Here is a 141,905-nt window from a genome sequence, read left to right on the forward strand (position 1 = left end):
GAATTCAGACTGCAAGTTACTTAAGAAAAAGAATGACAAGCTGTTAACTATTGGAGCAAGGAAACCAAGCAGGTGTGAAGGAGGAAATGCCGAGTACAGGAATTATGCACACCTGCCTCCTTCCACGGACACGTGGTGAGGATGGATGCTGGAGTGAGTAGGTCTTACAGCAAGGGTTCTGGAAAGTGGGGTAGTTTACAGCTCAAGACCTCCATGTTCTCTGGTCATTTGGTAAGCAGGGTGGTGAAGGCTGGAACTGTTGCTGGAAGATGACCTGAGGGATAAATGGACAGACTTCTGATCATTGTTCATAAGCCTGTTGAGACTAGAAAATGTGGATGTGTCAACCTATTATGTGGTTCTTCTCCAACATGGACACAAAAAACAAATATTGGGTTGTCCAAAAAGTCCGCTACGTTTTTTCCATACAATGGCCCTAGTAGTGCTTAGTTGTCTTTAGCTTCATTCCACAATCTTGTTAAAGACTGTATTGTGACAGCTGCCATATCAGCATGCATTTTTTAAAAAACTTATCAAAACTGGTAAATTGTGCTACCGTTTTAATATTGAGGATGGAAGAAAGTACACATCATTTTCAGCATATTATGCTTAATTATTTCAAGAAAGGTAAAAATGCAACTGAAATGCAAAAAAAGATTTGTACAGTGTATGGAGAAGGTGCTGTGGTGGATCAACCATGTTAAAAGTGGTTTGCAAAGTTGCTTGATACTACTGATATTTTGGCCAAATAACTCTTTGCTGTGGAGCTGTCTTATGCATTGGAGGATGTTTAGCAGCACCCCTGGCCTCCACCCTCTAGAAGCCAATAGCAGGAGACAGCCGACACACTCAAAATATCCAAATCAATGAAGTTATGGGTGAAAATGAAAATGTGTCTTTTATTTTACAGAAAAAAATGTAACATACTTTTTGGCCAACCCGATATAATTTATGGTTCAAAAGGTTTGAGATTAAAAACCATGCAACTAGTAATGTCAATCACCAGAAAAACTCCGATCAGTATACACTGTCAACAGGTGTTTCCAAATCTAGGCCATCGGTGTACTTAGTCTGAAAGAAATACACAACAAATGTTTAGGTACAGCAGTACAGGAAGCTAGGCAGCCCTGGCTTAACCGCATTAGAACCAATTAATATAGCTAGAGAGAAAATTTTAAATTACTCACTAAAAATTTAAGTTTCTTTAACTGTCTTCCATAGCACATGACTTACACTCTTAACAAATGTCACCAAAACCCGTGAATGTCCGTGGGTGGCGTGCTCAGCACTTGGGGAGAGGTGTAGGGGCAGTGTGATCTCTGACCTTTGCCTGCAGTGGTATGGAAGACACGACTCAACAAATGAAGCTGCAGTGCAAGGAAGAAAACAGCTGCCAAAGCACAGAGAGCAGATTTTGAAAGCTGAAATATTCAGGAAATGTTTGAAGAGGTAGAATCTGAGATTAACTCTCAAATGGGATAAGAATCAGGAGAGTTTTTCTTTGAACGTTTATTAAAAAGTACCATCGGGTATGTTTATGGAAAAGATAAAAGATTACAAAGGGAGCTATTATAAAAATCATCAACTTAAGAAGTATCAGATGAAATGCACAATTAAAGGCCACAAAATATTAAGCATCAGTTTATTTAAATTTCTAAAAGATGTAAAAATAGACAACTTTTCTTTGTAGTAGAAAGAACATTAAGATGTAGAGTCACACAACCTAGTCTGGTGTGAAACGAGGAAATTCATGTAACCCTCTGGTACCTCCACTTCCTAATTTGTAAAAGGCCTAGAGTATTATTATTTGTTCTTGTTAAGCCTCAAAAAGTATGATTGAGAAAGAAATGGTCTTGATTTAAAATATAAATTCTTTAAGTGTGGCCAATATTAAAATAGTAAAGTCATTATGGTAAGTATAACATTGTACTTCATGATAGTAATTAGAAAGGAAGTGGCAACATGCAGTTATTTACCAAATATGAATATAAAAGAACAAAACAAAGATTTCTTACGCAGTAGTTAGGAAGGAGAAAGAGGATTTCTATTCTTAACTAAAACGATGTCTCTATTCTACCTTTTGAATATTGTTATAAATATCACCAGAGACCAAAATGCAAGATAAATTTCTATATTTCAGAAAACCTACTTGAATACACTTTGAAACAAGAGTACAACAAAATAGAATATACTTCAAATGTTGAATATACAAACTATTATAGTTCAAATCTGAACACTGGTACTTTCCCTCTTAAATTTCAACTTAAAAAAAAAAAAAAAAAAAAAGGAAGAAAGAAAACTCCAGGTAGTAAGCATTACCTGACAGAAATTCATGCTGAGCCGAAACTGGTGTGAGCGCACAGACGCCAGGGCTGAGAGAGTGACACAGGCATGTTACAGCAAAAGGCCAGGGCCAACTGTTAACTTGTCAACAATCAAGGAACTGACAGACTTAAACTACCATATAAAATGTTACATGTAAATTCTATAACAATACTGTGCTAGGTACAAGGTTTTTAAAATTTTTCTTTTAATAAAAAAAGCTTTACACAAACAAGCCATTAGCTTATTTCAATAAAGAAAATCGAAAATTAGTCTAAGGCCTTTGTTTTAAATCAGCTTAAGCTATATGATATAAAAAAAAATCGCACTAGATCTTTTTTGTTATCCTCTTTCTGAAGCTTTTGGATCCATTCAATTCACATTCTAAAATACCTATATTAGCAGAGTCTTCACATAGCACCAGTTAAGTGAGTTCTGTGTGAACACAGTAATATTTGCTGGTATGCATATAAAATGCATCAAAAATCGCTCTATGTAACAATGAGATCACCCATCCCAACCCCTCCCCACTGAAAACTATGACCTCTTACAGAATGTTAGTGTTCCAAGTCTTAGTGTAACTTGATATTGTAGTGAGTCGCTTGGTCCCTTCAGTCCGTACTCTTATTGATGGGTTCAGTTGCTTCCTACTGTAAGAGGCAGTCTTCTGTCAGCATTTCAGTATGTAGTTCACTTCCCACTGAAACATGGGATAGGTAACTTGTTTCCAGTAAGTGTGATTGTTTTCCTATATGCATTACAAGTTTTAAAGTCTCCTTTTGACTTTTCTCGATGACATCCCTTGCAAATATTTGTGTTGGTACGAGCACTAACAGTCTAAAGCCCACGGCAGAGCTACTATTTATTTCTCACATGTCACTAGTCCTTCCGTTTTCATAGTTACAGGAAGGGCAATAGCTGAAGGCGCACTGACAACCACCACGTGGGTCACCGTCTTATTCCCATCTGCCGGTTTTTCTTCTTGTACCAGCTGCAAAGCTTTCACATCATGTTCCTGCTTTTTTGCCACTGCCTCTGATTTCACTTCTGGCCCTTTTATGACTGCACTGATAACTCGGGGAGGAGTCTGGCCAGAGGACTGCTGAGCAGGCACTGACAGTCTCATTACAGGTGCACCATGGGCTATGGAAACAGGAGTAAGTGCTCTCACAGCCAGTGGGGTGCCAACAATGTTAATGCTTCCTGATCCAGTCAGATTTGACTTTGTCTGCAGTTGACACTGTGCAAGTTGTGTAGCTGGGATGGTAATAATTTTGGCAGGCTGCATGGCGATCTTGTCTCCATTTTCAGCAGAGGCTGGCATCACAGTAGGGATTGTCTGGATAACTACCTTTGGAGAGGCTGCTGTTGTTGGGCTAGTGCTGGTTATTAACGGGGCACCTGCATTGACTGACTGAACTGCCACAGTCGAAATTTTCTGACCCAACGATGTCATTACAACAGGAACTTGCATTGCCACACGAACTGTCCTAGTAAATTAAAAAAAAAAAAAAAAGTTGATTGTATTTAACGCTAAATTAGACAACAGCTCTCTTGAGCAGAAGATGAATGCAAATACAAAATGTAGAAACCAGTGTTCCCAAATTACACATATATACTGACAATCCCTGACATTTAGAATATGAAATAAATATATTTAGAAAACTACAGCCCACATTAAGTTTCATCTATAAAACCATAAAAACTAAGGTTAAATGAGACATCACCTACTTTAACAACAACAACGAAGTACATTTAAAATGTCAGGTACTTTTCAGCCCTGACTGGTGTGGCTCAGTGGATTGAGCATCGTCCTACAAACTGAAAGTTGCCAGTTCAATTCCCAATCAGGGCACATGCATGGGTTGCAGGCCAGGTGGTGTGCAAGAGGCAACCGATGGATGTTTCTCTCGCACATCAATGTTTCTCTCCCTCTCTCCCTACCTTGCCCTCTCTCTAAAAATAAATAAAAGCTAAAATAAAATAAAATGTCAGGTACTTTTCAAAGTCCTGACTAATAGAGAATTCTTAGAATGCTAATATTAAAAAAAAAAAAAGTATCATTTTGCCAATGAGTTTTCTAAAAAGCAAATGCAACCACCAGTTTCCCTCTCTTACCTTGGAGCTGCTGTTGCTGACACAGAGGTGGTAGTAGTAGGAGACCTGGATGAAGCATCATGACCAGGGGAAGTGATGTTCACAACTCTAGCCACTCCCTTCTCTGCTCTGGAGCAGTTTAGAGGAGATGAGTTTTTCCCACCACGAACAGAGGTTGCTTTCAGCAGACTTTCTGCAGACAGTGACACTCGTTCTAATGATTTTTCATCAGTAGCTGCTGCTAAATCTTCATTACAGGTTTCGCTCTTGTCATCATCTATGACCACTATGTTTTTGGGCATGTCCTTGAACTGATATACAAGCCTCTGTCCTTCAACCTTTGCAAGAATGCCCCTTTGGTAATAATACCTGTAACAAAAAAAGAACTAAATGAATCAAGCATATTACATTCCCCACCTCACACCCCCAAAAAAGCAAACAACAACAAACACCATGCAGAATGGGTACTAACTGAAACATTCACTACTTCTCTAAGATAAGGAGCTCTTCCTGCCTGGATTGTTCAAATGGCTGAGAATGTGAAGTAGCAATGGAGTTGGAACCTGTTGCCATAGGCGCTATAACCTTGAGATATATGAAGTAGCTAAAAGTTCCTTCTTAAAGGAAGTAATGTAACCTAAATACAGACTATTTTACTGTATTTCAAAAATAGTGGCAAAAATTCAACACTGATTTACACAGGTTATAAAAACAATCCGTTATATGGAAAAATTAAGTTGTACTTAGTAGAGATGAATGTGGGATATGTAAATACTGTCACATAAATTATGTGTTCCTTTAAAAACACTCTTAATTAGAAGTCATGTCCATTACAAATTTTATGGGTTTCAAAAAATGACAAAACAAAAACTTTCCTGTCATGATAAATCACTTTTAAACAAATTCACAAGAACTGAAGCAAAGTTAACAATTTGGATACTGTTTTGTTTGGGTTTAGTTTTCTTAAACGTCTACAACTTAACTTCGTATTAAGGAATAGCCCTAAGTGTAAAAACACATTTTCTGCAAAAATGGATTTTCCGATAATGTTGAAATTTTAGACATTCAGACCAAACTACTCTTTCTCTATCTATCTCCAAATCTAAGAAGCTCCCTAGAATATGCCCCCAAAATAAAAGTTATAATAAATAAAAGATTTCCACAGCTTCTTTTTAAACTGACAACATAAAGAGATATATAAGTTTCGTCCAAAAACTCATCCCTTTGTGCTCTTACCTCAAAGCTCGTCCCATCGTTTCATAGTTCATGTCTGGCTTGTTCTTATGCTTTCCCCAAAGTTTAGAGACAGCCTTTGAATCTACGAGCTTGAATATGCCTTTTTCTCTCTGAGTCCACTTAATATACCTGGGACAAGTATTTTTATCTTGAAGTAGATCTAAAAGAAACTCCCACAAATAGGTTGTGTTTCCTTTGAAAACAATGATAGACATTGATTAAAAATCATTAACATAATTAAATACATAATTAAAAACAAATATTTAATTATGCTGGATAAAAATCAATTAATTTGCTACTGGTGAAACAAATGTACTAAGAGCATGTCATTAAGTGAATGGCTTGACTAATAGTCTTTGTCCAGTGTCAAATTGTGTTGTCTAGTAAGTAATAAAGTATCTTTCATTATAACAAAATTCATAAATATACTTGTTTGCTAGATTTTTAAAACAGCATCCTATGTAAGTTTCCAGTCATGATACTAATATAACAGGGACCCTGAATGTTCCTCTCAATCACCCTATCCTAGATTATGAGTGAGTTCAGTAAAGGCAGTCATAATGCATAGCACAAAGTGAACCCAAAACAAAATCATATTTATTAACTTACAGATTTAAACTGTGAATAAATTTATTTGAACCTATATATTACATAAGCCCAAATTCTACAATCAAAATTCATCAAAAGGCATTTTTTCATTTATTGAAAAGGCAAGCAATATGCAGTGAAATTGCCAAAACCTTTAGGCATTGGTCTTGCAGGGGTTTTTTGTAAGAAACAAATTTTTCTTTGATTCACCCATAAGCATGAACTGTGAGATACATATGTTATAAAGTTCAAACTATACGACCCTTTAAAACTTCCTCTTATCACCTTTATCAATGAAAACTACTGCCTCTACAAAGAGACTTTTAAAAATTGCTAATCCTTCTACTGATCATACTCAGTTCAGTGAAGATAATAGAAGGATTTTATTATATATGAATAACTCAGTTATAAAAGATATTTATGCTTCAGTCTTAAAATATAAGCTCCTTAAATAGAAACACTAGAAAGTGGTAATATGGCAATTCTTTAGTCAAATATTCATCAAATGTTAAACATATGACATTTGATCACACTACTCACAAAATTTGAAAATAAGAAAATATTGAAGTATGTTTGAAGAATAAAATACTTATTCATCACATACTAGTAGTAGGAGACACTGAGAAGGATTTAAAAACTGGTCCCTGACTCAAGAAATGTATAATTTGGGCAGGCGGGGGGAAAGGGCGGGGAATGGTAGATGACAAGTTAAATGACAATATAAGAAATAACACTATGAAACCATATATATGTATCACAAGGCAATGCATAATTCTATTTCAAATGAACAGAATGTTTGGTACTTCAGGAGTAATAATAAAGCTTATTAAAAGACATCATTAAGTCTTAGAAGATGGCTGAGATTTGGAATTTAGGTAAACTAAGGAACTTAATCCCAAAAGGAAATCACCACTTCCTTTTCCTTTGGAACAGGGTGAGTGGGGGAAGGAGGTGGGCAATGGTTATGAGAAGACTAGGCTTTACAGGCTGCTGTGTTTCTTTTATTCCTTTTGTAAGCCTCTAGGTGCAGAGGTTCTTAAATCAATAAAAAAATAGAAGAGAATCATGAGAGGAGTAGAATACATAGGCCACCACTGAATCACCAGGCAGGTGACCTCTAGGCTCCTACTCACAATCCCTTTACTATCCTCAAATCCAGATCTAAGTTACAGACCCCAGGAGAAGAACCTCTAAGGGTGGGAGGCTTTCAAACCAAGCCACTGCACTACCGAACCTAACCCTTAATAATCTTCCTCTAGCACTTCCTTTTCAACAGGTGGTAACAGTTCTGCAGAAGAGCAAACACTGGCTAGATTCTTAATCCAGGTGTGACTTGGATAATTTTAATTTTCACATTACAACGGGTTGTCTCAATTTTAATGAAGGCCTCGATTTTAAAGAAAGGTCATTTTATTGGTAGAAGTAGGTAATCAGTTTCACTCCACTGTTAAGCACAAGGTCTTTGAATACAAGAGATACCACTGATGACGGGAATTAGTTAAAAAATAGTAATAACAATTTAAAATTACTGTGTATTTAGCTTTCTAATATTTATTATTATTATTAAAGTTTTCAGTATAAATTAAAGAATAAAACCTAAGATGTTAGAAATGTAAAATGACCAAAGACAAAAAAGGAAATGAAAATACCCTAAATCTGTCCCAAGCTGAATTATCAGTTCTAAATAAAGAGTTCACTGTAACTGGATTTTTTTTTTTTTTTTGTCTAAATTTCTTGGTATGCTTACTGGAGACTTTTTACTTGAATTATTTAAAATTAGAAACATCAGACCACCTGTTGAGGATGGAATAATTTGAATATATTAATCCAAAATGATCCAACTACTGAATATTGGTCTGGAAACATTTGTTCATGAAAGTGATGAATTTTTAGTTAAGCAGATTATCAGAACATACGCCAAACCATTATTAAAGTATTACTTGATATCAACTTACCCAACAAATTAGGAGAGCACAGAATGTAGGAGGGCTTGTTGCTATTTCTATTTGTAACGAGAATATATAAATTCTAAAGCAAAAACTAGTAAATTTTTGTTCTGACTCCTGACATGAATTGAGTGGAAGATTAAATTTAGCTTGCCTTTAATTACTGCACTGCTTCTTTACAGTCTTAGCTGTAAACGTCTTTCAATTCTAAGTGGCTCTGCATGAGGGTGGGTGCTGTTATACATACAGACGTCCTCTAGAACAATGCTCGTAAGAAGGGTGTACATCAGACTGCACTTAGGGCCTTCCCCAAATATAAACGCCCACTCCCTCGCACTCCCCTAGTACATCCATGGCTACAGAATCTCAGTGGGGTGGGGACTGGGTACAGATAGTTTGAAAAATTCCTAGGTGATGCTGACACATCCCTACTGACAAGTACTACTAAAGACAGTACTCCCACATGGGCCTGTACTAGAAGTAAATTTCTGACAAGTGTAAAAATGTCACCTGACTAGAAAAAAAATCATTTAGTCTCCAAATTAGCCCTCCCTAAATTACCTTTTCCTTCTCTGGGTTTCTTCTTTATACCCAACTCAGGAGACCCATTGGAAATTGGTGATTGTTGGGTCTTTGGTTTACGGCCAACTGAAAAAATAAGATAATGAAACCACATGTTAAAAACAAGAATAAGCATGATTAGCAGACTCTTTGATGACACATTATTCATGAAAATGGACACCAACTGCAGACTAGTATACTCAGTATATATAAAAAATCTCATTTAAGAACATTAAAAGCACTTCTACAACTTTACATTATAGCAGTTAGCTGGTAGTAATCTCAATGTATATGGCAAGTCAGGTACTACTAACCTGTTATTCATATGATCAGAGCCTCAATTTGCTAATAACATGGCAATGGAAATAGATTCTACCATAAACTTTTTTGTTTCCTGTCCTATATGACTGTTTTAAAAAATTTTACTGCAGAGGATCTGATAATCTGTAAAGCCCTTTGAGCTCAAATGAGGAAAGGTAAAAAAATATTTTAAACACTCACTACGGCTCTGAGCCAATCAATTCACCAGAATTTAAGCATTAAGTATTTAAATTTCCCCATCTTGCCCTGGCTGGTATAGCTCAGTGGATCAAGTGCGGGCCTGCAAACCAAGGATTGCCGGTTAAACTCCCAGTCAGGTCACATGCCTGGGTTGTGGGCCTGGTCCCCAGGATGGGGCATTCAAGACACAACCACACACTGATGTTTCTATCCCTCTCTTTCTCCTTCCCTTCCCCTTCTCTCTGAAAATAAATAAAATCTTTAAAAAAGAAAAAAGACAAAAAAAATTTTCCCCATCTCAAACATACAGGTATATTATAAGGGTAAGAAAATCATCCAAGTAATTATTTAACGTCTAGTAAATGTTTGTGTTCTTACTTTTGTTTTTCCTCACTTCTGTCAGAAGACTCTCTCGAACTAGCATCCACAATGAACAGAAAAGCAAGAGCTGTACTTCTCTACCCTAAAGAAGGCATAAGCCTGAAACACACTGTATTCAATCCTCAGCACTGATGAACAAATGCTGGCAGGTGGTTGGAAGCTTCAAGGAAGAGGTTGGGAATAATCAAGTATACTATCCAGTAGTGCTGGGGATACATTCCAAGACCCCCAGTGGCACATGAAACTATGGAAAGTACTGAACCCTGTATATACTATGTTTTTTCCTACACATACATACATACCATACATACCTTTTCACTTAAAGGAACCACTTAATGGCTTCTCTTTGGCATATCCAGCATTATTACTGTTGAGCTTTGGGGCCGTTAAATAAAATAAGGGTGGCTTGAACACAAGCACTGAGATACCACGACGCTCAATCTGATAACTGAGACAGTTACTAAGTGATTAACAGGTGGTAACCATATACAGCATAAAGACACTGGACTAAGGATTCAAATCCCAGGCTAGACAGAGAGCGAAGGCTCAATATTTCATTACACTACTCAGAATTGCGTGCTATTCAAAACTTATGAATCATTTATTTCTGGAATTTTCCATTTAATGATTTCAGACCTGGGTTGACTAAAACTATGGAAGGCAAAACCACGATTTTCAGATTAAATACAAGCACACCTTGTTTTATTGTACTTGGCTTTAGTTCACTTTGCAGATGCTGCGTTTTTTTACAAATAGAAGGTTTATATACTTGATCTTGGCCAAACAGCCAAGGAGTGATTACAAATAGGTTTAAAGCTTAGCAAGTCTATTTGCACCATTTTTCCAATAGCAACTGTTCACTCTGTGTCTCTGTGTCACACTTTGACAATTCTCACAACACTTCAAGCATTTCATTACTACTGTATTTGTCACGGTGATCTGGGGTCAGCGATCTTTGATGCTACTATTTAAATTGTTTTGGGGCACCACGAATCACACCCCCATAAGCCAGTGAACTTAACTGATAAATGCTGTGTGTTCTGACTGCTCCAACTACCAGATCCCCATCTCTCTCCCTCTCCTCAGAGACACACAATATTGAAATTAGGCCAATGAATAACCCTACAATGGCTTCTAAGTGTTCAAATGAAAAAGTCACAGCAAACCGGACTGTTGTCTCATTTTAACAAACTGTCACAGCCACCCCAGCCTTTAGTGACCACCACCCCAATCAGTCGCCAGCCATCAGCACCCTGGCAAGACCCTCCAAAAGCAAAGATTCCACCTTGCTGGAGGCTCAGAATCTGATGGATAGCAATTTTTAACAAAAATTTTAAATTAAGGTATATACATTTTTAGACGTAATGTTGTTTATTGCACACTTAATTGTGTAAACATAACATATGCACTGGGAACAAAAAAGTTCATGTGACTAACTTCACTGCAATACTGGCTTTACTGCAGTGGTCTGGAACTGAACCTAGAGTATCTCTGAGGTCTGCCTGTATATTATTACAGATTTGGTAACTGTCATACACCTGGGATTTATGATGTCACTCTTCTCTTCATCAGCAAGGACAATTTCCATCCAAACAAAAAACTAAATTAAAGTACCTAAATTTACATTTAAAAATACACAGCTACTACATTCTAGGATTTCATTATAATTCTAATCAATAAGAAGTATGCTTTGCCAAAATCAAAACAAAGTTCACTGGCCTCCTCATTAAAATAGAGCTTAATCTCTCAATTTAAATCAGTGCAAATCAATCAGTAATAATATTAACATCATACTGTCTCCTAAGTTCAAGCACAAAAGCCACTCCCTTGATGGAACGGTTAGCCCAAAAAGAATTAATTTATTTTCTTATAAAAGCAGCATTTTTTAATGATATTCTTGAGAAACAATTTATCAGTAGGGAAAAGGGTTCTACAGTCAAATAAACTTTTAGGGTACTGCATGCTATCTTCTCTTAGAAACTCAAAACACACATTAGTATATTAAAAGCTCTATCAATACAAAAGGCCATGCTATTAAATAACCTACTCAACTGTATATCCCAATTGTACTGGACCATAAATAAATAATCTTATATGTAATTTTTAAGTGGTCATTCAAACCATCTATTTTTAAAAATCTAAAATCAGTTCTGAATTGGCAAATTATTTCCTGGTTTATGTCAAAACACATAGGTTAACTCCATGTATCAACCTGTCTATCCAGAGGTCTTGGTTCCCTAAATGATCGCAGCTTTTCATGGACTTTTCCACCTTCTTCCTTTTTTTTTAATTTTTAAATTGTTTTTAACCAACTAAAAATAAGTATTAATACATGACACTTATTTTTTTAATCTAAAAATTTCTTGTGCTCACTTCAGCAGTACAAAAACAATACAGGGAAGATTAGTATGGCCCCTAGGGGGAATAAAATCTAAAAATTTCTTAAGTATTTTGTCATAGCTTCCATTGGATAGAACCAGCCAAAGGTTACCGTGGGCAGTGGTCTTTTGCTTTTAAACATTTACAGCAGGAAGTGATTCTTCCTTCTAATTCTCTCATTCACACCTCTCTCAAGATATAATTAGCTTTAAGTATTATATGAAGGAAGGCACTGTCTTATTCTTCATTGTATCCCTAACAGTAATAAGCACATACTTGTGAACATTACAGCAATCTAAAACACTTCTAATAACTGAAAGGAAAACACCACTATTTTTAATTTTTCCTTTATTTTTGCTTTTGATTTTTTTTCCATCCTAAAATGTGAAGAAAGAGGAATTAATGAGTATCCATTTATATACGATTTTGTTTCTTTCAAGTCTTCCCTTTTACTAAAACAAGAAAAGACCCCACCTGCTGCGCACCCTGGGAATGTTGGGGATGTGCTGGAGCCTGTGCCCCACCTACCTATCAGATCAGGTGAGAAGTCTCAGCAGGAGTCAACCAAGTGGAAATATTCTTTGCCCACTGGTGAGTTTACTTCACTTGTAAGTCCCTATTGGCAATCTTAGTATTTAAAAGAAGGTGTGGAAAAGAAAATTGGGCTTTTATTTTTAATCCCCACAAAAGAACGGAAAGTAAGATTACAAAAAATAGAGAAAAGATTAAATTTCTTTTAAAAAGTAACCAAGTACCTAAAAGGATTAAAAAGTATATACAAATGTGCAGTGAATCCCCATTTTTCCTTTTGTGTGTCCAACACCTGTGATAATCTCATTTTCAAGCAACTGCTTTTAGGGCTTAAATACTAACTCTTTTAAAACAGTATGAGTATGTTAAAATACAAAATTAAAATTTTAATATGTTGCTTCTAGTTAAGAATTTGAAAACATCTAGTTAAGGTAACATCAATCATAAATCTACAGTATGTATTTCCTATATCCCTTGATAGGGAAAACAGTATCAAAAAAAAATGTCGCCCACTTTGCCAGAAATTTGTAACTATACTCCACCTTTTTTCTTTTTCATCGGTTCGTGGCTGTCCGGTGACGTGGGAACGGGAGAGGTGTCCATTGGTTCAGACTCCTCAGTCGACACCTCCACTACGGTCTCTGTTATGACATCTGGCCTCATAGCAGCATGGATAAATTCTGGAGTTGATACACAAGGAGGGACAAACACTTCCACTATAAAAAAAAAGTTGAAAAATTAAAATTTCCCACCCCCATTACATGCTTCTTAAAGTGGACAATTCAATACTTAGTAGAGGAGAGGTTTACTAAGCATTCATCAAAGCAGGACAAGAACTTGAAGTTAACATGCAATATGATCTCAAGTATGTAAGGAATTAAAATGTAAGAAAAATCAACTTGAAGGAAATGTTAATCCTCTGAGTTAGGGAGGAATGAGTAGTAACCCTCTGGTTCTTTACACTTTTATATACAATACAGGGAGGGGCAAAAGTGGGTTTACAGTTGTTTGTATGGAAAATAATACAATAATAAATTCTGTGTTTCACATATAACTGTAAACTTACTTTCCCCCTCTGTATTTTCAAGCTCACTGTACAAGACTTATTTTGACAAAAATATTTGAAAATAAAATAATAGTAAGTTCATTAATAATTACTTTCCTTCCACACACCCATCATTATTCTCTTGGTAATTCATGTACATAGTATAAAATTTCAAACACTTAACAAAGGTGATTTCAGTAACATGTTAGCACTTCCAGTACACTTTAAAATATGGGATTTCAGTGTCAAATAAGCACTTATAGTTCATTTTAAAATATGAACAAAAGGAAAATCTGCTCATTACAGCCCAATGAATATCATCTTGCAATATTTAAAACTTTACTTAACGGAACAGTCCTGGATTTTGGGTCACTAAAACAGTACATAGATTGGTACTTGGTACTGCACTACATACAATAATGTTGCTCTGGCTTCCTTGCAATGTGTATAAATAATCAGGAAAAGACATTTCTATTTCAATTAAATAGTTAACACATACTCTCATGGACTAACACATATCCTAATTTTCTTCTCCTATCTGTGAATACATAAGATTCCTATTCTACTTTAAAAGTCTACTTGCTCTTAGTATCTTCTGTAAAACCCTTTAGGAAGGTCTGAACTTACTATAAAATAACATCTGAATGTTAAAATCAGGACAAATTGAAAATTAGGACAACATAACTCTCGAAGGCAGTCTTAAAGGAAAAAAAGGGACCAAAAGAAAAGTCTCAGCCTGAAGGGAGTGTGAGGAAATAGTGGAAACTACCTCTTCCCTCTACAATGGATGGATTCCCTGGAGTCACTACCTATTCATCATTGAATAAAGAATTGAAAGTGGCCCTGGCCGGTGTGGCTCAGATGGTTGGGCAGCATCCTCCAAAGTGAAGGGCCACCGGTTCAACTCCTAGGCAGGGCATATGCCTGGGCTGCAGGCCAGGTCCCTGGTTGGGGGCATGAGAGACATAACTGAATGATGTGTTTCTCCCTTTCTTTCTTCCTCTCTTCCCCTCTGTCTAAAAATAAACAAACAAGATCTTTTTTAAAAAATTTAATTCTAGATACATAAAGTTGTGTGACATGTTTATATAAGAAAGGACAGTTCACATACCAGGACTTCTTGAATCCCTCAAGCAGGTAGGAGATTCCATATGAAGCAGGGCTTCAGCAGCTTCAATTGTCTTATCTGTACAGTGTGCATTACTGCTATGAACTGATGCTTCCACTGGGGGGGAAAATAAGTTCTACTCAATTAAAAATGCACTGAACACATTTCAAAATTTAAATGCATTGCTGTAGAAGACATAAATATAAATTAACTCTCATGTGCATAATTCTAAGTCATTGATACATATTCGTCTATATAAATCATTTCAAGAAATACTTTAAACACCAAAACAATCTAGTATCCTCATTTTCTAAAATGAATGCCAGTTATAAAGCAACTATCAAGATTAACTAGAAATTACTGAGAAATTTCTGAACTCATCCAAAGGAAAGCAAAGAAAAACTCTTGAAATTTTAAAATTGTATCAATTATAGGCCAAAACTAACCTAGGCAGAAAAGATGATTGTGGATTAACAATCCTATAATAAAGGTCAATTATGTATTGTAATATGCTGTTACTAAATTAGGGGTATACGTACCAGAATCAATCAGAAACACCTATTTCTAAGTTAATTTAATGAATCGGTTCACTCCCTGCAAACCCTCCTGTGTGAGTGCATTAGCTGCAGCACCAGAGCACTCCAGAATGTTCTTCACAATAACCTTGCTCCCTCTCCTTCATGACCTCACTGGACCTTGCTGGGTTTTATCAAAGAAATCCTTGGAGGTTTTATGGGATTTTTTTTCACGAAGCCTTTTCTAATTGTACCACCTCTTTTAACTCTCTCCTAGCACTTAGTCTATGCTTTGCTGATTAATAAATTATCTGTGAAGCAGTAAAGTGTGCAGCAGTGGTTGGGCTTCCAGGTCCAAGAGCTTGTGTTCTAGTTTCTGCCCCTTACAATTTCTGCTACCCTAGGCCAGCAATTTAATTTCTCTTAAGGCTGGGTTTCCTCTGCCACGAATCAATAGTATTCCTTACCTCGTACAGTTGTGAGAATTAAGTGAGGAGACTCCCACAAAAAACACAGATAAGAATTCAGTAACAGTGAATTCAGATAATTTCTTATAACTCCAGTAAGATTATAGACTCTTTGCTATCAGAGAGGCTATATTAATTCATCTTTATATCGGTTATAGTTCCTGACGTAGACTTTTCATACAGTAGGCACGCAAGTGTGTATTATATGTCTTTTATGTATTGAAGTTAAGAACCCACCAACTTTATACTTATAGAAAAACAGGCAATTCAAGCACAAACGTATTATCTTAATGAAATATGAATTTCACACCGACTTAAAATATTGAATGTTTTACTTGGTAAAAGGTTCTGAAACATGAGTATACAAGTTTCTAATTTAACATATTTCCCTCAAGATATCCTCTAAAACTAACAGGATATATTTATACAAATTCTATAAAATCATATTACAAATTCACAAGTTCTACACACTAAAGATATGAATCTTTTAAAACTATTTCCAGGAAACTTTTAATTAAAAAAATTTCACTTAGTCTCAAAATTCCCCAAATGCTAAAGGCTCAGCCTTAAACACCAGTCATTTGGAGAGCATTTATTAAAAAAAAAAAAAAAAAAAAAAAAAAACAACCCAGTGACTCTTTTACCACCTGTTGCACATCATCCACACTCTCAACCAAGGTACTGGGTCTCTCCAGTTGCTCTTTCCATTTATGGAAATCTGCTCAAAGCTAAACAGTTCCAGAGAGGCAGCCAAACCTCTAAGTAAATCTATCTTTAGGTGACCCTGCTTACTCTTATCTGCAGCTTCACTGAAGCAAAGGCTTCAATCAGTGCTTCCAGCTCAACTTTAAGAAACGTAGTTATTAGTAAGTATAAAATATATTACAATTCTCCAGTATTTTTTTCAAAGTACCTCCCTATAAATACTCACATACAATAAAGAACGCTGGTAAGCAAATTCTCAGGTTTTGAAAATTCATGCTAGGAACTTCATTCTCTTTAAAGTACGCTTGTGTTGCAATTTAGCTGTTGTCTTAGGTGCTATTAATAAACTGTCCTGGATAAACTAATTCCTTATGTAATTGTATTAAGACAAAACCTAAAAACTACTGCATTAAAATCACAGCTTCAAATATGTGATAATACAGCAACAGAATTTCACGATATTTAAATTATAAGCAAAATGGAATCTGTCTAGATGTTATATATTATGCTACCTGAGTTCTTACTTAGTTTGAGGCAGCATTAATTTCATATTAGTTATGTGAGTGGAAATTATTTTCTAGCTCGTATTTCTGACCTCAACATATTTATTATTATTACCCAGAAATATTTCATATTTACAGATGAAAACAAATAAAAGATATACAAACTTAAGAAGAAACTTTACTTATTTATGCTTTAAATTTAGAATGAGAATGAAGAAAATGCATACATTTTCCAATCAGATCTGTTAGTGTATGTGCAGTCCACAAATGGTCGGTTGAGCATTTACTATGTGCCAGACCCTATGCTACAAACCTGAGATGCACGTGTGACTAGACTGCTGGCCTCATGAAGCTTATGCTAATAGTTCAGAAAATGTCAAAGCATTAATGGGAGTAAAATATTTCAAAACTGAATAAAAGTACAAAATTAATTTAAAGTAACTCTGTAAGCTAACAGCTTATTAAGAGTGTTGATTTTTTTTAATGCTTATTGGTTTTATTTAGTCATTTTTATTTACTAAAATAACCCTAAGCACATCCTAAAAAACGAACACCTAAGAACTCACTTAGTTTACAATGCCATGACAGTTTCCACCAATTATTTCACCCATTTTATAAAAGCACTGTCTCTTTTCACTTTTCTTTCATTGACATAAATCAACAAGTCGTTTTTGATAACAGAAATTTACTCTTCAAGTTTCTGTCATATTTAAAAACTTTTTAATACTACTTTCTTCTAACCAGTATGTCATCAAACACAATTTTAAAATTTTGCATAACTCTTAAGGATAAACATGAATTTTCACAATGTTGTACAATCAGCCCTGGCTGGTGTGACTCAGTGGATTGAGGGTGGGCCTGAGAACCAAAAGGTCATGGGTTCGATTCCCAGGCAGGGCCCATGCCCAGCTTTAGGGCCAGGTCTCCAGTGGGGGTCCAGGGAGAGGCAGCACACATTGAAATTTCTCTCTCTCCCCCGCCTCTGAAAATAAATAAATAAAATCTTTAAAAAAAAACAATTTTGTACAATTGAAGTAAGCAATCTATTATATAAGCAAGGGCTGAAAATTCCTTTTTTCTAACTTAAAACCTGACTTACTGGTATATATGAAAAATATGGGAGGAAATAATACGCAACTTGTTTTAAAAAAAGAAACAATGACCTGAAAGATAATCTGACAGATATTTTCTAGTTAACACTAGTAGTTGGTGTTGCTGGTTAATACTCCTTGAAGAAATAAATGTATCAAATAAATTTCAAAACTATTTTATTTTAAATCATAGTGCCATTAAATTTGCTTATGCCTTCCTTTACTATTGGTAAGAGTCTTCTTGTTCTGTTTCTAGCGTTCTAATCAACTGGTGTTTGTATGGTAGACTATTCCAGACTCACTCAACAGCTGTTACTAAATACCAAACTTGGTAATTAAGTCTGAGAAGAGACATACCTCTCTGCTTTGCAGAAGAGAATGCTAGCAATGGATCTAGCTCATAACAATGTTCTTAAAGTCAAAAGTAAAAAATAACAGCAATTTAATTTGAGAGCAATGGGAAAAAATTAGAAAACTATTCATTAAATGATAGTGGTATTCCCCTCCAAGCAAGACCATAAACTAACATTACAAGGTCATCACTAAACTACCACACCTGACTCACCACAGCTTATCCTCTAATGCCCCAGGGCTATAACCTAGCAGGTGAGAGAATACAAATGAATGCAATGAAAAGAGGGAAAAGGTGAAAGATCTGGGACACTCCACCTTTACCTGTTCCCCTCTGACTTTCTAATCAACATAGTTGTGCTACAAAGATTAAAGGGGAAAAAGGAAAAAATTACTTTATAAAGTAGAGCTGCCTGATAAAAATATTACATGAACTACATAATTTTTAAATTTCCAGTAGCCACATTAAAAAAGGCAAAAGTTTAAATACTTTTTACTTAACCCAGTATATCCAAGATATTGTTATTTCAACATGTAATTGACATAAAGTTTTCCACTACTTCAGCTTTTACCTTTAAATAAAATTTTTAAAAATTAAAAATTTAGTTTCTCAGCCACATTTCATTTACTAAATAGGTCATGTGGCTAGTGGCCACAGTACTGAAAAGTGTTGACTAAATAAAACTGTATTGCAGCTATTTTCAAACTTTTTTGGTAAAAGGACCCCTTTACACCCAAATTATTGAGGATCGCAGAGATTTTGTTTGTATAGACCTATGTACATTTATCCTATTTGAAATTAAATCTATGAAAACTTTAAAATGTTTATTAACTCATTTAATAAACCTAATACTTGTAAATGCAAGTAATATTTTTTATTCAAAATAAACTTTCTAAAATAAAATAATTAGTGATTAGCTTTGTTTTACACTTCTGCAAGTCTTCTAAATACATCATAGATAACAGCTGGACTCTCCCATTTGCTTAATTCAATCTGTTGTAATAGCCTCCAGAAAACTCCTCTGAAGCTTCTCAAAGTGAAAAGTTAAATAATGTGTTAATATTATTATGAAAACAATTTTGACTTCGCAGACTTCCAGAATCCCCAGATCAGAAATTTTAGTTTTGTAAAAGTTCAGCTGTAATTTTTTATCAGATATGATTAATAAACACCCAAATTCTATTCTCATGTTTCTGTTTTAGCATCTGAACATAAACATCAATGTATAAAGTGAAAAATTATGATTCCATTTCCATAAGCACAACAGTATTTTGTCCACTTATACATAAAAGGTTTTTTGAAATTTTTTCATAAATATTTCACTGCATCCTTTTGAATATTTAACCTGTAGTTAATAGGAGTTGAAATAATTATCAAGAACACTCTCATGCCTGCCTCTCTCCAACCAACCAAATTTGTTTCTGAAGGAAGTTGTTTTATGTTGAACTATCCTTATTGACTACATTGATGTTACTCTTTAACTCAGTTTTTATATGAATTTTAGTACTATGCTACAGTGAATTCTGAAGAGTAATTTCTTAACCACATTTTCAAGAAAAAAATTTGTTTAAAGGTAATGACATTCTTTCAGCTTTATTTAAACACATGTTTTGCCCCGGCTGGTATGCCTCAGTGGATTGAGTGCCCCTCTGTGAACCGAAGGTCTGCAGTTTGATTCCCAGCCAGGGCACATGTCTGGGTGGCTGGCCAGGTCCCCAGATGGGGGTGTGCAAGAGGCAACTGATTGATGTATCTCTCATACATCAGTGTTTCTCTACCTCTCTTCCTTCCTTGCCCTCTCTCTAAAAATAAATAAATTATTTTTTAAAAAATGTTTCATCTTTTTACATCCTGCTAAACTTTTTCCAAATTGGTGATTTTTTCAAGATTGATATTAGATATTCCAATAAATAGTAAATTAGAAATAAGATTTTCACATTCAAATTTCATGATGAACTTCAACAAATAGGACAACTTTTGTTTTGTCAGTGTAAATACTAAGGCTAAATTTCCAGAAAAATATTTCATTGAATAACTGCCTTAAAGTAGAACAAAGCTTCTGGGTCCCCTATTTCTCAATTCTCAAATCCTCAAAAACAAAAGAAAGTATGCTTGAAAATAAGGCAGAATACTTTAAATTGAAAGTTTTCCAGCAAATCCAGACCATACATACACTGTATTTTTGCATAAACATTAAGAAAGTAACATTTGTTTTCTCCCCTACAGATATCCATTTTTCCTATAATATACTATATATACATATAACACTAGAAATAAGCCTAAATAGTTAAATAGACTCTATCATAGTCATATTCAAGTTCCAATTTAGCACAAAGACTAGGTAAAAGAAACTTTATACATATTCATCTACATGATGTAATGTAAAGAATTCCAGGAAAAGAGAATCCTTCACCTTCCATTAAATATTTCTGAGCCACTTAAACTTTTAGAACTTAAAAAGGTTATTAGAGGTCACCTAATCAATCCTAATGAAGCCTTAAAGAAGTTCAGTCACTGGACAAAGTTTAGTAACAGCTAGATGGAGGTCCTCATCTCCTGACTTCACAGTTAAGGCTCTTTGTCATTTATATTGTTGCCAGTGAAAGTTTTACAAAGTATGTAAAGTCTTCACCACAAAAGTATTTTGTATGCTGAATGATTTATGTATTTTTAATTTTATCTTTAAATTATTGATTTGAGAGACAGAGAGACACAAAGACATCACTTTGCTGTTCCACCCATTTATGCAATTATGCCCGACTCAGGCTCAAACCTGCAACCTTGGTATATCAGAATGATACTCAAACCACCTGAGCTAGCCGGCCAGAGCCAAAAGTGATTTTTAATAACTCTAAGCTTATTTATTTCATTCTTTAGTCAAACTCCTCTAACAGTATAAATGTGTGTAACTAAAGCTGAAGTTGGTAACTAAAGTTGGTATTTAAGCCTCTAACTGAGGAAAATAAAAGCAAAATATATCCTTTAGTACCTTAACAAGTAACAATAGTAGTGTTATACTAAATACTTTATTTCTTGCTTAGAAAAAAATTATGCTACAATATTCAACTTAATAAGGAAAACTTATGGAGATAAACCTTTAACAGTCATTCTACACTAATCATTAACCCATTATAGCAATCACTGCATATTAACATTTATGTATTTACGTATAATACAAGTTTTCATCTGTGTCTTCAATTAGACTGTGAAATCTTTGAGAAGGAATTATGTGTAATTTTTGACAACTTCCCTCAAAGGAGTTAAAAAGCTATCATTGTGTCATTGTGTCCATTTTACAAATACAATCATTATAAACTACTCTGTCACTATCATTGGAAACTAGCAGCAATAAAAATTTGGATCCATGGTACTTCATTTTCTGGTCCACCTTTCCTCCCCAACTTTAACTCACTTGAATAATCCTTGGGTAAATTAGCAAACCTGTATCAGGTTTCCTTCTAAAATAGGGCTTGTAAAGGAGCTTCAGATTACATGAACATGATTGAGGAAATAATCTGAAAACAATTATATGTAAAACATATTCTTTACAAGACATTAAAATCATGAAGCAGACTTCAACTGTAAGATTTATATACACTAAAGAAATGCACTAGTGCTGGAAATCGGCATTTAACTTAAAAAAAAAAAAAACACCTTAACAAAGGGAGATGATTTTGTATTTTCAAACTGTAGACTGACATTGTACCCACTCCAAGCAAAATAGCTACAGGTCACATTCAGTTTCACCAATAATTCCAAAGGTTTATGATACCTTTCATCAGCAAAATTAAGCCCTCTACCTTTACAATATTTTTCAAAATTCAAACTGCAGGGATTATTCTAAGGTTCTTTTGGTAGGTTCAAAACCACTGGAAACATTTCTTGAAATGTAATGTTTGTCATTCCCAGAAATATCACTGACTCAGTCAATCATATAAAGCCAAAAATTCCCTAGTTCATATTGTGTTATTAGGGGACTGAGCATACACAAAAAATCAAGTTCTCCTTGTACCTCTTGACTCTTATTCATTAATACTTAAGTTCTTCCTTTGATCAGAAAATAACTGTCAAATGTGTTTCAATCACTACTCAGTAAACTGATTGTTCTTTGAGACCTGTGAAACGTTTATTATTACATTTTATAGAATAAAGGTTGGTCACTCATTACATAATACACATAGTTATAGTATTCTAGACTTTATTTCAACTTGAAGTTCTGTTAAATTTAGAGACACACACGTGTTCATGATTCCCCCCAATCGAAAAAGAATCACAGAGTTTCACCAACCAAACTTAATTTCACGTTCCCTACCTAAAAACAATGGGTTTTACATTGTTTTTACAGCATTACTCTTCGGTGAATATTTCTCATCTTCCAATTCCCATCGATGGCGGTATGAAACAGAGCCGGGAAAAGGAACATGTATGTTTATTATTCCAGTAATAGGATGCAAGCACTGCTGCATCGATTCCGGACCCTGGCTGCGCTGTCTATTAAGCAAAGCTGCTTTTTCTATGTAACTTAAGTCCGTGCCCTTCCGCTGCAGCAGTGGCGCTGCACATCCCCCACCCCCGCGGCCACTTCCGTGTTTACACTCCTCTTCCCTCCAATTCCATGCGTACATTGTCAGCTTCACTCCCGCCCAATCTTCATTGGCCCACCGCGAACCCGAAGTCCCGCCCCCAGAAATCAACGTTCTCATTTGGAACGTTTCAGCGAGGAGATTGGAACCAGAGGCCTGTCAATCCCGGCTGTTCTGTCCTCTCCGAGGCGCTTCCGCTATGGTGGGAGGTTTGGGGGGGAGGGGAAAAGGGGGCAATTCCGTGCTGAGACTTCCCTGGGGCCAAGACTCCCTCCCACCGCCCCACTCCTTCACATTCACTCACTGTTTACAAAAATAAACCTTCTTCTCTGACACCCCAACGCTCCAGGTCAGGAGTACCCAAGATATTCCGTGTCCTTCCCATTCTCTCCCCCTAAAAAAAAAAAAAAAAAAAAAAAACCCACGAGGGAAGGGGCATAAACCTACTTCTTAACAGCCACACATGAAATGAGAAAAGGGAGGCGGGCCGCCAAAAGAAACGGCACCCCGGGCCACTCCGCATTTAGTGACCCTTTCCAGAACCGTTACTCCTGGGATTACACAAGGTGGGGATGCGAGGGAGGGTCACAGCATTTTTTTTTTTTTTTGGCGGGTAGCGGTCTACCGGACAAGGCCCGGGGCTGCCTCGTCCACGCGGAAGCAGTGGGTCTCTGGACCGAGCTCGAGAGGAACGGGGCGGGGGTGGCGAGCGGTCGCCGGCGGAGCCCTCCGCCCCCGAGCGCGGGCGGCCGCGGCCTCTCCGGCCAGACAGCGTGGCAGGCGCAGCCCACAGACAACAGCTTCACTCACTTCCTGGTTCCTCGGCAACTGGGGTGAAGCGCACAACTCGCCCGCCCCCGAGTCCCCAACTTCACTGCGGCTCGGCTCCCCGGCACCCGCTGCCAGCGCTCTGCCCGACAGCTGCCGCCGCTGCCCGCCGAACCCACCCTGAAGCGACGGCGCCGCTTCGAGGCAGGTTACTCTCCAAGGTGATCACTTCCTGATTCGTCGCCTCCATTACTTCATTCACTACCCCCCTCTCCCCCGGCCGCCCCAGTGACTGAGGTGCACACTGTACCCGCGGCACTGACCGCCACAGGGGAGTCACCCCGCCTTCCGTGCACCCCTCTCCTGCTGCACGGGTGCACGGGAGAAAAGTTCCCCTGTCCTTACCAGCCCGGATGAGCAGATCCAGCTGGTTCGTGGGTCCCTCATGCAGAGACGTCGCCATGTTTATCCCGGGGCTGGAGCTGCTGCTTCACATTGACTTACACCGTGAGCAGCGGCGGCAGGGGAGGAGGCGGAACCCACAGCCGAAGACACGCCGCGCGGCCGACACACACTCACGCACTCGCACACTCTCAGACGCCCAGATCCTTGCGCGTCCTCCCACAGGAAGCCGAGGCCGGCCCGCCTCCCGCCGCCGGGCTGAGAAACCCCACCACCTAACGGCAGGGGCGGCGGCGGCGGCGGCGGCGGCCGCCTCGGCTGGCAACGCGATCCTTCCGCCCCGCGCCCAGACAGGAAGTCCCGGACGCCGGCCCGAGCGCGGCCCGACCCGCGGCCCGGGGGGACACCTGAGGCTGCCAGCCGCCCCGAGACCCGCGGCCCGCACGGCAGGAAGAGGCGCATTTCACGCTCTGCGGAGGAAAAGTCTGTAATTGTCCCCACTCTGGAGCAGAGCCATGAGTCAAATTTTCTTCCGGGAAGACAGCTAATACCTAGTCCCGCAGCTGTAAATAAAGGTGGCTGTTTAACTTGTTTTGACCGTTTCACAGCTTAGGCAAACCCACTCACTTGAAAGGGCTTCCCTTTAAAACAGGAATACCCACCCAAAAAGAGTCATACCCACAACATATTCTAAAAACTGCACTTGGAAAGTAAGGCGCTTCCAGTACTTGCAGAGACCGACTGCGTCCTTTCCCCTCCGTTACAGACACTAAACAGGCATTTATTAGTAAGCAGCAGAACACGCCAACCTCTGGGAGATTTGATTATCCTTCCCCAATTTGCTAGTCACGAAATTCAAGCCCCCTTTCATTTCCATTTGGTTCCTTTGGTAACAAACGTATTCATTTATATCATCATCTACTTTTAAAAATGGTTTTCATAGAAACATTTTTACACGTAAAGTTTATATTAAAATACAGCAGAAGAGGGAGGAGATAAGTTGCCATTCGGTGACTATAAATTTGTTAACACAGGAAATCAAACCAACAAAATGACTCAAATGAGGCTTCATTAAAACAAACAAGCAAAAAATGCTACCCCAGTTTAAGAATTTCATAATATAAAAAAAAAGTTTGAAACAAAATTTGCCCTAAAGTTGTTGCTACACAGAATTCACGTGACAGTGCGTCCTACACAGTAAGTGCCCAGTAAGTGCAGAATACACACAAAAAAGATTCGGCACTTACAAAATTTACAATAAGGCTTACCTGCTATCATCTGAAGTGAATGGACTGTGCTGATAATCTAGAGAAAAATTTTCTTCCAGTGGTAATATTAACGCAACATCATTTTACAAATATTTGCCCAATATGTCAGTGCAACTTCAGATTTTTTTCCCCCCATTTCTTCTAAATGCTCATTTGCGCTCTCTCACTCTCTCTGCTTTTCCCTGGGCCCTACAGCACGATCTCCATCCTCCCAGAAAAGAACCCAAAGGCCATTTCCAAAGTACAACTCCTCTTAAACCAAAGATTTGTTTCTTGTGTAGGTAACCTTCCCACCCATTGGACAAAAGGAACTACGTGACTGGTAGCTTGTATTTTTTATTTCTAGTCAATTTGAAATAAGGATTATCCTCTGATAGGCAGCATCCTAGACAGCCAGCTTCCAGATGATAAGGAACACAAAGCAGTAATTGCTGGCTTTGGGCAGATAATTGACATTATAGCAAATCTGAATTCCCACTCCTATCAATCAGGTTTTCATGTATTACATTTAGAAGGGACAAGAGTAATGTAAGCCAAAGGTTTATTTTTTCCTGGATGTGACAAGTAAGCTTGGCTCAAGAAGGAGCACTCTCCTCAACGTGGGAATCAGTATGAAGCCCAACACCTAGCTTTTACTTCACTGTTTGCTTCCTGATCTGTATGTTAGCAAGTGAACAGTATGTGTGCATGTGCGGATTTACTTGCTACCCATCTTAATCATGTGTGTCCATGTCAACCTTATATTTTAAGTTCCAAGAAAATAGAAGCTACATCTATTCCTCCATAATACTTCAGTTATTATATACATACATATACTATATACATGCATGTGTTTGTTAATGACAAATTAATGAAGAAACACCGATTCCTATATATATATTTAATGCTCTTGTAAAAACACCATTTTCTGGGCTTTCCTGCAATTCTGCTGTGCTATTATTGTAAATGGAATTCTGCCTTGCTATTCTAACTAGGCTTTCAAAAACCACCAATTCTTTTTAGAAACCAATACTACTAGGAATAGCAAGTAAGGACAGGCTGCTTCTACAAACAGAAATTGATACAAACTTTCAGGAAAGCAATGTGACATTACATATCAGAAGTGTGAAAGCAGTTCAAATACTGACGTAGGAATTTCATTTCCAGGGGCTAGCCTGAGGAAACAGTCAAGACAGGCAGTGGATTGTTCTATTAAACATGTTTGCAGAATTTAACAACATGGCAAAATATTAAATATGTATATGTGACAGGATTTAATATGTATTTTTCCATATAATGTGGCTCAAACCATGTACATATGAATATACTTGTATGTATATGTGTGTATGTGTGTACACATATCACACACATACATCTGCATTTCTCAAGTCTTCAAGATTCAGTGGATATTAATAAGCAGAATAATAAATTAAGAAAAGGTAGGTTAACATGGTAGACACTAGAGAGCAAATTCTTATTCTGCTAATAATATCACAAAAGGACATCCCCTATATCAATGTTACTGCTGTGTCCTAGAAGGGGGAAAAAGTAAAAACAATAGCTAACTCTTATTTCTCTTCACTTTTCTCACTTATTCCTCTCTGCCTTACTATGAAATAGATATTACCATTGTGCTCATTTTGTAGATGAGGAATCTAAGGTTCTTTTACTAAGGTCTGAATTATTGGGAGGCAGGGCCAGGATTCAAACCCAAGGACCTGACTCTAACCCTCAAACACTCCCCAGCCACCAAGATAACAAGGCCTGTTTATCTGCTATGGATCTTCTTGTCTGAAAATTCTTTTTATATTCCTCCCTTCAAGAGGTGGAGCCTGATTCCCCTTCTCCCTTTGAGTGTGGGCTGGACTTAAAGGCTCACCACCAACAAATAGCAGAAAGCGGAATTGGTGCGGTGTGACTTCAGAAACTCTGAAGATCTCTTTGACCTCTACACGATCTCTGTGACCGAGTCACTCTCTGGAAGGAAGCCCACTGCCATGCTAGGAATACACTCAAGTAGCTCTGTGGAGAAGCCCATCTAGTCAAGGAACAGTGTCATTCTACCAACAGTCATGTGACAGAGCTGTCCGGGAGGCAGGACCTCCAGCCCTAATCAAGGCTTCAGAGGACTGCAGCTTTTTGAAAGACCCCGAGCTGGAACCATGCCAGTAAGCTACTCCCCAAACCTCAACCTCAAAAACTGTACAATATAATAAATGTTTGTCATTTTAAGCTGCTAAATTTGGGGTAATCTGTTAATCAGCAAAAGAGAAATAACACAGGAGGAAGGGGCAGTTTAAACTCCCAACTAGTGACCTTTCCCAGCTTAGATAAAGAAAGAAGAGGGAGAAGTTAATAAATGACCTCTAATTTTCAGCTACTGAGTCCTGAGCAGTACTCTCCATTTCTTAATTCTTTACAGTCTAGGCATCAACTTGTTCATCCCCCAGTCTCTCTACTTTGAAAACAAGTCTTCATAATATAATCGTTATCATTACAGTCTAATGAAACTAAGAATAATTAGATATCCCTGGCTTTTCAAATGATTTTATGGTCCTGTAGTAACCAAGTTGGAAAACATTCGTGGGAGATTACAAGTGTTTCTAACACCATATAGATTTTTAATGTCTTTTTTTAATTTTTAGTTTGCCCTGGTGATTTCATTTGCGTTTTCCTTTTATCTAATTTAGAGAATCATAAAATGTTACGGTTGGAAAGGAGCCTAGAGACAACATCACCAAGAGGTTTTCAAAAAAAAGGAACCTGAATATCATGATCTCTTATCCTGACAACCATGAATGAAATATATATTTTACTTAAAAAAAAAAAACATACAGAATCGTGTGCTCTATCAAATACTAGTACAAACAAAGGCCCTGGTTGGTGTGGCTCAGTTGGCTGGACCCATCATCTGTACACCAAAAGGTTGCAGGTTTGATTTCCAGTCAGGGCACATGCCTAGATTGCGGGTTCAAGCCCTTGTTGGGGTGCGTACCGGAAGCAACCAATCGATGTTTCTCTCTGTCTCCCCTTTTACTCTCTCTCTAAAAGCGATGAAAAAATGCCCCCGGGTGAGGATTAAAAAAAAAATCAGTAAAAGGAAAAAATGCCATTTAAAAAGTAAAAAATAAAAAAATTATAGGTAGGAATCAAAGGGAGGAGATATTCTATCCATTAATGTTATCTTTCTATAATTTTGGAAGAAGGATACCAATTTCCTATTTTAGTAATGCTAACAGCTCTTTAACTACCAATGGCAGAATTATTTGAGAATCACTGATTCAGCCCAATGCCTTCATTTTCAAATGAGGAAACTGAGACCCCAAGAAGTGAAATAATTTGACCAAGGTCACATAGTATCTGTGACTTCAAAGATAAAAATTCTGCAAAACAATCTTCATCTATAAACTTAGAAGTTATAAAATGGATGAAAAATCCATTTTACTATTATACTTACTAATTATAAAATGGTTGTTTTGCTTTTTTAATGTCAAAAGCTAAAGCAATGGTTAAGAATCTTTCTAAGAAATTTTTTTAAGTGGAAAACAATTTTGAGCAGTGAATGGTGAGAGACCAGTAAGAGGAGGCCAAACAGTCTAAGCTTTTCTGATAAAACCAAACTAAGGATGAAATCCAAAGCTCTGGACCATGGTGTATTGGGCATGCTTAGGAGAAAAAAAGGGTCAAGAAAACTAAGCTATAAGAAAAATATGTCTATCAAGGACAACACAATGGAATCAAGTGATTTAGGTAAAGCCTGGCTCACCAACATTGGATGATTGACAATAAATATAGGAATGCAGACTACAGACTTACAGAGAAAAAAATGAATATTTTCCTATTTTTATTCTACTGTTTAATTCTCTATTTGCAGTTTGTATACTACTATTTTATGTTCATGTTTTATAAAATATTATTAAAATGAAGACGTTTGAACCCACAGTCACATATTCATTCATTTATTCAACAAATAATTACCCAGCACATCCTTTGAGCAAGTTTCTGTTGCAAGCACCTAATACTACTCCTGGTAGCACTAAATCACATGACAAAAAAAGTAAGCTTTCTAGCCCTGGCTGCTGTGGCTACTCAGAGGATTGAGCGCTGGCCTGTGAAACAAAGGGTCTCTGGTTCAATTCTCAGATCAGGGCACATGCCTGGGTTGCAAGCCAGGTCCCCAGTAGGGGGCGTGCGAGAGGTAACCACACATTGATGTTTCTCTCCCTCTGTCCTTCTCCCTTCCTTCCCCTCTAAAAGTAAATAAAATCTTTAAAAAAATTTTTTTTAAACTTCTGATATCTCAATTTCATATTTTAAAAAAAGCTTTCTCAATTCACATAGAAAGGGTGAAATTCTTAAGAGACAGTATGATACACAAAATTGCTTAGTGGGTATATGCTACAAATTGGACTACTACTCAGGAAAATTGAATTATTTACGTGTATAAAAGCCTTCATAAGACATGGATTTTTTTTTTAGTCTGCATTGGAGAATATATTTATTGACTTTAGAGAGAGAGGAAGAAAGGGAGAGAAACATTGATATGAGAGAGAATATGGATCAGTTGCCTCCCACATGCTCCCCGACCAGGGATCAAACCCACAACCTAGATATGTGCCCTAGGTATATGTGGGAATCGAACCCACAACCTTTTTGGTGTAGGCGACGATGCTCCAACCAACTGAGCCACCTGGCCAGGGCAAGACATGGATTTTTAATAGGGGGTAGAAAAACATAAAATTTTGTTGGCAAAATGTACATTATTCTGAAAAGGGCCATGGCAATTTTAAGACGTCTTTGAGATGTCCACAACTCCCAAAAGTTATTTTATTCTAAGTTATGTTGACATATGCATTTATGGACCATGAAAACACTATGATGAATGAGGATCCTGACTCCAGTACCAATTTTGAGACTGATGATTTGGCTTAGGTTCATGTTTTCTGCATTTTACTTAAGTTATCCCTGGGCCAGACTCTCCTTGACCTGGATTCTTCACTTAAAAGTTTATCCTGGGCAGAAAACACAGCCTCCGATTCTTAGCAGCCACTCCCAGAAGACTGTCAACTGACTATTGTAGGTAGTCTTTTCTCATGGATGGTAGACAAACAACTGTTTTCGAATAGCATTTACTAAGCACCCTTATGTGCATGACACCCCAAAAAGTGAGTTAAAATAGCTAATGATCTCTATATTTTAAATAACATTTAAAATATTTAAATATCCTAACATTTAACATGTCCTAACATGTCCTAAATGAACTGATTTCAAGGCTTAGGTTATTTATCATCGTTAGAGAATGTTTAGTATCTGGAATTTTTTTTTCAATTCCTGTGAAACTTTATAAGAGCTAATACATGATTCTTCTTTAGCATGTTTATGAAAAAATTTACTACAGAGTTCTTAACTAAAACATATTGCAAGTCAAATTCTATTTTGATTGATTCCAAAAGGAATATTCAGATTAACTAATTTCTCCGTATCCCACACCCCACCACCTCCCCTTGAAATATAACTTCTGCACCCTACCTATTGAAAAGTTCTTCAAAAGTCAACACTAAGCTTTCAAAGGGGGAAAAATGAGGACAACTGTAATAGCATAATCAATAAAATATAATATTTTTAAAAAATTTTAAGTCAGCATTGAGCCTTTAATTACCAAACCCAGAAACCTCCTCTTAGTCTTCACCTGACTCGACTTATCCAAACAAATGGCATTATTGACCACCCATCCTTGAAATCCGTTCCTTCATCTGATTTTCATAATAAACTTTTAAACTGTCTGGCTTTGTTTTTATTCCACTTTATTTCTTTTCAGTTGATCTCACCCACTTTTAAACAGCCCTTAGCCATAACAATTCTTCCAAAGTGACACCTTTTCTCTTCACTCTCCATTCTACCAAGAATGGCATTTAGCATCCATTAACCACCAGGGCTTCCATTATTTTTTTTTAATTTTATTTATTTATTTTTAGAGAGAGGGGAAAGGAGGGAGAAAGAGAGGGAAACATCAATGTGTGGTTGCCTCTCGAGCGCCCCCTACTGGGGACCTGGCCAGCAACCCAGGCATGTGCCCTGATGGGAACCGAAATGGCGACCTTTCGGTGTACAGGCCCATGCTCAATCCACTGAGTTACCCACCAGCCAGGGATACTTTCAGTGGTATTTCTGCACTGACTCAAAAATCAACATCTACTGGCTTGACTCATTATTTTTTTTAGCTCTAGGTTCTAATTTCCAATTCATGGTAAGCATCTTTATTGGGAAAATCCACTAACATCGAAAAGCCTTTTAACTACAAATGTCCTTTGCTTCCTCTATCAATGGCGCATCACCATCATCCCAGGCTAGAAATGAGTCATTTGTGTTTCTAGTTTAGGAACTCATCTGATACAATTTTTTGAGAGGGATTTAAAACGTGCGTGAAATTACAAAAAATAATGTAACAGTCAAGTTCCCCCTACACAAGACCAAGTATTTTGTCATTTATGGCATGAAGGTGGGTTTTTCCCCCTAAGAAATAACGTATTAAAGGTGAAGACAGCATCTTTGACTACTACCTCCAGTCCTTATTCACCACTCCATCTCTCCAAAGAAACCACTAACATGAATTTTGTATATATTATTTCAGTCTATGTTTTACACTTTTATATTTCTGTGCATACATATAGTTTTGTGTGTGTGTATCCCGGAATGATACATAGCATTATTTTGCATGCTTTGGGTATACAAATGACATTATACTACACATGCCATTCTATAATGTACTTTTTTCATTCAAGATCTATACTCTATCCATGTTGGTAGAAGTAAATACGGCTATGCTTTTCAGATGCTACAAAGTATTTCAGTACATGAATTCACCCATTTTATTCATCAAATTATCTGCTGGTAGGAAAATAAAGCTGCTTCCATTTTTCACTTTTATAGACAATGCTGCAAAAACCTTATCTAGGTTTTTTTAAGCTGTATGCTAGAGTCTCTCCACAGTACATACCTATAAATAGAATTTTTAGTTCACAAAATAATGGCATTTTTAATTTTATGTTACTCTCTCCAAAGCAGATGTGCAAGTGTAAAATCCCACCAGTGATGTGTAAGAGTTCCCATTTTTTCTCACATTTTGTCAATAAAAATTATGATCAGACTTTTTAAGCTTTTGCCATCTGTTGCGTGACAAGAAATTTTACACTGTTGTATTAATTTGCATATACTTAATAAGTACTGATGATTGATAGACATTTTTTTCATACACTTATTGGCCATTAACATTTCCCCTATGAAATACTTATTCATAACCTTTGTCATTTTTCTATGACACCTCTTGTCTTACTGATCTCTAAAATGTTAACATATTCTTGATAATAATTTGGATATATATTGCAGGTCTCTTCTGCCAGCCTTCTGTCTGGCTTTTATTTTGGTTGGTCTGTGGTATCCTTTGTCCTATAAAAATTTTAAATTTTGATATAGTCTAATTAATACATGTTTTCCCTTACAGTGTATGTTAAGTAGTCTTTGGAATGAAAAGGAAATCACAAAGTAATTTTAAAATATTTAGAAATTAATTACAATAAAAATACAACATGCCAAACTATATGTGACATAGCTAAAGTAATACTAGAGGTCAGGAAATTAAAAGTTTAAAAAATAAAAAAGCAAAGCACATTCAATTCATAAACATGGAAAAATTAGCAGAGCAAACACAAAGAAACAAGAAGGAAGGAAATAATGAAAAGCAAGGAAAATGAAACGGAGAAATATATTTTAAAAAACATTCTAAAAAACAAAAACAAAAGATGATTTGAAAAGGTTAATAAAATAGATGGACCTTGGCAAGACTTATCAAGAGAAGGTGTAAATGTAATATAGAACAAAAAAGTGTAATAACTGTAGGCATGATATAAAAAATATTAAATCAGTATTATGAAAACTGTGATCTAATAAAGTTAAAATCTAGATAAACTGTATAAATAAACTGTATTTAAAAAACTGAATAGAACAGTAAGTAGGAAAGAAATCAAAATGTAGTCGAAAACCTTCTCTCCACAAATATCTTAAGGAGACATTTAAGCAAATGTCTCCTTAAATGTCTCTTCAGGGAAATTCCTACAAATTGTGAATTTAATTTTTACCTTACAGAAATTGTTGCAGAAAATAAAAGACAATAATAAATGAAAGCAACCTGGATTATTTAGAAGCCTAGTGTAATCTTGACCCCAAAACCAGATAAGGACGATACAAAAGAAAATTATAGCTCCTTATCACTTATGAAAGGCCCTTATTTTAAAGCAAACCAAAGCAAATGATGAGCAACATGTATTCTCAAACGCTAGGAGAGGTCAATGTCTGAGAATCTGTCAATTAAATGACATTAAAAAAGAAGAAAAGTCAGCCCTGGCTGGTGTGGTTCACTAGACTGAGCGCCAACCTGTGAACCAAAGGGTCGCCGATTTGATTCCCAATCAGGGCACGTGCTGGGTTGCAGGCCAGGTCCCCAGTGGGGGGTACATGAGAAGCAACCACACATTGATGTTTCTCTCCCTCTCTCCCTCCCTCCTTACTCCCTCCCTTTCCCCTCTCTAAAAATAAATAAATAAATAAAATCTTTTTAAAAAATGAAGAAAAGTCATGACTTATCAAAGAAGACCATAAAAGCATCTGATAGGACTCCATACTTATATATGTATAACTAACACATTTAATTCTGTTTTCTGTACCTGTTAAAAATAGCACAGACCCATGTTAACATCACAGTACATGATTTTAATATAATTTCTGTTGTTTGGGACTTAATTCTACTATCTTGATTTATTATTTGTATTTCCAGGGTTTTTCCCCTCTCTTTTGTTGCTCTTTTTTAGATTTGCCAAGTTTACTGTATTCTCTAACCTACCCCTCAACCTCAACGTAGTACTTTGGAAGCTGTATCTTCTATTTCTATTATTTCAGTGTGCTCTAGGAGCTTAAAATAAATGTCCTCCTTTTCACTTCTCTTCTCCAGATCACATTTCACACAGTTCCTGTTTTATTCAAGGGCCACCACAACCTGGCGGCCCTCTATCTTTCCACCTTTTTGTCTCTCAACCACGTATCTCTACAGAGCCTCACCTCAAGTTAAATTGCATTATTTGTCAGTCTCCAAGTGAAATACAAAATTCCTGGCCTACTGTTCGGATTCATGGTGTCTTCTCATTCACTCACTCCCTCATGCAACAAACCCTTCCCTGAGAACCTCCTTGGCCTCTGGCTGTGAGCAATACCAGTGAACGCAGTGCATGTGGTCCCTGGCTGTGTGAAACACTGTGTGGAAACATTAAACAAACGAACACAAATATAAATATAAATACAACAGAGTAAAACATCATGAATACATGGATTCAGATCAGGGACCTGGCAATTGCCTCCTATCTTCCACTCCAGCCCAGGGAGCAGTCACCGGAGCGCGCACACACCACCAGGTGGCACCAAACCACAGCCGGATCCCAGCCTCATTTGGACGTCTCTGTCGGGGACCCTGGAACCCCCTCCACACACACTTCTACCTTCACACCGGGGTAACTCGTGTCATTTTATTAAACTCACAGGAGTGCCATATTTTACACAATTTGAAAATTTTGTAATTATTTACTACCTTATCATGGGAGCTTATTGTATCACAAGTTATAGGTGCCAACCCCTGCCCCAAAAGGGGGAGGGGTGGCTATGACAAAAATAATAGACCAGTCCTAACTGAGATTGAAGGGTCTCAGCTAAAGCCTCTCTCTCAGAGAACGTGACATTCAGACTAAGATGTAAAGGATGACCAAGAGTTAGAAGCTGAAAAATGGAAAGCAGTATGTTCCAAGAAAACAAAAAAAAAAAACCCCACATATGTGAGAGCCCTGAGAGGTATGGATTAATGAAAAGTGAAAAGATAACAGTGTGTGTGTATGTTCTAGGGGTGGGAGGTGGGGAGGTATGATAAAAGTCATCATAATACTTGACAGCCGGGGCTCCGGAGCTCTACGTACTATCAGAGTTTAAATCCTTGCTTTACCACTTAAACTGATGGTAAAAGTTTTGGGAAATTTTTTTTTAAAGCATTGGAAAAGTTCTTCAGCCTAGGATTGTTGAGAATATTAAATATGTTAATACATAAAGCCCTAAAACTACTTCTGGCAACAGAGTAAAGAAATTTGACATGTCAGGGGTGTTGTTAAAGTTATGGTTGTTGTGGTTTCTAGCTAGGTAAGAGCCAAATTATTCAGTGTCTTGAAATATCCTGAATAGGGGAACCAAGATGGCGGCGTAGGTAGACACACCGCGCCTCCTCGCACAACCAGAACTGACAGAGAATCGAACAGCAAGGGGGACTGACACCAAGGAAACAGAAAATAATCATTCATCCAGACTGGTAGGAGGGGCGGAGACGGGCACCAGGGTGGAGAGGACTCCCGTGGCTGTGGCGGGACTGAGACTGGCGGAGTGTGGGACAAATGGCACAGGCAGTCCGAGCACTAGCAGACCCTGTGGTCCCACATTTGCACAGATAAACCCAGAGGGACGGACTCAGAGTGGCGGAGAGTGGGGCAGGCAGAGTGGCGGGTAGCACCTTGCGGCACCACATTTGCCCACAGATAAACCGGACGAACGGCGGGCAGCGAAGCAGACCACTGCGCAACCCAGGGCTCCAGCTCGGGGAAATAAAGCCTCAAACCTCTTATTGAAAGCGCCCCTGGGGGTTGGGGCGGCAGGAGAGACTCCCAGCCTCACAGGAGAGGTTGTTGGAGAGACCCACAGGGGCCTAGAGTGTGCACAGGCCCACTTACTCGGGAACCAGCACCAGAGTGGCCCAGTTTGATTGTGGGTATCGGAGTGGAAGATTGAAATCCGGAGGAGAGTGAGGCGGGCGCCATTGCTCCCACTCGGCCCCTCCCCCACGTAGAGCGTCACAGCGCAGCGACCAGCATTACCCCGCCCCGGGGCGAACACCTAAGGTTCCGCCCCTTAAAGTAACAGACGCGCCAAGACAAACAAACAAAAAAAATGGCCCAGATGACAGAACACTTCAAAGCTCCTGAAAAAATACAACTAAGCGACGAAGAGATAGCCAACCTATCGGATGCACAGTTCAAAGCACTGGTTATCAATATGCTCACAGACTTGGTTGAATCTGTTCGAAAAACAGATGAAAAAATGAAGCCTATGCTAAGAGAAACAAAGGAAAATGTACAGGGAACCAATAGTGATGAGAAGGAAACTGGGACTCAAATCAATGGTATGGACCAGAAGGAAGAAAGAAACATCCAACCAGAAAAGAATGAAGAAACAAGAACTTGGAAAAATGAGGAGAGGCTTAGGAACCTCCAGGACACCTTGAAACGTTCCAACATCCGAATTATACGGGTGCCAGAAGGAGAAGAGGAAGAACAAAAAATTGAAAACTTATTTGAACAAATAATGAAGGAGAACTTCCCTAATCTGGCAAAGGAAATAGACTTCTGGGAAGTCCAGGAAGCTCAGAGAGTCCCAAAGAAGCTGGACCCAAGGAGGAACACACCAAGGCACATCATAATTACATTACCCAAGATTAAACGCAAGGACCTACATCCAAGATTACTGTATCCAGCAAAGCTATCATTTAGAATGGAAGGGAAGATAAAGTGCTTCTCAGATAAAGTCAAGTTAAAGAAGCTCATCATCACCAAGCCCTTATTATATGAAATGTTAAAGGGAGTTACCTAAGAAAAAGAAGATCAAAAATAGGAACAGTAAAAATGACAGCAAACTCACAGTTATTAACAACCACACCTAAAACAAAAACGAGAGCAAACTAGGCAAACAACTAGAACATGAGGGTGGTCAATAAGGGAGTGGGAGGGGGAGAGGGGGGTAAAGGTACAGAGAATAAGTAGCATAGATGATAGGTGGAAAATAGACAGGGGGAGGGTAAAAATAGTGTAGGAAATGTAGAAGCCAAAGAACTTATAAGTATGACCCATGGACATGAACTATGGGGGGGGAATGTGGGAGGGAGGGGGGTGGGCAGGATGGAGTGGAGTGGGGGGGGAATGGGACAACTGTAATAGCATAATCAATAAATATATTAAAAAAAAAAGAAATATCCTGAATATATTCTAAGTGTAATAATTAGAACCCACTGAAAGTTTTTAAGGAAAAAAAAAAGAGTACCATGATTGAATTTACAGATATCTATTTTAAGTCACTTTGGCTACTATGTGAAGAATGGATTACTTGAAATGGTAAGAAAAAGGGACAAGAGTTAAAACGATGTCTGATGACCCTGGCCTGTCTTCAGCAAGAATCTCGTTAGGTCAGGCGAGTCAGATCGCCGCTACTCCTGATGTCCCCTCTTAGTGTCCCACCCACAGACCCGGCCCTGCTCCTCGGCTACGAACCTCCACTTGCCCACTGTATTCAGTGTTGAACCCGCTCTCTCTCCCCTAATAAAAAATTCCATTGCCATGGTCTCTCTACCCCCCCAACCCCCGCCCTGAATAAAGTTTCCCTTACCATGCTTTTAACAGGTGTCATTAAATTTGTTTTCTTAACACTTCCCAAACAAAATTTTATTTATCCTCTCTGGCTCAGCTAAAATATGAACTTTCCATCACAACAGCTAATAGCTCTCTCCCCCTCTCACATTGGTTTTATTAAACCTTAGGTTATAAAGACTTGTTTTCTTATGCATTTTCCCTAATTGAGAGCCAGCTCCTTTACAGCAAGGACCATCTTTAATTTCTTGTTCCGGCCACCCCCCACACAGGAAGTGCTTTCCACACTGCAGGCAGTCTCCAATAACCCCACAAAGGGTCTCAGAGTAAGCGAGTTTGGTTCCTCGCACTTTCCCCCCCTTTGTAAGCACCAGAAGGCAGCCTGCTTTCTTTTTCTTTCAGCTGTTCTATCTTTTGGAATTCTGTCTCCCCAAAGACTAACTGCAGAATGAACTAGTCTCTCATTAGCCTCCCCACTTCTTGCAGCCTCCAAACACAACTGTATAGAGATTTAAGCACTTGCTACTAATTCCTGTTGAAAAACAGAAGCTAACAAAATTAAACAGAGGGTTATATGATTTTACAGTCGTGGTCTCTAATCTGTGGTTCTTTTGGGAGATGGTGAACTGAATACCCTGACTTCTGCCCTTTACTTTTATTCCCAAGGATGAGGTTCACCAAAAGTTCTTCCTTTTTTGTGGGGTCTCTCTTCCCAGAGCACAGGCCTGCAGACGAAGCCTAGACGTACTAACTGGTGTTCTGACGACTCGAACAGATAACTGGCACTTCTGAGGGGCCTCCTAAATAGAATATGCAATTGTAGCAATGGAATTAAAAACAAATGTGATTCTGCCCACCTTATTTTCTCCAAACCAAATGGCCAAAACTTAATGGTGTAAACTCAAAGAGATGCTGAGGACCAACATCTTTAGAGAAGAAAAGGATATTCAAGTTTATTCGAAAAGGCAAATGTCTCAAAAAGAAACTAGCACCTTTGACTTCTTTGCCCTCGTGACCCAAATCCTTTGTTTCCTCTTCAAAAGAATTACCTCCTTCTAAGATACTCTAAATCTTTATTTACCGAGAATTAAGTAGCAGATGGAAAAAAGGTACTGCAGAAAAAAATGGTTCCAGTTTCCCTAAAAGTCTTGCCAAACACCTAAACAAGAAGTACAACCCTGGCTGGCGTGGCTCAGTGGATTGAGCACAGGCCTGTGGACCAAAAGGTCGTCCGTTCAATTCCCAGTCAGGGCCGATGCCTGGTTTGCTGGCCAGGTCCGTAGTTGGGGGAGTGTGAGAGACAGCCAGTTGTGTTCCTCTCACACATCAATGTTTCTTTCCCTCTCTGTCTCCCGCCTGTCCCCTCTCTCTAAAATATAAATAAATATTATAAGTAATCTAGAGATGGTTTAAAGTATATAGGAGATCATATGCAAACACTATGCCATTTTATATAAGGGACTTGAGCGTCCTGGGATTTCAGTATCCGCAGGGACCCTGGAACCAGTGCCCCTGGGTTACTGTGGGGGGACCACTGTATCTTCTTGCCAACTGGATCACAGACTCTTTTCTTTTTGATGTAACACTTTTGTAAGCTCATTTGGTGGTAATAAAACCTCTCCCGAGTTCTGGCTAACAAATAATTTGTTTTGTTCATATATATCCTGAAATAAGTCCTGAAGGATAATTCATACCACCACCTAGACTAATATAAAACATATGAAAAGTCTTTTCAGTTATATAAAAACACTTAATTGCTTATTCCTTTTCAGTAGTACGTATATTTTGGCTGATTTACAAAGTGAAAAAAAAAAATCAAACATTCAGTTATGACCAAACACTGACCTTAAACTTGGAGAATATGGAATATCTATTATACAAACTGGTACTCTATCTTAATAGAGTCTAAGGGGAAGAGAGGAATCGGGCTACATTCTTTCTTCCTTTCATATGCTCAATGAAAAAAATTATAGCAATGTAAAAAATAAAAATTAGTCCTAGCTCCCCTCGTAATCCCATTCCCACACTGTAACTAACCACTGCAAACAGGTTGAGCTCTTAGCACTGTTTCCTGACTTTCTGTGAAGAGAAAAAAGAAATCCCTCGTGATTTGACGGTACTGCTTCCACACCTAAAAACATTAAAATAATGAGATTCGGAAATGCGTAGTTCTACCTGACTTGCTCCTCTGCCTCTCACCCCAGAGGTCTTAACTGTCAACTATGCCCCAGGACGATATTTCAATACGACTCATCACAGAAGCAATAATGCAATCGGGAACCTTGAGATTAGCTACCATATGTAGCAATTCTTTGCCTATCTACTCCATGCAATTATTTCTTCAAATGCTTGTTTTTTTCAACTCCGTTGGCTGGTAAACTTCTTTAAGGCACCACGTCTCATTCAACTTACTCCCTGGGAGCTATGACAGTACTTTGTATGTAAAAGGTAGTTTTTACACTATAATTACTAATTTTACCAGTATCTCAACTGTACTTAATAACTGTCACATGGAAGAGGAAGGGGAGGGAGAATTTATCTGCTGCTACAAATGCTTGAAAAGAAATGATTCTTGAGTTTTTTATTTTAGCTTAATTGCAAATATTAACTCAGAGAACAATTTCAGGAGTTAATTTATGTAATGTGACTTGTGACTAAGCACTTTTACAGAATGGTGACCTTATGTGCTTTCTCCACGAGAGCCTAAGCCCCAGGAATACAAAGACATCACCTGCCTTGTCTACCGCCCTAGCCCCGTGCCTAAAATAGTGGCTGGCATGCAGATGCTCAATGAATGCTCACCAAGGAACTAACAGTAGGAACGCATTATGTCATCTCTTATACACCTGAAAGAACTTCAGTGTCTTTCACCCCCAAGGACAATCTTTTGTGATGGGTATGACACAGTAAGAAACTACAGTGTTAGGTGGGTTTTCACAATGGAGGAAGCTCTCTATTGGCGCTATCGTTCCCAACTGCCTAGGTAATGTCTCTCAGACCTGAGCCAACAGCATCAGTGGCAGAGCCAGCTGGGGACTTGCTGAAAATGCCAAATCGTGAGTCCCACCCCAGACCCACCGCATCAGAAATTCAGAAGGTGGGGCCTCGCAGTCTGTATTTTAACAAGTGGCCTAGATGATGCTGATCTGCGCTCAAGTTTGAAGGCCACTGGCCACAGAAATTCTGTCATGGACATAGACGGGATCTCATGCCAACAAAGAGGTCATAAAACATTAAATAAGCCTTTTGAAAAAAGATTTTATTTATCTATTTTTAGAAGGAAGAGAGAAAGAGAGGGAGAGAAACATGGATGTGCAAGACTGATTGATTGCCTCTGGCACGCCCCCAACCGGGGGCCTGGCCTGCAACCCAGGCATGTGCCCCAATTGGGACTCAAACCAGCAACCTCGCAGTTCACAGGCCAGCACTCAATCCACTGAGCCACACCAGCCAGGGCTAAATAAGTCTTTAAAGAAATACGTTAAATGTTCAAACATAAGAAGGTTGTAGAATGAGTTAAATTAAGTCAATCGATTGAGGGGCATGAAAAACTACCTCTACTGAATTGGGAGGCTTTGTTCCTCAGGAGGGACCCTAAGACTGTTCAGTAAGTGACACATTTAAAATGGCTTTCAGATCCCTGCGATGAGTTCGTATTAGGGAAAAGGGAAGAGGGTGGGGCAGGATCTGGAGGAGGAAAGGCTGAGGAGAAGGTGGATGAGAGCTAAAACAATAGGGTGAGATGCAGGAAAATGCTTTTTTAGATTCTAACTGAAATTTAGCACTTTAATTTTTTAAAAAGGTATAAACCACAGTAGTTTTGGCAGTATCTGTGACTTCATGACCAATGGAAATCCAACATTTTGCCATTGAATTATATTGTTACAAGATATATCAAAATAAAATTCTTGGTCATCACTACTTTCAAATTATAGCAGTAATTTAGATCCGGCCGCGAGGTCTGACTAATGCATTATTCAAGAAGCATATGCATTAATATATCACAATTAAATGAGCCTGAAAGCTATATTTCAATATATTTGGTTCTTAGTAATCCTAGGTATTTCATATATTTTTAAAACATTGTTCTGAGAGGTCCACAGGCTTCACCATATGGCCAAAGAGGCCCACGAAAAACGGTACCAAAGTTAACAGTTAATACCTGTGTTAGAAGTGTCCATGACCCTAAGTGATGAATCTAAGAAAACTTACAGACCCTTTTCCCAATTTACAAAAGGGCTGGAGGATGAGTAAGGGACGTTGATCCCCCCACCTTCTGAAACAGCATCGTACGGAAGCACCCAGCTTTTAATTCCAAAAAGAAAGGCTAGCTGTACAACTACCTCATCTTTACACCTTTCAGCTCAGGACAGATGAGGAGCATGCCTGCCTCTTCAGAGGCAGGCAATTTAGCACGAGGTGAGTAAGAATAGTTAACTATTAGGTAGCTGTCAATAAGGAGCCAAGGAGCTGAGACTTTATTCTAGGTGATGCTTTGTCTTATTTTACTTTTTGTTTACAGCCCTATTTTGGAAACAACTAAATTTGTATAAAAAATATACTTTAAAACTCTTAAAAGGTTTCCTTCCCACTGCCTTTTACATAAAGCCCAACAAACAGATACGAAGTTTACCAAGCCCTCAGCAGTTAAGAATTTTTTTTTGACCTCTTTAGCCTCACCTGAATCCCCTTTCCTTCTCATAACCCATATTCTAGCCACACTAAATTCCTTTCTGCAACTCAAATAGGGCATGTTCTCCTTCCCCCAGACTTTCAACCACGCTATTCTCAGCTTGGCTAATTACTTCAAACTCCTCAAATCTATTTAAATGTCACTTCCTCGGGGAGGCATTCTCCTACTGTAATCCTATCACAACACTTGTCACATTTTATTGTAATAACATGTTTAATTGTTCACCTTCTCCGCAAAGCTGAAAAGCCTGGCAAAGGCAAAGACAGGGTCTTGTTTACCACAAAGCCTTCAGCTCTGAGCCAGACGTGCTGCAGGTCCTCAGCAAGAGCTGGGGGAGGACGAGCGAGCGAGGGTACGGATTCGCCTGCAGACGGGCTTTAAAGTCTTCCTTTCCCTACGTCGGAGAACCACGAGCTATCCCTTCTTGGCAATACCTGTAATCCTGTGGGCCGCCCATTTAAAATTACAATTCGTGTTTAGCCTTCTCCTGTCTGAATTAGTAAAATTGTATTACATAGACACATTGTTATCTAGTAAAACTGTTACCCAGTGGTTTCTTTTTTTTGTTTGCTCGTTTGTTTGCTTTTTTAAAAATCCTCACTGGAGGGAGAGAAACATCCAGCAGTGGGAACCCTGACTGGAAATCGAACTGTAACCCTCCAGTTCACAGGAAGACACTTCAACCGTGGGAGCCACACCCGTCAGGGCTGTTATTTAGTGTTTGGTTTTTTTGTTTTGTTTTGTTTTGAAGGCTGAGTGGAAAGGAGTAGTATTCTAGGAGTCTCCAAAGCCAAACAAACATCCTTTAATAATCTATTTTCCAGATACATTTACTCGTCTTTCCTTTTATATAAATTTCTCTTGAAAACTACACAAATACCATTTTAAATCATTCCTTTTCCTAGCTGTTTTATTAGTTGACAGGGTATTTAGTTCTTTGCTTTTGGCCATTGTTTTCTTCTTCACATAGTTAATAATTTGTAAAAACAATATATTCAAGTACATTAAAAATCAGTGGCTATTCTAAAGAGCCATTAAAGAATCCTGTTTTAAAGCTTCATTTTAGTTTATTTTTAGATCACAAAATCCAATTAAAAAGTGAAAATTATGATAAAGCTACTTATTGATTTAAGTAAATGTGTTACATTTTTTGGCCTGGCTGGTGTGACTCAGAGGATTGGGTGCCAGCCTACAAACCAAAGGTCATGAGTTTGGTTCCCAGTCAGGGCACATGCCTGAGTTGGGGGCCAGGTCCCCAGTTGGGGGTGTGTGAGAGGCAACCTTTCTCTCACACATTGATGTTTCTCTCCCTCTCTTTCTCCCTTCCCCTCTCTCTTAAAATAAATAAATAAAATCTAAAAAATATTTTTTTCATCTTCTATACTCTCCATAATTTAATGCTCTATGGTTATCCTGTATGCTTTTAAACAATATAGTTTAATGATTGTTTTTAATTTAAATACCCTCTCTTAAAAGACAGTAAAGAATTTAGAGATCTTGGGAGGTAGGGGAAGGATGAAGAGAGTAAAGTGGGTTAAGTATATGGTGACGTAAGGAAACTAGACTTTGGGAGGTGAGCACACATTGGAATATGTAGATGATGTATTATAAAATTGTATACCTGAAACTTATATAATGTTATTAGCCAATGTTACCTCAGTAAATCTAATTTTCAAAAAAATTTTAGCTCTGGCTGGTGTGGCTCAGTGGATTGGTTGCTGGTACGAAGGAGATAGGTAAGAAAATATCTTAGTTAGAATAGCATTTTCTCACCTGGCTGGAGTAGCTCCGGAGACTGAGTGCAGGTCTGTGAACCAAAGGATCGCTGGTTCCATTCCCAGTCAGGGCACATGCCTGGGTTGCAGGCCAGGTCCCCACTTGGGGGCACATGAAAGGTAACCACACACTGATGTTTCTCTCCCTCCCTTCCCCTCTCTTTACAAGTAAATAAATTAAATATTTGTAATCAGCATATATGGGGACTTCCACAGCTACAACTCACCTCCATTTTTCATATTCAATTTTAATGTCCAATTTCCAGAAGATGTAAAATTTTTTTTCAGTCTTTTTTTAAAGATTTTATTTATTTTTAGAGAGAGGAGAAAGGAAGGAGAAAGAGAGGGAGAGAAACATCAGTGTGTGGTTGCTTCTCACGTGTCTCCCCACTGGGGACCTGACCTGCAACCCAGGCATGTGCCTTAGACTGGGAATCGAACCAGTGACCCTCTGATTTGCAGGCCCGTACTCAAGCCACTGAGCCACATCAGCCAGGGCACCATACTTCATTAATTCTAAGACGTACATTTTTCTCACATTTTGACAGCTCTGAAGTCAGGATGTATCTCACAGTTGATGGTCTCCTAGAATTTAGAGTTGGCAGCATGTTTTTCTTTTAGTGGTCTAAAAATAATGTTTCTTACAATTGATGGCATCTTAGACCACATGAACCAGTTATTAAAATATTAAAATTTTCCTCTAAGAATGCTTTCTAACTGATCTAAATCACAGTACAATGATAATTCAAATAATTCTAGAATCAAAACTAAACTTAAGGTTCACATTTTTTATGTTTGTAGTAAACTAGTGCCTAGGCTAAACTCAAGAAAATAGATAACTGGAAGAAAATACTTCTCTTTTAAAAATTAGGAAAATCTAGATTAGAAGCAGAAATACCGGAAATGAACATTTAAAAAGGCTTGAAGATGTTCAGAAGGAGCTTCCAAGAAAGTGAAGGCAGGAAATAGCCCTAGAGCTTTATCTATGAAAAGAAATGTGTTTGGAACACGGCAGGGGAGAACTCCGCCGGACAGCAAACTTAGCTTAGGAGGAAAAGTTCTGTAAAGCACAATCCCTCCCTCCTCCAGAAGGGGTCACTGCCACTTTTCAAACAAAAGGACTGTGCAGGTAGTTAAAATAATTATAATTAAATGTAAAGTTGTAAATAATCTCAATAAAGTGAAAACCAACCTACCAGCATTGTCTTCCTTCTGGCTCAATCTGTTTCACCTTCAGGTAATCCTAGGGTAGGGGCTCCTTTTCAGGTCCCCAGTTTTTCACGTCAGTCTTCTACCTCCCTGTGGCAACAGTATTTTCTAATTGAGAGAGTCCTTTTGTGCCACAGGGAGGATTTCTGATGATATAACAAATACAAAAATCACCACGGCTCATCATGAACCCAACTTAGTCTTGCAGCTCTTCAAGAAGGAAATTGGATTCATTTGTCAAGAGAGAAATCTAGTTTTCTTAAGCTGCATTTTTAAAAACCTAAATTTTTATTTTTTAAAAAGCACTGTTTTCTTGTTGCGTTATATAATAATTCTGATCATTCATCTGCCTTTTCAACTAATCTCTAAACACAATTTTGTTGATCACAAAAAAAGTTTTCCAAGTTTTCTTGATAATTGCTTTCTTTCCTGAGTCTAACTTTTTATGTTTTAATGCCTGGTTAAAAACCTAAGTCATGTTCCTAATCAGTGATCGGAAGAGGGAAGGTACCAGACCCCTTTCAGTCAATGCTGTTAGTAAAGATTAGTAATTCTCCTTGCATTACATAACACCATATTAATTCTGCTTCAAATGAACATTTAAAAAAGACCAGCAGTAACTGTAGAAAAGCAGTAGTTACTGTCCTCTCACTGGCAAGAGGATGGGTGATTCACAACACTTCCCAATTTTCCCAATGAGCATGTATCGCTCATTTCATTGTAAGAAAAAAAAATTTCAGTGTAAGCAAGAAGGATTAAAACCCACTGTGATTTTAACGTAATATTAATCTAAGTATGACAACATTATGGCTTTGATATATTTTAAATGACCGTATATATTTTTTTGATGACTACCTTTTCATATTTTAAATAACCCTAAGGTATTCAATGTTTAGCATCTAAACAAAAAAAGTTTAAGATTTTTACAGATAGTTCTTGATTATGCTGCATTATAAGTCAAAACTCAATTTGTTTCAGTCTCTACTTCCTAACAGCTATGTGTTAAACACTATATTATATACTACATTTGACAAAGTTAAAATACATGAGCTCTGCCTTCAAGGGACTGCCATGCTCAATTTGGAAACAAAAGGAGTGTACACGCGAGAACAGTGTAAGAAAGTGAATGATCGGGTGCTGAAATCCAGACAGTCTAACAGAAGACCGGGACAGGGAGCGTTTAATGTAGGCCACAATCACTGTGGAAAGTTCATGTAGCTGGACCTTAAAGAATGGATGATACCTGCACACATTCTTCATAGAAAACTATTTGAGCAAAAGCTCAGAAGCCTAAATAGCACAGTGTATGCCGGAGGCAATAAGTAAAGCAGCAAGAAGAAGAATCCAGTGTTTCAGTAGATAAGACGGCTCAAGAAGGAGCTGCTTCTGGACGATTCTGTGGGTCACTGAATCTGGCAGAGGAGTGGCCTTTGAAATCTGATAGACAAAGAGATTTAGGAGAATGATAAATGCAGTTACCAAAGCACAGTTAAGTTCAGGAAGAAATGACCAGGAAAAAGTACAGACTGAAGGTATAAACTAAGCATTTATTTTTTAAATGAGTAGAAGTGAAAGGAAAGAGAAAAATAAACAGAAATAAACAAAACATTCTGTTTTAATGTATAAAAAGACCAAAGGACAGAAACAGCTCTGTCATTGCTAACTGTGGGGTACCACCCTATCTCTACGATCATCCTATGCTTGCCCACATATTTGTAACTAGCCATTTATTAAAATGTTCCTTTAATTATCCTAATTTGAGTATGCCATCTCTTTTGTGATGGAGCCCTGACTATACATTTGAGCATCTTTAAATACCTGCATATGTTCCCTTAAAGCTGTACTTCAACTCAAAATCAACACACCTATTACCAAACTCACCTGCTTCCTCAAATTCCTATACAATACTATCGTCAACACTTAGTGTCGAAACCAGAGTGATATCTTAACTATTCCTCTCCCCTTAATCTGCCAGGTCTCGTTAGACCTTACATAGTGACAGAGCTTATATAAGCCCCTTCTGTTTCTATTGCTTCTAACCCTGTTTTAATACTTTTCAAGTCATCCCGACTCATGCTACAACAGCTAGCCTTCCTGCCTCATCTTCTCCCCTAGGATTTATCCTCTATCTACTGAGATACTAAATACGTTGTACTTTCCACTCAAAACCTTCAAATCTTTCTGCATATTATACACCTAACGACTAACTCCTGGGTTCAAATCACAATCTAGGCACAACTCTTAATGGAACCTCCTGTCAGTGTCTTATTTACTCAAAATCGTCTAAACATACCTTGAACTTTACTATTCCAACCATTAGTGACATTTCCTTTAGTCTAAAGTGCCTTTGGCCTACTTCCTAGCTGTCCATCCAAATCCTACCAATTGTCCTCCTTCTCCACTTTCTTGAAAACATTCCCTAGTCCTGTTAATTGAAAACAGTGCCCTTGCACATAAAAAAATGCAAAGTACTTATTAACATATTCTCATAAATTAAGTGAAAGGTTAAAAGGATAAATATAGTAAGTTAAGGTGCAAGGTAAAGAGGCAGATCCTAAACAGCTCAATCTTCCCAGACAAGTTTAAAAGATTTCTATCAAAACTTATTATTGTCCCTGGCAGGGTAGCTCAGCTGGTTAGAATGCTGTCCCAACACACCAAGGTTGCGGGTTCAACCCCCGGTCAGGGCATATATAAGTATCAACCAATGAATGCATCAATAAGTGGAACAACAAATCCATGTCTAAATGTCTCCCTCACTCTCTCTTTTCCCTTTCTCTCTCTAAAATCAATAAATAAAAATTAAATTTACAGTCATACATACACATATATACATATTTTTTGAGTGAACATAAAAATTGCATTTTCCAATCTTAGGAAATTCAAGAGACTGCTCTCTCCCTCACCCCAATTCAGCCCCTCCATCTAAGGAGCAGCCTCCAGAGCTGGTGGAGCCCTGCCACCCAAAACCATCCTTCATCCGCACCGCACTGCGTTTCCTCAGGGTTACCAACCCTAAATTGTCCTCAAAAAGCACTTTACACGTTTAGATGAATATGCCTTTTTTTTAATCCTCACCTGAGGGCATATTTTCATTGCTTTTAGAGAGAAAGGAAGGGAGAGAGAGAAATATCAATTCGCCAGAGAAGCATTGACTGGTTGCCTCCCATAGGTGCCCAGACCAAGGGTCAACCCCACAACCTAGGTAGGTACCCTGACTGGGAATCAAACTTGCAACCTTTTGGTTACGGGACAACACTGCAACCAAGTGAGCCACACGGGCCAGGGCTAAATATGCCTGTCGGTAAACTTTCAAAACATTTGGTCTTTCCTATAAATTTTAAGAGAGGATTACTATTACATATAAGCTCGGTGAGGGAAATGACCTTTAGACTATAAAAAGGTGAAACAAAATAGCATATAATTACACCTAACAAAATTAGAAATCTTTTTTTTTTTAAATAATGAAGATGGCTAAATATACCTCACTAGATTTGAGGAGTCCTGTCGGGACGACACCGTGAACACTGTCTCCGGTGGGGACATACACGTATGGGCGGACGGAAATGCAGGGAACTGACGTGCAGGTCAATGAGTATAATTATAAACATTTTTAGACGAATATAACCTCAGTTATAGGGCAGGAGCACTCCAGGAAGTGCTTCCTAGATGTGCAAAAGGAAATCTTATTCTATGTGAATCTCATTTCCGCCAATTCCCCAAATAAAACCTGCTATAACCATCTTATAAATATTCCTTTGTTTTTCCTTCCCACTCAGCTTCTTCTCCAACATTTACACATATCTGGAATTTAAGTTAAAACTTTATACCATAAGAAGAGAGCCTGATCCTAATCCACTACCTAACAGGAAACATGCATTAGTATAAGACATAGCAACCTTTATTCATCTGTATACATTGTAGGTGTCAGAAGAATGGAAAATTTATTTGGATTCTAATTTGTTTAAAAATGCATTTGAGTCTTTAAACAAAAACAAATTTAAACTCAGGTTAACTTTTCTAAGCTAATCTGTATATATACCAATAGTTATAAAGTTACATTAAAATCCATGAGCTATAATATTGTAAAACAACAGTATATTGTAGACTTCATGGTCTGTATGCCTTGTCCTGAGTAAACTCGAGCATTTTAAATTGCTGTGATTGCTGAGGTGTATCTGGGCCAGCAGTTTTCAGGAAGAATTTGGCATTGCCTTTTTAAACGAGCTGTAACTGAATTCTAAGTTTTACAGGGTTGTTCTGTAAAGAAAGACAAAAATAGCTATACTATACTATTCTGTATTTTTAGAAGTAATAAGGCAAGCACAGAGCAAGCACAGATTTCCTTAAAAACCCATGAGCCAGTATGCAATTAAAAATTAAGATGAACTTCTCAGGCACATTTAGACTAGTTCAGCATAATGTGAGTTATTTACTCATATTTCATTTTAGTGTTGAAGAAAAATAAATCTAAAAAATATTATCAAATGTTCAAAAACCACTTTTAAAAAATATCACGCCCTGGCTGGTGTAGCTCAGTGGACTGAGCACGGGCCTGTGAACCAAAGTGTCGCCAGTTCGATTCCCTGTCAGGGCACATGCCTGGGTTGTGGGCCATGTCCCCAATGGCGGGTGCACGAGAGGCAACCACAGATTGATGTTTCACTCCCCCTCTTTCTCCCTCCCTTCCCCCTCTCTAAAAATAAATAAATAAAGTCTTTAAAAAATATATATCACAAAAGTAGCTGTTATTTTGCCCAGACTTTGTATAGCCTCCTTTCCAATATCATAATCACTCACATCTCCGTCCGACAAATGATACTACCACATTCAGAGTTAAACAAGACTAAGAAAATAAAATCCCTTAAATGGATTATATTTGCTTCCTATTTGGAATTGCTTTTATCTGAGTACTTTAAATTAATGAAGCAATGACCATCAACTGTATAACCAATAAGATTTCACCCACCTGCTCTGTTATGTTAATATAATAAATATTTTACAGTGAGATAATTTTCTTCTGATGCAAACTTGGCACTATAGTTTTCATTTTTTACAGTTTCTAACTTTGTATCAAAATCAGTCTTCCATAGCCTTCTGAACATTTCCCAGAAATTATAAACAATTCTATTCTTTCATTCAACTTCAGCTGTCATACTTTTTTGTTCTTGTGCTATTAGCTTTCTGTTTAGTTATGACCCTATAATGAAATTGGTTATAACAGCTACTTCAAAATATCATCACACATAACACTTGTAGCTGTTCTTCCTGTTAGTCTCAAATTCATCTCTGCCACTTGATTCAGTTTCTGACTGAGAAACCCTCCAAACTCTCAGAAGAACACAGGTCGCTTCCTGCGACTTGCACTATCTGCTGCCATTCAAGTACCACTTCAAACTGGCGTCCTGGAGCCTCCTGAAGTTGGCGGCAACCTGTCTGGAAAAATGACTGATCACCCCTTCACGTGGGGTTTGCTGGCACGTGGTCACCACTGCTCTGAGGCGCAAGGAAGCTTCCAGTCCCTCAGCTCAACAAAAAATAAAGCTGGAGGAGGAAGAGCAGCTCTGAGCTAGAAGCAGCTGGTAGTCCCAGGAAGCGCCACTGGGCCTCCACAAGTAGAAAGACTCCAAACACTCACAATTTTAATCATGAGACTTGGCTACTTTTACAGAAATGTATCTAAGTATTTAAGAATTTTTATTAAGACTATACACCAAGCACAAGGATTCTTTTTCTCCATTAATGGCTAACGATAAATTTTAATGCGTAGTACTATAAAATAGTCACTACAATCCTTCTGGTAAAATACTCTTATTTTCTTTATGGTCGATGGCAAAAATTAAAAGGTTTCTTCAAGAACTGTACATACTAACCCCCAATTAAACATACAGTTATCTCACCGCAGACAGACTGAAACACTGTAATTTCCAAGACAGAAAGGCAAGAGGAATCTGAGAGACTACTGCAAAGATGCTTCTGACCTAAGAAAAAAGCGATCCCACCACTCCACCAATACTGAGTCAGAGAAACTCTTCATCTGTTATAGAGTGGAAATACCATATTTATTTTTTAGTTAAAAAAAAAAGTTACCCTCATATACTAGCCTACTGACCTCTATAAGCAAATAACTAGTCAATTTTCACACTCCCAGAAAAAAGTGATAAAACAATTTTATTATAGTGGGCCTGTAATTTTATCCTTTGGATCTACGATATGAGATTCTGCTATACTTCAAAAAATTATAATGCAGAACTTCTTATACCAATAAATTCCCTTAAATACGAGATGGTTCACTGGTTTCCAATCTACACTAAATAGCATTAGAAAGAGGTTGTTTGGTACATTTTTCATCTGGCAATAGCAACGTTGACACTTATAAAATGAGAAAGTTAGAAATAATAAACATTTGACGAGATGTCTACCTGTTTCCACATTCTCCGTTTCAACTTCTTGTTCTTCTGCCACATCTTGCATCACGTAAGTCTCATCATCATACACCAGAACCTGGGCCGCGTAGCCCTGCTCTAATCTGGCACTCGGCACCGGCTCCACAATCACTGCCGGGTATTCGGAAACCTTGCCACTTTCCTACGAGAGCAAATTTAAAAAACAATCAACCTTTTTATTCACAAATGTTGGATTCACTTTCAAACCCTTGTGATCACAGAGGCTCAAGGAGCCCACACAATGAGTTTCGTGTATTGTATATATGAATGCAGACATCAAATGAGAGATGAAAAGGGCTAACTTTAACAGTCTGCGCAAGTTAAGAGGTGAGGCACAAACTAAACATTTTAAATAGTCAGAGCTTTAGGATGAAGATGGCCAAGTTAAAAACATGCATAAAATTTCACTCTCTGGTGAAAACAATAAAAGACTTTGGACATAAACCTGCAAGGAGAAGAGATAAAAGCAACAAAGAAGAAGCGATAAGAGTAACAAGACCTTGGAAGACAGAAAGTGGATGGGTGAGTATTACTAAGCGGTCTAGCAGACCCAGGAAAGCCAACCCATAGCCTGGCACACTATGCTGGAGAATCCTCGGAAGGCAATCCCAATTGCTTCTGGAAATGGAACAGCAGCAGGTAGTAGAGAAAGAGGAGGAGGTACAAACAAGGAAGATCTTGTTAAACCTGTTTGAAAAGCACTTTGATTCCTAGACTCACTTGCTCCTCCATGACACTAGGCAACCAGCCCTCCCCACCTCAGCAGAAGATTGGAGAGGGAGAAACAAGAGCAACCTTGAGGCACATCTGCTAGTATCACCACTGTACCAAAAACAGTTTCCAATCAGCTTTTTAGTTCTCAACTATTTCTTATAGCCATTGTCAGGGACCTTAATGACTTTAATGTCTTTAAGGTTCATAACGTGGCTTTATTATCACCAGCTTCCTCTAAATTTATGCAGAAACACATTCAAGTAAGCAGACTCATTGGCTGGCTTTAGTCCTCAACTTTTAATCATGAGCAGACAGCCAAGTATTACCAGTTATCTAAGACATAGAATATATACATATACGTATACATATATATATCTATATTCTTCACAGAGAAAAAGATATTATATCCATAAAACAAGCACAGAATACAACAAATAACATTAAAAAATAAAGCGTTCTTAGAAATGCAATATTAAATATTAATATTTAATATTAATGTTTTTAAATATTAAAAGCACAATACCTGAAATGAAAAGACAGAGGCTTGGAAGGTAAAATTGAGGCAGTCTTCCAAGAACCAGAGAAAAAAGACCAAGCAATGGAAAACAAGAGAGACAAGAGAACAACAGGAGAGGATCAGTCCTAGAGGCCCAATCTCTGAGTAACAGGAGTTCCAGAAAAAAGAAAATGAAAAGGGAGGGGGAAGTTGGCAAGAAATCAAAGAATTCCAGAAATTTTTCTAGAGCTGAAGGACGTAAGCTGCCCATTGGAGAAGACCTAGCAAGTGTTAGTATAAAACATTAAGGGAAACCTGTACTGAGGGACACCGTTGTGAAACATCCTAATACTGCGGACACGAAGAAAATTCTTACAAGCTTCTAGAAAGAAGACACACACCACACACAAAGACTCGGGACTCAGTTCAGTCTTCTCAACCATCGTACTGGGAGGAAGGTGACAATGGAGCCATTTCTTCAAAATTATAACGGAAAATTATTTGCAACCTAGAATTCTTCACCTAGTCAAACCATCTTATGAAAGTAGAATAAAGGTTTTCTTAGACATGAAAGAGCTCAAAACATTTACCTTCCTGCACCCTTTCTCAAGAAGCAACTGGAAAGTGTTTTCCATTAAAAAAAAAAAGTAAATTTGTAATGAAAAGACGACTTAGGACAGATACAGAACATAGGAGATCCAACAGAGGGGAAAGATGATGGCAATCTTCGGGGAGGCCTGTGAAGAGCGAGCCCAGGGTGCCAGCTGTGTGCCAGATTCACAGGGGAACCAGTGCAGCGGCAGCAATGTGACTCCTGAGACAGCACAACCAACCGTCATCTCCAAGAGAAACACTGACACTGTTTCTCAGCACAGCATGCCCCGATCACGCCCACTCCAGACTGCTCTTCATGTCTAGCTCACCTGGATGTGCCCACCCGCCCCAGCTCGCCTTGCTACCTGGGTTAGCTGAGAACACTCCTTTCCCTCGCAGATGAGCTCTGCTTTGAGGTACTCCAACGTGCTGAAAGGAGACTACACGGAGCACAGAAATCAAAAATAAAGAACAGCACTCTTTCTACGTGACACATGCCTGCTGAACAAACATGTAATACAGGGTCCGCACGATAGCCCTGCCAGGCTCCTGACCACGCTGGCCCCGTGTTTCCAGGAGCTAACTCAGGACACGGCTTACTGACTGCCTGAGCAGAAGCGCCTGAAACTCAGCAACCCTGATGCCAGGCTCGCCGGCCCTCTTCCTGGGTGCCTCCATCTGACTGTTGGAAATGCCTCCCTTTCCTAACTCAGCTAGCTTGGCACACTACTCATTTTTTTTTCAAAGTAAACAATATGTCATTTAGGAATATGTGCACAGACAATAACACTGTGAAGGAAAGAAATAACACCTAAGTCAGGGTAATGGCACCTCTGGGGATGGACAGACAGGGTAGAGATGATAGCGGGACATACTTTGCATTCTCAAACACCAGTAATTTCTGTTTTTTAACCTGAGTGATAGGTAATATATATTCTTTTTGTTATTCTTAGGCTGACACATATATATTTTATACACTCTTCATTTTGTACCAAACATTTCACAAAAGTTTTAAATAAATTACACAAAGATACAGCCACTTCCAATTTTTATAAAAGGAAGTATCCATCTGCTTGAATATTAACATTGAATTTCCTACTCTGTATAAGGCAAAAATTTGCGTCCAACTTTTTACCATCAAAAAATATTCTCTCACACAAATTGAATATAGTTACAGTCAAATCACCATGTCTCTTGCTCAGCTTTGTAACCACAACCTACAGGCAGCACCACCCAGCTACAAAGCAGCTGCTAATGAGAAGCGTAGGACAGGTAATGACCAATGCGGTCTCCACTCGTTAGAAACTTAGAAAGAAGCACGATAAGGAGCAGCTGAACTAGTATTAAACCAAACGGTGAGTGTTTTACTTATATGTAATCCAAGGGACTTACAACTTCTTTCGTGCCTCTGAAATCTAATGGCATGTTTAATAGTACTATTAATCTGAGACTACTTTACACTGTGAACCACCAACCCCCACCCTACCAGTAGAAAATACGTCAAATTGTCTAAACCAGAAATAACTGAAGACTGGAATTCTGTAGAAGGCTGCTACCACTCTCTTCCCCACCAGTTAGGGTTGTGGGCCCAATCTACTCTCTGTTTGTTTAATAGTTCAATGGGTTCCCTCCATTTAATCATAAAAAGCAGAAATATTTATTTAAAAGTTCATCTCTTCTTTCTTATCACTGTATATACCTCTCAAAATGACAGGCAATCTAACTCCTTGACTCGTTTTCTACATATACCTTATAATCTGGATTCCACCACCAGGCTATTCACTCAAAATGTCAAGAAAGACCAAATTCTATTTCAGTTTTCATCCTCCTCTGCCATTCTGCAGACGACACACAAACCATTGCCTCATTTAAAAAATTATTTCTTCCACCTTTTCTGCTCCTCTGACTTCTCTCCCATCGTCAGTGACTCAAACGTAGCCAACTGTAGGGGTCTGTCTTCAGCACTTCCCTTCTTCTTACTCTATACTACCATCCCAGGCAAGCCTACCCGTTCTTATGGTTGCGAACACCACCTCTATGCTGATGATTACTAAGCACTTGCTTTCCAACCCTGACCAGCGTGGCTCATTTGGTTGGACGTCCTTCCACAAGGTGAAAAGTCACTGGTTCAATTCCCAGTCCGGGGCACATGCCTGGGTTGTGGTTTGGTCCCTGGTGGGGCACCTATGACAGGCAACCAATGGATGTTTCTCTCTTTCTTTCTCCTGCCCCTCCCCCTCTCTAAAAATAAATAAATCTGCAAATATTTGCTTTCCACTCTGAACCATCTCCCAAACTACCAACTTAACATCACTACAGGAATGTTCAGCCAATACTTCAAGCTTAACATGTCTAACTGGAATACATTATCAACATCCCTCCCGATTCCTCCACCCACCCCGTGTTTTTCTGTAAACCTCAGTTTCTTCATACTTAAAAAAGATATTATAATAATATTCCTATTCAAAGTCCCTTGAAAGTTAAATATGCACAAATTAGTGACAGCTATTTTACACTGTAATGACAGTATACAAACACACTATACTCGCCCTCAACTTTGGAGGGCATCTTTTCACATTACAATCAGAATTGTTTGTATTACTTCTTTGTGCAAAAGCTTTCACAACTCCCATTTGTCTAAAAGGAAAGTTTAACGTACTAAACATTGGTTTTCACACACTCTTTGAAATATAAGCCTGATCCATCTATTAAAGGTTGAATTGTAGCCCTGGCTGGCGTAGTTCAGTGGATTGAGCGCGGGCTGAAAACCAAAGGGTTGCCGGTTGATTCCCAGTCGGGGCATATGCCTGGGTTGCTGGGCCAGGTCCCCAGTGGGGGCCACATGAGAGGCAACCACACATTGATGTTTCTCCCTCTTTTTCCCTCCCTTCCCCTCTCTCTGAAAATAAATGAATAAAATCTTTAAAAAAAAATAAGAATTAAAACAATGGAAACTTAATAAATCCAGAAACTTTTTTTAAAAAAGGTTGAATTGTACCCCCCAAAAGATGGTGACGCCCTAACCACCAGTACACATGAATCTGAACTTATCTGGAAGTAGTCTCTGCAAGGTGATCCAGCTAAGACGAGACCATTAGGATAAACCCTAATCCCAATATGACAGGTCCTTATAAAAAGGGCAAATTTGGACACAAAGAGACACACACAGAAGGAAGACAATGTGAAGACCCAGGGAGAACACCACCTACAAGCCAAGGAGCACCAGAAGCTACCAGAAGCCAGGAGGGAGACATGGAGAGATCCTCTGTCACAGCCACCAGAAGGAACCAAGTCTGCCAACACCTTGATTTTGAATTTCTAGACTCCAGAACTGACAGACAATAAATATCTTCTGTTTAAGCCACGAGGCTTACAGTACTTTGTTCCAGCAACCCCCAGGAACAAATACACCACCCTCACAGCCTTCACTGCCTTATTTCCTACATTACGTCGCGTAGCTGTCCAATTACTTGCTTTGCCCCTAACTCCCAAACGAGAGAGCTTCCATGACTACTTTTCATGTTATTTTATGGCCTGAAATACCCTCCGTATCTGTCCAAACCCTTTTCATCCACTAAGGGCCAGGTTCCAGAGAACTGTCTCATAACCCTCCAATCAGTTTTTCTATCCAAATTCTTCCAGAACAAGTTGTCTGCCTAATAGTACCACTGTTCATTATCCTGTACTATAATTATTGGTTCACATATCCAACTCCTTCACAAGACAGTAAGATGTCTGAGAGCAAGAGTCCTCCTTATCTTAGTCAACAGCATGTACTTCGTATAAACTGAAGAGGCATTTAAACATTCGTAGCTTGGCTCAAAGAATGATAAAGCGCAATACGTTCTAATGTTAACAGGTACTCGTGGATTCTACATTTGCTAGTCTGCAATGCCCTATCTTCATGAGGTTCTCCTCTGCCAAAAACCAGGAGCCAGGGCCAACTGCTGCAGACAGGCAGATAATCATTGCTTCGTACTATGTATAGGAGTTAGCTATTTTTGCTGGGGAAGGAGGGTGGAAAAGGAAAGAATCAGGAGTCTTCATTTTCTAGGAATATAGTAAACCCTCGCACATCCACTGAGTTATTTGACTTAGGATCACTATACTCTTGGTCAGGTCACCAAAATACGCAGGCCTCAAAATGCGTGAAATCCAGAGTCGGTGGGTCTTGGCACAACCCGCCTCATTCCCCATGAGCTAAGGTTGTCAGACTCAGCACATGAAAATACAATATACCCAGTTAAATCTGAATTTCAGATAAACACCAAATACTAAGGATGCTCCGTGCAACAGTTGAAACATATTTAAAGTAAAAGTTTGTTGCTGTTTTTCGGAAATTCAGATTTAACAGGACAGCCTGTATTTGCCCTAGTAAACCTACTGGGAGCACTAACAGTGATCTCGGAAACTTCCATGCAAGGAGACCCTCCGTGTAAACAGGCAGGGCAAGTACAAGGCTGCAGGGGTAACTTGAAAACTTTTCTTAAAAAATTCCATTTGCATAATATAAAACTTGTGGGAGAATCTACCTCAAAAAATAAAATAACTTATTTTTCACCAACTGTACCTAGGTATTGTCACAAATGTAGACATCCCTGAAATTACCATCATAATCAAGAAACAAAACACTTCTGCCCTGGCTGGTGTGGCTCAGGGAATTGAGCACTGGCCTGCAAACCAAAGGGTCACCGGTTCAATTCTCATTCAGGGCACATGCCTGGGTTTCGGGCCAGGTCCCCAGGAGGGGGTGCACAAGGGGCAACCACACATTGATGTTCCCCTTTCTTCGGTCCCCCTCCCCTCTCTCTATAAAAATAAATAAAGCCTTAAAAAAAAAAGAAAAAGAAACAGAACACCTCCACCACACCACAAGGCTCCCAGGCATCCCCTGTACCAGTCAAACCCTCACCAGCACTACCCCCCCGCCCACCTACACACATGGGCCTAGGCTACCACCAATCTGCTTTCTAGCCCTATAAATTGCCTTTCCTAAAATTCCACATGTATGAAATCAACCGTTTGTGCTCTTTTGAGTCTGAGTTCTTTAACATAGTATTGATATTTATACATGCTGTTGCATGGATCAAGAGTTCATCTCTTTTTATTGCTGAGAATTCCACCGTATGGACTTATCCATTGTTAATCCATTCACCATGTTCATATGGCTGTAGCGCTCCTATTGGCGTTCTGCTCTTCCCCGCCCTTCCTTTCCACTCCATTCCACAGTTACCTATGAGTCGGATGACCAGATCATATGGTAATTGTACATTTCATTTTAAAAGGGCTGTCAAATTGTTTTCCAAAGGGGCTATTTTACATTCTGTAGAAATGTACACGAGTTCCAGTTGCTCCACATCCTTTCCAACACACGGCATTACACCATTCCAAGTATGTAGCAGTATCTCCCTATGGTTTTAATTTGCATTTCCCTGATGGCTAATGACACTGGGCATTGTTCCATGTGCTTATTGGCCATTCTTAGAATTTTCTCTTCAAGCCATTTTCCCATTTTAATGGGTTATTTCCAACTTATTATTTTATATATTCTCAATATAAGTTCTTTGTCAATATACGTATTGTAAATATAATTTTTCTAATCTTTGGCTTCCCTTCTCATTTTTCTTAATGGCATTTTAAGAGAAGTTACTAATTTAAGCTCAATTCATTTTTTTCTTTTTTGTCCTCAACCAAGGACAAGCTTATTGATTTTAGAGAGAGGGGGAGAGAGGGAGAGAAACATCGATGTGAGAGAGAAACATTGATCAGTTGCCTCTCACACGCATCACGACTGGGGGCTAAACCCACAACCTAGGCATCTGCCCTGACCAGGAACCGAACCCAACTTTTTGGTTTAGAGGATAATGCTCCAACTGAGCCATACCAACCAGGGCCACCATTATTTTCTTTTAAAGTTCATGGTTTTTTGTGCGTGTTCAGTCTAAGAAATCATTGCCCATTTCAAGATTGAGACAATTTCCTCTTCTGTTTTCTTCCAGAAGTGTTTATAGTTTAAACACTTTATAGTCAATTTTGAGTTATTCACTGTATATGATGTGAGAAAAGATTATAGTTCACTTATTTGCATACAGATGTACAGTTGTTTCACTACCATTTGTTTAAAGGCTCTTCTTTCTCCGCAGAACTACGTCAGTACCTTCGATGAAAATCAGCCGGCCTTGTGCGGGTCTCTGCTATGTCCCACTGATCTGCGCGCCCTGCTGTAAGGCACGGCTCTTCTGGGGTCCCTCGTTAATGTCCTAAGCTCTCTAGTCTACTCTAACTGGTTGAAACTCTAGTAACTCCCAGCCCTGAGGGAACTCTATAGCTTTTTCAGTAATTTACTGAGTTTACACACATTCTGGTCATTCTTTGCATGGCTTCACAGAATTTCATGCTATACCTGGGCAGCTCATTCAGCTCAAGACCAGGACAGAGCTACGGTATTCCTCCTCTAATATTCTGCCCCTCAGATGAGCTGTGTCAGCTTCTCCAAATCTTGTTTCCTCAGCTCACTGAGGCTGTCATGCTCTGCTTGGACTCTTCCTCCCCACAAGGTGGTCCAGAAAGTGCTCCAGGTAGTAAGACTGTATCAGCAGGCCTCTCCTCCCTGGAAGCACGGTCCTGCGCTGCCGTCCAGCTGTCTTAGTTCTTTCAGACCGCCACGACAAAACCCCGCACACTGGGTGGCTTACAAACAGCAGAAATTCATTGCTCACAGATATGGAGGCTGGAAGTCCAAGTTCAGGGGGCCAGCATGACTGGGTGAGGGCCCTCTTCTGGGTCAAAGACTTATTGCTATACCCCCACATAGCAGAAGCAGCTAGGGATCTCTCCGGGGCCTTTTATAAGGGCACTGATCCCATTCATCAGGATTCCTCCCTCACACCCTAATCACCTCCCAAAGGCCCTACCTCCTAATGTTATCACCATTGGGGGCTAGGGATTCAACACAGGGATTTGGAAGGACACAAACACTCAGTCCACAGCACCAATGTTCAACGGGGTGGTTTCATGTGCTTTGTTCCTAGCTGTTTCTGGTAGGAGTATAATCTGGTCTCAGTTATTCCATCACAGTCTGAAGTGGAAAAATGCCCAATCCTGTTTGTCTGGAAGCTGATGCCCGCTAGACCTTGTAGTTACTGTGTTTTTTAAAAATATATTAAATTTTTTTTCCTGCATTAATCCTCTCTTTCTGTGAGACCGACCTGCTACATACTTCCTTTTCAAAAAGTGTTCCGGCTATTTCTGCATGTTCACCCTTCCGTGCAATCACCAGGTTTACAGAACCGGTTCTCCCCAAAGCTGCCCTCACATTTGATGGCGATGGAATTAAACATGTGTATTAATTGAAGGAAACTGATGTCCTCCACAGCAGGGGTCCCCAACCTTTTAGACACCAGGAACCAGTTTCATGGAAGACAATTCTTCCACAGACCAGGGCAGTTGGGGGGACGGTCTGAGGATGATTCAAGCGCATTACATGCAAGCTCACCTCCCGCTGTGGGGCCTGGCTCCTAACACGCCCTGTCTACTACTGGTCCCTGGCCTGCGGCCCAGAGGGTGGGGACCCCTGCTCCACAGCACTGACCCTTCCCATCTCTCCTATCCAAGTATGAAGTGTACCTCTTTGCCTATTAAAGTCTTCTCTCACGCACTTCAGTATCAATTTTCTTTAAATAAGTTCCATATATCTATTTATTCCTCAATATTTTATGTATTGTCAGTTTTCTGAGAGGGATCTTTTTCTCCATGATCTTTTCTAATTATAGTCCTTACAAAAGAAAGCTAGATATTTTTGGTATTAATTTTGTACCTGCCAAACTTTTATTAGTTCTAATGGGTTTTCATGGATCCCCCTGATTTGCCCGAGTAGAGAATCACATTATTTACAAATAATAATTTGGTCTCCTTTATGGTATTTTTTCATTATCTTACCTGATTGCAAAAAAATATTTATAATAGTAATGGTAGTGCCTACACTTACCACTTTTCCAGTTTTAAGGAAAATATTCTAGTTCTTCATTATTAGACAGGATCTGACTATTGGTTTGTAACAGTTATTTTTTTTAAAGATTTTATTTATTTTTAGACAGACGGGTAGGGGGAGAGAGAGAGACAGAGAAACATTAATGTGTGGTTGCCTCTTGCACACCCCCACAACCGGGGACCTGGCCCTCAAGCCAGCATGTGCCCTCACCAGGAATCGAACCAGAGACCCTTTGATTCACAGGCCGGGGCTCAATCCACTAAGCCACACTGGCCAGGGCTATTTATTTATTTTGAGAGGGAGGGGAAGAGAGGGAGAAAGAGAGGGAGAGAAACATCAATGTGTGGTTGCCTCTCACACACCCCAAGCTGGGAACCTGGCCTGCAACCCAGGCATGTACCCTGACTGGGAATCGAACTGGCGACCCTTTGGTTAACAGGCCAGCACCAATCCACTGAGCCACACCAGCCAGAGCATGTAACAGTTATTTTTTATAATGATAAGGAAGTATACACCTGTAATTATATTATTAAGAGTTTTCTTAAAAAGGCAGGAGGAAAAACAAGATAAAAAAGAAAAAGTTTTTGTCAGGAATGGATATAGAATTTCATAAAATCCCATTTCCTTAAGTATTTTATTCCTACTGGCATATATGTTATATGTCATATTAGTAGGGAGATGTATTATATTGTTTTCTTAATATTGAATTATGTTTGTATATCTAAATCCTACTTAGTAACTAGAATTTTTATATATAGTTGCATTTTGTATATTTATTATTATTTTATTTATGATTTCTACATCTATACTAATAGGTATGATTGTAGTTTACTTTTTTGGTATCTTTGTCAGAAACAGAATTATCCTAATTTTATAAAATGTATTCCTTTTTTGTTAAGACTTTTATAATAAGAAGTAAAGTTATAAAAAATAAAGCCTGAAAATTACTAATAACTCCTCAAATGCCCACCACTTTTTATTTTTGGCCAACTACTAACTATCTTTTAAAATGTATTTTCAATTATAGTTGACACACAATACTATATGAGTTTCAGGTGTACAACACAGTACCCACCACCTTTTACACATTTATCTTTTTCTTCAGATTCTGGAGCTCTGATTACAAAATTTTGACAGGTCATTTTTTCAACGCAGTCTACATTTTGGAGTATAGATATTATAGATATATTCCTGAAAAGTTGCTTATAAGATAAAAGTCTTTCAAATATTCTGTCTCCAAAACTCCCTTCATAAAATTAGAAGATATTTCAGATACTAGTGGGTTTTCTTTCTTCCTGGAATTCTCCTTCCCCAGATGTTTCTACTGCCCAATCCCTTACTTTATTTAGGTCTAAACTAAAATATCACCTCTTCAGAGGTGGTCCCTGAACACCTTAATTAAAATACCCCCTACCACCTCTCCATCCACCTCTAGACTTGATTTATTTTTCACAGCCCTTCTGAAATAGTTTATCCCTAGTGCCTAAAAAAGTACTTGACACAAGGGAAGTGGTCAGTTAATATTTGATGAGGAAAAAGTTACCCAAGAATAGTTTACACCACTCTGGTGCCACACTAATCTTTAGTCAACAATGCCGTGGTAAAATGACTTAATTTATCAGATTCTTTCTTCCATAATAATCCATTCTGCAGGCCAAGAACACCCAGGGTTCCATGTAAAGGCAGAAAAATATGAGTCTTCCAGAAATAAACTGTTTTACTCTCTTCCCACAGCGACGGCACCCAATCAGCACAAGGTGGATATATTCTGCCTATTCTCCCTGGCAGCTCCCTTCATAGGATTAAATACCAACGGAGTAAAACTGCAGCACAAAGAGAAAGCTCTGGAAGAAGCAATGCATGGGTTGGGTGATACGGATGGCCGCCCTCCAAGTCCCTGGTCTCTCTGGGGAGTCACACCTAGAAGTGACCGTGCTGAAAGTAAATCTTCAGGGAAGCAGTAGACACTGGTTACTTCATGGCTTCTCTCAATGACTGTGAACCAGTTTTAGGCCCTCAACAGGACAGGTTCCAACCGGGCAGGAATGTCTGAGTTAGCAAGCACTGAGAACAAAGGAAAAGCAGTAACCTTTGCTTTATCTCCTTCCCACTGGATTCGCCCCTAGCTATGTGGAAGACAGAACAGACACCAAGCAAGCAAGAAAAAGAATCCAGATTCCAGAGCACACTGCCAATGTCCTAACTCGTTTCTCGATGTCCTAACTCATTTCTCAGCCGTGTCACCATGCCGCTCTGCTGGCGCTAAGCACCAGCAACGGCTGTGTCCTTTCACAGAACAGAGGGAGAACAGACTTCCTAAATACAGTAAACTCTCCATTTTCCCAACTCACCACTGATCAAATATTTGCCCATTAGCATGACAGCATTATTACATTGTAATTTAGCTCCTTCCCAACGTTTGGTCTTTATTGAGTGGTGGGAACAGAAGCCAGGCCCTGGAAGTTCATATATTTCTGGTACTGTTATTTTTCCACTCCCATCCCTTGTTCTTTAATGTTATCACTAACAAGAAAATAACCAAAAATGCTAATAATGTAAGAAATTCTACATGTATAAAATTTCAAAACCTGAATTTATTTTCTGATTTACAAATTACCAAAATTCGTAAATATACACACGATTAAAATATGATGGAACCCCTACCCTGAATTAGATGTAACAAAATAACAAAAAACTAAGACTGCAACTAAAGGAGATACAAAATTCCAATTTAAGATGAATTTAAGTACAGTATATACCTAAACCCTCTATAATCCAAAACAATAAATTTTATCAGAAATTAAATCACTTTCTCAACTAATACTACAGCATTCTTCCTTTCAATTTTTTCCCCCCAGGTCATTCCAACATACCCATGTTCCAACAACTCCGGGGAGACCGGCAGTACATTCCCTCAAACTTCGAGTACATAAATTACATGAGGACACGGGACGTGTACATGTACGATTTCATGCATTATACACTTCCATTCTCAAACACTTGTTTCCCATTAATTTCAACACCATTTCATACACTGGATTCTAGGAACAAAACAATAATGTAATATAATGGATGCCTAACCTCTTGATTTTCTACTCCATTGCTGGAAAGCTCCAAAACAGAACCTCCACTGTCAACCACTGCTGATGTCATTGTTTATTCCCTGAGGAAGCTTGAAATGCTATTAATCAGTGTAATTAACGGTTCATGGATGATTGCCAGTATTATAGGTTTGCATTATCATGTCTTAAAAGTCAATACAGGAGTGGAGTAGGTATCCCGAAATCCAGTCTTCTAAAGATGATTAACCAGAGAGCCTAAAAAGAGGAAGAATTTGAAAAGTTATTGAAAATGTATAGGAAAGGTATAAAGTACAACCTCTTCTACAATCTAATTTTTAACAATTTGTATAAACCAAGAAAAAAAAAAGGAGATAGGCTTATACAGCCCTGTGTCAAAAGAGGGCAGTAACGAGCATTCTACTTCTTAGTATTGTCGGGCTCATGAACATAATGAAACTAAGTTCTCACCAAGCTACCGCACATTCGTGACACTACGATATTTACATTCTAAGAAGTAAAATGTTTTAATTATTTTTATGAAGATGTGCTTTTAGTCCTGAAATATTTTCATAGTAATTTTTAAAATCTTTTATGCATATAAAAACATAAAATGTGCTAGACAGAGATAACTTTCAAAGTTATTTTCCTACATTACAAATTAAAAGACTTCAAATGGCTGCAAGTAAACATAATTCAATTTTCCTCCAGTAGAGAGGAATGTCAATATGTACATCATCTAGATTTATGCACTAGAATATTCCTAAAAAAGTCACACTGTTTTTGATTTTATATGTTAAATTTTTCATAGAGAAATTAGAGATTTCTAACAGGATTTTTTCATATAAAAATTAAAGAATGCAAAAAATAATTTAAGTATAAAGAGAAAATACATATTTAATAAATAAATTCATTAATACTATGTCCTCTATTAAGTTTAACTACTGATACCATACAGATATGGAAATAAAATAATAAAGAATTTCCATAAACTCCTACAATAAAAATACCTGAAAGTAAAAAGCAGAAATTTCACCTCACTACCTAAGACCATTCAGTACTATTAGTCTCCTTTCTGATCTTATCAACAGAAAATGGAGGAAGTATTTGTATCTTAAGAATAAAAATCAAGAAAAATCCTCAGTCCTCCACACTGAAGCTCACTATTATCATATAAGGTAATGACAATTTTCAGTTTCTATTTTCTAAACATACAGATAATAATAGAAGAAATAAATTTTACTTACAATTTTAATGTTAAGTAGTCTAAGCATCCTTCACTATTTTCACAACTCGCCAAGAGCTAAAATATAAACCAGCAGTTCTCTGGAACTAGTAACGGGGGGGAAAAAAGACAGTATTAATATAATTCTATTAAAAATATTTTTGCCCAAAATAGGTTTGATTCAGATACTATGTACTTATCACAAACCATCTCCAAATCCTGATGACACACATTATATAATAAATATAGTAATAAATTATTTTTAGGCTATTGAGGAATCAGAAATTTTTATGGAACTTAAAATGCAAGCCAGCACTCAATAACAATTACTAAGGAAGGACAGATTCAACATACATAGCCTATGCCTCATATTAGGGCCTATATTTCAAGTGGCTGCAAGCATAACCCCTGATCTGCAGAAATACACAACCAAGTTTTTAAAAACTAATCCAAAAAACTACTATAAAGCAGTGTTGATACATTATTGCCTACTAAGTCACTTTCCTGCTACCAAGCCTCTTCAAAAGCCCTCCCCCTTTCCAGGTTAACCCATTGACCCATGCACTGGAGTTCCGGCCTTGCTCCATCAATTACGTTCTCTCTTTCCTTTTTTAACAGTGGGTCCTTTCCCTCAACATCTAAACATTTACAAGACTCTCTCATCTTCAACATGGAAAAAGTCCCCCTCCATGACCTTGTGTACCATACCATCCTCCAGCTACTGCTCTAGTTCCTTTCTCAGATAATGTTCTAGAAGAAAAATCTTCTATACTCTGTCTCCACTTCCTAATTTCTCAGGTCTCCTCCCTCCCATAGAAGTTTGTCACCCATCACTACCAACAGAACTTTTTACTAAATTTTGGTTGCAACAGCCAATGGATACATTTCTGTCTTCCTTGACACTGTTTCTCATACCCTCCTTGAAACTCTATCCCGAATTCCTTTCTCCCTCTCTAGCTCCTCCTTTTCAATTTCCTCTTACAGACCCACCTGTAATTTTCCAGAAGCTTGGAGCAAGACTATATACAAATGGAAGCCTACATACCACATGTATAACACAGGGTCCAGCCCAAATAACGCCCCCTTTTTATTAGAAAAGCTTTTATTACAAAATCATAAGCATGTAATTCTGTAACACTCAAGCACACCATATGACATTTTAGGTAAAATGTTCATCAAATTAAAACTATAAATTACTACAGCCTTATTATTATCCTACCAACCACACTCAAGCAGGCCTTACTTCTGCCAAACCCTGTATTTTAAAGTTATATATCAATCTAACAAGCTCTTAAATTATAACTCTAGCTTCCTGTCTTAACATACACATTTATAACAACCTAAAAGGCTAGGTTCTGACTTGGACTTCTGTCCCTCAAGTTCTATGGGGGACATGGGAGAACCAGACCCCTGTCGGGCCTGCAGCCAGAACCTTTTTTCCCTTCCCCACTTTGGGTCCACTCCATACTACAAGGAGCCTCACATACAGTCATGTGGACACCCCAGGCTCTGCCCACATTCCTGCAAACTGCTACCCTTTGGCCATCCATTAGGCCTAGAGAAGCCCATACATGTAGAATGGTCAAGAGAGGAGAGAATCAGAAAAGAGGCCTGTCAAGCGCCACATGGGCAGGGGTTCAAATATATCCCAGGCACGCCACTAATTAATCCAGCAATGCAACAAATATTAACTGAGCACCTACTAAATGCTAGCACAGGTTTGGATGCTAGAGGTACAGTAGTGAACAAAGCAAAAGTCCTTGTCCTTATGGATCTTAAATTCCAGTGGGAAGAGATGAAAATAAAATATAACACACATGTAGATGGTGACAAAGGCTAAGGAGACAAATGAACCAAAGGGAGAGAATATTTGGCAGGGAAGAGGGTTGCAATTTCAAAGTGAACGGTCAGAGAAAAAATGACATATGACTTAAGACCCAAAAGTAGGAATAAGCCAGGTCAATAACTGGGAAAAGAGCCTTCTCCAAAGGAAAGAGAAAATTCACGCTTGGCAACAGGGAGTATACCTGACTAGTTCAGGGATCAGCAAGAAGGCCAACGTGGCTGGAGTGAAGTGAGCAAAAGGGAGAACAGAAGACGATGACTGAGAGGTAAGGGCCACGTAGGCCTCCTGCGGGGACTCTTTTACTCCAGGAGGAGGAGGGTTTCATATGCAGAAAGTTGACCTGATTATTATGAGGACCTTTCAGAGGCTGGGGTGACAACAAGGGACAGGGGGATCAGTTAGGAAGCTGCTATAATAATTGGGTGAGAAATGATGATGGCAAGGACCAGAATGTCAGGGTCTGGAGAGAATTAAAAGTGGTCAATTTTTAGATATATTTTGAGCGTCAAATGGAAAGATCTGCTAGCAAATTGGATGTGGGATGTGAGAGAGAGAGAGTCAAGAATGAATCCAAAGGTAAGTCACAGCACCATTAAATGGAATGGGGAAAAGGGTGGTACGAGAAGTCGAGTATGACCCAATCTGAACTCATTTACCTTCTCCTATTGTGCTCAGCTCAGTCAGTTACCCCAACTCCCACAACAAGTTACCTCAAACACCGCGATCCGAGACTCCTTTTCCCGTCAACACCATCGCGCTCTCACTGCTGACCCCTTCTCTACAACCTCATACCCTCTGCCCTCACTGAGTCCTTATTACCATTCCTCTGTATTGTTGTAAGAGCCTCAGACTTTGTCTCTTTGCCTCCACTTCGGTCCCACTGCCAGTCCCTCTGCTGCGGTATCAGGGTGCTCTGAGACAAAGTAATGCCAGGCCCCTCTCTAGTCTTCGGTAGTTCCTCATCACCTGCAAGGTGAAACCCCAACTTCTTTGCAAGCATCCGGATTTAGCAGGAACAAACAAGAGGCCTAGGTCTATTTTCAGAAGTTACGAAACGTTCATTCTGATATGTTCAGGTATGAAAATCATGTATCTAAGCCACACTCACTTGTTCAGCCTCACCTTCCTTTACTCCCTCTATCTAACTTTTTTAAAATTTTATTTATTGATGTTGAGAGAGAGAAAGAGAGAGAATACACACAAGAAAGAGAAACATCAATTTGTTGTTCCACTTATGTATGCATTCATTGGTTACTTCTTGTATGTGCCCTGACTGGACATCAAACCTTGCAACCTTATCATATCGGAATGATGATCTAACCAACTGAGCTACCTGGCCAGGGCCCCTCCATCTAACTTTACCCCACAGTCTTCTGTAGTTCCCTGTGTTCTTCTCTCTCGTCTTCAACATTCTTCCCCTGCTTTCCCACTGGGCCAATTCCTAGCTGTCTTAAAAGTCTCAGCTTTAATGCAACCTTATCCCCTCTGAGTTCAATATCATTTTCTACAATTCTCTCCCCCCAATCACATTATATACCTCACTAAAAATATCCATGAAGTAACAGCCTCCAGCAGATCATTCACTTGCCACCTCCCAACTAAGCCCAACACCCATCTCTTTCCTTCAGTGCTCTCTTTACTTCCTTAATCAACTCCTTACTACATTCCCAAGGCACCAAGTTTTAAAAATCTGTGTGTCCAGGTGTTTAAGACATGTGATTTAACCACCTAATCCAGTGCCTTTCACAGAGTAGGGACGGAGTCAAAATGTGATGAATACAAGAATAAGCAAACATGCTCCAATCAGACACGTACTTCCACTGTTCACTGCACGCACCGGGCTCGTTCAAACCCCCCTCCCTTTGCTGGTGCTCTTCTGTCACCAGGAATGTCCTCTTTGTTTACTCAAATTCCCCCTGCCCTCCAGAGACAACTTTTTCCCTCCAATGACATCACCTCTTTCCTATCTCTTACTATACCAGTTCTTCCAGTAATGTTTATGAGCACCTAGTACACACCAAACAGCACCATGCCAGGAGCACAAAAATGAGGTCAAGACTGAGCCTTCAAACAGCTGAGAGTCTGGTAAGGAGAAACACACAGACGCAATTACAGTGTCAATGCCGCAAGGAAAACCACAAAGTACAGAGAGGACGTAAAGAAGGAACACCCAAGTGGGCTTTGCGGGGGTTGGGGGGGGTTCCAGAGAGACTTCAGAAAGGAGCCCCCAATAGGTCAGGGACTTAGACAGAGAAGGAGGGGGTGAAAAGGAGTGTAGCAATAAGAGAAATGACCTTGAATAATGAATACTAAATGAATTCTCAGAACTGAAGAAAAACTGTGAAATGATAGTCAACCTAAGTACCCCCCAGAAGTAAATTCTGCTCGTACGATAATTCAGTCGCTTAGAGTGCAGAGCACATTCTCACCAAAAAGTCTGTGGATGATCTTATTTACACAAAGCACAACAAGGAAAACTCATTCTATGATATTGGAAATAGGATACTGTAACGCAAAGGGCTACTCTGACTAATATATGAAGAACGCTTAAAATAGAGGAATAAGGGACCAGAAAACCTCAGGGAAAATATACAATCCACAAAAACAGATACAAAAATGACCTTTAAACATATGAAAAGGTACTCAAATTCGTTCACAGAAAAATGCAAATTTTAAAAAAATGGTAGGCCATTCCTCTCATCTGCCAAATTGGTGAAAATTAAATAAAGTGTATGATCGCGGGGGGAAGACAAACTGACACGGCACTGTGAGAGGGGGATTCGGCAACATCCAGCGAGACTGCACATGCGCTTACCGTTTGTTTAAGGAGCTTCACTGAGACATAATTAACATTTCAGTTCATCCACTTAAAGTGCATAATTCAATGGTTTTCAGTTGTATGATGGCACCACAATCTAATTTTAGAACATTTACATACACCCCATCCCATGTCCATCAGCAGTCACTCCCCATCCTTCCCCAACTCCTAGTCCCTGGCAACCACTAATCTACTCTCTCTGTCTAGAGATTTGCTTGCTTTGGCTGTTTCACGTAAACAGAATGATATAATATGTGGACTTTTGTGATGGGCTTCTTTCTCTTAATATGTTTTCAATACTCATCTGTGGGTGGCATGCATTAGTATTTTATTAATTTTTTTTTTTTTTTTAGAAAGGACTGTTAGCCTGCAATTCTGTATTAGCAAGAAACTATCCTTAGATATAGGCCTTACATCCCAATTCAAATTTATCCACATTTCAAGTCAAAGAACTACCTGGAGCCAAAACATAAACTTTTTCATAGTGCTAAGCAAAAAGACCCCCTGTAAAAGCAGCTAGAGGGAAAAGTGCACCTACGCCCCCATTAAACCATCTGCAAGAACATCTCCCTTTACCTAATTAGGCCACAGGTCTACAGCTTCCTCCACAAGGTCTGGGGCATGGGCACTAAAGGGCCAGTAGAACATATAATGGATGGAAGAATGAACAAATGCATGATTATTTTTATTTGAAGGACGAAACATCGTCTTCTCCACTGTGCCTGGGACGCTAATCACCAGGCAAAGGGAAATAAAGTTCTTCTACAGAGGTTAAAACACAAATCTCCAGCCTCGGCGGGGCAGAATCTTTTAGTCTTGAAGAGGTACATCAGGGGTCTCTCAGAATTCGGCATATCACCGTACTTGTGGCTAGAGTAAGGATATACAGCAGGTGAAAAAGGAAAAAGACGCAGGTGGAATCTGGAAGAGTCCATCTGCAAGCTTCCTAGGCCCTCTCCTTCCCTGGAGAGATCAGGCAGAGCTTACTCCTCCCCCAGCAACAAAAAGGCACCAATGTGCGTGCAACCCTTCCGCCCAGGCACGCCCATCAGAGACACAGCTCCCAAGGCTTCATTGCAGGCAGGTCCCAGGCACCCTCTGCCTCGCATGTCCCAAACTTCCACACCGCCAGAAGGAAAGCATGTGTTCAACATAAACCGCTGTTCGCACAAACAGCCGAGGCACACTGAGTCACCCTTGTCAGTTACTGCGAACACCTGAGAGCCAAGCGCCCAGGTACCAGCCAAGGGCAAACCTCGCAAGCAGGCCTTTCTAAGGACAGCAGTTTCAAACCTGCTATGTTAACTATTTTCTAAAGAGCAAGATATTTAACTTCCTGAAATCTCAGAAACCGTAATGATCTGGAATGAAGAGGACATCGCCACCATCTCTCCCGCACGTGATATAAGGGAGGTTTAAAATGCTTTATCATTACGGAGTGATATCATGATAGCGTTTCAGTGCTTAGATGCGACGTGGTGAGAACATCTCCGCGAACATCTCCGCGTCCAAATGTGACGTAAAGACTCAAGAAGGCATACTTCCTGGAGCATTCTCAACTCATCCAGGTTAGGAAATAAAACAGAAAAAATGAACTTGCTATGAACGTGTGTTTAAGCACACTGTTAGAGAACAAAACTCTAAGGTGAAAACATTCAGTAATCCTTTTTAAAATGAATATACTTTCTAGTTCTTTCTCATTATACTCTAACATTAAGTTTAGATAAGTATGAAATTTAGAGTTTAGAGTATTACACATAACACAGAACTGAGTTTTTATAAGAAAAACCTACTTTTTTATCCATGCATCTAAATTGTATCCACTGTAAGGTTATAAATAAAAATACTCAAAATTTGGCCAGGTTACTCATAAGAACGTTGGGACTTTGACCTTCGAGTATTGGTTAAGGCTGAGTAGAAGCCTATAGACCATGAAATTAACAGATTAGAGAAGTTTTTTGGTTTTGTTCTTTGGCCATATTTATAATCCAATAAAGCAAATTAATATTAGCTTGAGAACCAAACAGGATAGCTTTACCCTAAAGGAGTCATATCAAGGACATTAAAGATTTTATGCAATAAACAAAGTATTTTTTAACTGTCTGGATTTTAACAACTTTTTGTCATTCCCCTGTAACAAAGTGCAAAATGAGACTTTTATGTACAGTAGTCCCCACTTATCTACAGTGGGATATATACTCTGAGACTCACAGCGGATGCCTGAAACCGCCGATAGTACTAGAAAATGTAACTGTTTTTCCTATACATACACAGCTCTGATAACGTTTAACTTATAAATCAGGCACAGTAAGAGGTTAACGACAATAACTACTAAAAATGGAACAATCATAAGTAAAATAAGGGTTATCTGAACACAAGCACTGTGATACCTCAACAGCAGATCTGATAACCAAGAGGGCCACTCGGTGACAAAGGAACAGGGAGTGCGTGTGGCGTGGGTATGCCGGACAGAGGGGTGATTGATGTGCTGGGCTGGACAGAGCAGGAAGCCTCCAGACTTCATCACGCTACCCGGAACAGCGCACAATTTAAACTTGTGAATTGTTTCTTTGGGTAATTTTCCATTTAATACTTTGAACTGCAGGTGGCTGAACCCATGGAAAGCACAACCATGGACAAGGTGGGGGGCGGGGGGAGACTAGGGTACATGCTTACTGCAAGTCCTTCTAGCCAGCCCACCAACACAAACTAGAACACAAGCTCCGTCAGAGCAGGCCCACAGCTGTTTCAATGGCCGTTGCACATACACGTCTCAAAACAGTGGCCGGCACAGAGTACACAACAACTTTATTGCTAGTGTCCTTCTTCTGCATTACCTCCAATACGTACAGGCACACCTCCGAGATGTTGCGGGTTTGGTTCCAGATCACCGCAATAAATCAAGTGACACAGTAAAGCCAGTCACGGGCATCTTTTTGCTGCAGGAGGGTCTTGCCATCAATTAGTAAAAAACACATCTGTGGAGTGCAGTAACACAAAGCATGCCCGTGTGTCCTTTGTGAAGCTACTTTAAATTGTTAGGGGGGAAAGCAAGCACCTTTTAACCATAGACTCAATACTGAACATAGTCAGAATAAACGTCTAGTGAATAAAGGAGCAAGAAAGATATTCAGGTACGCATTGTAAATCAACATTAACATAGAATTATTGTAGCTTAGCCCGCTTGCTGGCGGGAGTGAGCGCAGAGCCCTGGCCACCCCACGCCAAGGCCTACACACAGGAGCACAGCCGGCCCCCCTCGCTGGTTAAAGCCTTTTTCTTCAAGAATGAAGCTAGCTGGTCACTACACTTCCCCCTCTCGGGATCCTCCTCTGAAGGTCGACTCTATGGAGGAAAACGGCATTCCTACAAAGAGACTACGAAGTGACGAATACAGTAATTTTTTTTCATAAGTGAGATTTTATTGGTTGTTCTGAGGATAAGTACACAGACATTTCAATTTGTACACAATTCTTTACATACCAAAAATGTAAAGTTATATAGTTGTGATTCTTTTCTGAAGTTATTCCAGTGACTTTCCAGCTTAAAATTTGGGGGCTAATTTTCTTAATAGCATATCAAGTGCCAATTATCTACAAATGCTGATACGCTGTTACGTCAAAGCCTGACAATTTAATACTATATATACTACATAATCGAATTTTCAATCTTTCACAGCGCATTAACGAAGTCACTAGGAAACTGGACTACCCCACCACAGATGTTACAGTGCGCACAGAATTCTGACAGGGACAGCCAAGGCCAAGGAGCGGTTTTCTTTAGGAAACACTTCTACCAAAAACATGAGAATAGAAGTAATTTAAAATGTTCAAGCCATAGTAAATGCACAACTGACTCCAAATTGCCATTTAGTATGCTTTGCATTATAGGGTATCAAAGCTACCCCCACCTATGGAATGTTGAGCTGATGCCCCAGACAATCGAAGCCTCCCACAATTCAATATCCCACTATTTTCTGGTTGTACCAAAAAAATAAACAACCAGCAAATGACTTCACCTCTTAAAAAAAAAAAATCGTTTACACTTTTAAAAAAATGGGATGAGGTTGAATTCCCTTTCTTAAAAATGTTTCTAGAGCTACTAAAAAACTTGCATTTACAAAATAGTCGATAAAAATATTCCTCTGGATCGTACAAGAAGGGAGACAGGGGCCACTGATACGACATGATGCATGATATTAATCAGACTCGGCTTCTTTTTCTGCTGCTTCATCCGAGGCTGGATTCTCCTCGGTTTCAGTTTCTCTGTTTTCCGCAGGTAGATCTTCCTTAGGCTCCTGGTCAGCCACTTGGGCCTGCTTTCCCTTTGCTCCCCTTTTCCCTTTCGTTTGCACTTTTTTGTCTGCTGATTTATCCTTTCCTGACGCCTTTTTTGGCTTGGTTTCCACTTTTGCAGGAGCAGGTCTGGCTGACAACCTCGCCGATTTCCTCTTGGGCTCCTCCTTCGCCGCCCCCTCGGGGGAGATGACCTTCCTCTTGGGCTTTGTGGCCGCGGGGCAGGCGCTCCTGCTGGGTGCCTGCGGGCCGGCAGTGGCGCGCGGGGAACCTTCGCAAACCTGGACTGCCTGGCCGCGGCAGCTTCTCTCGCCCCGCTGAATGTAACAATTTGTTTACTATGGTTGTTCAAAGACCTTGGTGGAAAAATGCTAAAATGGAGATCACTTGAAGGAGCCACTGAATCCCATTAAACAAGACAGAAAGGATGGTAAGGTATTCCACGTGGTGAATGTCTTTCCTCACAAGGGTTGATTGTGAAATTAGGATGCCCTCCCTAGATCCCCGTTGAAAAGCTAAGAGCACAGACTGCAGTGGAGAAGACCACCGTCTTGGTGTTGGTGATATAGGTCCAGACGGTCTTTCTCATGCAGAGGTTGTTCATATGAAGATCCTTGGAATTTCTGGCTCTTGCTGATCAGGGTGAAACAGATTAAATTAATTGCTATCAAAGTCAATGTTACGATATTGATGGTGTTAGGTACAATCCAGCCCTGGCGGGATGGCTCAGTTGGTGGGATCGTTGCCAAACACCAAAAGGCTATGGGTTTGATTTCCCCATCAGGGCACCCACCCCCTCAACCGCCCCAGCCCGGGCTTCATCTCTCTCTAAAATGAATAAACATATCCTTGGGTAAGGAGTAAAAGAAAGAAAGAAAAGAGGTACAAACCAGGTTATTTAGAAGCAACACTTAACTAGTTTAAAATTTATAAGGTGCCAGAGAGAAACTCAGAAAACCATTTTGCTTTTAATGGAGAATTCAAAAACAAGGCTTTTGTGCCTTAAATTATTAAATCTACTCACAAATGTTGGGGGAAAGTACCGCTCACAAAGAGTGCGATGGAAGCGTGTGACAGTCCTTCCCGTTGCACGCACGTTGAGTATCACCTGCACTAAACAAAGCAACGGGGAAGAGCAACGGTGGCACTTCTTTGGCAAGTGATGGGAACACCTGCCATCAAGAGTCCAACCCCCAAGGACTTCCAGACTCCACCTCCCCCAGGTGCTACAGGTAGACAGCTCTATGAGAATCTGCCTTCTGCTGAAACTTCCTTTCCCTCCCAAACTTTATGAGATGTGCACTATGTAAATGAACACTGAATTCTTTTAAAAAAAAGAATTGGAGTAATTTAAAAATACCTTCCAAAGTATGGTATACAGCTAGTTGAGCCCTGAACAACGAAGGGCCTGGGGTATGGACCCCACACAGGTAAAAACCAGCACAAACTTTTGACTCCCTACTGTTGACTAGAAGCCATACCAGGAGCAAAAACAATTTGTGTATGTTATATATTATTCTTATAATAAAGTAAGCTGGGAAAAAAGAAAATGTAAAGAAAATCATAAAGAGATAATATATTTACAGTACTCTACGTTTTTACTGGAAAAAACCCACATATAAGTGGGCCTGTACATTTCAAACCCATGTTGTTCCGGAGTTACTTTTATCTGGGTTGACTTGATATATCTGGTTTATCTGAAACATGTTTGGTTTCTCTACTGAGAGGTGTATTTTCAATATTAAAAACTTACGGCATTACAAAAGGAAATATAAGAATTTACTGCTCACATTATAAAAAACCATAGATTTTTGGTTTTAATAACCAATTGTGGTACTTTGACAGGATAGTTTATCTTTGAAAATTTTATTCAGTCACTGGTATGGCTCAGTGGATTGAGTGTCCTCCTGCAAACCGAAAGGTCACAGGTTCGATTCCCTCTCAGGGCACATACCCGGGTTGCAGGTCAGGTCATACTAACATACGTGTAAGGAGAGTCCCAAAAGAAAAGGAGAGGGGGAAAAGGGACAGGAAAAAATATTTAAAGAAATTATGGTCAAAACCTACCAAATTGTTGAAAAATACTAATCCATAGATTTTGGTTTAGTTATTCTGAAACAGAATAAACACAAAGAGATCCACACCTAGACACATCATAGTAACACTGTTGAAAACCAAAGGAAAAACTCTTGAAAGCATAGAGAAAAACAACTCATGGGAAACAGTGGAGACCAGAAAGCAGGAGATGACATACACAGCTGCTGAAAGAGAAAAAATCTTTAACAAAGAATTCTATATCCAGCAAAACTATTCTTGAAAACTAAAGATAAAAACAACCCCCAGGAAACAAAGACTAAGATATTCCACTGATAACAGACTTGTCCTACAAGTCTGGATGCAAGAAATCCTACAAGAAGTCCATAAGCTAAAGGAAATAACCAGACTGTAACTCAAACACACGCACACACAAATAAAGACCACATTAAAAGTTAAACATATGCAAATGTAAAAGTTTAAATATTTTAAACTATTTTATTTTACTTTTTAAAAAGATTTCATTTATTTTTAGAGAGTGGGGAAGGGAGGGAGAAAGAAAGGGAGAGAAACATGAATGTGTGGTTGCCTCTCATGTGCCCCCAACTGGGGACCTGGCCCACAACCCAGGCATTTGTCCCGACTGGAAATCAAACCAGTGACCTTCAGTTTCACAGGATGGCACTCAATCCACTGAGCCACACCAGCTAGGGCATCTTTTAACTTTTTTAAAAGACACACAACTGCAAAAAAATCATAAAACTGTATTGCTGGGCTTCTAATACATACATATATAACATACAATACTAACAGACAGGAGAGGGGAGAAAATGAAACTAAGTTTCTATACCACAATTAGTCAATCTGAAGTAGACTGTGATAAATTAATATACATATTCTAATTCCTAGAGCAACCTAAGAAATAACTCAAAAAGTCTAGTTGGCTGGTGTAGCTCAGTGGATTGAGCACAGGCCTGCAAACCAAAAGGTTGCAGGTTTGATTCCCAGTCAGGGCACATGCGGGCACATGCTGGGCTGTGGGCCAGTCCCTGGTGGGGGCTCATGAGAGGCAACCACACATTAATGTTGATCTCCCTCTTTCTCCTTCTCTTCCCCTCTCTCTATAAAATAAATAAATAAAATCTTTAAAAAGAAAAAGAAAATAAAAACTAGAGTGGCCACACTTATACCAGACAAAATATTACTATAAATGAATATAGATCTTTCTATACCACGCCTATTACCAGTATCCCAAAAACATGAAGCAAAAAGTAACAGAACTAAAAAGGAAAATAGGCACTTCAATAATAGTTAAGTATCTCACTCTGCATAACTGGTATAGCAACTAGACAGAAAATCAGCACAGACACAGAAGGCTTGAAAACTATCAACCAACTTGACCTCACACCTACAGAACACTCCGACCAACAATAGCAGAATACACAGGGTCTGGCCCAGATAACACCCCTTTTTTACTACAAAATCTTTTATTGCAAAATCCTAAGCATGTAATTCTGTATCATGACAATGTCACACTCAAGCAGGTGTTACTTCTGCTGGACCCTGTATATTCTTTTCTAGCACAGATGGAACATTTCCTCGGAATAGATTACATACTAAACCATAAATATGTCTCAATAAATTAAAAATGAGAAGAATCATACAAAATGTGTTTTCCTATTATAAGGGAATTAAATTAAAAATCAACAATAATGAAACCTGGAGAATTTAACTGGAAATTAGGCAATACATTTCTAAATAATCTATGAGTAAAAGAAGAAGTCACAAAGGAAACTAGAAAATATTTAGAACTAAGCCCTGGCTGGTGTGGCTCAGAAGGATCCCTAGTTCAATTGCCAGTCAGGGCACATGCCTGGGTTGCAGGCCAGGTCCCCAGTAGGGGGTGCGAGAGTGGCAACCCCTGATGTTTCTCTCCATCTCTTTCTCCCCCCCTTCCCCTCTCTCTAAAAATAAGTAAATAAAATCTTTTAAATAAATAAAATCTTTAAAAAATAAAAAATATATGGGGTGCAGCTATCAGTGTATGGAAGAAAATTTATAGCTTCAATGCCTAGGCAAGAAAGAATGATCTCAAATTGATAACCTTAGCTTGTACTTTAAGAATCTAAAAAAAAAAAAAAAAAAGCAAACTAAATCCAAAGCAAGCAGAAAAAAAAAGATATTATAAAGATTACAGTGGAAATCGTTGAAATAGAAAACAAAAAACAATTGAACCAAAACTTGTTTCTTTGAAAAGAGCAAAATTGACAAACCTTTAGCTAGAATGACTAAGTAAAAAAGAGAAAAGACACCAATATTACAAATCAAACAAAAACATCACTACCTATACTAACAAAATTAAAAACATACAGGAATATTATGAACGATATGTCAAAAATATTAAATAGCTTAGAGGAAATGGACAAATCCATAGAAACACACTTACTGAAACTAACTCAAAATTAGCAGAAAACCTGAATAGACCTATAGACCTATAATAAGCAAAGAAATTGGGAGTTTAGCCCTGGCTGGGGTGACTCAGTGGATGAGTGTGGGCCTGCAAACCAAAGGGTCACTGGTTCGATTCCCAGTCAGGGCCAGGTCCCAAGTTGGGGGAGTGTAAGAGGCAAATCACCTATGTTTCTCTTGCACATTGTTTCTCTCCCTCTTTCTCCCTCCCTTCCACTCTCTCTAAAACTAAAAAAATAAAATCTTTAAAAAAATAAAAGAAATTGGTAGTTTAAAATTGTCACAAAAAGGAAAAACCAGGCCCAGATGCTTTCACTAGTGAATTCTATCAAATATATTCAAGGACATAATAATATCAATCCTTCACAAAGTAGAGGGAGCACCTCTCAATTCATTCTATGAGGCTAGTATTATTGTTACAAAATCCAAAGATATCACAAGAAAAGAAAACTATAGACCAGTAGCTCTCATAAATATAGCCACAAAAATGTTCAACTAAACATTAGGAAACCAAATCCAGCAACATAGAAATTACATACTATGACCAAGTGAGATTTATCTCAGGAATATAAGGCGGGTTTATTATCTGAAAACCAATTAATGCAATACGCCACATTAATGTGATGAAAGCAGAAAGCACATAGTCATCCCAGACACTAGTGTGACCAACCATACTGGTTTGTCCAGGAACGAGGGTTTTCCCAAGATACAAGACCTTCCGTGCTAAACACAGGACAGTCCTAGGCAACTATGACAGTCACGCTAACAGGTACGGATAAAGCATTTGACAAAGTCCAATGCCCATTCGTGATAAAAACTCTGAACAAACTAAGATTAAAAAGGAATCTGCCAAATACAGAGATCTGCTATAAAACATTGTGCCCATACTTAACAATACTGTATTGTACCCTTAGAAAGTTAAGAGGACAGATCTCATGTTAAGTGTTCTTACCACAACAAAATAATTTTTTAAGAGTAAGGTTTGTATAACTAGAAAGCATCACTCAAAAAATTAAAGATAAAAAATGGAAATTTCCATGTTCATGTATTAGAAAATTCAATATTGTAAGGTAGCAATTCTCCCCAAATTCATCTACAGACTCAATGCATTCCCCATCAAAATTCCAAGACCTTTTTGCAGACATTGATAAGCCAAACCTTTCTATACAGGACACAGAACTGACACAATTTTTAAAAACAAGTACAAAATTGGAGGGCTAACACTGCCTGGGCTCGTAAGTTATCATAAAGCACAGTAACCAAGACAGGGTGGCGATGGCGTAAGGACAAGACACACAGACAATGGAAAAGACCTCAGAGTGCAGAAAAAGATCTTTACATTTACAGTCAGTGGAGAAATGTCTTTTTCGACAAATGGCGCTCAGACGATCCATATGCAACTGATGAACTTAGACCCTTATTTCCCACCACATATAAAAATTAATTCAAAATAGATCATAAATCTAAATATAAGAGCAAAAACTATAATAAAACATCTAGAAGAAAACAAAGGAGAAAATCCTCAAGACTTTACATTAGGCTGAAAGTTCTTATGACAACAAAAGATTAATCTATAAAATAAAAAATTGAAAAATTAAACTTCATCAAAATGTGAACTTCTGCCAAAAGAAATTAAAACTTTTTAAAAGATTTTTATTTAGCTATTTTCAGAGAGAGGAGAAGGGAAGGAGAAAGAGAGGGAGAGAAACATCCATGTGTGGTTGCCTCTCCTGTGCCGCCCCCCCCCACCCCCCAGACCTGGCCTGAAACCCAGGCATGTACCCTGACTGGGAAACGAACCATTGACCATTTGGTTCACAGGCTGGCACTCAGTCCACTGAGACACACCAGTCAGGGCAAGAAATTAAAACTTTTGTGCCTCAAAACATTGTAACTAAAAAAATGAAAGCCAAGCCACAGCAAGCCACAGACTGAGATAAAATGTTTGCAAATCATGTATCTAAAAAGAACTTAAATCCAGAATATACAAAGAACTGTTACAACTCAATAATAGTAAGAAAGACAATACACAGGCAAAAGATTTGAATATCTATTTCCCCAAAAAGGATATGTAAGTAGCAAATAATCAGACGAAAAGATATTTCACACCTTGAGTCTTTAGGAAAACGAAAGTTAAAACCACCACAATGGGTTAACCACTTCATTCATACCCACTAGAATGGCTACGATTAAAACTAAAGACAATAACAAACGTTGGCAAGAATGTGAAGAAGCTGGAACTCTGTCATACATTGCTGTTACAAATGTAAAATGAATGGCCAGCTTTTTAAAAATTTAAACAGATGACTCAGCATTTCTATTCCTAGGTATCTACCCAAGAGAATGAAACCATATGTCCACATAAATACTTTGTACTCAAATGTTCAAGCAGCATTATTTGCAACAGTAAAAAACTGGAAACAATCCAAAGGCCCATCAACTGGCCAACGGATAAAATGTTGTATAGCTATACAGTAAGATACTAGTCACCAAAAAAAAAAAGAACAAAATACTGATACATGTTACAAAAAGTACAAACTCCAAAAATAGTATCAGTAAAAGAAGCCAGATGCAGAAGACTACATATGGTACAATTCCATTTACATTATCGTGGGTTCAATTCCCAGTCAGGGGACATGCCTAGGTTGCAAGTTTGGTCCCCAGTTGGGGCATGTGCAAGAGGCAACCAATCCATGTTTCTCTCCTGCATGGATGCTCCTCTCCCTCTTTCTCTCCCTCCCTGCACCTCTCTCTAAAATCTATAAGCATGTCCTCAGGTGATGACAAAAAAAAAAAAAAAACAGAAAAGGCAAATCTGTAGACAAAACACAAATCATTGGGATTGAGGGGTAAGAATAAGGGCTAACTACAAACAGGCTAGAGGGAATTTTTGGAGGTTATAGAAATCTTCTGAAATTGGCTTGTGGTGATAGTTTAACACTTCTGTATATTTACTAAAAATCATTGAATTATGAACTTAAAATGGATTATTTTTTTTTATATTAAATAACTCAAAAAAAAAAAAAAAAAGCCCTGGCTAGTGTGGCTCAGTGGATTGAGTGCCAGCCTGGGAACCAAGGGGTTGCGGACTGGATTCCCAGTCAGGGCAAATGCCTGGGTTGTGGCCGGGGTCCCCAGTATCCCGCACGCAAGAGGAAACCACGCACTGATGTTTCCCTCTCTTTCTCCTTCCCTTCCTCTCTCTAAAAATAAATAAATAAAATCTTTTAAAAAATAACTCAAAAAGCTGATTTTTTAAGTGTACATATCCAAGAGAAATGAAAACATGTCCGCACAAAAACTTGTACACAGAAATTCATAGCAGCAATATCCACAGCAGCTAAAGAGTGGAAACTCAAATGTCTTTCAACTAATTAATAAATAATAGTGGTATATCCATATAATGGAATATTACTGAGCAATAAAAAGAAATGAAATAATGGCATGCTACATGAGTGCGCTTTGAAAATGTTATACTAAGTGAAAGAAACTAGTCACAAAAGATCACCTATTGTACGATTCAATTTATATAAAATGCTCAGAATAGCCCCAGCAGGTGTGGCACAGTGGATCCAGCACCAGTCTGAGCCCAAAGGGTGGCCAGTTTGATTCCGGGTCAGGGCACATGCCGGAGTTGCGGTGGGGGTGCGCAAGAGGCAACTGACTGATGTTTCTCTCCCTCTCTTTCTCCCTCCCTTCTCCTCTCTCTAAGAGTAAATAAACAAAATCTTTCTTAAAATTGCTCAGAATAGGCAAATCTATAGCCAGAAAGTAGATCAGTGGCGCCTTGGCCTGCGGGTGTTGGGGGAAAATGTAGTGCCTGCTGCCACCTCCGCGGTGCCTTCGTGGGGCGAGGAAACTGTTGTGAAACTTATTACGGTGATCGTCGGCACAACCCTGTGAATATATTAAAACTCACTGAACTGTACACTTTCAACTGATGAACTGAGTGGCATGTGAATTATATCTCAATAAAACTCTTACAAAAAAGAAAAAAAAAACTCGGTGTGCCATGTTGGAGCAGGTCAAGGCCACCAACACGGGTAGGCCCCGCCACAGCCACCGCCACCAATCTCCTGACTTACAACAGAAAAATTCCAAAGTTACAAACTCTTTCCAACACAACTCTGATTTTGTGAGTATGCATGTCTGAAAAATTAAGCAATGATTAATCAATTAAGTCATTAAGCTTCAAAAGAGGTTGACATGAAATCCTCAAGTTTCGGGTGCCCGAGACAGTTCCACTTTCTACGAGATACCGCAGCGGCACTCCTGCGAACACACGGTGTGGACTGGGGTGCACTAAACACAAACGTCCATTATTCCTGAATTCCTCTCGATCTAGTTCGACCGCTTACATCGGACCATCCCAGTCTTACACAGAATCGTTCTGCCTTCTGAGGACAGGAAGACACTCTCAGACAGCAACACCCAGTCCCGAAGAGGGCACAGGCATTCTCCCGTGATTCTGTCACTCCCCGTGACTACGGCACCAGAGAAAGTGCTTAATTTACCTCTCCAGGGAGACTCGCCGATAAAAAGGAGAGCAAACCTCACTACCAAACGCACGATGACTGTTCTCTCATCACCGGATTAAAATTCAAACCGCACAGCTGAAGCAATGTTCAGGAACACAAGGAAGGAGGAAAATCCTACAGTTTTACAATGAAGTGTCCCCTCATTCATTTAAGCTAGTGCTAAGAACTTGTGTTCTGCAGCGAAGCGAGCTCCTAGAAAAAGAGCCCAGGATGCTGGCTCACGAGAAACAGGAGAAACTGCAATCTGGATCACTCCTGGCGGTGTGCAATGTGTTCTCCGTGCTTTACTGGCACAAAATGCCCACCTGGAGCACCAGAGGGGCTCGCTGCCCTGCTCGCAGAGCTGCGGGGACCGTCGCGCCGGCGCCGGCGGAGCCCTCCCCGAGCTCCTCCCGCGCGCCGCCACAACGGCCCGTGGCCCGGTCCCCGAGGGCCAGCGCCGCGGAGAGAGGCTCCAGAAGGCCGTCACTGGACGCGTGTTGCAGAGCCCGTTTTTGTTTTGTTTAAAAACAGATTCCTAACAGAGCCAAGCCTCCCCACCCGCAGGGAGTAGGGGAAGTGGCCGCAGGGGGCCGGCGTGGGGCGCGAGAATAAAAGAAGGACCAAGTACAACCTGCCGAGCAAGCTGGCAGCCCAGGGAAGGAGAGGTGGGAGGCGGCGGTCAGGCCCGCGGGGACGCGAACTGCTCTCCAGCCCTCCACGCCGCCCCGAGCGGCCGGAGCCTCCCAGGTCCCGCCCCGAGCTGACCGCCCAGCCCCGGCGCCGGCCGCAGCCTCCCGCCCTACCGGACCCTCCCAGGACGCGCTTCCTCCGGAGCCGGACCCCCGCCCTGGCCTCCCCGCGGGAGAAGGCGGGTCAGTTCAGTCCGCTTCGCGGCAGAGGTGACTCGCGCGGAGATGTAAACACTGCGAGCCCAGCTGCGCGCGGCCCATCCCCCCCGCCGGGGTCCGTAACCTCTCCCCTGCGCCCGGCCCCGCGCCCCGCACGCCCCGCGGGCGGGCGCGCAGCGCGCCTTCCCCTTTCTCCGACTCCCGCTGCCCGACCGTTGCCCGAGGGCACCAGCCCCCTTCCCCCGCGCCCGGCGGGTGTCACGGCCACAGCCGCCGGAAAACCCCTTCGCACACCGCGGAGCAAACAACACAGGCGCGGGGAGGGCGACGCGGAGGGAGGTGGCGGCACTCGGGACGGCGAGGCTTTCTCGCCGCGCCCTCCGCGCTCCCTCCCGCAGCCCCGGCAGCCCGCGCTCTTACCTGCTCTCCGCGTCGCCCGGGAAGACGGCGGCGTCGCTCTCCCTCCCGGCAGGGCCGCGGACTCGCCGCCGCCGCGGCCGCCGCTGGCCGGGCGTCCGGAGGGAGCCGGGGCCTCCCGGCAGCCCGAGCCGCTCCGCTGGGAGAGGTGGAGACAAAACAGCGCGCGCCGCCCCGCGCAGCGCCCCCCGCCCGCGCAGCCCCACAGACCCCCCAACCGCCGAGGCGACGGCCGCGACACAGAGCCCGGCGCGGGGAGCAATGGTGGCCCCCGCCCTCGGCCCGCTCCCCTCCCTCCAGCCCCCAGCCGGCTCCGCCCCCTCGGCCTCCAGCCGCCGCCACCAGGACACTTGAGTCCGCCTCCCCCACCCCGCCCGCCGAGCGCTCCTCCCCGCCCCGCGCGGCGCGGGGGGGCGGCCCCGCCAGCCGCCGCAGCTCCTGTCAAAGCGGGGCCGGCTATTTATACCCCGCGGGGCCCGCCGCCCTCGGCGCCCGGCAGCCCGCCCAAACCTGCCTCCGCGGCTCGCGAGGCTCGCCCGCCCGCGATCCCCCAACTTCTCCCAAAGCCGCCGGCTCAGGGAATGACTCTCCCCACTTGTCTCGCGCCCTGCTCGGAACTCCCCCATTCTGCCTCCCCGACTGGCGCAGGGGCTCCGACGCGCCGGCTGCCCGGGCGCGTGGGGGCGACGGGGCCGCGCGTGCACCTGCAGCGCCCGCCCTCGCCGCCCAGCCCGCCCGGTCCGCAGGCACACGGCCCGGCCACTCTCTGGGCGCCCCCGCGGGCCGGGCCGGCACCCCTTCCCGGGCTCTGGACTCCCGCCCTCTCCTCCGGGACGGCGCCGCGCTCGGGCAGCCTGACAGTCACTGGGGGCCGGGGTGGGAAGACTCCCAGCCCGCGCGTCCCTCCCGTCTCCACTTCTCAGCCAGGCTGAGTGAAAGGTGGGGGCGCGGGCGGGTCGCAGCACGCCGCCCGCTCGGCCCGGACCCCGCCCCGGCCGCTGACGCTCGCTCGTGGCGCACCGCCCAGCCCGGCGCGCGCCCCTCCGCGGCGCCCGCTCCTCCTCCCCGCCCGGCCTCGTTCACCGGCGGACCCCGCCCCGTTCCCAGAAATTACCACCCGCCCAACGGCCGGGCCGCGCGGCGGTTGGTGCCCGCGGTTGCTGACGGTCGGGCGGCCGGGCTCAGCGCGCAGCTGCGGAGCGAGGCGGACGGCCCCTTGGCGCGGCTCCCCGAGCTGCGGGCGCCCGCACCGAGCCATTGTCGCTGCGCGCTCGGTCGGCCGCAGAGAAGTAACTCAAGTGCAAGTATTGTTGGTGCGAGAATGCGGGAGTGTGTTCGTGTGGGAGTATTTTGGACCAAGCGCCTACAATTGGAAAACGAGAAGCCAGCAGCAGCTGCACGTTTTTGGTTTCCCCACTTCCACACAAAGGGGAACCTCACAGCGAGGCACTCTCACCCGCCTTCAAGTGCACAAAGCCAATGACACGGCGCCCTGGGTCGTCCTGCGTTTGAAGCGCTTCATTAATGATCTTTCTTATGCACAGTAATGCATAGAAACGTCTCAGTCTACACCCCCCAAACACACACACACGCACACACACGCACACACACACACTCTTCTGCGGCCGCATTTTCTGGTACAGTGTTTGTTTCTTTAACAAAGAGCAGTGACTGCCCCGTGCGCGTGGGGACTGGCTGGTTCTACTCCCCTTGGGCTCCTGAAGCCCACACTCGGTTGGCCCTGGCGTGGTATTCACCAGTTTCATTTATGGGCACCTTTTGCTGCTCCACGACCAGTCTTGAGCAAAGAAGAAACCCTGCTGAATGTAAGTGGTAGCTCTTGAAAATAACGTGGGAACCATGGAAATAACCCTAGGATAGGGCTCGAATGTCAAAGAACCCACAGGAGGCCCCACTGATTTAAGTCCCTGAAGAACCTGAGAATTTAATGGTCTTCTCTTTCTTTCTTAAAGCTATTAATGCCTCTTTATTTACTGGGGGAGGGGGGATTCTTCCTTTCCTATGTTAAAAAGCAACCCTGGGGACTTAATTAAGAGACTTTTACTTCTAAAGGGGAAAGTTGGATAGCAAATAGGGTTAGTCAAAAAGATCCTCTTAACTCTAATGCAGTTTTATTGATTCCTGAGTTCTAACACATGACAAGTCTCTGGAACCCTTTTGGACTAAAGAATTTACAGATTTGTAACTTTCAAACCGTTGGTAGACAGTAAACAGGATGCCGCAAGCACAGTACCTTCACCAGGGCGCTAGTTCTAATCCCCTATTTCCTGTAAAATAACCTGTCACTTGTAGGAACCATTGTCCACTTTGATATTTGAAGGAATTAGCGATCGATGCTACCGCACCCCCATGACAAAAACATGGCATACTCAGGTACACGCAAGGACAAAACCTGATGCCTGGAGTTAGGAGCAGATCTCACTATTAGAAGAAACACATTGCCCCTGCAGCCAATTGGAAGTAAGCTGAAAGGTTCCAGGTGGATAACTTCGGTAGATAACATTATTTTTCCCAATTCTTCACTGGTCCAGGCATGCCTGCCCTTTGAAATGTGTCTTTGTAGTTCCTCTCATGAGAATGTTCCTCCATGCCACTGGTGTACATTTAGGTCATTCCACTTGCTTTTGGCCAAAGGAACATGCACAGAAGTGACAGCATGACAGTTGTGAGCCTGACCTTCAGAGAGAGGTATTGCATGCTCCTGCCTGTCTCTCCCCACACCTGCCTTTCGCAGTGTGAAGAACATGCCTGGGTGTTCCGGTGCTCCAAGAAAAATGAGAAGCATGGAGCAGGTTTAGAACCATCCCCCAGCCTGGAGCCAGTGACCTACAGACAAAAAGAAGCAGGATTGTTTTAAGCACTGTGTTTCGGGGTGGCTTGCTACCCAGAATTAGTGTTGCCGTCGTAGACTGATACAACAGGAGACAGAGCACACTGCTGTCTTGGGAATGGCCTTGAAGGTGCCAAATTTAGCATCTCCGCGGCAGCTGTTTGATAGCAAGTCTTGGGAAGACACATCCCTTGTGGAAAGCTGGCCAAGTGAGAACCCCAGCAGGTCTGCACCATGGCACTCTACGGAGCTCAGGTTCAGAAGGAAAGGGCGGGTGTGGCCTGCAGTCCTAGAAACAGGCTCGTGGAATAGGAGGCGTCTTGTGTTGTAATTAGATTGCTTCTACTTCTGTTTTTTCTTTTTATATTGCATAGTTTATTTTTAATTATGCAGTGGTTCATAAATATACTCTCACCATCAACTTTCAAATAACACAAAATAGATTTTTTTAAAAGCCAAGACTGCTTTCCTTCTCTACTTCTCTTTCCACTCCTACTCTCCACACATATGCAGCCACACCATACCTCTGCTCTTCCACAGGTAACCATGAATGATAGATGAGCACTTAAGCCTCCAAACTAATCTGTACATTTATAGGCATATACATGCATTTATAGGGATTAAATAAATGAGATTATATAATGTGTATTAGGCAGAATGCTTTCATGCTTCTTTTCTATTTATTTCCCCTTTGTTTTCTCTAATTATCTAAGACAGCCTTTCTAAAATTTCAGTCTGTCTTCAATAAGATGGTCTAACCAAGGGAAGAAGTTTTCCTGCTTTTATATCATATTTCTATATGTGACATGAGAAGAAGACCCTTTAGGGCCCAGTTTAGGCATGGGAGTGATAATCTATGTGAGGAACACAGAAGACTAAATTCTTCCAGCGGTAGCCAGGGAATCATTTGCCCTCCCAAACCGGAAATGCTCTTTCTTGGGCTAATCCTTAGAAGCTCCCCTTTCTGACCTAGCCTCTGGAGTCACGGCCATCACTATGCCATAGTCTATGGGTCATGCAAATCAGTCCCAACTCAGTGAGAGGCTGCACTACACAAGGACATAAATACCAGGAGATGAAGAACCATGGAAACCCTAAGATTGGGAACCTTGTTAGGAACTGGCCACCACAAGGGCGTGAATTTGGACTGACTGACACAATCTTTGAATTTGTTGGATTCCTCAGTACAGGTGGGCAAATCCCCAGGTTACAAACAACTGTGTAGACTTTGCAAGAACACCCAGAACAATCTCTTCTTTTGCCTCTCCTTAAAGAATTAGTGGCTCTGGGCATCTGTCCAGTTAGATCCTGGGGTTAACTGACTTACTTGTGAGCCCTTTATCTGTCCTTCCCACCACCCCTTTTCGGGCTTCCGTAAAGATGATCACGCATCGCTCTCCCATACTCTGGGAACCTAGTCCCCAAACTCACTCTTGATTTTAGGTATCAAATTGCCTTTTATGAATCAGAACCGTTTAAACACTGTGTGTTAAACAAGTTATGACAAACATGCCTTAGAGAATGACCAAAACCAAAATAATTGGGGGGGGGCATGTTAAATTTCCAGAGTCCAATAAAACAATTCTCACGTATGGCATTTGTACCATCAACTGCGATCAGGTGAAATAAGCAAAAAATATACAGTTTTGAATACAGAAGAAAAATTGAATCCTCATGAGTTGCATGTGTAATTTTACCATGTAACATCTCTAGTAAAATAAGTAAAAGTCATTCTGTAATTTTAGTTGTTGGTATATTTTAAAGCAATCTTCTCTTTAGAATAGTACTCTAGTTGGAAGCATTTTATTCTATCTGCAAATAAATTAAAGAACCTTTTATTGCTTTATTAAAATATTTGAAGTGTTTAAGATGGATTGTACTTTAGTTAGAATTTGTAATATTTTCAGTGTCAAAACCAATTTTTAGAAGCAGATTTTGTCTCCTTTATATATATATATACATATATATATATACATATATACATATATACATATATATTTGAGAGAGGGGAAGGGAGGGAGAAAGAAAGAGAGAAACATCAGTTGGTTGCCTCTTACTCGCCCCTAACTGGGACCAGTCCTGCAACCCAGGCACGTGCCCTCACTGGGAATCAAACTGATGACCTTTCGGTTCACAGGCTGGTGTTCATTCCACTGAACCACACCAGCCAGGGCTCCTTTATTATAAAATTAAAAGCCCAAATGAAATGTACATGAAGACATTTTATTAGTGATTTAAAATCATCTTACTCTTTAAAGTTTCTGAATAAACTTGTTTGTTAATAAAATTCAGGATAAATGCTATAGTAGTTAATTAAAAGACAAAGATAAATATCTCATGGGGAAACATCTGAAATAGATTTCCACATTTGTGAGGTAACTGCTTTTCAAGGGCATTTAGCTCTGTTTTTGCCATGCTGCTAAGTTAAAATGAGTTGATAGAAACTTTAGAATGTATTTCCTGGGTCACCTTAAAGATGAGAAAAACAAACCAAAGTCTTGTTTTCCTCATTATTTATTTGCTTTCTTCTCTGGAGGTTTTTCTAGATTGGTGAGCTAATCAGAGTGGGTGGCATTTTTTCAGTTAGAGTAAATAGTAACAGCTAGAAAAACAATAATATTGGCCACTGTCAGTGTACTACTAGATACTTTCTGTTCATTAATCTTACGAGTTCCATATAATTATCTCCACCTTACAGTTCACATTGAAGGTCAAAGACATTAAGCCACTTGTTCAAAGTTACACAGTAGACAGTAGAATTCAAGGTTGAATCCTTCTTCAAAGCCTTTCTTCTTAACTGCTTCTAAAATGCAGCCTTGTTGTAACTGTTCTTGTCCAAACATCAGGGATAAAAAGTGATGCTTTCTGCATCAGCCTTGACACCAGCCTCACGTCCCAGTCCCCCAAGGTTGTAGACACTGTCGCCACGTTGCACCCCCACTCACCTCCGTTTAGCATTCCTGTTCCGCCTTACAGAGCCGCAGCCAGCTGAGTGTTCCTGGCCGTCTCCACTGTCTCCCTAGCTCTAGACTCTCCCTTCTCCACTGGCTGCCAACAGTTCCCTCTCCCCCGGCCTGTGGCTCCTGTGTCCTGTTCTTGCTGTCCGCCACACTGGGTCTGAGCAGACTTTCCCTATCTGCTGAGGACAGACTGCTAAGCAAAAAGAGAGAACTGTAAGGCCAGGATAAGAAGCCAATCAATATGGAGGATACAAAGGTCACAGGAAGACCTTATTAAGATGCGAATACCAGCCCTGGCTGGTATGGCTCAGTGGATTGAGTGCTGAACTGCGAACCAAAGGGTCAACAGTTTGATTCCCAGTCAGGGCACATGCCTGGGTTGCGGGACAGGTCCCCTGAGGCGGGTGTGTGTAAGAAGCAACCACACATTGATGTTTCTCTCCCTCTCTTTCTCCCTCCTTTACCCTCTCTCTAAAAACAAATAAAATCTTAAAAAAAAAAAAAAAAAGTGAATACCAGAGAGGAAGGAATGGAATAAGTGGGAAGAACTGAGTTTTAAAATACCGTGAATCTACCTGAAAGACTGTTAACTTCCCGAATGTAAAGGAGAGAGGGAAATAAAAATAGTTCCATGGTTAAAATTAATACTCAAGAGTCCCTGAACAGGTATAGTAATTGATCATTGTACCTATGTGTGGTCAGAGCCCTAAGTACCAACAACATGCTTTTGAAATTTAGCACCGCCTTAAGCAGTATTCACTGAATGTATACTTTCTTTTTGTCTTTTCTTTTAATGCTCATAATAACCCAATCAGGAAGGCATTAATATTATCATTGCTGTCCCCAGACTCTGTGCTCTTCACAGGCTGCTCAGCTTCCTCCTCCTACCTTCCTTCTCCTCACCATCCTCTCCACCTTCTCTCTGTCCTGTGCTCTCCTCCTCCTGAGTTGGCCGTACCTTTGACATGTGACCTGAGGTATGTGAAGGAGCCCAGGCACACCTCAGCAAACCTGAAAGTGCCTTATATTCTACTAGCGGAGAATTTCAGAGGCCCACTTACAACGTCTGTGTTTTTATTTGGTTACGTGAGTGGAGAAAGGAAATTAATATGTTAACAAGGATTAGTTCAGTTACCACCCAGTAAGACTGAGTAGAGAGTAGGTGTGATCAGTACAAACTAAGCTTCCACAAATGGAAGAGGCACGGTTGGTTGGAGTCCCCAGCCTCCAACTTTTAGTTTCTTAGAGCTATCAAGAGGAATACTATATATTTACTCTAACCTAATCATCCTACAGTTGAGGAAATTGAAGCCTAAAAAAATTAAGTGACTTGCTTTTGTTAATACAGCTAAGCAGAGTTGGCATTTGAATCCAAAAATTATTTTTACAAGCTCCCTTTTTGAGGTCACAGAGATAAGAGCTGGAGAAGAGGAAGGTCTTTGAAGTTTGTGTGCCCTTGAGGGGAGTGGAAGGAGTTTAGCAGCAACAAACGCCCCTTAATTGACTAGATAGGCCCTCAGCAAGAGAGGGAGAGCCTGAGCGAGATGGTGGAGGGCAGGAGGCCAGGAGGCCAGCTATGGAGCGGCAGAGACAGGCTCGGATCTAGTGAGGCCCGTGGACAGCAGGAAAATCAGGGAGCTTAGGCAAATCATAGGAAAGAGCTAAAATTGGTTAGGCAATGTTCTAAATAAATATGCATATTCTTGTCTAGTTTTTTATTAATAATTATTTATTTTTAGAGAGAGGAGAGGGAGGAGTAAGAGAGGGAGAGAAGCATTGCTGTGCGAGAGAAACATCCGTGGGTTGCCTCTCACAGGTCCCCACATGGGGACCCGGCCCACAGCCCAGGCAAGTGCTCAGTCAGGACCTTTCGGGGTGCAGGACATTGCCCAACCCATTGAGCCACACCAGTCATGGTAATACTCCTTTGTTTTTTTTTAAAAAGTGTCCCCATGTAAGTTATAAGTTCAGGTCCTACAAAAGTTTGGAATGGATTGGACCCAGAAGGCTACCAGGAACTTCTTTCTTGCTCTCTATGGTCTGCTCCTCCCTGGGGCTGAGCCACAGTGGAAGAGCATTCCCTGCCCTGGGTTTGCATGCGGCTCCCCCACAGCTAGCAACACACATGTCAAGGGTCCAGACGCAGTAAGAAGCTGTAGGCCCTGGCCGGGTGGCTCCGTTGCTGAGAGCATCCCCCCTCCAATACACCAAAGTGATGGATTCTTGCTTCCCACCACTTTTCTCGGTGGAGTCTTGGCACCAGCCATGACTGGCTCCTCACTGATAGCTCCCTGAGTTTTCCCACGCATGTGTCCCTCCCCACTAAGGAACCTCCTCACATGTAATGCCCTCACTCTGGCTGTCAGGGCTACATAGCCTTCAGAGTCTATCTTCAATAGCCTCTCCTCCAAGAAGTTTCTCCTGACTTCCCAAAGAACTTCCCATCCCCCACACAAAGTGCTTTTTGCCCTCTTTTGCCTCATCACAGCTTTTGGTTCTCCCTTTGCCAATGATGCTATATTTTGCCTTAGGTGCTAATCATCACATACAGCAGCTTTACATCTCACATAGGTGCTAGGCTCCAAAGTCAGAGAACAAGTTAAAAAAAAAAAGTTATACTCCAAAAAATTCCTGGAAAGTTCTTAAGAAGGCGCCAATTTAGAGAGCAACTTACTGCTCCCCTGGATCCACTGCACTGTCCTCCAGAATGAAAAGACGTCCCTGTTGCACCCCAGGGGAAGTGAATCGGCCCACAGCATAAGTATTACAGAGTCTTCAAAGCTACAAACCCCTCAGTGTGATGAAAGGGCCACACTCTGAGCGCCCCAGGAGCTGAGCAGGGCAGTTCCTCTCCCATAGTGCATTCCCTCCACAGCCTGTGCCAACGGAGTAGAATGCACGAGAGGCCTTCCCCATCTCAGTGCTTCTGCTGGTCTCTCAGTGCGTATGGTTGAGTTCATGTAAATTAAATGCACAGATAATGGGATTTTATAGTAGAGAAAGTTCATTTAAAAGTGGTTAAGGTACAGACTCGAGCATTAGACTAGGTGTGTTTGATTCCTGGCTCCGTCACTTACTAGATGTGTAACCTTGGCCACGCTGTTTAATCACTTATTTTCTCTCCACCTCAGTTTATGTCTGCAAAAAGGAATGCTAATAAGGCCTAATTAATAAGCTTGCTGTAAGGATTAATATCGTTAATCTGTAAAATAATATTACATACCTTCTAGGCTTTCAGTGAAATTAAATGATCTAATATATATAAAGCACTTAGAACAGTGTTCTGGCATATGTTAGGGCTCAGTAAATGTTAGCTAATAGTCTCTCTGTCTCACTTTCTTCACATGCTTCTGAAGGATTAAATGAGAGGCACTTCGAACAGTGCCTGTAAAATAGAGCAAGTACTCTCTAAGGGTTGGCTATTATTACTTCACTACTGTGTCCACCCCATTGCAAGTTTCTTGGGGACAGGGACAGGGACACACAACTTTGTATTCTTGCAGTGACTCAAATAGAGCTGGCACATATGAGTCACTCAAAAAATAATTGTAAAATCAGATGCTTCTCCCCCAACATTGATTTTAATTTTTATAAGTTCACAAAGCTCAGTGAAAGAAATGTATATTCATGAATACCTGAATCACTCTCCTACCCTCTTAAGCTGTCTTTACCTTCTTCGGCAAAATTCCTCATTGCAAGAACTCCCCCAGGTGGCCCTGAATAACTTCCTGAATAAAGTTATTCAAGTACCAGGGTTGAACTGTAAATTATTTGGGGATAAATGTTGACTTTGGTTGCCTTCCCTGACTTTTACGAGGGACATTTTCATTATGGAAACTGGTCTTTAAAACTAGTAATTCATGATCTGTGGTTTGAAGGCACCTTGGAAATGATGCCAAGACACTGAGAAATATACAATCCTAGATTTGTAACTGACTGCAAACCTTTTTGTATCTTAGGTCTTCTAGCTTTTAAATAACGCCAACTGAACTCAAAAAGTTCAGAGACAAATAATTGACACAATTCTTAGGACAAGAATATGACTACAGTCTATTAGTTAAAAGATTCCATTGTCAGATGATCGTTTTTACCATGAATATACTTGTTTAGGAAGGTGTTCCTGTTTCACAGCTCACATTTTCCGAGTGAACCACATGGAGAGAGTAGGAGATTCTCAGCATCACCCAAGAACCTTTCTGATCAGTGGGACGGTGAAGGTGTCAGCCAGAGAGAGCCCCAGTAACCCAGGTAGGTGTCAAATACTCCTTTTAGTTTAACAAACCAGAAAATGTTATTCTCCTAGCAACTGGTGTGATCATTTCTCTTAAGAATGAGACCCACCTTTGCTGGGGAAATTCCATGATTAGCCTGCTTGGAAGCTGGGACCTAAGTGTAAAGAACTGCCCAGCCCAGAATAAGGAGAGGAATGTGTTGATTGCACCAGAGAGGCAGCGGGTGGAGGCGGAGCCTCGGAAATGATAGAAAGCTGGCTGTGCCCTGTGGGATGCATCCAGCCAGCAACCCCACAAATCCTCAGCCAGGATATTAACCTCACAAAGTGCTTGGCGGACATGGAATTCCAGTGGAAAGCAGTGAGGAGAGTACATCGATGTCCATCTAGCCAAGGACAGAAACACAGAGCCACCCGAGGAAACAAAACTCGAGAAATTCTCAGAAATCTCAAAGCAGAGTCTGGACTCTCCTAGCTCATCAGATAAATAGGTGCTGGCACGAGGTTTTCCCAAATCTCAGAAGGGTAGAGAGGTTTCCGTTCCCTGTGCTTTACATTGGTAGTAGTAGTATTAGGACGAAGGTAGCTTATTGTCAAAATTAAGATTATTTAAGCAAATGGGGGGAAATAAGAAGTAAACATTTTTAAACAGTAGAGTGACTTGCCTTCAGAACCAGGCAGACCATTTTCACTGTCAGAGCAGAAATAAATTATAAGAAGGAATCTTCTTTGCTGTGTCAACAATTTTGAGTAAAAGGTGGGAAAGGACTTTAAAACAGAGATTGCTACAGGAACTACTATAAAGGACACGTGGATGAAATCAAGGGGGAGGGTGGAGGTGGGGGAGGGAGGTGGGTTCAGCTGGGGCGGGGTGGAGGGATGGGGAGAAAAGGCATACAACTGTAATTGAATAACAATAATTTTTTTAAATTTAAAATAAATAATTAAATAAAACAGAGATTGCTTTACTGCGTTGTAGTACCTACCTGCATCATGTCTGAAGGGCCCTCAAACAGAAATACGAATTTCATCCTTTCTTATCTGAAGATTTACTTTTTTAAAGATTTTATTTATTTATTTTTAGAGAGAGGGGAAGGGAAAGAGAAAGAGAGGTAGAGAAACATCAGTGTGTGGTTGCTTCTCACACGCCCCGTACTGGGGACCTGGCCCACAATCCAGGCATGTGCCCTGCCTGGGAAGCAAACCAGCAATGCTTTGGTTCACAGGCCCAGGCCCAGTCCACTGAGCTACACCAGCCAGGGCAGATTTATTTATTTTTAAAATAATATTGGCCTTTTTTCTTACCTAAAACAGTAACACATGGTCATTTTGGAGAAGTTTTAAAATATGAGAATAAATCCACACCTTTTTAAATTATAAAGCTGGTCTCTAGCTTCCCTGAAATGCAAAAATCATGCTCAGTAGTATCCCTGGTGTGAATAGCATGTGCCGAGAGCAAGCTAATGATGGCGGTTATAGAACTGTCATTGTACCTTGAGAAAAAAAGAAGGAAAGAGGAACTCTGGGCTTCATCCATTAAGTTATCAGGGCTCTTGATGGCACATGACAAAAAAACTGACCTGAGTCAGCTTAGCTAACTATGGTGAGAAATTTGTTGGCTCATATATCCAAACCACGTGTCAGGCAAGGACAATTGGGATGAAGCCACTCACTTTAAGGATGCTCCCTCTCCATCTTTCTTCTCCTGGCAGTTTGGGTTTATTCTCTTGAGCCAGCTTGCTGCGTGAGACATCGATGGTGACCTTCCAGCTGTTTGGGAGAGGGGATACCCTTTCGACCCTGCTTGAGTTCTTGTGGCTACTAATAAAATTGTCAGAAGGCAGAATAGCATGAGAAAATCCTGTGCTTTTTTATGTATACACGAGAGAATTAAAAGACTAATTCTCTGTGAGAGAAGTGGAACAGGCTATTTATATATCCTTTACATAAAGAAACATTAAATGTGTGGGGATTTGACAAGACAAAGGAGCACAGGTTTTGGGATATGTATTCAGTAAGGAATTTAAGTGCAGGACAGTGAATTAGTACAATCAACAAGGGTTTGTTTCTAGAGGCTTCTCAGCTCTAGATCCTCTACCTCTAGCTATAAGGCTGTCTCTTCCACAGACTGCTTGTTAGCCCTTTCATAGGACCGACTCTACGGAGACCCAACTCGTGAAAAAGTACACTTAACTACGTTTGCACTCTCATTCTCCCGTTCTTCACTCGGAAGAACAGTGTGGTGATCTGTCATTGGTTTGGAGTGTGCTATTTCTTTTTTGGCTTGTTAAGAAACATTATCCTATATGCTTTTTTAAAAAAATTTATTTGTTTTTTAGACAGAAAGGGAGGGAGAAAGAGAGGGAGAGTAACTTCAGCGTGTGGTTGCCTCTCATGCACACTCCCTAATGGGGACCTGGCCCACAACCTGCCCTGACTGGAATCTAATCAGCAACCCTTTGGTTCACAGGCGGGCACTCAATCTACTGAGCCACACCAGCCAGGGCTAGCCTATGTGCTTTTGACTTGTGAAAAATTATTCATGAAAAATTATAATTCCAGCAGTGAACTTGTATTAAACAAATTATTGGCACTGGCAATCTCAGTCTCTGGGCATAATTTGCCCGAAATGACACACACACACACACACACACACACACACACACACACACACACTTCCCCTCTGTCCCTCTCCCTCCCTCTCTCCTTCCACTGAGAGTGGTGTTTGACGCTCTGACTTAGTGCCCTCTTCTGTTGAAAACTTTCAATGCTCATCCCGGCAACCTTCCTGGTTCTCGAGCTTTCTGAAAGCGCCTGAAACTGTTGGGAACAAACCTAGTATATTGTGCACAGGAAAAAAATTGTGTAAATGCAGGTTTCTATGAAATGTGGGGAAAACAAAGGAATTCAGAAGGACTTGTTTTCACTGCCTCGACAACAGGACACCTGAAAATTAGATGTGTCTCACCTTCCTTTTCTAAAATGATGCCTCGTACTTTTTAAATACCCAAGCTTTGTGAGAGCATTTGAGACCTTGCTTTCCAGCATGTGTTGTCCACTTGGCTCAAATAAATTCTTATAACAATTCTCAAAAAAATAAAGTAAATTCCCAACATTTCTGATTTAAGGAATATCAATACTCTTTCTTTTTAATATTTTATTTATTTTTTAGAGAGAGGGTGAGGGAAGGAGAAAGAGAGGAGGAGAAACATCAATGTGTGGTTGCCTCTCATGCAACCCAAACTGGGAACCTGGCCCACAACCCAAGCATGTGCCCTGACTGGGAACGGAACCGGCAACCCTTTGGTTGGCAGGCCTGCACTCAATCCACTGAGCCACACCAGCCAGGGCCATCAATACTCTTCTATAGGTCAACAAAGCCGGGTTTGCTTGTTTTCTTTTTAAACAGGACATGTTACATGCATATATCATTACATGACTGTTATGATTTGTTTAAGTTGTTCATTCTTCTGTTTAGCACCTTTCATTCAATCTTTTAGTCGTTTATCTTTATTTGTATTGTCATTCAACATAAATACATCAGGTCCTCTAGTGTCTTTTTTTTATAAGATTTAATTTAATTATTTTTAGAGAGAGGGGAAAGGACGGTGAAGGAGAGAGGGAGAAACATCGATGTGTGAGAGGTACATTGAATGTCTGCCTCTCACACAGGCCCCCAACTGGAGACGTGGCTGGCAACTCAGGCATGTGCCCTGACAGGGTTTGAACCTGTGAGCTTTTGTTCACAGTCTGGGGCTCAATCTACTGAGCCACACCCACTAGGGCTTTTTTTTTTTTTTTTTTTTTACATTTTAACAGTTAACTTTTGCATTCTTTGCCTTAACAGTAAAATAATGAAAAGCAATAAAATTTGCTGATTGATACATACTATCATAAATGTTGGTTTTAATTTTTTTTGAACACATTAAAATGAATGTAATACAAAATTAAATAAAATGTATGATATAGACTCTGGTCCAACAAATAAATGTTGTTTAGAAGAACATTATTATCAGTTTTGACTCAAAACAAATCTAGTAAAATAGAGAAAAATACCTTCTTAACTAATATTTAAGTATCAATATAAAGGTGTATTCATACTACAGGGAGGATTCTGATTTTCTGACCGAAAAATACCCAGAGTATAGATTTCATATATTTTGAAAGGAAATTATAAACAGAATTATAATTGCCTTTAGCAAAAACCAACTTATTCTAATCATTTATCTGACTCTGAAGAATAAAAATGTCACCTCTTAGAAATGTATGTAAAATAACCTAGCATTTTTCATTTTGCTCATTTTTTAAATAAAAAAACTCTAAGTTAAGCAGAATTAACAGAAATAGCATGATACATAGCATAAATAGTGCCTTCATTTTTTTCCCCCCATGTAGATAGGATTCATGTTCTGGACCTATTCAGGCTGCTTCTCCACACCAAAAATCTCGGAAGCTCACTGCTTCAATCCTTCAGAGCTCTACTGTCTTAATTAATTAATTAACACATTAATTAATGTGACAAAGTGGGTGATAACTGGTGTTAATGTGGCCTGCTTCTCAGGTAAATGATTTGCTCTCAAAATAAGGCTTCTCTAAGGACAATGCTTTCACCCAAAGAAGTGATTCTTGCTATAGAACTTGTGGGGCCCAGTGCAAAATAAAGACAAAGGGCCCTGTTCAAAATTATTAAGAATTTCAAGAGAGCAACAAGAGTAGAACATAAACCAAGCACAGGGCCCTTCTCAGGGTGAGGACCTGTGCAACTGCACGGGGTGCCCGCCTGTGAGGCCAGCTCTGCAAGGCAGTGATGTCAGAGGTCGAGTTTGAAGCAACATTGGAACACCATTCTCACCAAAGGAGAGAGGGCGGGAGGGAGAGGGGCAGAGGGGGAGAGTGTGTATGTGTGTGTGTTTCCTTGTGGGCAAATTATGCCCAGAGACTGAGATTGCATTTGCCAATAATTTGTTTAACACAAGTTCACTGCTGGAATTGTAATTTTTAATAAATAATGGTTCAGATGGGCAGTTCACTCACCATCCTTCCAATTGTAGCATGTAGGCAAGTGTATTGAAACCACTTGTAAAACTATGTTTACTGGGGCGGAGCAAAGAGGAAAGTTCTAGAGATCAGTAGGCTGTAGAAAGAGAAGTCAATAATAATAGACTAATACAGAGGTTAAATAATGGGCTCGAAGTCCCATACCATATTTTGCTGTATATAATGCACACTCTTTTGCCCAAGTTTCTGAGGGAAAAATAAGGATGTATACATGGGTATAATGATTGCATACCATAGATATAATAGTGGGCGTGATAATGTGTGTAATGTGCACAAAAATGTGGGTGTGCAGTGTGTGCAGGAGCACATTATATATACACAGCAGAATGCGGTATCAGTGCTGTCTGGGCTACAAAAGTTGTGTTTGAGAGTTCTGGTGTCGCTTCCCCTTCGTCTAAGGGCATCAGCCCTACCTAATCATTGTCATTAGAACCCCACCCTGGGTTAAATTAGGACCTCATTTAACCTTAATTACCTCCTTAAAGGTCCTATTCCCAAATACAGTCACATTAGGGGGGATTATAAGGCCTCAACATTTAAATTTGGGGGTGAACAATGAGTCCATAGAAATATTTTTTGTCAAATTGTCTTTCAGAAAGTTTGCACAAATTTATACTCCCACTCACAGTGTTTGCATTCTCATCAGGAGGTTAATATTTTCATAATCTAGAGCAGGGGTCCCCAAACTGTGACCAGACCATCTGGGCCTATTAGGAACCGAGCCGCACAGCAGGAGGTGAGCTTGAATATTATGCACTTGAATCATCTAGAAACCATTCCCTCCATCCCCCATCAGGGAAAAATTGTCTTCCATGACAACAGTCCCTGGTGCCAAAAATGTTGGGGACCACCTGCTAACTAGATTATTTTGAAAATGGACCTTGCGGACCTCCAGAGCTGGACAAATGTTCATAACTGTACAAGCAGGAGGCTGGACTAGGGGCCTTGGGTCAGGATGCACATTTCAACACCAACTGCTTCTTAGACTCTCAGATCTATTTCCTTACCTGTGGGGTCCCATAACACCTGAAAACCTTGGTGCATCTTTGGGCCTAGGAGGCACCCACACCTCATAATTTAAAGAAAGCTTATGTGTGCACTTACATAGTTTGCTAAAATCTTGATGCCTTAGTGCTAGGTTTAAAAAAGATGGGAATGAACTGCTGAGAAGGAACTAAAATGTATTCTGGTAAATGAATTAGGTGGAATTTTGAAAGAATGTGAAAGGAGGGGTCACCTTGAGTACTGAGATTACAAAAAAGTCTTGGATATTGAATTCCATAGCCTTAGGGTATTCTCTTTGACCAGAGCTGCTTTCCTAATCCGTAGAAGCTGACTCTTAAGGAGCCCTTTTTTCATTCAAATCAACTAGGGAAATGACCACTCCTTTCTCTTTGTGCATCTCCCTGCAGAGAGTAATAGGCCACATATTTCTAACTTCCAGACAAGAAAAAATACAGCAGACTTTTTTGTGTACACTGAAGCCCTATTACAGACAGTAGAAGCTCAACTGCTTGTAAGAGAAGAGAAAGTACAGCCAACTCCAGTCTTTGCTTGCCTTCTCTCCTTCTCTCCATTCCTAGGTACAATGATTTCACTTCTTTGCTAATGGACATAGCCCAGGTGAAAATGGAAGAGCAAAAAGTACTTAGAATTTATTTTGTAATTTATATTTAACAGCTTTACTATTTTTTTTTAGATATTTGTATTTTTAAAAGATTTTATTTATTTATTTTTAGAGAAAAGGGAAGGGAAGGAGAGAGGGAGAGAAACATCAATGTGTGGTTGCCTCCCATGCGCCCCCTACTGGGAACCCAAGCCCGCAACCCAGGCATGTGTCCCAGACCAGGAATGAAACCAGCAAGCCCTTGGTTCCCAGGCCAGCACTCAATCCACTGAGCCACAGCAGCCAGGGCTTACTATATTTTTTAACTTGAAAAATTTCAATCTCACTGAAAAGTGAAAAAATACTTCAATAAACTTCACCTAATTTCATCAATTGTCAGTATCTTTTCTCTTCCCCCTCCTCCTTTCCCTTAGAGATATTTCCAAGACATCTGTTTGAAAGAACATTAATTAGCCTTGGTTGGGGTGGCTCAGTGGATTGAGCGCTGGCCTGCAAACCAAAAGCTTGCTAGTCAGATTCCGGGTCAGGGCACATGCCTGGGTTGCGGGCCAGATCCGCAGCTGGGGGTGAGCGAGAGGCAACTGCTCAATGTTTCTCTCACACATCGATATTTCTCTTCCTCTCTTCCCCCTCTCTAAAAATAAATAAATAAATAACATTAATTACAGTTTATCCAAAGTCTCTAGATATCATATGGCAAGAAGTTTTTCAAGTTATCTTGTTGACTGCCCTGCCAGAAATGGAAGTCCTACATTTATCCATTTTCTCCTTTTCCCAGAACACCACAGAATTTTTTCATGGTTCCACAGAAATAATTGGCTACAAAGTTGTTTTTTATAGTAATCTGAAAAAAATTAAAATAATTAGTAAAGTATTTCTTCAAAGACGATAATTGTGTTCACCTTATTTTGCATATGCCTCGGGTGGTAATATCATCCTCACTTTTTTACATGCCTATTTGTACTTTCTCTGTATGTTCAGTTATATTTTTATAAAAATTCTGCCCTCTGACCTACATTTTGCCTAATTTTTAAAGACAAGTTTAGAGTATGCTGAGTTGGGAAAAAGTAAACAGACACCAAAGTGCATTGCATCATGCTGTATTTCTCAGAAGTGGCAAGGATTCAAGAAGCATCCCAGGGAGAGGGATTTGCATATACAAGAGCCCTGGGAGCGAAGCAACACTTATTTTCTAGGATAGAAAGAAGGCCACTGTATTGAAGCAGAGCCGGTGAAGTGTATGAGATTAGGCTGCAGAGGCCGTTGGGGTTGACCCTCAGGACCCTGAGGTTGATGTCAAGGATTCAAGTGTATCTCTTTAAGAGTAATGCTAAGCTCCTAGGGGTTTTGCTTGGACTTATATTTGACAGGATGACTGACTGCAGTGGGAAGAACAGTGTGGAAGGTACAAGAGTGGAAATGGGAAAACCCGGAGAAACTATTGCAGTAGTGCTAGCAAGGAATAGTGGCTTGGACTGGGGCAGTACCGATGGAAAGAAGTAAAAGAGAAAAGGCAGAGTTAGAAAATGGATCTTGAGAAAATGATGAGCAAAACTTTAAAAAAATTTTTTATTGATTGATTTTAGAGAGAAAGAGGGAGAGGGGGAGAGAGACACACACATATCAATTTGTTGTTCCACTTATTTATGCATTCATTCGTTGATTCTTGTATGTGTGCTGCCCGGGGATCAAACCTGCACCCTTGGTGTATCAGGACGATGCTCTAGCCAACTGAGCTACCCGGCTAGGCATGCAAACATTTTTGAGGTTCTACTTGGTCATGTAACAGGATGGGAAGTTGGCTGAAAAATGCAAAGGTCCCTGCTGTGGAAGCCAAGATGGCACCTGCTTAGATCTGTTCTGAAGGAACTTGCTGTTCAGCTACAAGGAAGTGTTCACCAAGGCTTTCAGGTGTAGGCCATGGTCTTCTGGACAGCCCCAGCCAGATGACCGTGCCAGCAGGGTTCCTGGTCTGATCATTTCTGCCCAAAGCTGCACTCCTCACGGGCAATCTGCTCTGGTGGGATGGCTGATACTCAATCGGATCTGCATTGGCCTGAGGCTCTCTCTAATACATTCCACTTCCTCCTTTTCCTTTCACAAGCCCCAGATCTGCCCTGTGGTCCGATGACCCTCCCTGCCCAACCCTGTACCCTCCCCTCTATCTTTCAGAGACTTTCTTCACCAACAAATCTCCCAACTCTGTCTCATTATCTGCTTTCCTTGGGACCCTATTGACTCAGCCGCCACATAATGAGGTTAGGGCTATCAGATGAAGGATATCTGATCAACTATGACATTATCTCCACAAAGGTCATAATTGCTAGGCCATAAGTCACTAATTGTCCTGGGAAGTTTTGCAAGTTTTCTCAGAGCTTTGGGCAAGCAGATTCTCTCCCATGCTTCCAAGGAGACTTGCATGTTGTTTTGGAGCAGCTGTTTGGAGATGCAGAATTCAGAGGGCAACACGTAGAACTGACATTCAGGCCTAATCTTCTCTTCAGGCAGGAGGAGCAACTATGAAAAGAACTAGCTGAGGCTTGATGTAATTCCCTGAGAATGTTGTGATTGATTGGTTCACCACGCAGGATGGTATTCAACACTGTATAACCCAAACTTTGGAAATGTATCTCTGAGCTGCACTGTAGGAACCATACAACCAGAACTCACATCTGTATGTGGGGGTGAATTTTTCTGTGACAGGTTTTTTCTCTGAGAAACTATGTCCTCACTCAAGTTGGGGAGAGGTTGGTTTAGAGACAGAAAAATAAGTTGAGGACTTCGAGAGGTGGGCTGTGCCTTAGCGGACGTGAGGTCCTCCTCCTCTCCTGGGACTCTGCTGGGCCAGGGGTCTTGGGGCTGGATTCTGGGGCAGAGATATGGAGATTAGAGTGATGAAGCGGTTTTGGGGGAGACAGAGTGAGCTGTCCCAGGTCAGCCACAATAGTGCACGAGCCAGGCGGGGATCCAGGATTGAACTGGAGTTATATTACTTTCTATGTTGCATTCCCTCCCTGAACCTCAAGTAAACCATGGCTTAAGTTATGTTATAGAGAATTGGTTAAAAGTTGTGTCCACATTTGGGCAGATCTGTGAAAGCACATTGCCCAGACTATATGCCCACAGGAACCTCATGCCCCCTGCATGTTACAATTTACAGGGACCAATGAATGATATATCTGTTTCCTGCCCAAATGTGGCACCAATTGAGAGAGAGAGAGAGATGAGAGAGTAAGGCAGCAGGAAAGCAAAACTATCACCTTTATTGCCGTTAAAGGAAGTTGAGGGTGTGGATTAGGTGTGTTGGCCAAGGGGGTTACCTAATATTCCACCCCGGAATTGAACTTACCTTCCTCGTCAGAGGCAGTGCTGGACAACCACACAGAAGAGCCAAGCGATGGCGAGTACCCTGAGGGCAGACAAAAGTCAAAGAGAAAATGAGGAGGAAGAACTGAACATGTTCTGCTTCTTCTGCCAAACTCTCCATTCAAATCCCTCCCTCTTTACCTGGGGGCCAGAAAGTGAAGGGAACAGAGAGTGGCCAGGCCCATTAGACACGGAGCCAGAGCAAAGGGGGTTTCTCCATTCCCCACATAGTGTGCAACAGCGAGTGACAAGGCTCATCGTTGTGAAAACCTTGACTGTAATGGCGTCATTGGTGCTTTGCTGATATGAGGGCCAGAGAAACAAATACACAAACATTTATTAATTATGATTGCCTTTATTTTATACTCATCAATAGAACACCCAAACAGGCAATAATAATTAACTTCATTTATCTTTAATGTATTGTCAATTTTTAGTAATATTTTTAAAAACATAGCTTTATACTTTTTTTAAAAAAGATTTTATTTATTTATTTTTAGAGAGAGGAGAAGGGAAGGAGAAAGAGAGGGAGAGAAACATCAGTGTGTGGTTGGCTCTTGTGCGTCCCCTACTGGGGACTTGGTCTGCAACCCAGGCATGTGCTCTGACTGGGAATCAAACCGACGACCCTTTGGTTCCCAGGCTGGCACTCAATCCCCTGAGCCACACCAGCCAGGGCACTTTACACATATGCCGATTTTACTATTCTGAAGGTATGTATTCTGAATATAGACTTTATTGAACAATTCGTCCACTTGATTGATAATCTCTACAACCATAGACATATGGCGTGTGGGCCTTCGTTTCAATTCTTGTCTATGTTGCCGCCCCACTGGGCCAGGGATGGAAGACAGAGGCTCTCCTGGTCAGCTTCTCATGAAGGAGAGCTTGTGGACAGGGCTAAGAGAGGAAATGAACCTATCCCTTGTTTTTATGGAGAAATAAACAAGATCTACTATATGGTACTTGAACTTGGCCACTCACCATCTGTCAATGCAGAGGGGGCATAAGCATCCCCACCTCCCACAATATCCAAGGTGTTCTAATCTGGTGGGCAGAGCAAGTCAGCAGGAGCCTCCCATGGGGGAGATGTTATTCAGAATGAGGTGAATAGCAGTGTTAAGTGGTCCATGTGGCTTCCAGCAGGACCGCAGATAAGCTAGAAGGGATGGAGGCCCAGTCTAACACCTTGGAAAGAAAAATAACAAAACCTAAGCATATTTTGAGTATCCCAACTCAGTAAGGATACTCAGGAAAGATTTCACTTCTGGCCCAGGGACCCTGTGTCTAAAGCAGACAGCAGCAGAAGCTTGGCCCCCACACCCTCAGAAAACACAGCAGGTGGTTGGGAAGCGGGCAGCTCAGAGGGGAGGTGCCGGGCTCAGTGAGGAAGAGTGGGAATAGCAGGACTACACACGACTCACGACAGTAGACTCCATCACAGACACCAGCCGTGGGTGAAAATGGGCTCGAGACACGTTGCCCGTCCTGCTCAGGCCTGCCTCCCAATCTGGGGAGGCGGTGGTTACAGTGCCGGACCTGGAGAAGCAGAACTGTCAGGCTTCGGTGGCTGGCTGCGGGAGAGCTGATTTTTGACTAGAAAACTTCCATCACAGACAGCATTCAGATTTCCCATTCTACAAGACATTACTCTCGAGCAGAAACAAATTCTGGTTCATGTTTTCAAAATACAAATGTTTTTCACTACTCGGGCTGCCGGCTGGCCGCGTGCTGTCAGGGTGGCACAGGGTGACTGATCAGCAGGTCGTAACAGTGCTCTCCATCATGACCAGTGCACAGTGGTGTCTTGAACTAGAGAGGCAATACGGGGGTGGAAGGAAGTACAGAGGGGGAAAGATGAGAAAAATTACCAAAAGAAAGTCCTTAGGAAGAAGGGCCAGGACAACAGCAGAGCCCCGGGAAGGAAGGACTGGCTTGGGCGTGTACTGTAGTAGGAATGAAGGTAGACAACGTGGAACAGAGGCTACATAAGATTCCTTCAACTCCTATGTGCCAGGACTCTCCTAAGGAGATCCATGCACCTTAATTCACTCAGTCCTCCCAACAACCACATAAGACGGCTCTGAGTATCATCCTTGTCTTACAGAAGAAGGAACTCAGACACTGAGTGGGAATCTGCCCCAGGTCCCATAACCAGCACGCAGCAGAGTTGAGATTTGAACTTGGGCAGTTGGGCACATGCATGCCTTGAGCTCTTAACAGTGTACTAAATCTGTCCTCATGAGGAGGCTGGTCGATTTGATGTGGGAAGAATTGCAGAAAATGATAAATTATGCCTCCCAGGAAATATGCTTTATGAAGGGCCCCCAATAAACAAAAAGAAAACATCTCTTATATGAAATTCCTTAGTGTAGTGTATCTCTCATATTTTGAGAGTACTTAGAGAATCTGTGATGTGTTCAGACTAACAAACCTACAGGCCTTTTTTCGTCCTGGCCACTAGGGGGAAGTGTGGAACGTCAAAAAAGCATAGACGTCTTCCATGGGTTCTCAATGGCTGATAATTACTCGATTTCCCCCCCTAACATTAGCAGTACTTAAAACTTCTTTGTGTTTTTACTTGTGAAGGATTGTTTTTAAATAATATTCATTAAGCATCTATAAACACTTCTGTGCTTTCTATAAATATATGTATTACCCTACATGAAAGTAGACACAAGAGACCACGTGGTGTATGATACCATTTATGTGAAATGTCCAGAAAAGGCAAAGCTCTAGTAACAGAAAGTAGGCAGTTTTTGCCCTGGGTAAGGGCCCAGGGGACGTGGGTTGGCAGTAAATGTGCATGAGGGATCTTGCTGAGGGGTGAAAATGCTTCAAAACTCATATATGATGATAGTCGTACATGTAAAATAGTAAAAACAAACACTGTACTGAAGTCATTGAATTGGACACTTGAAATGAGTGGATTATATGATACATAAAATATGCTCAGCAAAGTCGTTGAAAAAATGAAACGTACCATTTTACAAATCAAACCAAAAGCACCCCTATGGATTCAAAAAGAATAAAAATCTAAGGTTACGTATGCAAAAAATGTCTAAAATAATAGTCACTAGTACAGTAATTAACTCCAAGAAATGCTATTGTAAGGGAAAACTAGAAACTTTTTATACTCTTTCTATATGATTTTTGGGGGCAATATAATTAAAATTTTAATTGAAATGTTTTTGAGAGATTAGAAGTTAAAATGTATACAATGTAACAGAATTAGAAGTATGATTACCTCTGGATAGTGGGATATGGCTTATATTTTTGTCTTTCTATGTTTATTTTCTACTTTTATAAATGATTATATATTTTTATAATAATACCTGGAGAGAGCTTAATTTAAAATTAAAAAGCCAGGCAATATTCAGGTAGCTTTTTAAAAACTTACCTTTAGCACAATGTATATTGTATTTCATATATAACAGGATATTTTTTTTAGCTCAACAGAGGCCCGGGGCTTAGACACTTAGATAAAACAGAGAACTGTCCATCGGCATCTCAGCTTGGATGCTGTCTAGTGAAGCTGAAAGGTATTCTATCCTAACTTTTATTTGCATCTACAAGTCCATATAGGTATGGGAGAAAGAAACCTTTGCATATTAGAAATTGTGATAGATATCTTCTTTCGAGGTTTACATTTATTAGTTCATGTCCGCTGGCAAAGAGCGGCGGAGAGCCTGGTAGGAATCAGGTGGTTCAAATGACCGTGGGAGAGGAAAATCCTTGAGAAGAAATGTACTATAGGGGAGGGACAAGCTGCACTGCTGTTCCAGACCTTTCTGCACAACCTGACTCCTTGGAGGTGGATGTTGACTTGGGGCACGTGTGCAGTTGAGACAGAAAGTGCCCCCTACTTAGATACTGCTGCGTGCTTTGAGAAAAAAGAAAAACACCTGCAAGTAAGGAGTTGGAAGAGCTGTACTGAGAAGGCCACTTCTAAGAGTGACACTGGAGCAGAGAACCTCGAAGAAACACTTTGCCCCAACCTCACCTTCAGAGACCGTGAAAAGTGGCTGATACTGACCTGTGTCAGTAGCCATGGAAATGGAAAGCAGGGCACCAGGGCTAACAGAAATGTACCTTAGAACATAAGCCCCTTTCCGGCATTCAAGATGTCGAAGCGAGCATGTGGTGGGTGTTCTGGTGCAAAATTCTGGATTTCCCTAAGTCTTCCAGTAGGAGCCGTGACCAACTGTGCCGACAACACAGGAGCCAAAAATCTGTACATCTTCTCCGTGAAGAGCATCCTGGGGCCACTGAAGAGACAGACTTCCTGATGCTGGTGTGGGAGGCATGGTGATGGCCCCAATCAAGAAAAGGCGAACCAGAGCTCAGAAAGAAGGGGCATCCAGCGGTGGTAATTTGACAACCAGTCATACGGGAGAGCAGACGGTGTGTTCCATTATTTGAAGATCGTGCAGGGGTTGTAGTAAACCATAAAGGCGAGATGAAAGGTTCTGCCACCCGGACCAGTGGCAAAGGAATGTGCACATTTGTTGCCCAGATCTGCATTCTGTGCTGGCAGCATTGCATGATGCTCCGGCATATTTGCAAAGAACAAAAACCATGAAAAATTATTTCCTCAAAAGAATAGAAGCCTCTTAAAGACTAAGACTTTTGTCTGTCTTGGTGTCTGATTGGAGCAGTGCCTGACATGTACTAGGCGCTCTGGAACTACTTAGGAATGACAAAGGAATGAGGGGATGAGTGGGAGCCCACAGAGCCAGGCCCTCGGCCTGGGTGCTCTCTGGGTTTCAGCAGCACCACAGCTGGCCTGGGCCTCAGACAAGGGTGCTGGAGGCCCCAGGGAAGGGCAGGCCCCCTCTGAAAGCCAGGGGTCAAGGAGTCAAGCGCGATTTACATGTAAAAGGAAAACATTTCACTGGTTCACTCTGGAAAGTCAAGAGTGAGGGTGGTGTCATCCCTCCCGTGACCAAGAGTGCTATAACTGGCCCTGCCTGGTCACGCATGCCCCCCTGGAGCTGTGACTGGCATCGTGATCTCTCAGCACCCAGCACAGAGGGAGCCCTAGACAGACATATGCCAGATTTCAGAAACGGAACCCATCACTTTGTGTGGTCCAGAAACGCAGCTGCAGCCTCGCATAGAGATTTGGGGGTCTTGAGAGGGTGATTAGAAGTTAGGAAGAATGTCAGGAAATATCTTCAAAAGAATGATATTTTTAAAAATGTATCTCTTACATGGGTCATATTTAGAATTTAATGGTTAGGCTGTAGATGTATGTAGTATTCTTCCTGAAAAATGAAAGTTTAAATTCAAAAAGTCTAGTAAAATGCTTTATTATATATTTCTGTCTTCTAAAACCAAGAAAATGCCAAACAATATCATAATTGTCATAATGTTTTAATTATGCCATAATTGCCTTTAAAAAAAAAGGGAATCTTTTCATGGTTGAAAAGTAGTATAACGCAATCCAGATGGGTTAGCTGAGACAAAGGGTGGTCAATAAAATACTTGACTAAAGGCAAAGAGCATTGCCTCTAGGTATTGGTGTTCTGATTATATAACATCCACATTTTTAAAAAAAAATTAGGTCACACGAAAGCACAGAGATGCTTTAGGCATGCAGATAATGCAGACAGTAGCACCGCGAGGAAGGACCAGAAAGGAGGTAGTTCCATCCAAACCCACACCTGCTCTGTGATTATCAGTGTTCTGTTCCAAAATGTTGGGGCTCCAGGTGGCACTGGGTCTCCTCGGCACACACTCTGGCACACACTCTAAGTAACACAGTGGCAGGGCCAACAGGAATCACCTGCAAACCCCAGCTGCCTTCCACTCTGAGTGGTCACCCTGACTTCTCCCTTCACCCGGAATGGCCAGTGAGCCAAGGTCCCGCCCGCTTCTTTGTCTGACTAACCCTACTCATCCTTCACACTCAGGTGAGAAAGTATCTTTGCCAGGAAGCCCTCTGTGACCATGACTCACTCCCCTCTCCTCCTAGAGGCTTCCACAGCTACTTTCACATTTCTATGTCCCAACACAGTATATAGCATTTTGTTTATTTTCTTTCTCCCCGACTAAAATGTTGCTGCTTCTTGGTCCATCCACACTAGTACGATGTCAGTAGCAGGCAGTTCAGGAAATGTCCATTAATAAATGTTATTCAGAGTTGTGAAAAGTAATGAATTGATTTGACCAAATATATATATTAAAAAAAGTTGCTTAAAGAACCCCATCAACAAGACTTGATGCTGCAAAGTTTTTCAGGGGTCATTGAAAAAAAAAATTGAGAAGCACTGTTCAGTTTTCGTCCAGTTTCTTCTCTCCAAGAGGACAGTAAGAAATCACTTTGTCTGTCTTTTAATGCTCAGAAAATCTGAGAATGAAGATAATCACCCTTCCTTCCATTTTCAGCAAGAGTTTTTGCAGGGTTTGAAATGACTGGCAGGAAATTATAACCAGGCACAATTCTGGAGAATGTGGACCCTTTCTTTCTCTTCTAAGTTCAGTATTCCCAATTTCCTCTTGACCACAACAAAAAGAAAGAAAGAAAGAAAGAAAGAAAGAAAGAAAGAAAGAAAGAAAGAAAGAAAGAAAGAAAGGAAGGAAGGAAGGAAGGAAGGAAGGAAGGAAGGAAGGAAGGAAGGAAGGAAGGAAGGAAGGAAGGAAGGAAGGAAGAAAAAGAAAAGAAAGATAGTTATAGTCTTAAAGCTGCAACACCTATGGCTAAGGAGAAAAATTGTTCTTAAATTGCCATTTGACAGACAGATGCAGCTGCAGCCCCGCGTAAGAACGAGTCTTTGATTGCTCCGCCAGTTGCAGAACCTGTAACCGACGCCAGGGGGGAGTCGTCCTGTACCCCACAACCTCGAAATGGAGCTGGGAGCTCTTTCCATACTAATTGTAAGGGGATCAAACAACAGATTTTTATCGTTTTAGTCCCATCTTTTTTAACCAATTATAACATATGGCAAGCCTGTACTTCTCTTGGTACTTTAGACGTGGCCTTATATAAGGATTATTTGTCCTAAAGTCTGGTAGATCTTCCTTTATCCCCACCCCACATTTAACATTTTTGAAAGTAAAACAGGAAATTACTTCAAGAAAATGCCTGGAAGAAAATCAAGTATTTTCCAACCATTCAGAGACAAGGAATGGGTTTTGTTTTTTTTTCTAATTAAAACTTGCCAAAGGGAAAAGAAGCAAGTAATGTCTAATTCTTAAAATTCCAAGGAGGAAACAATGACAACGACTATTATCTCTCTCTCTCTATGCTAACGTAATTAAACAGCCCTCTCATTCAGCTATTAATTGGTCGCATCTGGGACTGCGATGGCCCTCCTGTCCTCCTGTGTCCCAGCAGGCCAAAGGAAGGGAAAAGGCTGCTCCTTTCTGTGTCTTCTGGCCATGGAGAACACTTCGGCTGTCACTTGCTGCTCTGCATCCAGTCTGTAGTGACCGGGGAAGTGCTGGCTGGTTCTACCTTTTCTCAGTGTGGGGGCTGCAATAGGGAACCAGAAGTGCCTTCCCAAAAATGCCATTTATTTGTGTTTTTTGGGTCTCTGACAGAGTTCTCTGGAACTCATGCAAGGAGGCAGGAGAAAGATTCTCTGTGTGACTTTCCCTAAGTCCTAAGATTTTGAAATGTCCTGAGTAGGACTCATTCTCATTGTAATTGAATGAATTTTCATAACGGTATTTCTTTCCCATGGTAAGGAACTATACCATCCATGCTCCTTTAAAACTAAAATTACAGCTAAAGTCAGTGTAGTGAGTGGTTAACTTTCAGTGGGACGTTTAAGGTGCAGGAAGAGCTTATATATCATAGAACTACTCATGAATCTATAATTATTGCCTCTTCTTTCTGCCTGCTTTCACATTTCCCTACATTAATTTTCACACAGTATGATTGGGACTTATTGCGAGTTACTGTGAATACCTTTTAAAGTGCAGAAAGGTAAGTATTGGAAGAAAGTAACAAATGCACAACTGCACGTGCCCGGTCGTCCTCACCTACGCTGGAGTGCACGTGTGTGCAGGCACTGGCCGGGGGTGGCAGGCACTTCGTGTCCTCATCCAGAGGGAGGAGTCCTGCCCTTTCCTGAAGGCAGAGGATGATTTTCTCCCAGACACTTAAGAACCGTTCTCCTCACTTTTAAACTGTTAATCCATTTGGAATTGTGTATGTGTGTGTATTGTGAGGCAAGGGGCTAATTCTATGTACCTTTCCATGTGGACGCCCAATAGTCCCTGCGCCACTTACTGAGTTCATCATTTCCTCACTGGTTTCCAACCAAACAGGCCCATTCCGTGCACTCGTGGCCTTTCTCAGCCCCCTGTTCTTTCGCAATGGCCATTTGTTTATCCATCTGCCTAGATCAACTCTTTGAAACTCTGTAGTTTTGTCAGTCTTTCTCTCTAGTAGGGTAAGGTCCCCCCAACACACACAACTTTCTTTACTTTTTAAAGCACATATTTTTAGCCAGATATTTCTATCAGACTGCAGACGTGGCTGGACAAAACTCACCCACACAAAGATATTCCACACCGTCCAGATGATGGCCAACTGTGTACGCTGACGAGAATATTAGAAATTCTGCTTCCAGTTAATACTGAGTTATGAGGAAACAGGAAATTGACTTCTAGGGAGAAGCAGAAAATATTGCCATAACCCAAATGCCAATAGGCATGGAAAGGTTCAGACGGAATCCTGCTTTATTACCACTGCCTTCCTGGGTAAATCTTTTGAAGTGAGTTACTGTCGGATAAGAAATGTCTTTGCCAGAACTTATAGAAGCCCTCTCACATCAACAACTTTACTATATTGACTTGTGTTTTGAAAGAGTTTTGAGGAGTAATATGAAGCCATTGGGCATTTCTGTTCAACCTTCAGCTTAGGAGAAAGCCAGTCACTGTCAGAGTCACACGTAAATACGTGGGAAACAAGTTCTCAGGGACAGCGAAGCCACAATAATGTGGGGTGGCACGTGTAATTGCACCGGAATCTGCCGACAGCTACAGTTCTCACGGACACTGACTAGCGTGGTGGTGCTTGTTCTGAAGCTGAAAGGGCTCCCCCCAGAGTGCTGTTGAGCCCAAGACCTGTGCTTGTCCTCTCTAGGCTATTAACGAAGGTAAGAAGGGAAGCACCCAGGCAGAGACCTGAGCAAGATACTTGTAAATGCATGCTTCCTTTTTGAAAACGTACAAAAAGTACAGAAAGTAATCACAGAAGAGTTTTCGTCCCAGAGCCCCAGCAACCTCAGAGTGGAAGCTCTCTCCATACTAACTGTGAGGCAATCAAGTGACAGATGAAAATTTCACTCAGAATAACAGGTGGGCTGTGTACTAAGAGAAGAAAACTATAGGCTGATCTCTTTATGAAAAAAAAAGTTTATATTTGGGGATTTCTTTAGCTGAATTTCCACATAATCCGAGAAAATTTTGGGTTTGCATTAGAAGTTATAATTATTTTTAGAGAAGTTAACAATCTGAACTCTTCTCGAGACTTACCTCTTGGGGTACATTTAGGTTGGATGCTATGGAATCGCTACTGCTGTAGGTCAAAAAGGGCTGCCTATCAGCACTTTCATGGAGGTCAGCTCTGTAAAACAGGCCGTAATTCCCTGAGCCTTATAATATTTGACAAACATTTTTTGAGGGCCCTAATGTGGTTTTTCTTCTCAGACAATTCCCATTCTACTCCAAAAGTCTAAAATATAAAGAAATAACTGAAAAACAACAGTAGAGTAAGGCGCAGAATGACACAAAGGAAGGTGTTGACAGACGCAGCTCAGTCAGGTGAGGAAAGGCGCTGCAAGGCGGATGTTGTTGGAGCTGAGTGATTAGAAGCTGGGCCGGTTGAGGGGTTGGGAGTGCCTTTCCAGGTGGAGTGAACTAATGCCCAAGATCCTTGAGGCGTGAAACAAACAGGATGGCAAGTTCAAGTAAGGAGGCTGTTAAATCACTGAGGCCGTCTGGATCACGGGCAAGGGAGGCTGGCTGGAGGCTGCAGGAAAATCGGAGTAAGGGCAGAAAATAAGATTGGGGACAGATTGGACAGGTGTGTTTTGTGGAGGGCCTTGGATGTCATACCACAGAATACGAATTTTGACTGTAGAGCACTAACAGGTTTAAATGACCTCAGTCGGATACTGGCGGGTTAGAGAAAAGTTTTACACCAGGAGCTAACAGGATCTACTCACCATTTTAGAAGGATAGCTGTGCCTTGAAGAGCAGGAAGACTTGCCAAGCGGCTAAAGGTGTGAGGAATTGAACCAAGGTGGCGGTCGGGGACAGTTTGGAGAAGGAGAGGACTAGGAGGAGGGAGAGATCTGATAGCGATAAATTCAAGAGTTTGGTTCCAGAATATTTTGCTACTATTTGAGGTCTGTTTTAAAATGTACTATTTTCCTTATTGAAAGTTCTATGAGACTAAAATAACTGGTTTGTGGCTTCATAAAACCTGTTATTCTAAATCTCTTAACAATAGAATAAAATCGCTGCATGATAAATTCATTCAATTATCTCATCTACAACTGAAGTTTAACAATCTGTGTAACTGGTCATGCTGTTTGGTTTCTGCTTGAGACACAACAGATATAACCACAGTCTACGCAGAATCTTCCCCTCCTAAGGAGACCCGTTCCTTAGCCCTGAATGAATGAAAGCATTTCTGGTATGTGAGGAGAGATTCTTCTTCTTGAAGAGGAGTAACAATGTCCACGATCTTCGATCTTCTCGTTTTCATGTCATGTGATGAAGGAGAAAAACTAATGTTCTCTTCATTCCCTTCCCCCTCCCCGGAAATAATCTCAGAAAGTAAAAGTTAAATTTTTATATTAGGGTAATCATTCATCTGGGCAATGATCGTTTAAAATTATATATCCACGTGAAAAATTCAAACACTAATATTTAACTTTACAGATTCCCCCAACTTGTTCACCAAAAACTGAGCCAAAAAAAAGAAGTAAAATAAATATGTTGTTTCTAGAAGATTTTTCAGAAGGATATTTAACTAGTAAAAACATTATATAATGTGCTCTATTATGGTGGACAGCGTTGCTCCTGGTCGACAGATGCCATCTGACAGGACAAATACTTGGCACAGAAATCACTAACACATTCAGAAACTAATCTTTCCTGAACCCAGCTGCAATTCTCAAAAGCTGGCTTGAAACACACTGTCCTTTGTAACAGAAAATTCAGATTAAAAAAACCAAAATGGACCGCATAGTTATGTCAGATCCATTGTTCACGATTGTGCCATACATTTCCTTCAACAATTAAAATAATATTTAAATGGGAAGTGAATAACTTTAAATGTAAAGTGATTCTTAAGTAACCTTGTCTCAGGAGAATGCGCGTTGCGTTTTTGTAAACTTAGTTTTCCTTTGCATCCTGCTTCGTCAAGAGAGATACCATGGTTGTCTGATTCTGCCAGTGTTTAGCTTTTACATTGGGTTCCGCATTCTGGGCCCCAGACTCTACTTCACTTTGACTTTTTAAACTGTATATCTTTTATTTAATTAAAATCAGTCAGTGGTCTGGTCATAAAAGTGCTGCCAATGGAAACTGTTGTTAAACTTACATCATATTGCTTGTTAAAGTTGAAAAAGGTTAATAAGACATAGGTTGCTTTGGGATGTGATAACAGCTGCTTCAAAGGATTATTTTAAATACATACCAAGGAATGGTATGTTCCAAGGAAAAAAGAAGCCTTCAGTGTGCAGTCACACTTGGCATTTCGTCGTTCTAAATAAGGTTTTAGAGAAGGCAGCACTTGGCCAGGAGGTTAAGCCAGAAAAATTCTGGACCTGCTGGGCACAGCTAGTTCTTTCTTCACCCCTGTGGAGGAATGTGAAATGCACCAGAGCACGTCTGCACCAAATTCAAAGTTAAGTTTTATTTCTTATCTTAACTCCATACCACTGCTTAAACGACCCCATTTTCATGGCATAATACACAGCCATCTTACTTGCTCACACTTATGTGGACCAGAAGTTTGGTCTGTGCTCAGCTGGGCAGCTCTTTTCTGATCTCGCCTGGGCTCACTCAGACAACTGCAGTTGTCTGGCCTCAAGGCTGGAGCTGGATGGTCTAGGATGGCCTAGCCGTAGGCAGGGCCTCTCTCTCCCTGTGGTCTCTCCTTCTCACGGAGGCTAACCCAGGCTTCTTCACATGTGGGCCCAGGGGTCCAAGAGTATGAGAACTCTCACAAAGTCATTTTCACAGGATTCTATCAAAACAAGGCAAGCCCTGACCAGTGTGGCTCAGTTGGTTGGGCATCGTCCCGCAAAGTGAAAGGTTGCCAGTTTGATTCCCGGTCAGGGCACATGCCTGGGTTGTAGGTTTGGTGTCCCCAGTCAGGACACATATGAGAGGCAACCAACTGATGTTTCTCTCTCACCTCAGTGTTTCTTTTCTTCTTTTTCTCCCTTCCTTCCCTCTTCTCCAAAAATAAACTAAATCTTAAAGAAGTATAAGGCAAACCCAAATTCTAGGGGTTGGAATAATAGTCTCCATCTTTTGATGGGAAGATGTAGAAAGTCACACTTTACAAGACTGCATACAGGGTAAGAATTTGTAGCTATTTTTTCCCCAATCTGTTAACAATGGCTCAAAATTCAGAAATAACCAGAAATTTGATTACCTAAAAATTAAAAATCTCTTGTACTACAAGAAATACCATAAGGTAAATGACAAATTAGAAAAATATTCATAATTTATATTAGAAACAAAAGTTTACCATCTCTAGTACATAAAGAGCTTCTAAAAAATAGAATAGGAAAGTACTGACAACAATAAAAAATTCACTAGGCCCTGGCTAGTGTGGCTCAGTGGATTGAGTGCCAGCCTTCGAACCAAAGGTCTCTGGTTCCAATCCCAGTCAGGGCACATGACTGGGTTGTGGGCCAGGTCCCCAGTAGGGGACACTCGAGAGGCAACCACTAATTGATGTTTCTCTCCTTTCTCTCCCTTTCCCTCTCTCTAAAAATAAATAAAATATTTTCAAAAATTTACTAGAGATATGAACAGATAGTTTTCAGAAAAAGAAATGTGCATGGACTTCAACCAAATGAAAAAATGTTCAACCTCACTCTTAATAAAAGAAATGCAAATTAAAACTACAGTGAGATATTTTTCATCTGTCACATGATCAAAATTCCAATACACTCTGATAGGAAACAGGCACTCGATACATGGCTATTTTGGGAGTGCAAAATGGTATGGCTCCAACGGAAGGACTGTTTCAATAGCTAGTGAAGTTACATCTGTATTTGACCTAGCAATCCCCCTTTCAGAAATCTGTCCCAAAGATACACTGGCAAAAATGCGGGGGAAAAAATGTGCAAGAAGCTATTAATCGCAGCAATATTTGTAATAGTAAATACTAGAAGCAACTCAAATGTTCATCAGTAGGAGACTGATTGAGTCAACCATGGAACCCACCCAGGGAGTTCTATACCACCATGAAAAGTAATGAGGACTACCTCTGTGCACTGCAATAGAGTCATCGCCAGGTGCACAGTTAAGTGAAAAAAGTGAGATGGAGACCTGTGTGTATAGAGCACTGCAGTATATCTAGTAAGTAAGGGTAACAAATGTGTGCACACATATAGCTTGTACCAAAATACGGAAGAACCCGCCCCCACAAAGTGGAAGGAACCAGATGGAAGGAATAAAGAGAAAAGATAGACTTCTCTGCATATATCTCATTTCACAGATTCCACTTTAGAACCAAGTAAGGAGTTTACATCATTATTAAGAAGTTTAGAATAGTCTTAAAAGGCAATCCTTCAAAAGCAGTATGAAACTGATTTGAATTATGGCAAAGCTACACAGAGAGGAACTGTTGCATGTGACTTTAAGTCTCAGTATATCTCTGCGTATACAGTAAGGGTAACAAGTACTCCAAAATAAATTCTGAAGTGTTTTTAGTAATTTTATTATTAACGAAAGCACTTGTTTTGAGATGGCAGTTTGAGTTATGGGATAATTCACTTGAGTAATTATGTTGGTGTCTTTGAGATGCAAATGTTTGGAGTAGAATAGAAGATTGGTCAGGTTAAATAAAAACCCTGTGGTCCTAATTTGAATCAGAGGTATCAGTATGAATTCATGATGTATTTTACCTTTAAAAAAGAGAACTTAGTTCCGTCTACTTAAAGGCCTAGATACGATGGCCAGCCCAGCAACGGCAATGGACACCCCTGACCACCCAGATTGTAGTTTAAATATTTATACCCGTAAATATTACAACCACATTAAAATGAAGCAGAGCTCCTGCTGATTTCAGGTCTGAGGTAGGATATTTACATCTCATACCAGAAAGCAAGGATGGTATCCAAGACTACGAGCATTAAGTCAAAAAGATTCAAAAAATAAATAATTAATTTTAAAAAAGAAAGGATTCAGAAGACCTCTTGAAGAATCTCCCATTTGTCATTGATGGAAAATTTGAGTATTAATAAGGGTAATAATGGCAATTGATTGAAATTATAAATTATTTTTAAATTGCTGAGTTTATAATCATGCTAAAAATAACTTATTGGTCACTTATGGAGAATGCCATCTTACTGTTTTGAAAACTGGAAATAAAAATAAAGACCCAAGTATTTATTCTATCCTTCCTGTATGAACTGTATCTCAGTATAACCAAACAGTTGGTGAAAGAAGTTTCTCTTTAAAGTAGTAGTGCCGCTAATACATAATGATATAATTACGGTATCACTATTTTACAACTCCTAGTGAAAAAATGGATAAATAACATCTGACATCACAAAGAGAAAAAACCAGATATGTGCATCTCCTGATGGAAGTAAGAACACAACCTATGAAGCATTCCTGCCAAAACAATACATCTAACTCTGATAAAACCTCTAAATCTAAAGACTGTACCAACAGTGGTCCCTGGCTGGTGTAGCTCAGTGGACTGAGTGCTGGCCTTTGAACCAAAGGATTTATGGTTCAATTCCCAGTCAGGGCACATGCCTGGGTTGTGGGCCAGGTCCAAAGGTGGGGAGTGTGAGAGGCAACCATACACTGATGTTTCTTTCCTTCTCTTTCTCCCTCCCTTCCCCTCTCTCTAAAAATAAACAAAATCTTTAAAAAAAAAAAAAGAGAGAGAGGAACATGTTGAAACAAAACAAAACAAAAAACATGTTGCAATAACCAAAACCCAGACTCAGATCAAATGACCCAGTTTATTTCAAAAATAATTTGCAAAAGGGAGATGGAGGGGGATCCTATAGAGAAAGGGACTTAAGAATATGTCGACCATTTACAATTTGAAGACTTTAATTGGATTCTGATTCAAAAGCAAACTGAAGTGGGGGGGAACATTTATGAGGCAGTTGAGGAAATTTGATCACTGACTAGATAATTGGTAATACTAGAAAATTATTATTATTGTTGTCATTACCTATACACCGTGGCTGTGGTAGAAGATAAGGGGGTGGGACTGTGAATACCAGGTTGGCCAAGCATTGAGATCATGAGTGAATCTGCTGGAAGATGCCTTGTGCTGTTCTCTACACTTCTATTTGAAATTTTCCACAATAAAATGTTTAAAAGAAAAAAATGTATTTTTTAAAGCTATTTTTAATTACTTTATTGTCGTTCAGTTACAGTTGTCTGCATTTTCCTCCCACCGCTCCCCCCTATCCCAGCCAAATCCACCTCCCTCCCTTGCTTCCAACCCCTCCCTTGGTTTTGTCCATGTGTCCTTTGGGGGAAGGGTTTTTAGGAACTACTATAAAAATGTATTTTTTTTAATGAGGAAATTCTTCTGTTTGAAAGGCTTATAGTGGACATTATTGTGGCCCAATAGAATATCTAGAATTGTGGCGATTCATCCTGCGATTAGGAGGAAAGTCTACCAAGGTAAAGACCACATATTGCTGTACACAGAATCCTCCTTAGATTAATTACATGATTTCTTGGACGATACTGCAATGTTCATGTGATGTTATATGTGTGTGTGTTTGTATATGCTATTTTATTTACACATATAAATATTAGTGAATGAAAATAGAAGCACTGAAGATATTCCAATTTTATTCAAGCAAGTTCAAATCCAAACTCGAGAACCCAGATGTACATACATTACAGTAAGGTAAAGGTAGAGCAAAATTAAAGTGAATGCAGGTTGTGTAGATAGCTCCGTTCCTATGATGTAAGGCTTAAACCCCAAGGCGAAAGTCTTTGAAGCTCTTTACTGCAATGTCATATTCTGACCTCAGACACATAAAATCTCAAATTTTTTAGTCCTGAAACCTATCAAGCAGATACCAAAAATCTTCAAGGCACATTAAACTTTTCTAGAAAAGAAGCCTTAAAAGCAAAAAAAAAACCTAAAATGACTAAAACTACAAAAGCACCTATCAGTCTCTATGGCATTTTTTGCTGAAGTGTCAATCTGCATGAGATTCCGCTTGAGCCTGGGTGGCCTCAGCACCAGCACTGGCTTCTTCCTGTAAATCATCCCCAGCAGAGGATTCTGACTCAACGGGAGAATTTGCTTCTTCTAGCTCAGCACATTCATCAGAGCTTTCGTTCTGTGTTGTACCTTGATCATCATTGATGGCACAGGCTTCCTCAGGAGCTGCACTGGTAACCTCCGAGGTCGTTTCGGTGCTGACTTCGGTGGTTTCACCCATGGCCTCATTTGGAACCTCTGGCCCAGTTTGAGCCCCAACTGCAGGGGTCTCCACCTGAGCAGTCTGAGCAGCATCGAGACAGGCTGCAGCCTCTGTTACGACTGCAACTGTAGCATCTGAGCTTTCTTCAGCATCCACCACCTGAGCTTCCACTGAACATACTTCAGGGACGTCGGAACTTGCTTTCTCCACTTCCACAATGTTCTCTTTTTCACCTTTAAGATTTAGTCCATTGAAAAAGTATAATATTAATTGAAAGAGCAATGGGAAAGAGCATGGGAACACTGTGCAGTCACTTAAAAAAAATGAGACAGATCTATATGCACTGATATAATGTCCTTCAAGGTAAACTGTTAGGTGAAAAAAGCAAGGAAAAGAACAATGTACACAGCTAAGCACCATTTGTGTTAGGACAGGAGGAGGGTAACTTACGTGCCTAGTTAGTTATATTTGCAAAGATTCTCTCCAGGAGGATTCAGAGAATCTGGTACTATTGGTTGCCTCTGGGGAGGAAAAATGGGGGAGTGGACTTTTCTGCAAACCCTTTGAACATGTTGAGCTTTAAAAAAGAATTTGCATGTATTATTTATTCACATACAAAGGACAGGAGCGTAAAGAGCCATCCCATCATGAGATAGCACAGAGAAGTAGCCAACTTACTAGCCAATGACTCTGCGGAATCACCCCTTTATTCTCACCCTCAGTTTTGTCATCAGTAAAGCGGGAGATATTAATAATATCTATCTCACAAATCCATTGTGAGTGTTGAATAAAATACTGTACCCAAAAGGAGGGTTAAAACCACTAAACTGCTATGGAAAGGCTGCATTTGATTAGTGTTACAGTCAGCCTTCTTATCATTATGTTCAATAATGTTTACTAATGACACTATGTTTCTTACTGTTGTCACGACTGAAAGGTTGAAACTGGTCCATGAGCAGCTTTTATCTCTGTCACCAAATAATGGTCACAGAAATTGATGATAATAGTATTATAGTTGAGATGGAAGAAAAGTATGGTTTAAGCAAGGGGTTTAAGGCCAGAAATATTTATTAGCATGAAAATATAAAGCTTCTGTTCCTGCAGTTGCCATTTCATTCAGCCGATCAACTGAAGGACTCAGCAGACATGACCGATTCTTATTAATGTCAAGTGCACTTCAGGCAAAGACATCCGGACGGTCTTAGCCAAAACTGAAACAGAAATTAGCTTTATGATTTAAAAAAAAATAATGAGGGAAATGAGAGGTCAGGCAGCTGAGAGGCAGGCACCACAATTATGCCTGCAAGAATGGGAGCCTGGGTGGGGAGAGTGATGTCACCACACAAGCCAAAACTGCTGGGCAGCAGTGTGGGTGCAGAATGGTTTCGGGTACTGACTGCACAGATTGGAAACACACAACAATAGTCTCTAGGTTTTGGCTGGGCTTTCCCTTTCTGAACGAACTCCTACCCAGAGCCATTGTGCATTAAGTTAGTAAAGAAGCCCAAAGCAAACAGTAAGCATTGCTGAGCTAAGATGGTGAAAATCAGAGCCCGAAGGAAAAAATAATAATAGATTAACTTTACCTTGAAGTGGCTGTAACTCTGTTTTGGTTTTTTCTTTCAGATCTGTTACAGGTTCGCTGTGTTTGCCTTGCTCTGACGTTACTGACCTGTAAGTCTGAAAGCAAAAGCGTAATTAAGCTTATTTCTTGAGTATTTTTTGTCATGGTTTATGTTCATCATGCCAAGTTCAAAGGTATACACAATTCAAAGAAGAAAAAGCAATGCACATCGTCTACTCTTTTATTTCCTTTTAGAATCCATTAAGAAGGAAGGAAACATATGTTCCAGCAGCGGTCGAAGAGACTAAAAACATGCATAGTCACTGGAAAGGCAAAGGCAGCTGATAGGACCAATCTGCTGAGCCAGCACCCTCATTCTCAGTATACCCGTGCTGACCCTGTGCAGAAGTTCACACCCCTGAGCTGACCATCCCAGCAGCAACATCCCAAGGGACATTAGTCTTACTGTTGGAGGGGCTAGAACGCAAGATGAGAAAAATAAACTACTTTTAGCAGAACTGAAGAGATGATGATATTAGAATAATTCACTCTGGTGGGTGGCCCAGGGAACTTAGCTTTTCCAAAACTAACACAGTCAAACAGAGTAGAAGAGAGGCCATTGGAGGACAGGGCCTCAAGTTTAGACCTTGGAAGTTATTTCCAAGTGGTATTCATTGTTTATTAAGCATAAGCATTTAAAATATACCACAAGTTCCACAGACCAGTCTGGCATTATGTATTTTCATCTATCCAGACCCTCAAATAATTAAAATGGCCTGGGCCTTTCTCAGAATCCCACATCCTGATCTTCCCATTGCTTTGAGTTCACCACAGCTTGTGAGACATATGAATTCCTGAAGGCTGGGGGAAACACTTACATAGTATCCACCAGCGCTGACCGTGACGCCTACAACCAGGTAGTAGATCATATTTGATCCAGACAATCCAGGGAACTTTTTAGATGACATCCTGCGAAAAGATGCTAGGAAAACAAGTTTAAACACAGTTAGCTCCACCACTGTAGTGAAACTATTTTAAACAATTATCTCTTAGAAAAAAATTTCTGCTCAGTGAACCTAGAATCTATTAACATCAAGTGACTTGAGCTTAAGGGAAAGCGGTATTATGAGGTACGGTAATAATTCCACTTGACATTTTCCTAATCTAATTTGACAAGTACTTATGAAACCTGTCATTTTGATGCTCAGCACCATGTTTTTCTCAGAAGGAGTGCAGGCACGGGCAAGGAGAAATGACAAAAGCACTAACAATTTTAAGGTCAAACAAGAGGCATATACGCACAAGAAATCCGTTTATTGAATGTTCTCTACCACAGGACATAGTGGAAAAGATTAAAATGAGTTAAATACATTTATACTTAAATTTCTATGTTAAATAAAACATTTATGTTGAAATCTAACACACTTCTTAAGTCTATAGCAGCAATGTGGGTATATTTTTCTAGTATAAAGCCTTTAAAGACGGGCAGTGAGAAGCTTTTCTAAGACAAATGTTGTGAGAAGGTCGTATCTGAAATGGAAGTACAATTCTGTACAGGCTAATAGATGAGAGTGTTGTGTTCTTATATTCAAATGTATTAACTCTGTAGTGCTGGAGTGTGTATCTACCATATTGCCTGGAATTGAATTTTTATAATAGACTCACAGCCAGAAGGAGCTGTAAGTTCCTTCACATAGCTGAAGTTCTTTATTTTAAAGATAAAAATGTGGAGACGTTTATTTATCCATCGACAAACACAGCTGAGCACCTACTATGTGTTTGGCATTCTTAGAGGCATTAGGGATATAACAGTGACCGAGACACACAGGCTGAGGGCCTCCGGGAGCTCACAGCCTACGAAGAAGGAGCAGATGCTCAGACGAATGACTGCGGACAACAATTCCAGGACAGTATGACCAATGCTGTCATCGATGTCAGTGGAAGCTGCAAGAACAGGGTGAGAGTGCAGAGAAAACTCAGCCAGTTGGCTGAAGGTAGCTGCCACCATTGAAAAGACATGGCCTATAATAGCATACCAACTTAAAAAGTGATAAAGAAGAAAAAAGACATGGCCTGAGTTTTGAAGGAACGTAGGAGGTGGCCAGGTAAACAAGGGCAGAAGGGAAACTGCGCTGGAGGCAGAAGATGTGTGACTCGGGAAGGACAAAGGAGTCCAGTGTGGCCTGACAGAGAGAGTAAGGGTGTGGGGACCAGAAATTTGCACTGATGGCAAGTCTTTGTAGGAGTAAAATTGGAAAAATTCACACATATCGTCTTAGTTTGAATATAAATGTCCATTTCTTAGAAAAAATATTTTCCCTGCAAATGAACCCAAATAAGCTATGATAAGAGATGATGGTATTGATTTGTAGTAGGGCTTTTGTTAGTTTAAAATACATCTGTGACTAAACAGAAAATATGTCAGTGTTATAGTTGTCAACCAGATATAAATATCAAAAAGATTTTTTAAACAGAAAGAAATAAAGAAAATTATTAAAGATTTAAGTAAAAACTTAAATACAAATACAATTATGGCAAAGTTATTTAAAAATGCAATGAAATTGGAAGTAAATATTCAATGAGGATTAGTTGGACACATTTTAGCATATTCCTACAATGAGAAAAAATAGATAAAATTTTCCCAGAAGAATATTTACTTCTTGAGAAAATAGTTACAGTATATTAAGTGCAAAGTTATATCAAAATAATCTGTATGGGACTATCTCAGATTGGTGCATGGGGGGGAATGCATGAGGGGGAGAAAAGGTCTGGAATAGTACATACACTACCAGGTGAATAATGGTATTCAGTGAAGGGTAGGATCACAGACGACTTCCGTTTTGCCTTTCTGTGTTTTTCTGAATGATCTGTTATAAACCTAAATTATTTATTCATTAAAAAGTTACATTTTAAAAGGAAAAACCTTGAGAACAAAATTTGATGAGGCACACAATTTATTCCTCCAATAAAACTGAAACAATTCTATTTTTTTCTCAGAGTAGAAAGAACCAATAAAAGGTTAATTGATGTTCATGATTGAAGCCAAATTTCCAGTCAAATAATAGTTCTTCAAACACACAAGCAAATCAGTGCAACAAAAAAAGTAATTAGGTGAAAATTAGAGAAAGATCAGCTCTGCTACAACCATATTGCTAACTACCTATTTAGACAATTTAAACCACTCTCCCTTTGCCCCAAGGTAGACAGGAAATATGTGAACCATCTGCAGACACACACCCACACACACCCAAGTGCGGGACGACCTTGGGGGGATGCAGACAGATAACGCGCGGAAGGCCAGGTCAGGGGGCCTCATCTTTCTTCCCGCCCCACCCCCATCACAACAGCCCTTCACCTTCATAGGTTAAGATGAATGGCTTCTCCATTTCATCAGCGAAAAAAATGGGCTCTGTCTGACTTGGTATAAAGACAAAAGGAAAACGAAGACGCTTTATTTCTTTTACTTGTAAGGCAACTTCTTCCCACCAGCGTTTTAAGAGAAAAATTAAACTAGTTGGACAGACCTTTCGTCCCTCCCACCACCACCACCAGCGCTGGGCTAATCGAAGTGGGGGGGAAAGGGCCCGTGGAGTTTCCCGCAAGAGTTTTCTTTCTCTCTGGCTCAAATGCACAAATTCCGCTAAAGCTGCCCGACAATTCTTAGGAAGTGAGACGACGTGAAGGGAGACCTGAGAACCTTCCACGAAGTGATCTACGAGCAGCCCCCCATCATGGACACCGAGAAAGGGAGGGGAGACGGACGAGGACTCGGAAAGAGCTGGCTGGGGCCAAGCCGCATCCACACGCGAGCGGGACACGGGGATCAAATACCGCCACGCTCACACCTATGCACCTACAGTGCCGCAGGCGCTGCGCTAAGCGCTCCGGTGCCTCGGGTCCATTACTGGGCTTCTAGCTCTCGGGGCAACTTCCCCTTAAGGAAATTTCTGAGTACGCTCCCTTTTCCCACGAATTCGCACATCCGAAGGTGATAGATACACGGACGATGGCGGCGAACAGCTGGACAGCTCCAGGTCTACTTGCAGCCGCCAAAGAAAGTGCTTCGAAAGCGGCTTCCTCGCCGGGGATGCCACGGCCCACGTTGGTGGGTTGAAGCTGTCGCGCCCGGGCCCACTCTCGAGTTTATTTACTTAAGAGTCTTAACCAACCTCCACTGGGCCGACACTCCGTCCTGCACCCTGCCTGGCTCCCTGCTCAGTGTCCGCCTCCCCTCCCCAAGCCTGACTTCCCCACGGATTTGGAAAGTGCGTTGGTCCTTACAGTAATAAAAATGGTAAGCCGAGAGTACGTTAGCCGGCACTTTTGTAAGCGCCTTAACTACACATTAACCCACTAAAACTCAACCATAAAGTCCCCAGTTTACAGATGAGGAAACCGAGGTTAAAGCACTTGCCTAAGATCAAGATTTGAACCCAGGAAGCCTAGTCCGTATTCAGAAGCCGCGCTGGAAAGGTTCCCTACTTTCAAAGTCTCCAAGAATTCGGGGTGTCTTCCCTGAGACCCTTCCCCATCCCCACCCCCACCCCCAGCTCTGGCTTATGTTGCTCTGGGTCGGTTTGGGCCCACTGGGAGCAGACTGGTACAGGGGCGTCCGCAGGATCCGCGCGCAAGTCTCCTGTCCTCTTCAGGTTGGAGCGTGGGAGAGGCGTCCGGGCCAGCGCCTGGCACTCACCGTCCTTCCGGAGCGGCGCGGGGGCGGGGGGCGCCCTCAGCTGCAGCGCCAGGGTCTTGGAGACCGCTCTGCGAAGATACATCGCGCCCGCCGAGCTCCACGCTGCAGCCTCTGCTGCCCGCGCTCTGCGAGGCGCATTGTGCTTGGGAGAGCCACGCCTCGGGGTGGGGCGCGGACCCCCGCCCAGCCCTGCCTGGGCGGCTGCTGTCAGCACCGAACTCCGGTGACCCCAGTCTCCAGACTCTGTGGCTTTCTCAGAGATCCAAGAAGCTGACTGGGGCATCTCAGACACGATCGGAAACGGAGAAGTCGCTGTCACCTGCCTGTTCCGCACGGTACTGTTGCGCTAAGTGGAATTCCTCAGTCCAGGCTGGAAATGCTTCGGGGTTCGCATCCGGAGTACGGCATACACACGCCGGATGAAATACGAACCCACTTTATGCCACGCACTCCCTTAGCTCTCCTAGGGATGGAAAGGGAGCGGGGAGAGGGGTAGCCTCTGCCTTCCCTTAGTGCCCTGGGTGATGTTCAGACTCGTCAAGTCTCCAAGCAATGGCGGACTCTCTAAGCAATTCAAAATTACAAGGACTTTAAATATAAAACCCCCAAATGCTGTGTATTCCTCTATGAGATGTGAAACTAGTATTTTCACATCGACTAAAATGCTAAATTATTAATTTCTTCGCCCAGATTTCAATTGCTTGACTCATTGTGGCTACAACAATTCGTCGGAGTGTGAATATGAAAACCAATCATTTACAACGGTTTCTAAGTGAATAATCTTCGGTAGGGACTGTGCTGCTGCAATCCCTTATGTGTGTTTGGCACTTTACAGGTATAAAGCACTTTCACTTACAGCTCCTTTCATTCTTATTTCAACCCTCCCAGGGCTGTGGCGATTATCCCTTAAGCAAACAACCGGGTGGTGGGGAGGAATGTCTGAGGATTAATGGTCATCAGAAAATAAAAAGGATGCGAACATTGTTTTTTCTGGTTCCAAGTTTTCTAAGGCATGTCACAGACAAAATATTTGCTCATTTGCTACTTGATAACTAAACATTCTTTGGAGGTTCTAGTTCTGAACACAGTCCTAATAATATTTAACATAGTCTTCTTTGGAGAGTACAAACCAATGGTCAGAACGGGTTTTTCGATACTCACAGTAGCTAGCTATTCCGAAGGATTAAACGTTTAACGAGAGCAATTAGGTAATCTGCAGGTAAGAAGAGGTCAGATTTAGACTCCTAAGCAGCACACGAAGGGGCTAGACCTGGACCCCGCATGAAGAAGTTGGGCAGTGCTGAAAGTAAGAAACGGAAGATGAGGACACTCGCTAGCCTTGGCCTCCGTAAAGCACGCACACTCCTGCAAGCAGGAACCAGCTCTCTCACTGGTGCTGGAGAGTGTTTAGTGAACCGCTAGCAGCTAGGACAGATGGACATGTACAACCAAATCTGTCCAGAGCACTCCTAACCACCCCAGTTTGGCACGGCCAGATTTAAAATTTAAAAACAAGAAAATGAATCTGTCTACCACTACCACTCATTCTTTCCTTCTTGTACTTAGGGCTGAATTTTGATTTGGTTGCTAGGGAGAGGAACAGTCAAAGGCAGCAAATGTATTTATACTGCATGCATTATAGTTATTTAATGTGTTGGAAGCTCCCCTAGAAATAATTCTCTCTGAGCGAACAGAAAGAATTTGTAAATAATGATGGCTGCCAGGACACTATTTCAGGCTCCCCTTCAGAACTCAGGTGTAGACCGGGGTAGAATCTGGGGATGAGCCAGAAGACTTCAGACTGGGTATATATAGTTTGAAATCTTCTGGCTCATCCCCAGATTCTATCAAACTGTCTGTATTTGTCAAATTGCCTACAGTATGCTAGGGACTGTGCTAGATGCTGAGGATTGCTTCTAACTTATTTCACAAACATTTATGCAGTATAATGTGTTAGGCACTGTTCCAGAGCATTCTTTAATGAGCAAGATAGGATTTCTGCTGTCACTCACAGAGGTCAAATACCAGGCTAGAGAGACACTGACCCAAGCCCACCGTCAATGGGGTCGACGATCACAAAGAAACCCCTGGCCAGATATCAATCATAAATGTAATCTAAGACCTTTAGTTCAACCAAACTGGTTTAAACAATGCAAAAATAACACATATGTATATGGGGTTTTAAAAACTTTTCCCAAAGTATTGTCATACCTATTTTTGTAGTTCATAACTTGTAAACACTCCTAAAGAGTAGGTAGGGGAATGCTGATTATCACTGTCACATATGGAAAAAAAAAAAACCCCATCCAGTTAGTGTAATAATGTGGCTAAGAGCATGAGTTTGGGAGTGAGACACCAGGTCTGATTCACTGGTCTGAGTAAAATGTGGAGCTCTAAAGCACACTAGGTGTGAAACACGCTCAGCCCTTTGGAGGAGGCAGTGCTAGGTTCTACTTCAAGCCTAAGCCAAAGCTCCAGGCTCCCTTAATGTGTCCAGCTGTCTTTCAGTGAACACACGGCAGGACCCGCTGCATTCCACCGTCTTATCTGGTACATGGTACAGCACAGCGGGGAGCTCGTCATGTCCTTCAGATCAGATGTGGCCTCCCAGCTGGGAGGAGCAGAAACGGTGAGAGTAGTGTCACTTCTCCAGGTCCCTTTTCATCTTAGTTAAAAGCCCATGACCCTTGGATGGAAGGAAATTTTCTCCATCTACTGCTCCTGGAGGACATGAAGCTTTCCATTTTGATGGCAAACTCTCTTCACATCTTGAAACCTCTCCCAAGAGAGGACATGCTTGTGGGTTGTCAGATTCACTCTGTGGCAAACAGCTTCTCCCAAACCCGAGAGAATTTGAACGTTGGGTCTTTGCTATAGGAGACTACGTGAGACTTGGGCAATAGTTCCCCGCCCCCCGCCGCCCCCCCCCCCCCCCCCCCCCCGCCGCTGCAGTTAGCCACACTGTCCACAGTGCTGCCCTTGAGCAAACATCCTTGACATTTTTCTTGGTCTTGGAAAAACAAGAATCTAGGATCAGAGATAACTGGGTTTATCTAAGATGACCTCCACCTAACTGTGACTATTAACAAAAGTACTAGTTTTGAAAACATATTGTAAGGGTCCTTTACTGGCAATATTGATCCCACTTATTCAAGGCTTAAGTGCTATGTAATTAATAAGCAACTTTCAAAGATGAGTGATTTCCTAAACTCCACAGGAAGCTAGACACAGCTTTGTTTTTCTTAGCACTAAATTCTTAGGCTGTAACCTGTGCTTTCAACAGATTAATATGGATATAAAGTGAAATAATTTAGAAAAGTATCTACAAAGACAAATCAGCAAGTAACTAAGAAATTCCTGATAAGCAAAAATGGCCCAAAATATTTAGATAAGATGAAGGGGAAAGGGTAATCAAGATGGTAAATTCTGAAACTATTCTTGGGGGTGACTCAATAGTTCTCCCATCTACTCACTTTCTCTCCTGTAGCAAAATAAACATGATATTCCGAACACTTGTGTATTATTTTCCTAAGGCAACCGTAACAAATTATACAAACTTGGATGGCTTAAAACGGAACTTTATTCCCTCATGGTTCTAGAAGCTAGAAGCCTGAAATCGAGGTGTTGGCAGGGCCATGCCCCCTCTCAAACCAGGAGGGGAGAACTCTCCCTCGCCTCTTCTGGCTCCTCACGTTTGCGGCTAATCCTTGGCTTGCAGATGTGTCATCTCAGTCTCTGCCTCCATCATCACGTGGCTGTCTTCTCCCTGTGTGCGTCTTTTCTCATCAATACACCAGTCACATTGGATTCAGGCCTACCCCACTCCACTATCAACTCATCTTAACCACAGTGACCCCACTTCCACATTAGGTCATGTTCTGAGATACTGGGGTATTAGGACTACAACTCATCTTTTCTGGGGACACAATTCAACCCATAACATCGTAGCCTTGAAATGGAGTTTATATAGCCTGTTTTTTTTCCCCAGGGCGAGTTAAGAAAGTAATTTAAATGACTACCTCACAGACACTAAGTCTGAAAAAAGGTCAACCTGATTTTGATCTAATAAAAAACCTGACTGCATTTTTTGTGTGACTACATTTCGCCTGCATCCTTTTTCACGGGGCCTTTTACGTTGTTATTATGAAAGGAACCATCATTTGACCAGGGTTCCTCTTGGGAATCAGAATGATTCTTTTTCAGTCCAGTGGCTCTCTTGAACTGAAACGTAAACCCGGGAACCACTGGCTAAGGCCAACTCTTTACAGCGTGGACTGGGGAAGAGGCCTGAATGCACAGGCTCTAAAGCAGATACACTGATGGCAGAGCCAAGAGCAGAAGCCCTGAGGACATTTGAGTCCCAGGCCCCCATTATTTCTGAGCCCAGATGTACTCCTATTGTCGGGGTCTATGAGTCACTCTGTATCCTCACCACCTTTTTCTGCCTTGAAGTAGTTTGAGTTGGGTTTCAGTATTTAGTTTAGAAAGGTGTTGGTTTTCTTGTTTTTTTTGGCCAGCATCATATGCAGCACAGCTCTAGGTGTTTACTCATAGGATAATCTATGTCCGTACTAATGCAGCAACTACCAGCCCCCTGTGGCTACTTAAATTAACTACTATTAAATATTAAAAACTCAGTCACATCAATCACACTCCAAACGCTCACGAGCCATATGGGAGTAGTGGCTGCTGTACTGGAAAGCAGACAGGACATTTCCGTCACCGTAGGAAGTTCTCTAGGGTAGCCCTGGTCTTCACGAATGGCTCCCCATGGAGTAATACAGGAAACCATCAACATGCACGTCCACACTGGGTAACTATTCTCAAGGCCAGGCATACAGTAGATGGTGTTATTGCAGTTTTATTTTATTCCCAACTAAGGCTATCAGCTTCCAGAATTTCAAGTGTCTTAGTCTTCCATTCCCTTCAGAAACATGAACTTTTAAGTGTTTTAGTGGAGCCCTGGCTGGTGTGGCTCAGTGGATTGAGTGTCAGCCTGTGAACCAAAGGGTCATCGGTTCAATCCCCAGTCAGGGCACATGCCTGGGTTGCAGGCCACGTCCCCAGTGGGAGGGGCACACAAGTGGCAGCCACACACTGATGTTTCTCTCCCTCTTTCTTCCTCCCTTCCCCTCTCTAAAAATAACAAGTAGAATCTTTTTTAAAAAAAGGTGTTTTAGTGGAAAGTGCCTTGAATTGGGAGTTGATACCTGACTTCTCAGTCTCCATTGCCATGTGACAATAGTAGTTTTCTACTGATGCTATAACCAATTTAGTAGTTTAAAACACAAAAGACTTACTGTCTTACAGTTTTGTAGGTGAGAAATCTGATAGGGGTCTCACACGCTAAAATCAAGGTGACAGCGGGGTTATGTGACTGACTTTTCCATCCCCTGGCTTTCGGCCCCCTTCCATCGTCAGAGGTAGCAATGGCCTGTCGCCTCCTCCTCACACTGCTTCACTCACACACACTCGCGCATCCCTCTTCCACTTACGAAGACCCTTGTGATCACAAGGCGCCCAACAAGCTAATCCTGGACAATCTCCCTATCACCATGCCAGCTGATTAACAAACTTAATTCCACCTGCAACCTTAATTCCCTTTAACAGGTACACAGATTCCAGGGAGGAGGACATGGTCATCTTTGGGGTCCAGTATTCTACTTACCAAGTGACATTGGACAATGTCACAAGAGTGACATTGGACATTGTCACTCTTCACCTCTGGTTTTGTATTTGTAAAATTATGAACAAATAATTCTGCATGACCCTAAGGTTCTTACAGCTCTATCAGCTAGGACTCCAAAGTGACAAAAGTTTAAATAGTTACTGTTGTATCTGGTCTTTCACTGAATTTGGATTAAATAATTATCTAAAATAATATAACTCTGAATGTATTTTCAGAAGTGACCTCCCAAGGTCTTGCATGAATCTCCCACAGTGTTGGCCAGCCCCTAAAACATACATAAAGCCAATTATAAGGCAATAAACCTTCCACTAAACATCAGAATAGAGACACAAATAATCAACTTTTAAATGTATGGTATACTGTGTTTAAATTACAAGTTAACAAAGTGGTATGTAATTAAGCCTTAATTGATTCACAAGAAAGGGTTTTGATGAAGAATAAATGAAGTGTGTTTCAGTTTGTGTCTATTAACTCCTCCCCTCCTTTTTGACAGAGTCAGGAGTTTGCTATTCATTGGTCGAAAGTAATATTAGCAAAAAGGGACAACAAACTTGTGTTGCCATCACCAGTCATCCAGGTGAAAATCAGTGAAAATCAAAGAAATGGAGTGAGAAGAAACTCTAATAACAAGATTCAACTTCACTTTCTGACTTAACCAAAATGACTCCCCTAGAAGAAAAGAGTATTTGGGCTCTTTTGTGTTTTGATTAATAAGGTAGTTCTTATTCTAAAGAATAAGTGTTTTGATTCGAAATTAAAAGTTAATATAAGGAATAAATCCTTCAGCAGTGATTTTTTAATCTGTCTCCCTAATAAGTTTTCTTATCGATGGGCCTTTAATTACCTCTGACCCTGTTGTCAGAGTGTAACTTCCACAATGAAATACTTCTAATAATACACCTTAGAATTCACATTTTCTACACACTGTCACAATATATGAATCTGAAGAATACAGAAGTATTTTTATTTTTCATTTAATGGTGCGAAACACAAATGATAATGACATATCTTTACATATAACTTTTCTCTCCCGTTTACAGTTCAACAGACTGGAACTGCATTCATTGGAATATGGAGCATACCTATATTGAAAAGAAAAAAAAAACTATAGCAATAGCCAGCAAAAATATTAAAATTAGATCATTCTAAATAATTCACCTTAACATCAAGACAAATCTAGAAAACAAATCCACAAAGAGTATCAACCCCTCATTTTAAGTTACAGCAAAAAATATTAGTTTTTTGTAGTTTTATTTGAACTACAAAAAAAAGAATAACAAGAACATCTGGTTTTGATTTAAATACCTATTTCATTTTTATCTCTTGATTGGCTGACTGAAGTAATGATATGAGCAAGGTGACATTAATAGAAAAAATTATAAAGTTTTGGGTAATCAAACCCTAAAGAGCTAAGTTTGATATGGGAGTTAATATGGGAGAAAATAATGTACATTAGTGATTACTATTTTACTCAGCAGATATTTAATCAACCTAATCTATGAAAGTTGAGATTTTTAAGTGTGATTTTTATTTTATAAAAGGATTAATACAGGATTTATTTAAAAGGATTAAAATATATATATATATATATATATATATATATATATATATATGCACGCCAGTGTGGCTCAGTTGATTGGGCATTGTCCCATAGCCAAAAGGTTGTGGGTTCAATTCCCAGTCAGGGCATAATCCTGGGTTGGGGTCCAGGTGCATATAGGAGGCAACCAATCAATGTTTCTCTCCCTCCCTAAAAGCAATGAAAATGTCCTCAGGTGAGGATAAAAAAAATATATCCACAAACAATGATAACTTACCATAAATGCCATGAAGGCACTGGGTACAGCCCTAATAGTTTAATTAAAGATGATTTTGGTTTCATTCTTTTAAAAAAAAAATTTTATTGCCCTGGCTGGTGTAGCTCAGTGGATTGAGTATGACCAGGGGGTCGCCAGTTCGATTCCCAGTCAGGGCACATGCCTGGGTTGCAGGCCAGGTCCCCAGTGGGGCCCACATGAGAGGCAACCACACATTGATGTTTCTCTCCCTTTCCCTCTCTATAAAATAAATAAATAAAATCTTAAAAAAAAAATTTATTGTTGACTTTAGAGAAAGAAGGAGAGAGAGAGAGAGAAAAAGAGAGAAACATCGATTTGTTGTTTCACGTCTTTATGCATTCATTGGTTGCTTCTTGTAAATGCCCTAACCACGGATTGAACCCACAACCTTGAGGTATTGGGACAAAGCTCTAACCCACGGAGTCACCCTGTCAGGGCCTGGTTTCACTCTTAAACATAATTTTCTTTCAACATAAAGCCCAATAGTTAAGAATGTTTATGCTAAGTGATGCTAGAGCTTAGGTACTAAAAATTCATAAATTTGTCACACACAGGAAGATAGGTGCTAAGAAGCATAAACCTAATACAAAACAACCCCCAAAATACATTATTTAAAGAGTTCAAATTAACTTGCAAAATGTATTCATTTTATAAAAATTGCATACTTACTGTATTAATATTTAAAAAGTTTATTCCAACCCATTTCTTCTTTTATACTCTAAAACATCTTCATTATGTTGCTTGAGGAGCTAGAAGGAGGTAACAATTACAATTAGAAATGTTATCTTTCTGCAAATTAAAGAGGAGGAGGCTAATTAATATTTGTATTTTGCAAAGGAATAAGGATAGATGAAAAGAGTTACAACTATTCTATTTAGAAATAAAAAGCTAGGAGATGCAAAAATCCAAAAACTATGAAAAGTACATGCCTATGCATTATAATCTGACATATTCAATTTGACAACTCTTAAAAGTTTAAATTTAACTTTTGCCAAATAAGTTACTTCATTCAGTGGGTAGTTAATGGTATGCCTTACCACAGAGGGGCTAAGCCCACACAGCAAAGCAGGACTTGGTTATTAAATGGGGTCCAGGCTGGCTGGTGGGTGGGAACTACACTTCTAACCTTAGAAAGGTGATACTGTGGGTGAATGAATAACCCCACACCCACTATATGTGTATCAATAGATGTCACGGAGGACGGCCACTTTTTCAGAACCACTGTGTGACAGAATATGCAACTGGAACAATGGCTGATATAGGGTGACATTCGCTGCAATTAAAGATTTAATTTCAATCAGAGCCCTCGGAAGCAATCAAGCTCCTTTTTAGGAAAATTAAATGAAGAATGCATAAATCGGTCTATACGGTGAAGCCAGCTCTGAAGTTAGGGGGAACAGGGTTCGGCAAACTAATTTCTCCAAGTGTTTTCTTCATCTGTTAAAGGTCAACAATGATAGTACCTACCAAATAGTGTTGTTGAAATTAAATGAGATTTTACATATAAAACACTTGGCATATTGTAAAGACCAAAAAACCCCACAACCCCACCCCCCCCCCCAAAAAAAACTGAAAGGCTGCTGCATATCTACCTACTCAGTACAATTTCCAACAATGTGCCATACAAACCAATGATTATAACCTTATGTTTTGGAAGTCTAAAGGGGTTTAATTTATAATAGCTTGTTCATTGATGGTCTGTCTCCATGGCATCTGAAAAAAAACGCTTTCATAAAATCCCAAGCAACCTCCATCTCCATTAATAAATAAAATAAAGGATAATATGGGTAAAACTGCCATTGGTCACAAAACCACGCTAAGTAACAATGAATGACAGAAATTCCAACTTCATCAAATTTTCTCGATGCCAGTGACATTTCTAGTCCTTGAGATTTCCCTCGTGGAGAAACAGGTCATCAGTAATGACATCCCTATGCTACCGCACCGAGATTAGCTCACAACATTCAGTCTCACACCGGCGTTTCTCCTCCCCGCTGTGTGGGGGTCGTTGGGGTCGCACCACGTAAGGGAATACGACTTACATAGATCCACAAGAAGGCGGAAGTGCCCAAGGTCAACCCAACTTTCAGCCAGTCAGGTTTGTCATGCAGCGGCTCCCGAACGTAGAACTTGGACCGCGCTGACGCTGGAAGGAAACAGAGAGTCTGTAAATCAGTAATTTGTCACCTTGCTGGAAAAACACCTAACGTTAACAAGCGCATTATCGCATTTAATTCTCTCATTCACAAGCTCCCCCCCGCAAACTGCCAAAGAAACAGGTTCAAAGAGGTCAAACAACTGGTCGGTCCTACGCCACCAGCAGAGGCTGAGCGGTGGCCCCTGTCCCCCAGGTGCCTTCAAAGCCTCGTTTACTGGTTTTAGCGGACCCTCGGAAGACTCGGGAGTGGGCGACCCGCGGGAGGGGCTCCCCTCTTGCAAAGAGGGCGTCGGAGGAACCCAAAGTCCCCTCACACACACCAAGAGGGAAAGGGGTGGCAGTCGGATGAGGGTCGGCGGAGCGTGACGGGGAGCCGGGTTAGGGGTGGGAGTAAGCGTAGGCTCCGGCTGGCGAAGGTCACGACAGGACGAGCCCGGCCCGCAGCCACTCCCTGTCCCCGCGAGCTGGGTTCACCCTGGGAAAGACAGGCTGGGAAGTCGGGTCGGGCTGCACAAGGAGGGATACTCACAGCCCCCCGGAAGCCTGGCCGGGGCGAGCAGCCTAGGGAGGGACCGCAACACCGTGGACGGCGCCATCTTGCCAGGCCGAGCCCCGCCTCCGCGAACCCGGGCCTGTACAGAGGTCGGCTCCCGGCCGAGCGCCCCCTGGCGTCCGGAGGCGCGGGACTCGCCGGCTCCGCAGCCGCGCCGCACAGAGGCTAGAGCTGAGAATCGCAGTTACAGCCAGGTACTCGCCCTCTCCTGCTCCGTCTCCTGTCTGTCTGTAATATAGGGGTCAGAAGGAAATGATGAAAGATATAGGTGGTGGGGAAGGGAGCGGGGCGAAGAAGAGGTAGTTTATCCTCTTTTCTGTCCTCTGAGAGTTTATTTCAGACCCCTCCCCTAGGGACGCTCATCAAGAGATTTACTAAAATCTCCCATCAGGAGCCAGAAAACTGAAAATGAAGTGTCGTGTTGGATAGTAACTAACATGTTGATTGAATTTTGTGTTCGGGTACTGTGCATTAATGCGTCACATGGTTTACATGCATTGTCTCATTTCATCTTCCCAACGACTGCATGCTATGCCACGATTATTATCTTCAATTTACAGACGGAGCTCTAAGAAGACGAGCTATTCATCCAGGCTGGCACATTACACCTCACATCTGGAAAGCCCGCTTACAGTTCCTGAAGTCTGTTTACTCGCACTATCACGGGCAAGCCTCACAACCCTGTGAGGAAGAGAACCCGCTCATTTTCAGCGAACTTTTCCTGAGCTTCTCAAGATCAGCCCGCAGGGGGAGGTGGGATTCAGGCTGAGGTCTTCGGTCCCGGATTCAGAGGTCCCCTCAGCCCACCGAACAGGGCGGGACAGTCTCCTGAGGCCTTGAGCTGCAGGGCAGGGTTCAAAGTGCCGTTCCTGCTTACACCGTTTTAGCCGTTTGATTTTTAGGCCAATAACCTCTCTGTGCCTCAGTTTTACATCTGTAACATAAAACCCATCCTGTAGGGTCGTTGGGTGGCTTAGTTTTTAAAAGTACTTGGTTCTGCCTATTAAAAGACATCATACTGATCAATAGGTTTTGCTTTTCACAGTTGAACCAGATTTTAGTGCACTTAATTCTCATTTTGATTTGATGTCTAAAGACCTCGTAAAAATATGTATAGGTAAAATTTTAATAGTTTAATCCTTCAAGGCTTATGTCATTTGGGTTCATTTTAAAAGCAAGATAAATGTTAACAAATCTCTTTTCCTGCTATATTTTAACTATGTTACTGAGCAAAAAATCTTAACCAAAAATTATTAACCAAAGAGTAAAGTGATTGTATGACGCTTTCTGGTTCGTTTCTATATGTAACTGATGGCTACATAGATTGCTGAATCGTGTGTGAGTCACTTTGAAGTTTGTAACCTAGTTTGAGCCTCCTGGATTCATGCTCATGTAAGCAAACTGCTCAGCTAATATGCTGACTCAGTTGTTGGTTCTCAGCTTCATCTCTTCTTGTCCACTCAGCAGCCCTTCAGCCGTGTATCCTTTCTACACCATCCCTTGGAAACTTGTCCTGACACAGCTTGTGCTAGGATCCAACAAGTTGGAACAAAAGCCACAGTTTAGTCAGAGCGCGCAGAGCCAGGAAGCAAATTGCTAATTTCAGTATTGCTGCTGGAAAAGGCTGTTTTGTTCTTTTGGCCCTTGGAAGCTTAACTAGTGTATATTTTGGGAAAGTGATGACGTATAAGCACATTTCTCTCAGCGTGTTAGAGCTGATGGAACCCTACACTTGGAGTAGGCAGCTGTAGGTGAAACCACATCTCAAAAAGAATCCCGGTGAAGCAGTTCCAGCCAGGAGCTAATAGGTCTGATGTTTTGGTAGAAGTTGCTACAAGACATTGTTTAAGAATCTCCACTGAACGACAATTTTAAAAAATGTTAAAAAAAAATAATCTCCAGAATTTGAATGCTAAAACCTTATTTATGACCCAGGCAAAGGGAAAAGAGATTTGAATTAGCAGCTAGAAAACCAGAGGCCCTCTACATATCTCTTTTGTGGAATTAAAGTTTGCAGGATGAATGGTTTACTTTTCTATGTTTGGTTGATTTTTGGCAGAGGTGGCATTTTGACAGTAGTCATATGCAAATATTTGGGGTAAGATGAACTCAGCACCATCACCATCATCATCATCTAGCCTTGGATATGTGAACTTCCTGCATAGTGTCATCACAGCATAAATAGAATCCCCATCTGTCCAATGGTGGTGACCCATCAGAGAGGATATTTTATTGTTGAGTTCAGGCTATCAAGTCACTGACTGTGTGGTCCAACTGTTACCTGTATCTGTAGGTCCATTTTAACTGGGATATGATTCAGATAAATGTTGACTCACACTAGTATTCACTGAATCTTAAAAACTGGTATTTGTTATCAGTCAAAAGGAATGTAACATTTGCCAAACTAAATTGCTGCCTCAATTATTTAGGTGCTTAGCTTCTGATGGAAAATACTATTTGATTCTAAGACCAGAAAATTTCTTCCTCCAAGGGGAAAACAGTATATTATTTACAGGAGAAATTTAGAAAACCATAGCAAATAATATTGCTATAGGGACTTTTGGATATGAAACCAACCCTAACCCTAAACCTAAACTGAACCCTAACTCTAAACAACCCTAAACCTAAATCTAACCCTAACTCTGAAACTAACCTAACTGTAACCCTAAACGAAAACCTACCAGAACTCTAAACCTAGCCCTACCGTTAACCATAAACCTAACATTAATCCTAAATACAATACTGACCCTAACCCTAACCTTAAACCTAATCTTAGAGAAAATCCTAAACCCAAACATAACCTGCAGCTAGACAGTCTATCTTTTTCTAGTTCAGATAGTTAAAAGAAGGACCTTTTAAAAGGGGGCAGTGAAGTTCAAAGACTCCTACAAATTAACTGTTTTTATGAATTCTAAGTTTGTTCTTAGTTTTATTATTTTTTTTAAAGTTAAGATAAAAAACTGGCCATATTCCAAAATAATTTTCTTAGTGAAACTTTTGAATAGAGATTACAGAAATGGAGGCAATTCCAGGCTTTGACTAACACCTTATGAATGGCCCATGCAAAAGGAGAGGGCGTTCGAGATAGCAGGAAACCCCAGCATTAGTTCCACATTTTTCCACTGGGAAACATTTTACTTAACTCACACCTTCCAGAGAGGGTTAAGGAAGAGGAACTGTAACCAGTAAAGTATCTGTATAAATAAATTTGACACACATATTATTTAATGATTCATGATATAAAGAATGCTATGGGTCAAATTCAGGATCTGGAGAGAAAATAAAAAGTAATCAAGGGGCCCTGGCTGGTGCGGCTCAGTGGATTGAGTGCCAGCTTGCGCACCAAAGAGTGGTGGCCAGTTTGATTCCCAGTCAGGGCACATGCTTGGGTTGCTGGCTGGGTCCCCTGTAGGGGGCGAGTGAGA

The 141,905-nt window shown here is 40.8% G+C and overlaps 3 protein-coding genes, 1 non-coding gene and 2 pseudogenes across 9 annotated transcripts; 1 reads left to right on the forward strand and 5 right to left on the reverse strand.

The window, feature by feature from the left end:
- Positions 1–2,508: 2,508 nt before the first annotated feature.
- ELF2 (E74 like ETS transcription factor 2) lies at positions 2,509–85,528 on the reverse strand. 5 transcript variants are annotated; one of them, XM_053912071.2, is made up of 10 exons: positions 85,277–85,411; positions 66,049–66,133; positions 64,824–65,059; positions 51,925–52,090; positions 14,699–14,812; positions 13,085–13,222; positions 8,751–8,837; positions 5,656–5,848; positions 4,441–4,788; positions 2,509–3,812 (listed from the first exon to the last, which is right to left on the reverse strand). In XM_053912071.2, the coding sequence occupies exons 3-10, from the start codon at positions 64,893–64,895 to the stop codon at positions 3,185–3,187; spliced, it is 1,746 nt and encodes a 581-aa protein (XP_053768046.1). In that variant the 5' UTR covers positions 64,896–65,059; positions 66,049–66,133; positions 85,277–85,411; the 3' UTR covers positions 2,509–3,184. The 5 variants fall into 5 exon arrangements, with proteins under 5 accessions (XP_053768046.1, XP_053768045.1, XP_053768049.1 ...); XM_053912070.2 differs by having other exon boundaries at positions 13,085–13,258; XM_053912074.2 differs by lacking the exons at positions 64,824–65,059; positions 66,049–66,133 and having other exon boundaries at positions 13,085–13,258; positions 85,277–85,528.
- On the reverse strand, positions 52,817–52,946 carry LOC112312744 (small nucleolar RNA SNORA33). The gene has a single exon (XR_002975631.2). It is a non-coding gene; the product is annotated as a small nucleolar RNA SNORA33 (small nucleolar RNA).
- LOC112312499 (non-histone chromosomal protein HMG-14 pseudogene) lies at positions 72,499–75,320 on the reverse strand (annotated as a pseudogene).
- A 23,962-nt stretch (positions 85,529–109,490) lies between the features above and the next one.
- On the forward strand, positions 109,491–109,913 carry LOC112312383 (large ribosomal subunit protein uL14 pseudogene; annotated as a pseudogene).
- An 11,471-nt stretch (positions 109,914–121,384) lies between these two features.
- MGARP (mitochondria localized glutamic acid rich protein) lies at positions 121,385–128,480 on the reverse strand. Of its 2 annotated transcripts, none has more exons than XM_024569007.4 (4): positions 128,243–128,480; positions 124,428–124,531; positions 123,572–123,665; positions 121,385–122,218 (listed from the first exon to the last, which is right to left on the reverse strand). In XM_024569007.4, exons 1-4 carry the CDS (start codon positions 128,322–128,324, stop codon positions 121,758–121,760), a joined length of 741 nt encoding a protein of 246 aa, XP_024424775.2. In that variant the 5' UTR covers positions 128,325–128,480; the 3' UTR covers positions 121,385–121,757. The 2 variants fall into 2 exon arrangements, with proteins under 2 accessions (XP_024424775.2, XP_053767461.1); XM_053911486.2 differs by lacking the exon at positions 128,243–128,480 and adding an exon at positions 126,905–126,971.
- A 6,388-nt stretch (positions 128,481–134,868) lies between these two features.
- NDUFC1 (NADH:ubiquinone oxidoreductase subunit C1) lies at positions 134,869–138,604 on the reverse strand. The gene is made up of 4 exons (XM_024569006.3): positions 138,457–138,604; positions 137,812–137,915; positions 136,439–136,518; positions 134,869–135,013 (listed from the first exon to the last, which is right to left on the reverse strand). Exons 1-3 carry the CDS (start codon positions 138,521–138,523, stop codon positions 136,459–136,461), a joined length of 231 nt encoding a protein of 76 aa, XP_024424774.2. The 5' UTR covers positions 138,524–138,604; the 3' UTR covers positions 134,869–135,013; positions 136,439–136,458.
- Positions 138,605–141,905: the final 3,301 nt, after the last annotated feature.

This window comes from Desmodus rotundus, chromosome 9, assembly GCF_022682495.2.
Source record: "Desmodus rotundus isolate HL8 chromosome 9, HLdesRot8A.1, whole genome shotgun sequence".
Taxonomy (NCBI): domain Eukaryota; kingdom Metazoa; phylum Chordata; class Mammalia; order Chiroptera; family Phyllostomidae; genus Desmodus; species Desmodus rotundus.

Bases quoted from the DNA above. Each gene is read 5' to 3' on its own strand.
- MGARP (XM_024569007.4), bottom strand. From the start codon at position 128,324: ATGTATCTTCGCAGAGCGGTCTCCAAGACCCTGGCGCTGCAGCTGAGG. The intron at 124,532-128,242 runs GTGAGTGCCAGG...TTGTTTTCCTAG, and splicing joins CGCGCCGCTCCGGAAGGACG to CATCTTTTCGCAGGATGTCA. The intron at 122,219-123,571 runs GTAAAGTTAATC...TAAATCTTAAAG, and splicing joins AGAGTTACAGCCACTTCAAG to GTGAAAAAGAGAACATTGTG.
- NDUFC1 (XM_024569006.3), bottom strand. From the start codon at position 138,523: ATGGCGCCGTCCACGGTGTTGCGGTCCCTCCCTAGGCTGCTCGCCCCG. The intron at 137,916-138,456 runs GTGAGTATCCCT...GTTTCCTTCCAG, and splicing joins GGCCAGGCTTCCGGGGGGCT to CGTCAGCGCGGTCCAAGTTC. The intron at 136,519-137,811 runs GTAAGTCGTATT...ACCTCCTTCTAG, and splicing joins CCGCCTTCTTGTGGATCTAT to CTCCTCAAGCAACATAATGA.
- ELF2 (XM_053912070.2), bottom strand. From the start codon at position 64,895: ATGACATCAGCAGTGGTTGACAGTGGAGGTTCTGTTTTGGAGCTTTCC. The intron at 14,813-51,924 runs GTAGACATCTCG...TTTCCCCCCCAG, and splicing joins AACGGAGAATGTGGAAACAG to TGGAAGCATCAGTTCATAGC. The intron at 4,789-5,655 runs GTAAGAGCACAA...TTTTTGTTACAG, and splicing joins ACGATGGGACGAGCTTTGAG to GTATTATTACCAAAGGGGCA.